We start from the raw sequence: 144,179 nt of genomic DNA, 5'->3' as shown, positions 1-144,179 counted from the left end.
ACGAAAAACCCGAAGGGTTTGAAAAATACTAAGATATCGAATAATAGTAATGTATGTACCTAATTTACTTTCTGAGGATCATATTTAATATATATTTTTTTCCCGAAACCTCAAGCTCAGGAGAAAACCACAAGATTTTGTGAAAAATTTTAAGGAGTGGCAGCCCTTGAAATAGATGAGCAGAGATGCCAAAAACAGGGAGAATTGTTCAACATTTGCCCGAGACACATTCTTTTGTTATGCGAACAAGATGTTTTGACAATTAAACTCAGGAACGGTACTAATTAATTTAGACGGAAGAAGCAACATCCGTCATCGCTAATCATCCTGGTATCCTTGTTCACCCATTAAAAAAAGAACTAAGCAAACTATTTTTTGGAATACAATCTCTTATTCCCTATTTTGTCAACATGCTTCCTCATCATCACCTCTAGCATAATACACCATGATTCATTCCAGGGTTCAAGACCTCATCTCCGACCGACCACGTGCTTTGACACGGCTCTCTTTTGTAAGATGATCTTCAATTCCGTCGCGTTCTTAAAGTCGGTCTTAATTAGAATGTCGTTACGCCAGAAGAAGGCAAATTCCTTAATGAATTGGGTTTCCAGTGCATGATGGGTGATCATTCCAAACTTGGAATGGATAAATATTGAATCTTAGAGATTTAGGTTTTACGTATATTTTAGTAGTGATTTTGATTGCCTGAACTTCAATTTCTGTATTTCGACAGTTTTCTTGCAGAAGAATCTTTTTCTTATTCTTCTCTATGATCTTCTTCAAACAGTCTTCCAGCGAGTAGGTCTAATTGGGGTTTGAAATTGGGAATATTCTAAACTAAACTCTTGATTACCTAGATTATATTTTGGGATACTGACAAATAGAAACAAATGGGTATTAGTTCGTGCATAGGGGGACCTCCAGAATTGGGTCTAACCTCCTTCTAATATTAGGAGTTGGTAGATTTTATTTCAATATTTGATGCAGCATTCCATTTATAAGTTTTTTGTAAAAAATCATAAAATGCACGTTAAAGAGGGCAAATCTGTTTACAATGTTCTGGATTTGCTATTCTGATCTAACAATTCAATTACGAAAAATTACTACCATTTAGTTGATCTCATTCAAACTCTTCTCAAATATAATGCTCTCTACCGTGACAATTGCATCTCGCCCCTCTTAATGGGGCTAGATGTAGTCCTAGATAGTGATATCGAGTAGTACATTTGAAAACAGTATTGAACAGGAAATCAAGTGGTACTACTTTTTGTTTTTTAGTGTTTAGTTTGGAAAAGACGAGGCCACCTAATCGACTGTTGTTATGATATTTCAAAAACGGTCCCCAGATTCACTTCCCTAAATAGTTGATCCATAGGAACTACAACTTGACTCAATGCCTCACCTTCAACCCTGTCAGGTGTGTAGTTCAATATCCGAAATTGTCTTGAAAAAATACCAGTTTTTCTTTAAGTTTTGAATAAATTTGCCTATTAATGTGATGCCTTCAATCGTTCAAATAATTACTGGCTAGATTTGCCCTAATGGAGAAATTATAATTCTAATTGTAAAAAAGTTCTAGATTCTTTTTCAAACAGTTCGTGGTAACAAACTGTAGTAAGGAGCAACCCGGCTCAATAGTAACCGAAACTCTAAAAAACATAATTTTGATACCAATAATTAAATCAACAGAATCACATTTTAATGCTGATTTTAAATATATAAGTTGTAGACCCATCAAAAGTTAAGAGCCTGGTAAAATTTGCCTTGTTTTAGAAAATGGGGGGAAACACCCCCTAAAAGTCACAGAATCTCATGACCTCAAACGAACAGAAATTATTCCGTATATAAAAGGGGTTGTCCCCTCCTCAACGCCTGGCTCTTGACGCTAAAGTTTTTTATTGTTTTAAAAAGTAGAGTTGTGAGAAAGACTCGAACTTTAGCGCAAAATGCGATGCATTGAGGAGGGGACAAACCCTTTCATATACGGAATAATTTCTGTTCGTTTCAAGTTTTATTGTCGCTTCTTGCTTGCAGATAAAAAAAACTTGTTTTTTTTTTTAATTCTTACCAAGAGTCAATTGTTCTTCGAAGAATTTCTTGTTTTTAAGGTTAGATTTATAACCTTGAAAGTTTTTGAGAACCCTTAAGTAGGATTTTAGTCACCACGGAAACTCTCTTCTTAGACAACAAGAGAAATAAGTAACAACTTACAAATATAAAAAATACATGTAGTTTTCTATCAAATCTTAACTTTATTCCAATAATTCATAACAGCCTTAAAAGTAACTATTGAACCCCTCTTTCTGCTCCCTTACCGACATTAAATAAAAAAACAAGTTTTTCAAAGTGAAAGTGAGGAGCGACATTAAACTTAAAACGAACAGAAATTATTCCGCATACGAAAGGGGTTGTCCCCTCCTCAACGCCCCGCTCTTTACGCTAAGGTTTGAATCTTTCTAACAACTCTACATTTTAAAGCAATAAGAACTTCAGTGGGAAGAGCGGGGGTTGAGGAGGGAACATCCCCTATCATATAGGGAATAATTTCTGCTCGTTTTAAGTTTTAATATCGCTCCTTACTTTCAGATGAAAAAAACATGTTTTTTTATTTAATTTCTGAACATTTTTGAATTAATGCATGTTTTGATTTTGGCTCACCTCACATGAATAATTAAAACGGAATTTGTACATTTATTTTTATTGGCTAAATGGTTTTCTCATAGTTTTGATTGGACGATTTTGATAAGAAAAAAGGTGGGGGAGAGGCCTAGGTACCCTCCAGCTTCTGGCTACTTAAAAAGGCAACTGGAACTTTTTATTTTTTTTTATTAGTAATAAATTTACGTAACTTACGAACTAACTTACGTAACGAACTTCTACGTATATGAGGAATTTGCCCCCTCGTCAATACCTCGCTCTTTTCACTAAAGCCTGAATTTTATCCCAGTTCTTTAAGAATGACCACTGATTCACAAAGGCCGTAGAATAAATAATTGAAATTAGTAAAAATACTTTAGTGTAAAGAGCTAAGTATGGAGGTGGAGATGAACCCATTATCTACGTAATAATTTCTTTTCGTTGTAAGTTTTAATGCTGCTCCTTACTTCCAGTTGAAAAAACTTTTTTTTATTTATTTTCTCGTTTTTTTTAATAATGCTAGAAAATCCTGCATCCCCTTTATGGAAATTCTCTTCCCTCATGATAAATTCCTCCATTGAAAGATCTTCCCACGTAGCCACCTCCCTCCACTACCCACCCAACACAAAAATTCCCCCGAAAAAGTCTGTACACTTCCCAATAACCATTACCATATTTAAACAATGGTCAAAGTTTGTAACTTGCAGCCCCTCCCCGGGCAGAGTGGGGGATTAAGTTGTCCCCAAAGACATAGTAATTAGGTTTTTCGACTATGCTGACCAAAATGGCTGTCTTAAAATTTTGATCCGGTGACATTTGAAAAAACTGAGCGTGGGAGGAAGCCTAGGTGCCCTCCATTTTGGTCAATTAAAAAGGACACTAAAACTTTTATTTCCATTTGAATAAGCCCTCTCGTGACATTCTAGGACCACTGAGTCGATACAATCACCCCTGGGAAAAATAAATAAATAAACACTCATCCATGATCTGTCTTCTGGCAAAAAAAAAAAAAATAAAGTTCCACATTTTCAAGCAGTTCGTGGTAACGAACTGTAGTAGGCCTAAGGAGCGACCCGGCTCAATAGTAAACAAAACTCTAAAAAACGGAATTTTGATGCTAAGATATACATCAAAAGAATCAGATTTTCATGCTGATTTTAAATATATAAGTTTCATCAAAGTTAGTCTTTGTCATCAAAAGTTACAAGCCTGAAAATTTTTTCCTTATTTTAGAAAATAGGGGAAAGCACCCCCTAAAAGTCACAGAATCTTAACGAAAATCACACCATCGCCTTCAGCGTATCAGAGAACCCTAAAGCAAAATTTTCAAGCTCCTATCTACAAAAATGTGGAATTTCGTATTTTATGCCAGAAGACAAATCACGGGTGCGTGTTTATTTGTTGTTTTTTTTCCCAGGGGTCACCGTGTCGACCAAGTGGTCCTAGAATGTCGCAAGAGGGCTCATTCTAACGGAAATGAAAAGTTCTAGTGCCCTTTTTAAGTGACCAAAAAATTGGAGGGCACCTAGGCCCCCTCCCACGCTCATTTTTTCTCCGAAGTCAACAGATCAAAATTTTGAGATAGCCATTTTGTTCCGCATAGTGGCAAAGAGTTTGACTCTTTGCCACAATTCTGCTTTTTAAAACAATTAAAAGCTTTAGCGTAAAGAGCGAGGGATTGCGGAGGGGACAACCCATTTCATATACGGAGTAATTTCTGTTCGTTTTAAGTTTTAATGTCGCTTCTTACTTTCAGTTAAAAAACTAGTTTTTTTATGTAATTCTAGATAGGAGCTTGAAACTTCTACAGTAGGGTTCTCTGATACGCTGAATCTAATGGTGCGATTTTAAGTTTTATAAGTTCGTTAATATTCTATGACTTTTAGGGGGTGTTTCCCCCTATTTTCTAAAATTAGACAAATTTTCTCAGGCTCATAACTTTTGATGGATAAGACTAAACTTGATGAAACTTATATATTAAAAATCGAAATAAAAATACAATTCTTTTGATACAACTATTGATTAGAGTTTCGGTGACTATTGAGCCGGGTCGCTTCTTACTACAGTTCGTTATCACGAACTGTTTGATTTTGCGTTTTTAAAACTTAGCTACACTAAGGAGTCGAGTCCTTGGAGCAGGGCTATTGCATCGATGTATTTCTCCCCAAAAAATTCACTGTACACAGATTATTTGCATTGTGCATAAGCAGGGTACGTATGATTTTTTGGGGGGAGAGGGGGAGTGGTAAAAACCAAAATAATGATGAGAGTTTGAAAATAAACCAATTTTATTTGATTGTTTGAATAAAAGTCCAAAAAAAAATTCAAGAAAATTAGGAAATCTGAGGAAGCAGGACCCTGAGGCCCCTCCCTTGCGTAAGTTATGGTTTAAGTAACGACTTAGAATGTAATGAACCATACAAAATTATGTACTTCTTTCAAATTATTCAATGGCAAAAATACTCCTTCTATTAGCAAGTCCCATTTATCTCTGAAATGAAACGCAAGGTAGACGTAACCAATTCTAGAGAACTCGCAAAATATATATCAAAATGTCGAGAACATTTTGAAATGGTTTAAAATCCTAGTTTTCTTGTGTAAAACCAGCGTACGTGCCGGTGCCCATAGTTCCCTCAAGGATAAACAATCATTGGGGCTCTAGTTCTAAATCAACCGTTTGTTCAATCTGTGAACCATCATTGTTGAAAAACACCATGTTCTTTACCCCAACTTCATCATCCAAATAATTACTGGCCATGTTCACTAGATTGAATCCATTGGAATAAATTCTCTAATAGAGCAATTTGGCACCCTTTTCCTACCAAGGGAGAATTGTTATTCAAAAACTGCCCTGTTTCTGGATTAATCCTATGACCTAGAAATGTTTTGTTAGCCCTTGATTAATGCCCTAGTCTGTGACAGATTGCTGGTACCGCTAACAAGATTTGATACGAGTCGCTGGTCTCTAAGAAAGAGGGTGGAAGATAGGGTAAATTTGAATTTTGGATAAACAAAGATTAACTTAAAAACCAATTTGGCTTAGATGTCAAGATTACAATTGAATCATGATGTAAATAAAAACAAATGTCGTAAATACTAGACATATGCAGAGATCTATCCATTTCTAATGAATTGCAGACAGTAAATGTTTTTCGCAAGCTCTTTACATCTTTTCTTTGATGTTACCAGCAAAGATTTCCCGTCTCAGATGTTTGACGCAGTTGATAAAAGATATCAACTAGGGGGAATTTTTTACTTTTTTAGTGAAGATGCAGAAAAGGTGTTTTTCAAAGTCTAGGGGAAGTGGAGGAATTTCTATTATTTGTTGTTTTTTTTTTTCAATGAAAATACTAGAAAAAATTGTACAAAATTAGCCAGGAGGATGTAGAGGGAGTCAATTGTTCTTCCTGCCCTCCAACCTGCAACTGAAGCACCTGAGCTAAACTGATTACTTAGAGGTTTTTTTTTTCACGGACAAACAAGACTGTATATTCACAGTCTGGGTTGTAAATAAACCCTTCCACTTTGGGGTAGCAGCGGGTATGGTAATAAATGAAAGCATAAACCAAATAACATTTTTTGATGAATGTAAAGAGTGTCATTAAAACTCAAAAGGAAAAAGTTGTACCATATATGAGGGAGCCTATCCTCTCCTCAACCTACCACAGTCCAGTAATTTTAATTATTGGACGCTTTGCTTATTTTCACAATTCGAGACTTTTGCGAAGTTCCATCGATTTTTAATCTTAAAATCAAGGAAGAGTGCGAAATTTTAAATCAAAAAACATATATTATCACTTTTATATAATAGAATATTAAATTATGTTGTTACGTGAAATAAACTATTTTAAACTGAATCACTTTTTGATCTAATTGAAGTACACCAATTAAATTTAGATTAGATTAAATTTAATTCAAATTAAAGTAAACTAATTTAACTTAGATGACAACATTGTAACACAGAAGAATGGAGAGTTTACTTGTAAAAATTTTTAACTCAAAAACTTTGTTCTTTTTTCTGGCTTGAAATTTCAAACGAAAGAATTAGTTGTGAAATTTAACTTTTTATTGTTTATGCTCGTTTAAAATTTCACGCAGGATTTTACCGGATTTTAAAATATTAAGTATATTTTTTGCTCTTATTTCCAATGTTGACTAATCGTAGATAATATTTTTGTCTCGGCCATTAATGGGCCCATCTCACCCAACAGATGGGGCTTTGTATAAGTGAAAACGAAGGGCGCAAAACAGATGGGGCTTTGCATAACATAGATATCAAAGTTTTTACATGATAAAAACTGTTTTACATCCAAGTTTTACATTCATAAATGAAAAAAGTTGTGAGCTGAAGAATACTAGTTAAACAAGTCGGTGAGGTAAAACAAAGCGAGGTAAAGACAGGATTATTGGCTTCCCTGTCTGGCATACGCTTAAAAAACAATGTAATTGGCTTATGGAAACAGGACACGCATGTTCACCGATAAAATTAAAGGTCACTTTTTCCACGTGTTAGTAGCAATCTATCTTTCTATTCTTAGATTTGAAATATCCTAACTGATATGGAAGTTAAAAAAAAATACCACAAAAAGGGTAGATTTGGTTCAAGATACTGACCAAGTAGAAGGTCAATTTCAAAGGTAGCAGCAGAAAGTTTATTCAAATTTAAAACCTACAGAAATATTCACAAATATTTCTACATAGACGAGATAAGGTTGGGTCAGGTCTTTTTCCGATTTAACGCGCTTGTGGATTTCTGGTCAGTTTTGCCCAACATTTTGAAACTTGTGCAGAAATATCTGCTTAAAATACGATTATTTTCACTTTACTGTCTACATTATCTATATAGATGTTTTTTTTTTTAATTCTAGCGCACCTCTAAAAGATCAAATTGCTTTTAATCATAATGTGACAACATGCACGGCTACACATCAAGTATCGGAGGAAGCTAAATTGAGGTCGTCTCGAACATCTGCTCTAGAATGAAGAAGAAAACAAAAAATTAATAGAGACTGTAATAAGCTACAAAAAACAGCTTTTTGTGAAATTAATGGCTTAGAATTTCACAAAAATTTAGCTTTATGTTCTTTTTGTTGGCTTGTGGCTTAAAGCCTCCGAGATGAGAACGAATCTTTTTTTTAGAACACAGGTTTATTTGTGTCTTTAGAGCTTGCATTCCCTCATGGAATAATGCGATTGGCTTAAAAAAAATACGTCACAGACGCAAGCCAGCGAAATCAAAGCATGCTTTTTACAGCGGAATACTGCAAAGTAGTGTCTCTTGTTCCCTTTGGGAAAAACTTTAGTTTTTTCCGATTTTAATTCGATTATTAAAATAAAGTTGCCTTTGAAGACAAAGACTCTTTCACCTGTAATGGAGAAGAAGGCATACGAGTCACTTTATCAATAACTCGGAGAGAAAAGAAATATATAACACAAGAATAAAAAATAACTAGGTCATATAGATTGAATCAATTAAAAAAATTAAAAAAGTATTTAAAAAAATTTTTTAAACAAGGTAAAAGAGTTAGATCTTCAAGCTGATTCAGGCACCACATTACAATTAATACTGCTCGCCGTTACAGGGCTGGAGGCTAATCTTACGGAAGAAGCAAAATAAACTTAATTCTTTTGTTTGTTTTTTTTGTTTTGTTTTTTTCTTTTTTTGTCACATTGGATTATTTAATCACTATTGTTTAGATAGATATTCTGAAAGCATATTTAGAAAATGTAATGAAAGCTTGATATATTTAATGACAAGTGCCAAATGAAAATTAAATGCCAATTGAATACGTGAGACCTGAAAAAAAAAACAATAAGCCAAGATTTGATCGTAGTTTAGTACAAAAAAAAGATGTTTTTTTCAAAAAGTTGTTTTCCGTTTCAAAGTTGTTTTACGTTTCAGACCATTTAAAAAAAAGAAAATCTCGGATAATTTCAAAAAGTACGGCAGCGTAGGCTCCATATACTTAGTTTTGTTGAATCAACTCATTAACATTATATGTTGAGTATGTTGACAGTCTTCGGTAAACTTTGACAATATTTGGACAAGAACAATCTTTAGCAGCCTGTCGTCTTTCATCCGCAGAACCTTTAAGCTTGACAACGATATTATAATTACATATAATATTTTTCAGGTAAAAGCTTTCGTTTGGCCTATGTGTCATTTCTGTTGATATTTGGTGGAGTGATAATGAAAAAGAAGTCAATAGAGCATAATTACATGGGCGGAAAGATAATTTGTGACCCCACTCCAGTGGGCAATGACCGTCTTTTCTTTTATGGAAATCATCCTTCACAATATGATTTCATCTTTGCACACAAAGGTCTGAGAAGGAAAACTGTGTAGTTAGTGTTGTTATTGTAAATCAAACAGTTCGTGGTAACGAACCAAAACTCTAAAAAATGGAATTTTGATACCAATAGCTACATCAAAAGAATCGCATTTTAATGCTGGTTTTAAATATATAAGTTTCATCAAGTTTAGTCTTACCCATCAAAAGTTACGAGCCTGAGAAAATTTGCATTATTTTAGAAAATAGGGGGAAACGCCCCCTAAAAGTCATGGAATCTTAACGAAAATCACACCATCAGATTCAGCGTATCAGAGAACCCTACTGTAGAAGTTTCAAGCTTCTATCTACAAAAATGTGGAATTTTGCATTTTTTGCCAGAAGGCAGATCACGGATGCGTGTTTATTTGTTTTTTTGTTTTTTTGTTTTTGTTTTTTTTCCCAGGGGTGATCGTATCGACCCAGTTGTCCTAGAATGTTGCAAGAGGGCTCATTCTAACGGAAATGAAAAGTTCTAGTGCCCTTTTTAAGTGACCAAAAAAATTGGAGGGCAACTAGGCCCCCTCCCACGCTAATTATTTTCCCAAAGTCAACGGATCAAAATTCTGAGATAGCCATTTTATTCAGCGTAGTCGAAAAACCTTATAACTATGTCTTTGGGGACGACTTACTCCCCCACAGTCCCCGTGGGACGGGCAACAAGTTACAAACTTTGACCTGTGCTTACATATAGTAATGGTTATTGGGAAGTATACAGGCGTTTTCAGGAGGATTTTTTGGTTTGGGGGAGGGGTTGAGAAGAGGGGGATATGCTGGGGGAACTTTCCTTAGAGAATTTGTAATGGGAGAAGAAAATTTCCATGAAGGGAGAGCAGGATATAGGCTACTAGCATTATTTAAAAAAAAACAATTAAAAAATAAAAGTGAAAAAGCTTTTTCAGCTGGAAGTAAGGAACAGCAATAAAACTTAAAACAAACAGAAATTATTACCCATATGAGGGGCTCACCTCCTTCTAATACCTCGCTCTTTACGCTAAAATATTTTCAGTAATTTCAACTACTTATTCTACGGCTTTTGTGATTCAGGGGGTCATTCTTAATGAATTGGGATAAAATTTAAGCTTTAGTGTAAAGAGCGAGGTACTGACGATGGGGCGAATCCCCTCATATATGTAATAAAAACATGCGAATACAAAAGTTCTTTACGTAAGCTAATTTATAAGTTACGTAAATCTTTTACCAATAAAAAGATTCGTAAAAAATTAAAAGTTCTAGTTGCCTTTTTAATTAACCAAAAAATCGGGGGGCAACTAGGTTTCGTCCCCCGCTCTTTTTTTCTCAAAATCATTCGATCAAAATTATGAGAAAGCCATTAAGCCAAAAAAAAAATATGTAAATTTCGTTTTGATTATTCCTCTGCGCAGAGCCAAAATCAAAACATGCATTGATTCAAAAACGTTCAGAAATTAAATAAAAAAAACAAGTTTTTTTAACTGAAAGTAAGGAGCGACATTAAAACTTAAAACGCACAGAAATTACTTCGTATATGAAAGAGGCTGCTTCCTCATCAACGCCCCGCTCTTTACGCTAAAGTTTTTTACTGTTTTAAAAAGAAGAATTGAGAGAAAGAGTCAAACTTTAGCGTAAAGAGCGGGGCGTTGATGAGGAAGCAGCCTCTTTCACATACGAAGTAATTTCTGTGCGTTTTAAGTTTTAATGTCGCTCCTTACTTTCAGTTAAAAAAACTTGTTTTTTTTATTTAATATGGTACTAAAATCGCATCAGATTTATTGAGATCAAACCCTACACGTTTTAGTTGAATAAATACCCAGTCAAATGCGGCGTAGAGAATATGGGCATAAAATACACGTAAATACTATTTACGGCACGTATGTTGAGTCCCACTTTGGTCCTCCTCATCGAATTGGTCTGCTGAATTTTTCTTTGAGAAAAGCTCAACAAACGGTTGGTGAAAATTATGTCAAATGTGTGTAAATGTCTTATACGTTCCCAACGTGTATTATCATTACTATTGCCAATATTCTTGTGGGCAGAGTTGCAAAACAGAATCCAGGCTCAGGCCACAAAAACCTATGGCCTCCATGCTCAAATAGTCACGGGGTTATTGGTGCGACATGGGCATCGTAATTTAAGATTGGGCTTTTCTATCTTTTTTTTACTTTGTGGAAGAGCCTTCCATGATAGCGTTCAGGTGTTAGCGTTCCGGTTACAATATTTTTCTCCATTCCACAAACCCCACTCAAAAGCTTCCGACCAACTTGGACAAGCAGCACTGGAGGCTTGAGTCACGAGTGTCACACAGTACTATCAATAAAGCTCCTTTCTTTCACCTTGAATCACTCCTCGAAGAATCTTTTCTTAAGGCATTGCCAGCACTTCAGTTGTCCAGGGTCGACCCCCGTACATGATTTTGGTAGTCATTACTGGCTTCAATCCATCCGATATCGACAACATATTCCACTATGGACACTACCTCACGGTCAGCCAGTATCCAAGAAGGCCAGATAGTGACTGAAATTAGCGGCAGTGCGTTAGCCACTACTTGTGCCTACTGCTCTTAGGGGTATTACGAGAAGGTTATACCACTAACCCTACCCTTAGATGTAAGAAGGAAGTTTTTTCATTTCCTGCTAGCATCTTTTCTCCTGAAAGCCTTCCACAGCCCAGGCGCGTTTGTGAGAATTCACTTGGGGAGTGCAGAATGCAGATTCGTCAATACTGCAAAATGCGTAAACCGTAGAAAACACAAGAAAAAAGTTTAAATAAGAGTTTTCCAAGGTAGGAATAAGAGTTTTCCAAGGTAGGAATAAGAGTTTTCCAAGGTAGGCTTGGAGGTTCCTTGATGGTATGCCTGGATAAAGCTCACCACTTGCAGTCGAGGTTATGTTTGATGGTCAAGAAAATTGATCCAACAAGCCACCTCAAATTGTAAGAACTAGATCTTTATTTTCCATACGTCATATTGAGCTAAATGTTTGGAATAATTTGCCTGATTTTTTGAAGAAGTCGTCAAATGAGTATGATTTCCGAGATCTTAAAGCATTTTGTCTCCGGTTGTATGATTTATGAAGACTAGTCAAGCTGAATTTTGCTCGCTTTTAAGTTACCACCAAAAAAAAAAAATAAGTGGAAATAAACTGTTTTATTTTTGTTGGATGGAAACGGGGGTTTCTTGGATGTGTTAGTTTGTTGAATGAATTGTTTTTTGGATGAGTTGTTGCTACCATGAGCTGGACAAGTACAGATTTTTTTTCTTTCTTATTTAAGATTTACTCCTATGTTTATGATATTACTCCAAGCAAGCGAAAGCTTAGGGATGGTTAGTTGTTCTGTTGTATTGCTTTTTTTTAGTGGTTTCCTTGTGTATTTTTGTTGTTTTTGTTTCTTTTCTTAAATGAACCCCGTTATTGAAATTGAAATTAGACTTTTAAGATGCAGCAACAATTCCCATATCAAAATTATCAACTTGAAATTATAATTGGAAATGGGAAAAAAACTGGGAGGTAGTTTGGAAATACTAGAGGCTTTTAACTAACTCGAGTCCCTAATAGAGCATGCGGAAATCTCCTAAACCAAGTTAAAAAGGGGGGTAATGAGTTCAGGACCACAGCCAAGCAGTTTTTCAAAAAATTAAACTGACCAAGTACCACTTTCAATGCCAAACTTTATACCTCGACCCTGGCTGGGATATCTCTGGAAACATTCTTAGATAGATGTGAAGATATGTATCCATATAATACTGAAATATCTACCAACGTGAGACCAATTCTCAAAAATTTAATGGGGAACTAGTTTTTTTTTGTTTTTTTTTTTTTTTTTTTTTTTTTTTTTTTTTTTTTTTTTTTAAGGAAGACACAAAAATCAAAAGTCTATGGGAGGTATTTTGTACTCTTTTGATTTGTTTTAAATAAGAAATGCAAAAAAAAAATATTTAAAAAAACTTAGAGGATGGAGGGCAATTGAACCAACCACTCCCACCTGCAGCACCCTGTTACCATATTAAAGCACCTGGAGCCAATAAAAATTTATTATATGATAGTCAACAGTTGATCTTGGGCACGTAATTTCTGAAGAGGCTCTCGTCTTCATATCCTAATCTAGAAAAATTTCTTTTAATCCTTCTTCGTATACTGTTCATACAATTTGCCTTTATTTTTTGTCTCATTTCTACTCATGTCCTGTCAAAAATCCTCTTCCACCCCCTCCCCTCCCCCGAAAAAAGTGTCTGCTCATGTTCTTTGCTGGTGCATGCACATTTTGATTTTTGGTACCTGAGGCACAAAGCAAGAAAAAGCACACTCAATCACAGACCAAGGCCATACCTTCTTAATCTTAAGCTACATAAAAACATTCATATTAATGTTCCAAAAAGGATTTTCTAAGGATTGTTTTTTATTACAAATATTTATTTTGTCTGCAATAAAAGGCTACACAAATAATGTTGAATTTTTTATTGAAATATTCGGAGCACACTTTTAGCATTTACTCAGAGCATTTAAATTTATAATTAATAAATTAATAATTAATTAATTAATTAAATAAATTAAATTTATTAAATTTTTATATTTGAATTTTTAGATTTGAGTTAGATCTTAGACAAGTGATAGATTCATTCCCACATAAAACTTTGAATATCAGAAAACTGGCGCCGAATTTAAGCATTTAATCAAAATCATGTCAAATGAAATTTTCTTTGAAAAAGTTAACCCTTTCTAAGAGCGTCTACATCCGCCTTAATTACAGAGCCCAAGTACAAACTTATCCCCGCCTTACAATCCAACTACCAACACTTCTCTACCCCTAATAGTATGTTCTAATGCCCAATAATTACAGGGAGATTTGAAATGGTTTGAAAGACGAACGCCTAGTACCTTTGCTTCACAAGACAAGGCGTGTTAGGTCAGACAGCTTTTCGCTATTGAAGTTCTTTCTTTCTTTAACTTTACCTATCATTATGGTCTATGCCAACCCATTGAATTTGACTCAGGATATACGCTAATGTCAAAACTATAACCATTAATGAACCCACAATATATTATTGTAAAGAGCTGAACAAGAATTAAAATGACTTTTATATTTCCTTCCTAATTAATTTTGTGATTTTTCCTATAGTTTCTCAGAGGTTCCGTCCGCCTTCTTTTTTATGATTTTTTTTTTATTTTTCATCTCTTTGATTGAATTTTCTGCTCAACTTTTTTTTAAACATCTTTACAAACTGACCTCTAAGCAGCTGGGAGAAGTTAGAACTGTTATTTTTATACAGATTCTAGCAATAGGCTGCGTTAAAAAAAAAAAGGAACATATAATATATTAATGCGAAGTGCTGAACAAGAATTAAATTGACTTTTATATTTCCTTCCTAATTAATTTTGTGATTTTACCTACCGTTTCTTAAATGTTCCGTCAGCCTTCTTTTTTATGATTTTTTGTCTCTTTGATTAAATTTTCTTTACAAACGGACCCCTAAGCAGCTGGTAGAAGTTAAAACTTTTATTTTTATACTTTTTCTAGTAATAGCTTGCATTAAAAAAAAAAGGAAAAAAAAACAGCCGGCTTTCAGAAAGCAAAAAACTCCAAACCGACCAATTGAACGTGATTCAGGATATATCTTATGTTAAGACTATAACCATTATAGAACCTGTAATATGTTAATGATAAGTGTTGAACAAGAATTAAATTACTTTTAAATTTTCTTTTTAGTTAATTGTGTGATTTTACCTACGGTTTCTTACATGTTCACTTAGCCTTTGTTTTTTACGATTTTTTCAGATTTCTTCGTTCACTCAACTAATTGAATTTTGTTTAACATTATCTTTTGAAAATCATGATCAAACTGACCCGCAGCGAATTGGAAGAAGCCAGAACTATTATAAAAATACATAGTTTATTAATAGCTTGTATTAAAAAAAATAGCCAGCTTACAAAAAGTCCAAAATACCATACCAACCCATTTAACTGGACTTGGGGTATATGCCTATGTCAAAACTATAACCATTATTGAACTTATAATTCATCAAGGTTAAAGGTAAAAAAAAAGTAAATTGACTTTTATGCATCTTTACTAAATAACTTTTGGCTAAGTTTAAACAACCAATTATGGTACCCAGAATTATAGTGTTTCCCTCACACTTCCCCAAATGGGAATAATAATGAAAAAATTAATAAGACCATTTTTTCATTACATCTTATTCTGGCTGAGGAATTCCTCTTCTTTTCAAGATTTATTCTCGCTTGTTTTTCAAGGGAAATATCTTTTTATATTTAATATACGGAATATACTTCCTCTTTCCCCCCTTTTTTTGAAACCACAAGTCAATCTCCTCCAAATCAAAATAGGCTGAATCCTACCAGGATCAGTTATAACCCATTGCTGTTGCTGGGTGTTTAAAGCGCCAACGACTTCAAAGTGAAAAAAAAATTCTTGCCCTTGGACTAATTTAATTCTATTCATATCTGAAAACAAGATTCCCTGATATTTTCCTCTTATTGTTTTAAAATTATGAAGCTTTTAGGGGAGTGCCACATTTTTGTCAGTATTGCCACGTTGAACCTTAAATTAAACAAGCGACACTTTTCAACAAGGTTCAACAACACTTTTCGTCCATAAGCTGGAGCAATGTCGGAGCAATGATCCTGACAAAAATTCTCTCTGCCGAGACGGCCAAAACGGTCCCGGTTTCTGAAAAGACATAGCTAAGGACATCTACCGTTGCTTCTAACTATTTGGCTGAGTTCTGACGAGCCCTTTAGCTAAACTTCTTATGAAATATATTTGGGGGCCCCTTTTTCCCTCTCTACGTAATCACGATTGGGTTTTGATTTCAAAGAGCACAACGGTAACATTAACTTTTATTCTCCGCCAAATATCGTTAAGGTCAACTAGTAAGTAGGCAGTAGGGGCCAAGAGACATGGGCCCCCTTATATCCTAAATTTTGCGGAACTTCTGCAGAAAAATTGTTTGAATAATTTTGATAATTTAAAAGTATCAAACAAGTTTTTCATTCCCCCCCCAAAAAAATGCTCCTCCTTAAGTACCTAAATCCATCAAACCTCTTCTGATAATTATTGTCATGTTGATAATAATTTAGAGACTGTTTTCTTGCATAGGTTCTGTTTACGATAGAAGCATAAATGTACTAAAAACGATTAATTTTTTTTCAGTGAGATAGTAAAAAAATATATATAAAAGTAGTACAAGTCTAAATATATTGGCTTTATGTTTGGAATCTCTTATTAACGGAAAAATAGAAAACCAGCCTAAACTTGTTTAAGCCATTTTTTTATCGAGAAAGGATTCCAGATGTGATCTATAAAATATCCAGACTTTATCGCTATTTTTGTATTAAAAAGTTTTATTTTCAATATATCACTGAAAGCCAGTTCACCACTTTTAACATATTTCTGTTTCTATTGTAAATGGAAAGCCGAGATGGTCTAAGAAATTATTTAGGTTGCATTTGGAACAAAATCCCAATAGGCAGAATTAGATACCTATTTTAGTTTTCCCAAAGTTTTGTAAAGACCCAACAACCCAATCTGGTTCATATTACTTGGTAACAATCTAGGGAAGACCCAAGAACCCAATCTGGTTGATATTACTTTGGTAACAATCTAGTGAAGACCCAACAACCAAATCCGGTTCATATTACTTTGGTAACAATCTAGGGAAGACCCAACAGCCCAATCTCGTTCATATTACTTTGATAACAATTTAGGGAAGATCCAACAACCCAATCTGGTTCATATTACTTTGGTAACAATCAATAAATAATAAATATTTAAAACAATAAATAATAATTAAATTATTTAGATAATAAATTAAAAAATAATTAAAATAAATTTTTAATCAAATAATAAATTAAAAAAGAAATCGTTAGTAAATAAAAATTAGTTAAAATTTGACCTGAAAATTTTATGGGGGACTGGGGAGGGACGCTAATCAAGATTTTGCACTAGACACAAGGGAGGCTAGAACCGACAGAGGTAAACACTCGGACTCACAAACTGGCTTTGTTTGTTGCAGTCTAAACGCTCTCAGAAAAGGACTTGTAAAACTCCAGCGTCTAGAGGATAATAGCGTCCGATAGGCCCTCCTCCCCATTGCCCGCTTAATTTTAGCTTACTTTTGTTAAATTGTCATTTACAATTGAACAACCCTGGTGAGCAAACAATAAATCATACTTCACAACTAATTCTATTTATGCCCCAATATTACGGAATGTCAGGAGGACAGGAATGACCAATGAAGGAGATGGAGGCGGGTGTATTCAGGTCATTGCGATGACTAGCTAAATAATTGCAGGGATGATGCTTTTCTTTTTTCTTTTTTTTTTTGCAAGCAATATTACCATCATTTACGTTTAGATTTCATTTCCTGGTTGTATATCCGTTTTTTTTATTTTTGCCTTTTTTTGCTGAAATATAATAGAAAATACTCTTCCAAAAATTAAACGTACGACAACTCTTTCAAGATTCAAGGTATCATAAACAGCGGCATAATGTAGTAATGAACCACAATTGAACAACCCTTTCTAAAAAAGGGTTGAGGTGAAATGATCATATGCGGATTTCCATGTCATTTAATTGTCAAGAACAAAGAAACCCCACTGCGGTTGGCAATCAAATCAGACACTATCCAGACATGTAATAATCACCCCCTTTTCACTACCTCAATGAATCACAGCGAGAGTTCTGTCCCCCTTCCCGTGAGTGCGGTTCCCTTTGTGCCTTTGGCACTAATAGGCAAAGGACCACCAAGGCGGGGGATTGGGGAAGATTCAGAAATAAAATATATTAAGTAAAATTACAAATAGGATCTAAATAGAAAATACACGGTGATACTCCTGCGGCCCTCAGAACTAGTCTATCTCTTGTCCCTGATCATTCTACATAAACTCTTCACAATACTGGTAACATTTGGCTTCCATTCTGTCCATCAGTCAGACGAAACTTCAATCTCATGCTAACTAGAATACTCTGGCCGAATCAGCTGATTCGGCTGGTGCCTTTAGGAAAATCATAAAAAAAAATAATTCCATTTTTTTTAATCGTCCAGTGTGATTGATGTCTGTGAAACAAGCTGGTAATGATTTTTTTTTCTTTTCTGTAGACGCCGTCTCAGTTTTCGGCAGATAATCTATGTGGGCCAGCTACGAGGCATTTTTATTTTTATTTTTATATTTCTATTTTGTGTTTTGTTACTTTATCTCTCCTGTATTTTCACCATACAGCCATGGGGGTGGGCAGCTATGTTCTTTTGCTTTTATTAAATAAAAAACAAGTTTTTTCAACTGAAAGTAAGGAGCGACATTAAAACTTAAAACAAACAGAAATTATTCCGTATATGAAAGGGGCTGTTCCCTCCCCAGCGTCCTCCTCTTTACGCTAAAGTTGGACTTTTTTACACAGTTCTACTTTTTAAAACAATAACAAACTCTAGCGTAAAGACCGGGACGCTGAGGAGGGGACAGCCCCTTTTCTATACGGAATAATTTCAGTTTGTCTTAAGTTTTAATGTCACTCCTTACTTTCAGTTGAAAAAACTTGTTTTTTATCTAGTTTCTGAATGTTTTTGAATTAATGTAGCCTATGTTTTGATTTTGGCTCACCGCACATTTTTTTTTCTCTTTTTTTTGCTAAATGGCTTTCTCTTAGTTTTGATCGGACAATTTTGAGAAAAAAGGAGTGGGGGAGGAGGCCTAGTTGTCCTTCAATTTTTTGATTATTTAGAAAGGCAACTAGAACTTTTAATTTTTTACGAATTTTTTTATTAATAAAAAATATACGCATCTTACAAATTAACTTACGTAGCGAACTTCTATGTTCGTGTATTTATATTACGTATATAAGTAGGTTTACCCCCTTGTTGATACCTCGCTCTTTACACTAAAGCTTATATTTTGTCCCAACTCTTTAAGGAACCACAAAGGCCGTAGAATAAATAGTTGAAATTAATTTAAGTACTTTAGCGTAAAGAGCGAGGTATTTAGGAGGAGATGAACCCCTCATGTGCGTAATAATTTCTTTTCGTTTTAAGTTTTAATGCTGCTCCTTACTTTCAGTTGAAATTTTTTTTTCATTTTTTAAAAAATAATGTTAGAAAATCCTGCACCCCCTTTATGAAATTTCTCTTTCCTCGGGACAAATTCCTACAAGGAAAGATCCTTCCAAGTAGCTCCCTCCCCTCAACCCCCCCCCCACAACAAAAAACTCCCCATGAAAACGGCTGTACACTTCCCAATAACCATTACTGTATGTAAACACTAGTCAAAGTTTGTAACTTGCAGCCCCTCCCCCGGGGACCATGGAGGAGTAAGTCGTCCTCAAAGACATAGTTACTTTGTTTTTCGACTATGCTAAACAAAATGGCTATCTCAAAATTTTGATTCGTTGACTTTGGGAAAAAATGAGCGTGGGAGGGGGCCTAGGTGCCCTCCAGTTTTTTTGGTCACTTATCAAGGGCACTAGAACTTTTAATTTCCGTTATAATGAGCCCTCTCGTGACATTTTAGGACCAGTGGGTCGATACAATCATCCCTGGAAAAAAAATCCGGCTCTTTTGATTCATATATTAGCATCAAAATTCAGTTTTTTAGACTTTCGTTTACTATTGAGCCGGGTCGCTCCTTACTACATTTTGTTACCACGAACTGTTTGATTGTTTAAATTTGTAATTGTTGGGTTGTTGAATTAACGTATCCATCTATTTAATATTTTTGCGGATCTGTTCACCGTTCAGACGCAAACGAGTTTCAGAGGGGTTAGGGTCTGACTATGCGAGAGAACCCGAAGAACTACGCAAAACACAAGGTCATTTGAGGCTAACATAGTAGCCAAAAACTATGGCAGTATTTGTTATATTTTCTTCGGCATTCGTCACTGCTGGATTGTCATGTCACAAATATGTTTGGATCATCATTCCCAATCGTGTGAAAGATCCTGTTTATGAGCTTTTAGGATTCAATAAAGATTTGTATAGCTTAGTTTTTTCTTCTTTTTACTTCTTTTGTTGTTTTGATACATAATGTTTTTAATACAGATGCAAGGAAGTGGCCTATGGCATCACCCGTTCTAATTCTAGATATTTACTCTAATTTTCTACATTATTCACATAGTTGACCCTTTCTTCTACCCCAATTTCCCCAAGATATTGATTATTGTGCAAATGCTAAATAAAAGTCCGATTTTCAGTTCTTTACAACTCAAAACAAATTTTTATTAATCCAATAGAACAACCATTTAGTTGGAGGTGTAAAATTCTTCTAAACCTCATCCTTGAATAGGGTTGCGACCATATTATTAGTAGGGCAAAACTTACGACCTCAAGATACACTACCCTTCACAAAGGAGCGTTGACCATAGGTTTAAGACAATAACAAATATTATTAGTTTGTTATTCAATGTGTAGCAAAAATGTATTGTTAATTTGATTATGTCTACCAAAAAAAAGCCCGTAGCTTATAAAGCCTATAGTGTATACAGCCCAGTGTGTCCTAACTTATAAAAATTAAATTGTTCAACTAAAATTTCCATGATTAATTCTCCTTCTTAGTTACGTATATAACGAGTTTGAGAAATACAAGATCAATCAGAGACGCACACTTGAGAAGGACTACAAAATATACCCCCTTTCCGATTTTTCAAAGTTGACAAAACAATTACTTCAAAGCAAACCAAACAATAAACAAATAAATGTAAAGACGACAAACTGGTCTAGGACCAGTAAAGGAAAATTAAGAAAGCAAAAAGTCGAACGATAATTTTGCCCATAAGCTACGCAACAAGACGTCTTCAACGCAGAAAGAAAGAAAAAACTAGAAACAAAACTATATATATATATATATATATATATATATATATATATATATATATATATATATATATATATATATATATATATATATATATATATATATATATATATATATATATATATATATATATATATATATATATATATATATATATATATATATATATATATATATATATATATATATATATATATATATATATATATATATATATATATATATATATATATATATATATATATATATATATATGTATAAATATATATATATATATATTTATATATATATATATATATATATATATATATATATATATATATATATATATATATATATATATAAATAAATATATATATATCTATATATATAAAAATAAGTTGTCTGTGTGTGGATCTGTGGATCAGGTGACGTCATGTTTGTCCGCATATGACGTCTGAATTATTTCACACTAATACAAAATAAGAAAAAAAACTAAAAAAGGTAAAAACTACAAAAAAAAACTAAAAAGAAAAAAAAAACTAAAAAAGCAAAAAAACTAAAAAAAACTAAAAAAAGGTAAAAAACTAAAAACTAAAAAAAACTGAAAAAACTAAAAAAAGGTAAAAAACTAAAAAAAAACTAAAAACTAAAAAAGAAAAAAACTAAAAAAAGGAAAAGACTGAAAAATAAAAGAGAAAAAGAAAACTAAAAAAATATGAATAAAAATACAAAAAAATAAAAAAGATAAAAACTACAAAAAAACTAAAAAGAAAAAACGAATAAAAACTAAAAAAGCTAAAAAAAATAAAAGAAGCAAAAATCTAAAGAAGGTAAAAACTACAAAAAAAAAAGAAAACAAAATAAAAAAATCTAAAAAAGCTTAAAAACTAAAAAAAAACTAAAAAAAGATAAAAAACTAAAAAAAAAACTAAAAAAAGGAAAAAACCATAAAATAAACTAAAAACTAATAAAAAAAACTAAAAAAAGCTAAAAAACTAAAAAAACTAAAAAAAACTAAAAAAGGTAAAAACTAAAAGAACTAAAAAAGAAAAAAAACTAAAAAAAGGAAAAAACTGAAAAATAAAGGAGAAAAAGAAAACTAAAAAAATATAAATAAAAATAAAAAAACTAAAAAGATAAAAACTTCAAAAAAACTAAAAAGAAAAAAGAAAAAAACTAAAAAACCTAAAAAAAGGTAAAAACCAATAAAAAAAAAACTAAAAACAAAAAAAGGGAAAAAATTAAAATTTATTTCATCATAAGTTATCAACTGACGAAATTACAGACCGGGACATCGGGACACAAATGACGACCGGGACACCGGCACATAGGGAATATGAATGACGACACTCAAAGAGAAAGCGACCGGGACAAAAGGAATGTTCGATTAGCAATCAACAAAGCACCGGGACACAAATGACGACCGGGACACAGGGAGTATAAATGACGACATGGATATAAGTAAAAAAAACTAAAAAAACTAAAAAAAGGGTAAAAACTACAAAAAAACTAAAAAGAAAAAAAAAATAAAAACTAATAAAAAAACTAAAAAATCTAAAAATCTAAATAAACTAAAAAAGAAAAAAATAAAAAAGGAAAAAAATAAAGGAGAAAAACAAAACTAAAAAACGAATGTATATACAGACCGGGACACCGGGATACAAATGACGACCGGGACACAGGGAATATAAATGACGACCGGGACACAGGGACACAACTACAACGGGGACGCCGGGGGGCACAGGGGGATATAAATGACGACCGAGACACCGGGACACATGGAATATAAATGACGCCCGGGACACTCAAAGAGAAATCACAGACTGGGACACCGGGACACAAATGACGACCTGGACACAGGGACAAAACTACAAAGGGGATGCCGGGGGGCACAAGGGGATATATAAATGACGATGGCGACTCAGGGAATGGTAGATTAGCAATCACCATCAACAAAGCTCAAGGGCAATCATTAGAATCATGAGGTATAGATCTGAATACGGATTGTTTTCCCATGGACCATTATATGTTGCATTTTCAAGAGTCGGTAAACAATCTATTTATATGCACAGACAATGGGACAGCAAAGAATGTTGTATATTCGCAAGTTTTACGTAGTTAAAAACATATATATATATATATATCTATATTCACAGGTGGGACATAGGGACACAACTACAATGGCGCGTAACTAATATGGCGCGTAACGACTTACGCGCGCGGGGGGGCTTGGGGGGGGGGGGGGTTTGCGAAGCGCCCCCACCAACTAGGTGTTGGGGTGGCGCGAAGCGCCACCCCAACAGCTAGTATATATATATAAGTAGTATACAGCTAGTATATATATATAAGTTGTCTGTGTGTGTGTCGAGTGACGGCATTTTTGTGTGTCGACTGACGTCATTATAAGGATTGAGCTGTATGCGTCATGAACTTGTTTGTCGACTGACGCCATGTTTGTCAACTGATGAAATTACATACCGGGACACCGGGACACAAATGACGACTGGGACACAGGGAATATAAATGACGACCGGGAACCTCAAAGAGAAATTACAGACTGGGACACCCGGACACAAATCACGACCAGGACACAGGGAATATAAATGACGACCCGGACACAGGGACACAACTACAACGGGGACACCGGGGGCGCAGGCGGGATATATAAATGACGACCGGGACACAGGGACACAACTACAACGGGGACACCGGGGGCGCAGGCGGGATATATAAATGACGACCGGGACACAGGGATTGTTCGAATAGAAATTAAAGACCGGGACACCGGGACACAAATGACGACCGGGACACCGGGACACAGGGAATATAAATGACGACCGGGACACTCAAAGAGAAATTACAAACTGGGACACCGGGACACAAATGACGACCTGGACAAAGGGAATATAAATGACGACCGGGACACAGGGACACATCATTAGAATAATGAGGTATAGATCTGAATACGGATTGTTTTTCCATTGTTGCATGTTCAAGAGTCAGTAAACCTGACAATCTATTTATATGCACAGACAATGGGACAGCGAAGAATGTTGTATATTCGCATGTTTTACGTAGTTGAAAACATATATATATATATATATATATATATATATATATATATATATATATATATATATATATATATATATATATATATATATATATATATATATATATATATATATATATATATATATATATATATATATATATATATATATATATATATATATATATTCACAGGTGGGACACAGGGACACAACTACAATGGCGCGTAACTAATATGGCGCGTAACAACTTACGCGCACGGGGGGCTTGGGGGGCGCGAAGCGCCCCACCAACTAGGTGTTTGGGTGGCGCGAAGCGCCACCCTAACAGCTAGTATATATATATATATATATATATATATATATATATATATATATATATATATATATATATATATATATATATATATATATATATATATATATATTTATATACTAACTGTTGGGGTGGCGCTTCGCGCCACCCCAACACCTAGTTGGTGGGGGCGCTTCGCCCCCCCCCCCCCCCCAAGCCCCCCCGCGCGCGTAAGTCGTTACGCGCCATATTAGTTACGCGCCATTGTAGTTGTGTCCCTATGTCCCACCTGTGAATATAGATATATATATATATATATATATATATGTTTTTAACTACGTAAAACTTGCGAATATACAACATTCTTTGCTGTCCCATTGTCTGTGCATATAAATAGATTGTTTACCGACTCTTGAAAATGCAACATATAATGGTCCATGGGAAAACAATCCGTATTCAGATCTATGCCTCATGATTCTAATGATTGCCCTTGAGCTTTGTTGATGGTGATTGCTAATCTACCATTCCCTGTGTCGCCATCGTCATTTATATATCCCCTTGTGCCCCCCGGCATCCCCTTTGTAGTTTTGTCCCTGTGTCCCGGTCGTCATTTGTGTCCCGGTGTCACAGTCTGTGATTTCTCTTTGAGTGTCCCGGGCGTCATTTATATTCCATGTGTCTCGGTGTCTCGGTCGTCATTTATATCCCCCTGTGCCCCCCGGCGTCCCCGTTGTAGTTGTTTCCCTGTGTCCCGGTCGTCATTTATATTCCCTGTGTCCCGGTCGTCATTTGTATCCCGGTGTCCCGGTCTGTATATACATTCGTTTTTTAGTTTTGTTTTTCTCCTTTATTTTTTTCCTTTTTTATTTTTTTTCTTTTTTAGTTTATTTAGATTTTTAGATTTTTTAGTTTTTTTATTAGTTTTTATTTTTTTTTCTTTTTAGTTTTTTGTAGTTTTTACCCTTTTTTTAGTTTTTTTAGTTTTTTTTACTTATATCCTGGTCGTCATTTATACTCCCTGTGTCCCGGTCGTCATTTGTGTCCCGGTGCTTTGTTGATTGCTAATCGAACATTCCTTTTGTCCCGGTCGCTTTCTCTTTGAGTGTCGTCATTCATATTCCCTATGTGCCGGTGTCCCGGTCGTCATTTGTGTCCCGATGTCCCGGTCTGTAATTTCGTCAGTTGAAAACTTATGATGAAATAAATTTTTAATTTTTTCCCTTTTTTTGTTTTTAGTTTTTTTTTATTGGTTTTTACCTTTTTTTAGGTTTTTTAGTTTTTTTCTTTTTTCTTTTTAGTTTTTTTTGAAGTTTTTATCTTTTTAGTTTTTTTATTTTTATTTATATTTTTTTGGTTTTCTTTTCTCCTTTATTTTTCAGTTTTTTTCCTTTTTTTAGTTTTTTTTCTTTTTTAGTTCTTTTAGTTTTTACCTTTTTTAGTTTTTTTAGTTTTTTTAGTTTTTTAGCTTTTTTTATTTTTTTTTTATTAGTTTTTAGTTTATTTTATGGCTTTTTCCTTTTTTTAGTTTTTTTTTTAGTTTTTTATCTTTTTTTAGTTTTTTTTTAGTTTTTAAGCTTTTTTAGATTTTTTTATTTTGTTTTCTTTTTTTTTTTTTTGAATTGGTATATGATGAAATAATTCAGACGTCATATTATATGATGAAAAAAATTTTTAGTTTTTTTTCCTTTTTTTCTTTTTTGTTTTTTTATTGGTTTTTACCTTTTTTTTTAGCTTTTTTAATTTTTTTTCGTCTTTTCTTTTTAGTTTTTTTGTAGTTTTATTCATATTTTTTTAGTTTTCTTTTTCTCTTTTATTTTTCAGTCTTTTCCTTTTTTTAGTTTTTTTCTTTTTTAGTTTTTAGTTTTTTTTAGTTTTTTACCTTTTTTTAGTTTTTTTAGTTTTTTTAGTTTTTTAGATTTTTTAGTTTTTTTATTAGTTTTTAGTTTTTTTTGTAGTTTTTGCCTTTTTTTAGTTTTTTCAGTTTTTTTAGTTTTTAGTTTTTTACCTTTTTTTAGTTTTTTTTAGTTTTTTAGCTTTTTTAGTTTTTTTTTCTTTTTAGTTTTTTTTGTAGTTTTTACCTTTTTTAGTTTTTTTTCTTATTTTGTATTAGTGTGAAATAATTCAGACGTCATATGCGGACAAACCCGACGTCACCTGATCCACAGATCCACAGATCCACACACAGACAACTTATTTTTATATATATAGATGTATATATATATATATATATATATATATATATATATATATATATATATATATATATATATATATATATATATATATATATGTATATGTGTATATATATATATATATATATATATATATATATATATATATATATATATATATATATATATATATATATATATATATATATATATATATATATATATATATATATATATATATATATATATATATATATATATATATATATATATATATATATATATGTGTGTATGGTTAAATGTTTTTTTAGTTGGGGGCGGGGTTGGATATTGTGTTGTTTTTTTTTAATGAGAGATATTCATTTGAAGCTTAAGTTGATTATGGTTATGTTGTGATTTGTAATGGAATATATATTTTTACTTGTTGCTGCCGTACGTCTACAAAAACACCGTTCATTTAACCAAAGAATGGTTTAAAAGAATTTTTCTCTGATGTTGTATTTCCTACGAAAAGTTATTCATCCACCTCCTCCCCTCCAAAAAAAAACAGCAGTGTAGTGATCAAAACAAGACCTGAAGTTTAAATACAAGGAAATGAAGGCGGGCAGAGTTTCTCAGAACCCCTAAATTTGAAACACAGAACAACCCTTGTTAGAGACGGCTTTCTTCGCATCATTTCTACTTGAGAAACGACATCCGTGGTAGGTCCCATGCGTCTTCCACGCCCTGCCAAGCCTTGTTAGCCGGTTCAGATATTTCCCTTGTTGTCATCACCTTGAACACGTGCGGGGGGCGTAGCAAGGAGATATATATTCTGAGTGTGGACATGGTCTTAAGAAGAAGAGAATTGTGGAGAGTGACTTAATGTAATTATAAAGGTCGTTTGTTCCAAGTAAATGAAAGACGAGCGCTTGCTTCCGATCGAAGTAACATAAAGAAAATGAGTTCCGCTGACAGAGCGATCTGTAATGATAGTATTTCGGCAAATCTAGATAATTAATTTTAGCATGCAGCCGCAAAAATTTATCTTCATTTAATTTATCCCCATAGTTGGACCATTTATTGCCAAGCTAGGGCGACCCAACTTTGAGGGAAAAGTATAAATCATATCAATGATTTTAGTTATTATACAGTATATTTAGAAGAGTTCTTGGACAGGGCTTTCATACGCAGGGGCTGGACCTTCCACTGGAAACACTTTGACCTAGGATCATGGCTATTCAAATTTTTTAGTAAAAATATATCAGCAGAAGGGAATTTCCTAAAGAAGATTGACCCATCTCCCCCAGAAATATGATTGCCTTATAATACCTTTTTTTGCCAATGCTCCAAGTGTAGTATCCACTTTTTCAAGTGTAGTATTTTTTCTTTGGGGGGAGGGGTGAAGATTTTTTAATATCATTCAAATAGCTGAATCAAATATAAAACAAAAACCATTGAAAAATCTCAGTATTCCCGATTTTAAAATATCCAAGAGATCACAGAAATCATGATAATCGCTAATACTTTTTTTGTGAGTCCCCTTCCCGTGAAACTTATTTGTAGCCTCCCCCCCCCCAAGAAAAAAATCGATAGGCCTACAGGCCTGTCAACAGAAATACGGACCTGACCATCTCTAACTCTGTGTATGTGTGTTTAATGCTTCCTGGATGTTTTCAGGCTGAAAATATTACTAATAAAATAAATGTGAACATGCTTATGTAGGCTGTTCTTTTTCGCTTTTCCTCGCTCAATTAGGTCATCCATGCGTTTTGTGATAAGCTGTCACATGTTGTCACATGTGGAAATAGGAGAAATGCCTCTTGTACGGCCACTCAACCTCCCGTTTAAGCTTAAGCAATATTAAGTTTAAGCAAAAATAAGTTTAAGCCATATTTTTATTGGTTTAAGCTTAAGCAATATTTTTAATCCGTTTTAGCTTAAACTCAACCTCCCGTTTAAGCTTAAGCGATATAAAAGTTAAGTAAAAACAAGTTTAAGCAATATTTCCTTTCGTTTAAGTTTAAGCAATGTTAAGTTTAAGCAATATTTTTAATTCGTTTAAGCTAAAGCGACATTAAGTTTAAGCTAAAACAAGTTTAAGTAATATTTTTATTCGTTTAAGCTTAAGCAATAGCCTATTAAGTTTAAGCAAAACAAATTTAAGCAGTATTTTTGTTCGTTTCAGCTTAAGCAATATTAAATTTAAGCAAAACAAGTTTATGCAATATTTTTTATTCGTTTAAGCAAAGTTATATTAAGTTTAAGCAAAAACAAGCTTGAGCAATATTTTTATTCGTTATTTTAAACCAGTATACTAGTTAAAGATTAAAAATTGAACATTGGAGTTACTTTTTGTTTTGAATTTTGTGTTAGATTTAGTGTGTTGAAGACAAAATGGCTAATATTCAGGATCATATCAATATTCAGGACGTATATATATATATATATATATATATATATATATATATATATATATATATATATATATATATATATATATATATATATATAGATATATATATATATATATATAGATATATATATATATATTATATATATATATATATATATATATATATATATCTCATATGAACAGTCTCCAGGAAAGCATGAACAGCGTAAAGAAGTAATTATGACTATTATCAATTCTTCAATATCTGTCCACTTTTCAGATACTCCAAGGAGTTACATAGTTTATGGTGATGACGTTCTGCTTGTAAGATACACAAGGCTAGGCCTGATAAAAAAAAAAAAAAAAAAAAAAAAAAAAAAAAAAAAAAAAAAAAAAAAAAAAACAACCATAAGCTATTTATGTTTGGCAAGTGGTACCAATTCACACCCCCTTTGAAACTTCCAGATATTGTAGATGCTACGATGAAAAAGTCAGCTCTTATAGTTAATCTAAGTGAGTATTAGTTGCATTCTTTTCTTTGTTGATTTGATGAAGGTTTTTGTTGCTTTTACCGCTGCGAGTCTGTGATCTTATCTTCTTTTCGTCTTTCGCTCCAGTGTGCTGTTTTTGTTTGTATTTCCTGTGGGTCATTAAAAAAAATAACTTTGGAGGAGCCAATAATTCTATTATAATTCAACTGCTGACACATCAATAATTGCAATTCAAAAGAAGCCTTTTTTGCCCAAACTCTTTCAGGAACTCGTGGAAAAATAAAAAGTGCGATTTTTGACTTTTATCCATACTGTATTCTCCTGTCAGAGAAATCATTTCTAATTCTCTTTAATCTGTCTTAATTTTTTTTTAAATTTTGAACCTTTTCAAGTTAAATTTTAGATAAGCCAATGATGAATGTCGGAATAAGATAACGATAATAAAAATTAGTTCTGTGTTAAAGCATATTTCAATGTACTTTTTTTACGTCAATCGTAACGTTTTTCTTAAGTCAGTCACCTTATTCACTAAGCCTGTCGTTACTATGTAAAATATTTAGTGAGTATAAAGAACACAGAACCGGATTGGTTCTTTTGTATGCAATTTTTAGCCAGTCTAAGACCAAAAAGTTTTCGACTCATAACATTTCCATAAGTAAATACGTACAATTCAAGAAATGTCTGTTTGTTGTTTTTTTTTTTCTTATGTAAATTATAATTTGTCTTCAGGAAAGCGTGAACTGAAGGAACCAGTTGCTACTTTTATCAATAATCTAATGTCTAATCAAAGAAAAAGTCTCTAATTCCCTTTAAATCGTCTCAATTTCAAGGAAGTCATTAACAAACAGGAAGTCGGAATGTAGAAAACTATAGGACAAAGATTAGGAAAAATCAATTTATTTCGGCTGTTTGCACATGCGCAAAGCTGTACCACTATTTGATTTAACTCAAGTTCCGACTTCAAAATACCTGTCAAGCGGCGTCTTGACAAAGGCTAGTGTGATCATTAAGAACAAACGATATGGTATTGGGCTGGTTTGATTGTAGAACCCCACTGTGATGGGGAGGGGGTTCTCAGAGTCCTGCTGAGTTTCAATTTGTTTGCTGCTTGCTTTAACTAAATACAGGTTGACCCCTTTGAAGGTTCTTTTGATAGTGATTTGTTCCATAAATTGTTCAGAAACAATACAACTCAACAGGAAGGACATAAGGAAATGGACCTTTTCTTAGGTGTGTCAAAAGAAATTGTATGGTAGACAAACAATTTTATGGATTTTCTTACATCAGCGGGACTTAAGCTGTACGACAAATGTGGTTCTATCCCGCTTTCTAGGGCTTCAATGATATAAAGGTTGAGATCAAGACCGTATCCAGGATTTCTTAGAGGGGAGGGGGCTAAAAAAGGATTTCGATAAGGGGTTTACAATCTTTTTATAAATCAAATTTATTTTTGGACAAACACTTTAGAAGAGGGGTAGACCCACTACACCCCTCCAACTTGATACGGCCTTCGTTTAGATGGCTAGGACACATACCTCGAATGAAGGATGATAGATTGCCAAAGACTGTCCTTTTCGGCCAACCATCTAAGGTCAAACGAAAAGGAGGTTGGCCACTAAGGGGTGAGAGGAGGTCGCAAGAAAGGACTTAATTGGAATTTAAGCCTCTTGGGACAGTGTAAAGAGCAAGTCTTTGAAAAGATTGGGATAGAAGAAGAGCGTGCGTAACTGTGCTGGCCTTTTGCGGCTCGGTGCTGACGTGAGTTTTCAGTAGCAATAGTGTTTTTAAGCCTAAGATAAGTAGTGACCATATAAGTAAAAAAAAAACAATTCTGGCTAAATGCTTTTAGTTCTTTTTAATGGCTTAATACTTACCACAATCAGGGGGTGCAAAATCACGAAATACAGGGGTGCAAAATGTATCCTCCAAAATATAGGGAAGCAATTTTATTGTTGTTTTAGTGAAAAGAATTTTGAAAGAAGAATTTTGAAAAACTTAGCAGAGCACTTGGCACACTCCCCCCTCTGATTAAGGCCCCTGTGCACAATCAGATTGCATTTATTTTTCACTAGCTTACAATTGGGCCATGCCTGACCATCCTGGTATTTAATGCATTATGGTATGATTTTAAACAGGCTAAAATATTTTTCCCTCCAGAAAAAAGAATAATATATTTGGTTTGCGAAAATAATCCACGGAAATAAGTCAAGGCCAAAATTGAACTGGCACAAACACGGAGGGTGAGTTCCACAGTAATTATGATTAATCCTAAGCGATTTTCATTATTTTCGTTCCAAGACCACAGATAGCAAATATTATAATCAATTTGCTTTATAACTAAACTCTAGAAGGGGCTACTATATTACTTCCCTTTATGCAGGCCTATTACAAGCATTCTAGGGACTAATTTTGGTGTGTTGTTGTTTTAGGCTGAAGATAACAGCAAATACGAGGCGTGTTTTTTAATTAAGGTCCGTTTGAACATAAGTACTCAACGGAAGATTATTTCAAAAAAGTAAATTTATTTTCAGAAAGTGCATACTTTACTTCATTTTTCGACACAGTTGCCAAGTTTGTTGTAACACTTATCATGCCTCTCAACCAATTTTAAAGTGACCTCTGTATAAAAACTTGCCACTTGTTCCGCTAACCTGGAATTCAGTTCCTTCTTGACGTCGTCATCATCATTGTAACGTTTGTCACTGAGATGTTGCTTGAGGTGGAGAAACGGATGGTAATCACTTGGTGCAAGATCAGGACTGTATTGTGGGTGATCTAAAACTTCCCAGCCAAAACTGTGAAAAAATTACAGGTCTGACCAGAAGTGTGACGTCTTGCATTGTCATGAAAAAGGGCAATTTCCTTTGTCACAATGCCAAGATTTTGGTTTGTTTGTTGTTTTTTTTTTTTTTTAATCGCTCTGTGGAGCTTTCTGAGGGTTAGGCAATATGCTTCTGCATTGATAGGGTTCCTCCGTTGCACGAAGTTGACCAAAAAAAACACCATGCCTATTCCCAAACACCGAAGCCATGATTTTGCACTGGGAGAGAGGATGTCCTTCAAATTTTGAAGGGAGTATGTGGGTTTCCATTCCGTGTTCTGTTGCCTCGATTTGGGCGTGATATGCGAAACCGATGTTTTGTCTCCAATTCAACCGATTGCCGCTTCAGGTAACCGTTAAAAAGATTTAGACGACACAAAAACAGCAGTGAGCTCTTGGTTATTGGAGCCGACGGCAAGTTCTTGTAAAGACTACTTAAAGTTAGTTGAGAGGTAAAAGAAGCGTTTCAAAAAACTTGGCAACTGTGTCGAAAAATGAAGTAAAGTATGCACTTTCTGAAAATAAATTTACTTTTTTGAAATAATCTTCCGTTGTGTACTTATGTTCAAACGGACCTTAATTAAAAATCACACCTCGTAATTAATAATCATTATCGACGATTGGCCTCTGTACCATACCTTTAGCTATATATATATATATATATATATATATATATATATATATATATATATATATATATATATATATATATATATATATATATATATATATATCAACAAAATTAGTACAAATAAACCAACTAATTATGTCTCCCTATGCCTTTAGGATTATAAAAAACCAGCGCTTTACTCCAACCACAAAATAACGTAGGAATTTCGTACAGTGAAAGCAAACCAATCAAGGACCCTTTTTACAGAATAAAAATACTATCAATCCCTTTTAAGATAAAGCAACAATCCATTTTAGGATTGTTGCTTTGTTTTTTCTACGTTTAATTTGGTATCACTTCTGCACAACGGCTCAGTTCAATGACTGGCTCTCGTTTTAGTCCTGAAAAATGTCCTGAAAAATGTCCTGAATGTCATGATTATTTTATACACAAGTTCGAAGTAAAGCCATCTTGATAGTATTAGGACTAGCTTTAGAATTTGCATTATAGCTTGAAATTTACTGTTGTATAGAGAGAAATAATCGGATTTCCATAGTTCATATATGATGTCTTTGATCTTCATTTCAATACTAAACCATATTTCTTACAATTTACGACTGTATTTTACTCACTACTGGCATTATAGCTGGTGAGACCAAAATTCTACTTGATAAATCAATCCACTATTTCTATATGCTGTTCAATTACTTCGCGGTTTTAAAAAAAGATAAATAATTTTATGCTAATGTTTTTAAGATAATTTTAATTGTATACTGAAAATTACTGATGTAAAAATTGGTGTAAGACTATGAAAAACTTTATAAATTAGTTTATTTTTGTCAGGCTACATACTCACTTTTGACTCCCTAATCAATGTTCTTTTTGTTTATACTTGACTTTTGGGTTTTCACTAAAGCGCTGGATTTCTATAATCCTAAAAGCATAAGGAAACATAGTACTATTTGATTTATTTAATCTATGCATATTGACATATATTAGATACGCTGTAATATAATAATTTTGGTCCGTTTTAAGTTTGAACTTCGCTCTTTACTTCCCTCAGAAAAATTTGTGTTTTTTAAATTAGTATAATTCAGTGGCAATCAGGAATGTTCCAATACCTGTATCCTTAGACATAACGAAATTAAAGTAAAAAGAAATTACTGAAAGTAAAGAGCAACGTTAAAACTTAAAACGAACAAAAATTATTACGTATAATTGGGGGTTTATCTCCTCGTCAATACCTCACTCATTACGCTAAAATTCGAATTTTGTTCCAGTTTTCTTAAGAATGACCCATGAATTCCAAAGGTCATCTAATTAGAATAAATAGCTCTTTTCAAAGTACTTTAAAAAACTGTAGTGTAAAGAGCGAGGTATTGACGATGGGATGAACCCCTTATATACATAATAATTTCTGTTCGTTTTAAGTTTTAGTTTTACTCCTTACTTTCAGATGAAAAAAAACTTGGTTTTTCATATTTGATTTCTGATATTTTTGTAAATAATACTTGGAAATCCGGCCTCCCCTTCATAGGAAATTTTCTTCCTCCGTGGAAAGATCCTTCCAGGTACTACCCTCCCTCAACCCTCCCCCCTAGCAAAAAAAACTCAAAATGCCTGTATACTTCCCAATAACCAATGCTATAGGTAAACAATGGGCAAAGTTTATAACTTGCATCCCATCCCCTGGGGACTGTAGGGGATCAAGTCCTCCTTAAAGACATAGTTATTAGATTTTTCGACTATGCTGAGAAAAATGGATATCTTAAAAATTTGATCGTGTGACTTTGGGGAAAAAATGAGCATGGGAGGGAGCCTATTTGCCCTCCAATTTTTGGTCACTTAAAAGGGGCACTACAACTTTTAATTTCCGTTTGAATGAGTCCTCTTGCGATATTCTAGGACTACTAGGTCGTTATGATCACGCCAAAAACAACAAATAAACATGCATCCGTGATCTTTCTTCTGGCAAAAAATAAAGAATTCTATATTTTTTTGATAGGAGCTTAAAACCTCTGCAATAAAGTTTTCTGATACACTGAATATAACGGTGTGATTTTTATTAAGATTCTTTGACTTTTGGAGGGTGTTTCCTCATTTTGGATAACACTGAACTTGATAAAAATTATGTATTTGAAATAAATATAAAAATTTGATTCTTTTTCTGTATCTATTGGTATCAAAATTCCGATGTTTTAGAGTTTCGGTTACTATTGAGCCGGGTCACTCCTTACTTACAGTCCATTACCACTAACTGTTTGATTACGCATTAGCATAATCCTTGTTTTATTCTTTTGTTTCAAGTTATAGGGTGGCAAAACCTTTCTTTAAAGTTCAAAGATATCTGGATGCATTTGTAAAAATTACAACATCTAAAACCTTATTTCACCATAACAAATCTCATCAGTTGATTGAAGTACAAGCTTAATCGAAGCAGGAAGCATATTCCACACGGAAATCCAACCTGAATTAAAAGTTTATACAGACTTTAAAGGATATTTCTAAGAATCAAATATCCCCCTTACAGAGCAACACTCAGAATTCAAGAAAAAGATATCCCTTTATCCCATTAGAGCCTATTCAATTCACAAAGGTCTCCAGCCGTTAGACAACTATTCATTAGAAGCGGAAGTCCGAATTATTTACTCAATAAAAAATAGGAATTGAATAAGAAGTAATTTGATGCTATCCCTTTTCAGGGATCCCTATGATGAACACGTGCTCTCGCTCAGTAGTAGATCTTTGTTTGGTGAAGAAAAAGAGTAAAATCGTCTATAGAAACGTCACAGGGGGGCAAAATGAGCAGCTATATAGTAGGGACTTCCGGACCTTTTGATTTTCTTGAAAGGACTTTCTGGTCGGGTTTTTATTACATGATCATATGACAGACGTGGTTCATAATAGCCCCTTGGTAGCTACTTCCTATTTTGGTTAACTATTGTCAAAATTAACCTTTTTGTAACCATTTTTTTTAGAATTTCATCTTCGTTTTTTAAGCTCAATACTTTACCGTCATACTTTATTCTGTTCAAAATAAATTGTTTATCTTAAAATCTTATTTCTACTGTTCATTGTCTACTTAAACTGTTGCGAACATTTATCCACACTATTTTTTATGAATGTTCAACAAAACTGTTCTAGACAGTCAGGGTTCCATCTAGGGAGACATGTGGGGTCACAGGCATTAGTCAACATGATAGTCATAAAACCACTCAGCCATTAGTCATATATATATATATAATATATATATATATATATATATATTATATATATATATATATATATATATATATATATATATATATATATATATATATATATATATATATATATATATATATATATATATATATATATATATATATAATGAAAATGGAAATCACCAATGCAACAGCAAAAACACATTAAAAAGAAGGAGGACAAAAGGAGAAAAGAAAGAATGTTTACTGGCAAATAAGAAGGGGGCCATCGAAATCCAAGAATGGGCCCTGGAGAAAAACTCAGCCCCTCATCTACTATTTAACACCATGTATTCTTATGTACTATTATTTTTATTTTTTAAATCAGATCAACTGAGAAATCTTGTGGGAGCTGGGTATTTTGCCCCCTTTGGGAGGTTTGCTCCCCCCCCCCCCTACTTTGTTAATTAGCCAAAGTACATAAAAACTACAAGGGTCCTTTTCGGTATTGGAAGAACAAAACTTTAATTTCTCGATGTTAAAGTTAAATCCTTTATCTCCAATGAAATAATACACAATGTATTTTCTAAGGTTCTTTACCACCTAAATTTAAAATATTGAAAGTATAAATTGTCAGTTTCGTTGATTTATAACGAAAATCAAGTTTTGCAAAAAAGGAAGGTTTTGTCACTCCCTTTTTCTAGTTTCAGGATTTTTTGCAATGACCTTGTGATCCAAGACTGGACTCCGGGGACAAATGCGTTCATGGGCCTCTCCTCCTCTCTTTGTTTTTAGCAAAATCGGTCCAAGGCAAATAAAGATGACAGGTCATCGTAGTAGCTCTGGTGCTGGATGCAAAGACCTGCACATAACCTTATCCCAGTCTTCTTTTGCAACTACATTTCTTATTTATTTATTCTAGCCTAAATGTTCTATTAAAATTTGACAGAACCTTTAAATGGATTGGGATGGAGGGGGAACTTGCGTAGCGTTGTTGGCATAAGACATCCTGGTGCTTAAGTGAGTTGTTGTTGTTTGTAGTAATAGTAGTAGTAGTATACAAATCTTAAAAAAAAATATTTTCAATACAAATCAAATAAAGAACAATTATACTTGTGTACTGTAGCAAATTTCCAAAAAAGCGTGTTGCAATATGCCCTTTTGAGGCTAAAGCGCCAGGAATTCTGGCCCCCTCTCAGTGGCCCAGCCTGTATATCCTTTCTCACTCCTCCTCTCCCATGCAGCGCTGCCTACTAGTTATAAAAAATATTTCAAACAAAAGTTATGCAGCCTTCTGTATCCCAACAAAATGCAAAAACTTTTTTCCAAATCATTTCACTGGGTAACATAGAAAGCCGTTAAGCTTTTGGAAGTAAATATTACCGTACGATAAATCACAACTTATATAAATAGCACCCCTTAGTCACTGTTTGAGGGTCAACAAAACGTAACTCATCTTTATCATCACCTACCGCAGAAAAACACCGTGAGGTCTTAAAAAGAATCAATAAATTGGTAAGGGTTAGTTTTCAGGTCTGTGCGTCGGGAAAGCCGTGAAATTTACCCTGTTGTATTACAATCCAAAGGGGGACATCCATTAATTTCAAACTCAATGAAAAATGCTACAATGCAAAGTATTTCAGCAAATATTGCACAATGGGGGAATAATGTATTATGTGCCGCTTTGTGGTTGCGACAATAGCGACATGATGTAGTGGGTAGTTTTATAAAAATGGGAAATCTAATGCCGGAAGTTACAAAAGGAGAAGTAATTCATTTCTTTTTGTACCAAAACGTATGTTCTATTACTATGTTTTTATGCTTCATTGTATAGCATAAGTGACGAAGAGCGACGTATCGTTACCCCAGACAGTTCTACTACTAGGAGGAGGAAACTTAGGATCTGCGTCCTGAGATAGGTCAAGATGGCGTAGGATCTAGCATCATGCAAGGGTACCTATTGAAGAAGGCAATTGATTTCTCGTAGATTAAAAAAAAATATCTTTTTTAGTATTTCTATCGAAAAATATCCTTTTTTGACCAAATACAATTTTGCCTCCCCCATTCTTACATTTTTGTGGTGCCTCCGCTTCACACATTCACCCTTTTTTGTTTCATACGACTCGTAAAGATTATCTGTGGACAGGATTGATGACCTTATGAGCCTAGGACACCTTACCAGACTCTAATTTTGGTTGTAGACGCTGTGCTGAAACATCCAATTGGCAAGCACCAGAACTTCTTAAGTTTATGAAAAGTCATTGTTTTGAAGGGAGATTGGATCAAATAGCAAACTTGGAACTCAATCCCCGAGGGATCATTGACTTTCAGAAATCAAATATACCATATAGCGCGTGCCAAACGTGGCTGGGACTGTGCCATATACGATGGAACTGTTCAGCCTACATGGTGCTCCCACATATACGCAAGCTGACGGAAAGCGGGTGATCCCTAAATGATTCCAAGATATGCTTTTGGTTGCAGATTTATATTTTGAAAGTTTCATTCTCAGCTCGACAGCTTCCTGGATTTGTGAAAAGTAGCTCTTCCCAACTTTCATCCAAAAAGGACTGAGCGCATAATGTGGTCATCGGTAAGGCCGTATCCAGGGGGGATAGGGGGCTTGAACCCACCCCCGAAATGTTTGTCTGACTCATAAACGTAACAAAATTGATATAAACACATTTTTTATGCCTTTTTAGTTTTTATGTGTAAACCCTCCCCCCCAAAAAAGTTAATCATCGGTGACGTATTTTCTATAAAAAAAATACAAGGAAGCATTTAGTACGTATTAAAGGATTCCCCTCCCCTAGGGATTTAAGTAGAGAGGAAGAGCTTTGAAACCACCTCGTAACACCGAGAGTCGTGCAATATTCCTTACAATTCCTCCGGTTCCCTAAATAATTCATTCATTTACAGTTTTTAATTCCATCCCTTCCACTGAAAAAAAGAATCCATGTCCGTGTCTGTTCCTCGTATGCACCTTTTCAAACTTCACAGAATGATGCAAATGGAAAGAGTACCTAGAGATTTATTGAAAAGACACGAAAAGGCCCTGGGACTTCTCCCTACATCTGATATTTGTATATTTTGTCGCATATCACATCAATTACAGATAGTCTATTGTATGTAGTCTGTGATAGTCTATTTGATATTTTATGTTTATAATTTTTTGGGGGGGATTTTATTGCAAAGGGTGATTTTGACTTGCGTTCAATATTTCTACTTGTTTCCTCTAATTCAGGGGATTGTCTAAATGCAATACGTTGAAAATACTCGTCTTTTTTTGTTCGTTTTTGTTTCATTTTGTTTCTCCCCTTTTTTTTCTCCTGGCCATAGAGCCTTACGGGGGAGTCTATGTCGAAGTGTTTTTGTTGTAAATTTATTTGTTGAATAAATAGATTGATTGATGGATATTGTTTTTGAGGGTTTTGGGAGTTACATGTACTATTTCTAATGTAAATATATGTTTTACTTTCCTAACAGAATATCACTTTTTGCAGGGAAGTTAAACCAATTACAGCCAGAGGCGTCTATACACGAAAATCGGGGGAGGATCAACTCTTTTAAAATCTAGAGGGGGCAATTTTACTGTTTTTTTCAATTTTGAAATGGAATTGTCGAACAGTGATTTGCATATCCAGGGGGGGCACATGCACCTGCGCTTTCCCAATTCACGCCACTGATCACAACCTTAGAGCAAGTGCTAATGAACTCACTTGCCTTATAAGGCAACCCACAAACACTCTCCTATAAGCTGACGAACGGCATCCACAAGGAAAAACAGCCGAAGGGGAGCTGACCTGGTACGAAACTTCATTTAAACGTGTTTTACCTGTCGCGATTCAAGTTAATATTGCGAAAGGTTATAATATTTCAGTAAAATCGATTAAACAGTGATTTAATGGATTCAAACGTTTTTACCGGTTAATTGAATATATTGCAACTGAAGACTCCCCTCCCTACACATGAAACCTCTGCTTTCAACCTGTGAGACCCAAATAGGCACGACAACGTAGATTAAACTAACCAATCACGGAAGCTGAGTTTAAAGAGTTGGCTATGAATCTCAGCTTGATCAAAATTCCAAGAAACGTCTTTATAGTTATGCTCGAGCAAGACTACTGGCACAGTCAACGATAAATAAAAATCACGCCGGGCTACGGCGTGACTGTTGTATCTTGTGAGTAATTTTGGGAGCTGAGCAAAGTTCAACTTCCAAGCATAAAATTTATTATTGATAAGTTGGGCTGAAGATTTTAGGCATAATTTTTTGAAACTAGAAACTGTGGAATCTTACAATAGTAGTTTTCCGATTTGTGTGATGAACCTACAAAAAGACACAAATGTATTGCAATAAATATTTGGAAATAAAAGATCTTTTGCCATTTCGATTATCTGTTTCTGCAGTACAAGTATGAAATTAAAATCAAAGAAAAGCACACATCACTCTTAAGTCTTGCTTTTTTTATCACAAGTTGTGACGGTGTGACTAACATGCACATCAGGCAATATTGCACCTTGAATACTTTAAATTTAAAACTGTTTGTTTGTTTTACTTTTTGATTGTTAGTTCTTCCAAAATTACTCATTACTTTTTCACTTTCATCACTTTTACAACAGCGGCTACTTGTTTATTACACCAACCACACTCGAGTTCTTGATCTGAGTAGAAACGATTTCTCAGTCTGCATTCGGAGATTATTAGCTTAATCTCACTGAGAAAAACTACTATACAGGTATATTTTGGGGAAATATTTAATATATTTAGGTTAGATTAGGTATTTAATATAATGCATTCCGGGTGGCCTGTTTTCCGTAATTCCCAATCGTAGCATCCATAATTGGTAAGTAAAATATTATATTTTCATCATATTTTGGTTTATTTCATCATGATTAACATACATTTACTTCTTGAGTGTGGTCGGTACAACAGACAAGTACTCAAAAGCGATATGTAAAAAAAAAATTACATTTGCCCTGCCAAAGTAAAATAAAGATATGATCTGTTTAAGACCATTCCCCCAGTAAATAAAACAGTAAAATCCTTTGATCTGCAGCTCATAAATTATTCAGTAGTCAGAGATGCCGAGTTAATCAACTACAGTCCACTTAACTTCCACAATAGAGTTTTTCTTCAAAGCACATAAAAGAATGTTTAAATTGCAGAAGAAATGAATTTGGAATACGTAGGCTGTGTTTAACCTTAAGGAGAAGACTTCATTTTAGCCAGCATATTGAACTAATTTGTCAGTAAAAGTATTTTGGCAGTAAACCTAATATAAACCAGAGTCTAATATAAACCAGGTATGTTGACAAGAGCGGCTTAGGGCTCAACTGACTTCTTTACCTTGAGATCTTATTATTTTTCAGACATTTTCAGGTTTTCTCTACTCTTTAAAAATGTTGTAGGAATCTTGAAAGAGCTTTACCGATGCATTCTGTAACTTTTATACTGCTAAAATTATTACCGACAACTCACCACAGCTTCAAGCCGCCTGAAACCAGCACAACTGCGCATCTTCCTCCTCCACGCTAATTTAGTCACAGCTCCACTCTTAACCCCCTCCCATTAGATTCAAATTAATAAGCATTCAGTGAAATACTATGGCCTTTACTGGGCCATAAGCTTCTTGAAGTTTCTCACTTCTCAAGATCACCGTGCAGCACTGATCGCAGTCACGGTCAGGGTTGTCACTACGGTCAGTTCTTAAAGGGCTACAATTGCCCAAATTAGCGTGCTACACAGCGATTTTCAGTACTATAGCAAAAAAATTGACTATAATAGTGATAAAACAGCACTAAAAAGTTATTTTAGCATTATCTTAGCAACCTTGAGTACATGCTACATATTATAAGATAGTCCTAAATAGTACTTTCGTCCTACAACTGGCAACCCTCGCCACGGTTCTGATTAGGCAATCTGGTCAAAATTCTACCCCCCCCTCCCGTAACGCCGCTATGAAAACACGCAACCAGGGTCTCTTTCCAAGAGTATGAACAAAAAAAAACCTTATGTCACAGCCGGACCCCAAACTATCTCACAGTAACGGAACAATCCTTGTCACTTCATCAGACATTCGCCAGGGAATTCTTACAAGCAGACATTTATCGAGGGGGCGTCCACTTCTAGAAATTACGAATACAGGACGCATGAAACCAAGAGAGGAAAGGATATAATAAATGAAAAATAAAATAATAAAGGTAAGAAAACGAGAATTTTGTCAGCCAGTAGCAAAATACGAAGAAGAAAAAGAAAGACCTCCGTCAAGCAGTTCTAGTGCTCATAAAAAAAAATAAAGAAAAATAACCTTTTGAAATGAGCCTAAAAAGAGCCGATTAGATACTAAATAATAAAAAAAAAAACAGCCAGAAATATATGAAGGAAAACTCACCAATTGGATTCAACAAGTATAATTGGGTTGCCATTGGTGGGAAAATCCTCTTTTTCTTACCTTTACAATTTCACTTTTCATTTATTATGTCCTTTCCTCTACTTGTTTCATACGTCATGTATAGCCAGTGTGGTCTTAGAATGTATTTACGCTTACAAGGTGGTGCAATTCAAGCCTGGTGGAAACTGTACCAAGCGTGGTTAAGCTGTGTGGCACACTTAGTGTTTTGATTTGCACAAATGGGACAAATGAGGGGTAGAAACGGGAGAATAGGACTGTTTTCCATTGCTCAGCATATTTAATCAAAGAATTTTCAAAGATTTTTTTTTTCAGCAGTGATATTCTTAATTCTGTTCTCTAGTAATTTTTCATAGTTATCGTCTCGCATATGGTACTTAATAACACTAAAAGCCTTATTGGGCCATGGCTAATATTATAATTCAGTTCAACATAGTGTTTGACCAAGAAAAAAAGAAGCCCAACTGTTTTGTTTATTAAGAGATTTGATTTCGAAAAAATCCAATACTTTTGCTCCTCAAAAATATTATGTTACTTTTTACGAGGCAGACAAAAAAATTCAGGGGGAGGGGGAGGGGTCCAAACTTGATAGCAATTCTCCCTCTTTATAAAGTCTTGTACAATCCATACGCCTAATATGGGCTCAATTGCTGAGGTTCATCTTTAAAACATACAGTTTAATTTAAGCATCATAATGTCTGATCAAGAAGAAAACAGCCCCAACTGTTTGGATTTTTAAAAATCCAATACTTTTTGTTCATTTGTAAAATATACAGTTTAATTTAAACATCAAATCTATGATCTTTATATCAAGGTTAGTAATGACCTTTTTCATAAGTTTTTTCTGGGTTTTGAAAGTTTTCCTTCAAGGATTTGATTTAGCGCAAGATCTAGCTTTAGCTTCATCTTCATCACTTCATTACTTGCCAAATTTCAAGATTGCCTAGCACGTGGTAGGTAATTAGAATACAGAAGTTGTTGCACAAAATAATACGTTTTTAGTTAATGAAATTTTGATAGGAATTAATAGCTTAACAAAATTAATTTGATTGGATATATGCTAAAGTAAAATAAAGAAGGCTAGGCCTAAGGTCTAAAGGAAACAAGTTGAGTTAGTTTTAGCTGATGACAAGAAAGCCAGTACTTGTATAGTATCCACCATTCCAACAGCTAAATTACCCGAATAACCATTGTATTTTCCAGAAATTAGAGTTCTCTCTCTAAGGATTGTATGGCACTAGGCTAGGCTAGCTTGAAAAATGTAGGCATAGCCCAGGCAATATGATGCTAAGTATACCAAATAAAATCATAAGTAATAGTGGCACCAGGTAATAATTAGTAGTTTTATATTTTCATATTGAGCTCTAGTAGGCTAATATGGGCTGTAAGAAACAAAAAAATTCCAGTGCATCTTGCCCTAAAGAATGTGAACTGTCTCTCTTAAACATTATTGACAGCAACCATATATTTAGCCCTATGGCTAAATAAAGCATATAGACTATATTTTCATATTGAGCTCTAGTAGGCTAATATGGGCTGTAAGAAACAAAAAAATCCCAGTGCATCTTGCCCTAAAGAATGTGAACTGTCTCTCTTAAACATTATTGACACAATGGTCTCCTTAATATTGCTAAATAATAGTACTGATGGCAGTAAAATTCTAGTTGATTGACTTCTTGCTATCTCAGAAAAGGGTTAGATTAGGAAAATGAAACTTTCAGGGATGGGTCTACAGGCTAAAGTATGTCCCAGGAAGGTAGTTTGAAGTACCCACCTCCACTCCTTCTCCCTCTAGAGGGCCCTGACCTTTGATGACCTTCAAAAATAGGCTATATGTGTTATAAAAGTGAAATCTTGCAAAATAGATCTTCTGCTTGAATGAAGTACAACAAAATTGTTTTCAGCTTCACAACTTTGCTCAATCCATATTTATAAGCCTTTATTAAGCATATGCAAATACATTTCCTATATTATTCTGGGAAGGGAAGGTATTTTGTAGTACCTACCTCTACTCCTTCTCCCTCTAGAAGGCCCTGACCTTTGATGATCTTCAAAAATATGTGTGTTATAAAAGTGAAATCTTACAAAATAGATCTTCTGCTTGAATGAAGTTCAACAAAATTGTTTGCAGCTTCACAACTTTGCCCAATCCCAATTTATAAGGTTTTAAACATATGCAAATACATTTTTTGAATAAAAAAAAAACAAATTGAAGAAAAACATTGATGTGGCTCAGAATTCTACTCAAATAACAGGAATTGCATTTTGAGAACTAAAGGCAGAGAAAAAGAAACTGGTAATAGAAAGCCTGTAGACCCATCCCTGAAAGTTTCATTTTCCTAACCTAACCCCTTTCTGAGATAGCAAGAAGTCACTCAACTAGAATTTTATCCTGATGGCTATTCAACTTATCCTTGAATCTTTCATGACTACCTCTAGTTTAGAAAACCACCCATATAATTCCAATATTTAAGAAATATAGAAAAGACCTTGCTAAAAAATCATGGACCCATTAGCATGCCATCAGTGGTTGTTTAGAAGAACAACATACAGAGATACAGAGAAAAACAACTAAGCCAACAGCTTAGTTGCCAACCAATACCAACAGCTTCCCTACCCTGAATGTATACATTGCCTGAAGATAACCACATTGGTTTACCAGCAGCACAGAGGAGATGTCATTTTTGTCAAGAAAATGTACCAAAATAACATGGCTAACTCCATTTTTAATCCCTCCCTTGCCACCATGACAAGAGGCCACTCAATGAAGCTGTAACAGGAGCCCTCTATAGAGAGAGGACAAACTTTTTCTCAGTACATGCTGTCCCAAATTGGAACAGTCTTTCCATTGAGACTGTCACTAGTGAATTCATTCTTTCAAAAATGCAGTTGATTTGGAGTGGAAGCACCAGTGGGATACCACACCCACTAATTGTGTCACCTTATCAATTCAACAGTGAGATATTCTTCTGGAGGATGTAGTCCACCTTATCTTGCTGTAAATGCAATTTAAGGTAATAGTCAATTCTGCAATTATTAGACATCTTGAAACATATAATATCTTGCCCAACTTGCAGCATGGCTTTCATTATGGCTCAAAATTGTAGTTTCTGTAGCCTCCTTGTATTAAAAAAAAAACATTGAAGTTTTGGAAGATGTACAGAAACATGCCACCAAAGTGACATATGACATATGGGAGCTTTCCTACCCGGCAAGACTATCCAAGTTGAAACTCTCAACACTTGTATACAGGAGAAATAGAGGTAACCATTCTAACCTATACACTAATGAAGGCAAATAATCTCTCAGCATTATTTTCCATTGTTGGTCCTAATTCAAGAACCAGAGGTCAGTGGTAGGAACTTGTTAAGCAGTCTACCATATCCAGAGATTACAATCAATTATTTTCCTCCAGCATCATCAACAGTTGGAATAAACTATCTGAAGACACAGTTACTGCTAAATATTTTGACAAAAAAGCAGCTATATTCAATAGTTACTGTTAATTTTGGAGGCTGCTGAATCCTCATTCAGGAAGTAATAAGCAGCCATACAAGAAAGTCATTCTTATAAATGTCATTGTGAAGCAAAAAGGATTGACATACTTAATGGTCTCTAAGCTGTAATGTAAGGAATTTAAAACAATTAAATTCTATTTTTATAATGTAGATTATGCTTTCTAATCAGATTATCATGTTTTCTTCCATTGCTATCCACTTTTTAAAATCATTTGAAATAATATTTTGGTAAATAGCCTATTGAAAATAATCCCAGACATGACTAAATTATAACAAGTCAAGAGTACAGAAAATCTGTGTCAACAAAGGACTTATGGTATATGACAAAAAATTCAATAATATAGAAATTTATTATTAGGGCTAAACATTGGACTATCAGGGGGGGGGGGGGGTAGTAGGTGAGGTTTAATTTCGGAAAAGCAATGATGATATTTGGAAATATCATACATTACAGAATCCAATGGTAGGCCTAATACTTTTATTTATTTAGCATGTTTCCTTCAGTCAACCAACCCATAAACATTTACAGTGGATGCTAATCACAAATGCACATTTTAGCTTCAGACACTTGTCTTGGAAAATACAGCTCAATCTTTGAAACAGGGCAGATCCAAGAAGTGGTTTTTAAAGGTGCTATATTTACAGGGCTAGATGGGGGGCAGGAGGCAACACTAATTGGTTAGCCATAGTATTTTGTAGCCAAAACAAAGTATTTGAAAATAAGGGCAAATTCTTAGTTCAGTGTATACATTTGTACATTAAGGGGGCAAGGAAAAGTTTGTTTTTAATACAAATGAATGTTATTTTTGGATTCAAAATAAAATTTTGATTCCTTAAGTGTCTTTATTTCTGAGTTATCACAACACTACATTAATCAGAAAATTTACCAAAATCTCTATTCAGAAATATTTATATTCAGAAAAATCTGCTCTGTTTGCTTTAGCTTGAGATGCAGAAGATTTTAGACTAGTTTGGTGATATATATAAATAATTTAATATTTACTCATTTTGACCAAAAGTAGAGATTCATTTCTAATCACTACTTCATCTTGAGATAGTGCACTAACATGTTTTCTCCTAATGTTGCCACTTTATCTTATTCTACTGTCTGAGTGAAAAACCAAAAATATCTACTGCAAATTTAAATTATAATAAATAAAACATGGAGCAATTCAGGTGTGTGCTGTCAACAGGGGCATTAATTCACACTAAAAAGTAGAGGCAACTAAATGGATTTTTGAATTGGAAGAAGAGCATTTTTTCGTTTTTTTTTCAGTAGTTTTTGACAAAAAAGTCTCTTTCAGAATCTAAAGGGGACAGGCAAATGCCCCCTCCTCCAATTAGTACCCATGGTCATGAGTAGTTTGTAATGTATGTAAAACACAGATGACACATACAATAAGCCGTTTATTTAAAAAAAATCAGCACCACAATTGCCATATATATATTTCATGGTCATGAAGCAAAAGCAGGACAAAATAAATTTAAAAAAATGTTAAAAGACAACAATATGCTTGAATTTGGCTAAATGATGTTATTAAAATGACAGGATGAATAGGCAATGTTTGGATTTTAGGCATTTCAATAGCACTGCCTAAGTAAAGAGCAATTTGGGTACAATGTGTTATTATTTATTATTTTTTTTTTAACAAGGATATTTTGTATAGAATTATTTTTATTAGACACCCTAAAAAGGGCTCATTTGATTGTAGAATTAAATTGGGCAGGATTGGAGGGCACATCAGCTCTCCCCTGCCACACCCATCTTTTCCCCAAATACATCAAATCAAAATTTTGAGATAATCATTTTGTCCAGTACAGTTGAAAGGTCTAGAAATTATGGACATTAGTTTTTTTTTGGAGGTCAAGCAGGAAACAGGAGCTATAGTACTTCTTATTCTACCTCATTGTTGCTTTTATCTAAATCTATTATCCTTTGCAGGGCTTAAATAATGCCACCCAAAAAGGAAGCAGCTCCAGAAGTGAAACCTCTAATTGGTCGAGTGGGCACTAACCTCAAAGTTGGAATCGTTGGCATCCCAAATGTTGGGAAATCTACATTTTTTAATGTCCTAACTAAGAGCCAAGCCTCTGCTGAGAACTTCCCTTTCTGCACAATTGACCCCAATGAAAATAAGTATTACTTGTTGGCTATGCTAAAGATACACTAACCTTAGTCTCTTCTTTCTTTCTTATTCTCTGCTTTTTTTTTCAGTGCTGATTTTGTATAGAGTTTGGTACTTGCTTTAGTACTTGCTTTCAATTGTTTTGTTGTTAGGACAATAAAAACAAAAAAAAAACATCAAAGGTTGACATTTTAACCATAACGTCTAAAAGTTGGAACTGTTTAAGATCTTAATGGGCTTATTACATAAATATTATACTACTAGGCTACTACTAACAACTCACTGCAGCACCAAGCCACCTAAGGCCAATAAAGCTATGTATGATCTTCCTCCAGCCCAGTCTATTCAAAGCCTCCCTCTTTACACCCTCCCAGGAAGCTCCCGGTTCCCTTCAATCTTTTTTTACGACATCCTCCCACCCCAACTGTGGACAACCTGCTTTCCGTTTAGCCCCAGACGGTTGGCTGAAAAGGACAATCTTTGACAAGCTGTCATCCATCATTTGCAGAATGTGTCCTAGCCATCTCAACCTTTCTCTTATTGTATCCATAGAAAGTGGGGTTGAGCTGCACTTTCTGTACAGCCTACTGTTTGAAATACAGTCAGTCAGCCTTATACCCAAAACTATCCATAGGCAATTTGTCTGAAAAACATCTAGCAAATCTTCCTTCGTTTTTTGGAGCACCCATGCTTCAGTACCGTATTTTACGACTGTCATCACCTTATCTTCCAATATTCTAATCTTGGTTCACAGACTTATCTTCTTATTCTTTCAAACTGTTTTCAGCTGTGAAAAAAACAACCTGATCCTTGGCTATTCTACTTTTAACATCTTCACTGCTCCAACTGTCTTTACTAATAATACTACCAAGGTAAGTAAAGCTGCCCCCTTCCCCTTTATATTTTGGAAAGTAAATTCTGTTGTATCTTCATGAGGGAAAATCGAGAAAAATCTTTGCCCTTCTACATACATTTTCGAGAATTGGTGCTCTTGGCCCATAACAGACACCATAAAACATGTGACACGTCTCTTCAAGAACTTATGGAAAGAAGACTTCTCTGGCCTCTGTCTCAAATCCTCCTGATTAATACCAGGATTTTTTGTTGCCAATGGATTTTATATAGTTTTATCTTGCTTTGATAAAATTGCCCCTATTGCATGTGTGCATGTTTGGTCTGGAGTATTTTTAGTAACTTTTATTGTCTAATAAAATTCTTGGTTTTTTTCTAGAAAACCCACAAAATTTCTTGTCATAGCTAAACTAAAAGTAAAGCAAACAAAATATGCAGGTGATTAGCTAAATTTAGCACTAATTTTTATAAGGTAAACTATTAGAGATTTTGTAGTGCATCTTTGTTCTATATATTTTTTCCTAATCTTCATATTTTTTTTCACAAACCAAAAAAATAAATTAGTTCTCCCTTTTTTTGTGGAGGATAAATTCTGACTCCAGATATAATAATGATAACCCTTTGTTCCTGTACTGACAAACTTTATAGGCTTTGAACTTGTAGAAGTGTTGTTGTGGTAGCAACTTGTTGGGTTTGTTCTTGAAATGTTATGTCTAATACTCATGTGTGGAATATTTTCAAGTGTTTTCAAACAACTAGATCAGTTTTCATCAAACTTCCTACTCTTGTGGTGTGGTAGCTAAAAAATAGATTGTATTTCTTGAGGAATTGCACAATACATATTCTATCTCCTGTATATTTTCCTTGCTTCTCACTCTTCCTTGTGAAATACAACTCTAATGGAAGGGAGGCTGGATCAGCAAAAGTAAAAAATCGTCTGGGAAAGCTGTGGTTTTCCCTGTTTTTTGGGAGTAAAAAAACATAAACAATTTGTGTGACTTATTTTGTCAGGAATCCGTAAGGGGAGAGGACAATAAGAATGCCGTGGTAAAAATGTGGAATCACCATAAAAAGTAAGTTCATTTAATGTATACAGGCACATGCGCAGGAGGGGGCATCCTAAATTTCATCGAATTTTTTGGTGTGTCTTATTCAAATTATTAAATAGACTTGGTTTTTATGGCACTTGGTATTTACCAAGCGACATATAGCAATCGCAAATTCTGTTGGTCTGTCGGTCCCGGTTTTGCTACTTTAGGCACTTCCAGGTAAGCTAGGACGATGAAATTTGGCAGGCTATCAGAGACCGGACCAGATTAAATTAGAAATAGTCGTTTTTCCGATTTGACCATCTGGGGGGGGGGAGGTGGGAGGCCAGTTAATTCAGAAAAATAGAAAAAACAAAGTATTTTTAATTTACGAACGGTTGATCAGATTTTAATGAAATTTGATGTTTGGAAGGATATCGTGTCTCAGCTATTATTTTAAATCCCGACTGGATCTGGTAACATTGGGGGGGGGGGGAAACTAAACACTTGGAAAACACTTAGAGTGAAAGGATTGGGATGAAACTTGGTGGGAAAAATAAGCACAAGTCCTAGATACATGATTGACCCAACCGGAACGGATCTGATCTCTTTGGGGTAGTTGGGGGGGGGGGGTTAATTCTGAAAAATTATAAAAATGAGGTATTTTTAACTTACGAACGGGTGATCGGATCTCAATGAAATTTGATATTTAGGAGGATCTTGTGTCTCAAAGCTCTTATTTTAAATCCCGACCGGATCTAGTGACATTGGGGGGAGTTTGGGGGGGGGGGGACCTAAAATCATGGAAAACGCTTAAATTGGAGGGATCGGGATGAAACTTGGTGTGAAAAATAAGCTGAAGTCTTAGATACGTGATTGACATAATTGGAACGGATCCGCTCTATTGGGGGGGGGGGTTAATTCTGAAAAATTAGAAAAAAATGTCGTATTTCTAACTTACGAAGGAGTGATTGGATCTTCATGAAACTTAATATTTAGAAGGACCTCGTAGCTCTGATCTCTTGTTTTAAATCTCAAATGTATCCAACGTCATGGGGGCAGTTGGGGGGACCGGAAATCTTAGAAAATACTTAAAGAGGAAAGATCAGGATGAAACTGGATGGGAAGAATAAAAAGCCTGTCTAAGGTACGTGACTGATATAACCGGACCGGATCTGCTCTCTTTGGTGGAGTTGGGGGGGGGGGGGTAATTCGGAAAAATTAGATATTTATAACTTACGAACGGGTCACCAGATCTTAATGAAATTTGATATTTCGAAGGGTTTTGTGCTTTAAAGCTCTAATTTTAAATTCCGACCAGACCCTGTGACATTGGAGGGGGGGGGGGAGTTGGAGGAGGAAACCGGAATTCTTGGAAAACGTGAAAATTGGGGTATTCTTATCTTACGAATAGGTGAATGGATCTTAATGAAATTTTATTTTTAGAAGGAATTCATGTCTCAGAGCTCTTATTTCAAATCCCGACCAGATCTGTTGACATTGGGGGGAGTTCAGGGAGGAAATCTTGGAAAACGCTTGGAGTGAAGGAATCGGGATGAAGCTTGGTGGATAGACTAAGCAAATGTCCTTGATACGTGATTGACGTAACCGTACTGGATTTGCTCTCTTTGGGGGAGTTGGGGGGAGGGGATCAGTGATTTGGCGAGTTTGGTGCTTCTGGACGTGCTAGGACGATGGAAATTGGTAGGCGTGTCAGGGAGCTGCACAAATTGACTTGATAAAGTCGTTTTCCCAAATTCGACTATCTGGGGGGCTAAAGGGAGAGGAAAAATTAGAAAAAACGAGGTATTTATAACTTACGAGTGGGTGATCGGATCTTAATGAATTTTTATATTTAGAAGGACATCGTGACTCAGTGCTCTTATTTTAAATCCTGACCGGCATTAAGCCTCTGATTTTCCTTTTATATCAATCTATTGATTCATAGAATTTTTTAGAGCTCATACCATATGAGCTCTTGGCTCTTAGCTCTTCTTGCCTCGTCACAAAGGCCATATGAGCTCTTGTTTAGTATCCCTTGCTTTTAAAAAAAATTCCTATGTACATCCCTAGATCTATATATTGCTACCAAAATTTAGTTTTTAGGGTTTTGGTTTTTAGGTTTGCTCTTCACTTACCCTTTGTTACTATAAACGGTTTGATGTATCTTCGAACAAGGTTCCGCTTTCAGTGATTTTTTTTGTCAAAAATATTTAGTTAGAATGTCCTTACTCAATTTTAATCCCAAATGTACAGCTCGTATTTATTTTAAACCTTAACTGTTCGAAAATTGTTTGTACAAGAAAAATGTGTTGAAGTAGGCAATTCCCCTTCAAATCTTTCTTACCAAATTTCTTATGGCTGCTGACGCCAAAATTAATGATAGCCTAATTATAATTGGAATCAAAAGCGGAATCGAATCAAAAGCGAATCATTTCGCTTTAAGAATATAAAAAGCATGGAACTTCAAAATGAACTCTAAATTTTAACACTCTTGTACGGCCTCTTGCCTACATCCCGGGCTACATGAGATATCTTAATTCGGTCGCTCATATGTTGGAATGCAATCTCAGTCAGGGTTGCACAGAACCCTAAGGTGTTGCGGAAGGTCCTAGGGTACCGCGAGAAATAGTGATGTGATATATTATGATGTTCAACCCTAGGGACAAAATAAGAAGATACCTTATACATTGTGAAGGAGTTTCATAAGAATATGTAATTTATTTTAATGCCCTAAGGATATTAAAATCAAAACATTTTTAGTCTCCTGGACCCAGCATAGGTCTATTAATAACTGAAAACTGCGATTTTGTGCTATTTTTCTTATGGTAATTTAAAAACACTGAAATTGTATGGACAACACCACATATGTTGTTGATTACTGGGTGTTAGACACGCGTCAAAAATAAGATCGTGGTGAAAACCCTCTCATAGTGCAAGTAATAGGCTCTAATACGAGCCTATTATTGGTATTATCTGTCACCGTTCATTTACTGCCCCCCCCCGTGCCTGACTGTGAGGGATATTTTTTTGTGGAATACACTCCCAAAATTAGATGGACTTGATCCAGTGATGACTACCAAAATCATGCCCAGGGGTAGTGCTCAATCCCAAGGAAATGTGAAGTGCTGACCATTGCACAACAAAACATCCCTTGAAGAGCAACTTGGGAGAAGGAAGTACTTTTACTAATACTGGTTTTGAGAATCAAGTACCGCTTGTTTTTGATGGCTGGTGATTTGAGGGTGACTCTTCTTTCTCTTCCAAGGGGCCAGTCTTGCCTGTGGAGACCGGCCCTAAGTTTGCTGGTAGGGTTCCTGGGGAAGAAGTAATGGTGGAAACCTCGAAATTTTAAGCCTGAGAGGGCTGAGAGGGCGCACTATTTGGGGGGGGGGGAGCGGAGGCTACAGGCGTCTGTAGCCTGAGCCTTGATCGACTCAGTTTTGTGAATCCATTCATAATAATAATACGAATGTCAGAATCAACTGTTTTGGGAAGAAAATATTCACTCGTTTTTTTTTTTATTTCTATCATTTTTCTTATTCATTTTTCTTTTTATGTTTTCCTGTATTATCATTATAACTACTTTTATAGTAATTGCTTTGATTATTATTTTTTATGTAAAATATTTGAATGGACAGTTCATTTTTGTATGGTCGTGGACTCCTTTGGGAAACATATGGTTCTGGAGCCTATGGCATGTTGTGTCAGTTCTGTTGTAACTGTTTCTTTGATAAATTTTATTCATTTCAGTACTTCAGTGTTAAGCATTGTTATATGTTTAATTTCTTTTTAGATACGTCGAGTACCAGTGCCCGATGCTAGATACGATTATCTATGTCAATATTTCAAACCTTTAAGGTAAGCATCATTTTTATAGAATCCCAAAAAGGGCTTATGCCAGATTTGCCCCTTACTCACTCGGACTATCTGTCTTGGCATTTTATACAATTAGCCATGGCTTGATGTCCGCAACCACTTGATTTTGATTCAAAATCAATGGACTTAGTTTATGATTTCTGCTTTATAATTTCTCTTCTATGCGCTTTATAATTGACAGTAATGAAAAGAAATTTACGCTCGGCTTTTGCCCCCTACGCGTAACGGAGACTTAAGAGACTGAGACTTTTCAGCCTACCATGCTGAAACCCACACTTTTATTAGTTATATGAATGACTTGGATGTCATTCTAGGGCATGATACTTAAGTTCATGTAGTTCATGTTGTATTTTGGAAGTAGAAAAGCATTCTAATGCCTGGATCGTCTATTTCTACCACTCAGGAAAGGAGCCATCAGTCATCCGACCAAAGATTCTGCGTCGACATCTTAACTTTGCTTGGGGTTTTTCGTTCTCAAGAACTTATTTCCATCCATCTTGTCTCTCCCTCTTTACAAGTCTCTTAGTCTATGGCAAAATATGGATGTCTGCTTTTTCGAGGGAATCCTGAAGTTCTATTGGTACCACTCCAGATTAGAACCTTTTATTAAAAGATTGGATCTGGTACCGATGGCTACAATCTGCACTGCTAACTTTCAGAAACTGCACTCTAACTAGGAAGAGTCTCTTGAGAGGCGTCATCTTTGAATATTCGTCTTGATTCTTTCACAAAGAAATCTTGCAACCAGTTTTAGTTATCTGTTAACGCGAAGAGTGTCACCAAAAAAGGAAAAAAAATTAAAGGTTCCATTTTCCTTGCATATGAAATTTTCTAATTTATGTGCTATTTTTGAAGGTAAAAAGAAGGTTGGGGTTAGAACCTTGAAAAAGCCTTCTCTAAGCCCAATTTGAGTCAAAAATCAAATTTGGAGGGTTTCGTTCGCCTGCACAAAATTTTCCGTGATGCATGAGTAGTCTGTGTTCTCTGGTAGGCGGTGGTCGCACAAGCTTGAAAATGCCTTCTTGGATCTTTAGGAGCTTTTAGAAGCTCAGTTGGGGGGGCAAAGAGGACAATTTGGCTTAAAAGTCGATCCTGAGGGTTTCATTCATCGAGAGCAAAAGTTGTCCACTTTCGTGATAAGTGGTTTTTATCTTGGAAGGGGAGGGGGCTGTAATATAAGAATATCTTCCATCCCCTGATTTGGGCAGTATATTTATTCCTGAAAGTTTCGTTCACGAAGCACAACACCTTTTCGAGCTGGCAAAAAGGTTCTCATTCAAAAACGCACTTTCAGGTTTGTTTTGCTTTTAAGCCAAAAATTATGTTTGTCTAAGATTACTAAGGGGAGGAGGGGTCTAGAAGCTCAGTTGGGGGGGGGGGCAAAGATGACAATAGTTTTTTTTGGAGGAGATAACTCCGATCTAGAAGATTCTCCCTGTTATACGCTACACTCAGAAAAGAAGACGTACCACGTAATCCGGACATTGTTTCGGGAGGAATTTACTCCTGCATTAAATATGGAAAAATTCCATTTTTTATTGAAAAAATAAAAAATCATAATTGCCACCTAGCCTTTCAGAATACGTGTCCCTCCTATATTTTCGTGATTTGACGTCACTATCTGTACCAGTGAACACCCGTAAGCCTGAATTGTATTTTCCTAGAAACTAAATTTGGCGACGATAGATATTCGACGATAGCGTCGAATATCTTCTTTAGGTTCGAGATTGTAGCATTATGTCTATGACAGGTTTAATTTGTTTCTATTAAAATTTTTTCATTTCTTTTTCAATATTACGGAGGTGGGTTAAATTTGTTCAAACGAAAACAATTCGGAATAAAAAATGGCCATAAGTTTTTTGCCATATTGTCTATGGATCAGTATTTTTTACAGAATATCCGTATATAGTTTTTCGAAATGACAAAATGCCAGACTACTGCGATATATTCGCCTTGATTACTTAAAAAAGACTCTGGAACTTTAGATACCATGTCAAATGAGCCCCCATTATATACTGATCTACTACAACTGCGACAATTGTGGTCTTATTAGCTTTGTAGCAAATCTACTGGCTATGTGTGAATACAAGTACCCCTACCATTCTCCGATTTGTTTTGTCCTTTGTGAAACAACATCTAGTTTGGTTTTAATTATATGATTCTACCTTGATTCCGTTTTCAGATTCCACCAAGACTATCCATTAGCTACATATTTCTGGACATTCTTATTTAAATTATCGAGTAAATTTTATGTCCCTCCTCCCTGAAAAAAAATCAAGGAGCTGCTTGTGCCAAAATCACACAATACGTATATGTGCTTACGTTTTACTTTCCTTCAGCCCATGTTCTCCAGCATGAATATGTACAATTTTACGTAATTATAGTATAATTCTGTAATAATTCTACGCTGGTCTCTATACTCTTATTATTTAGCTTTATAGTATACTTGTCCAGCAACTGATTCAGAGTAAACAAAATACTCTGACGCAAAAAAAAACTGATTCAGTCGATTCTTTCCTTGATCTTGTTCTTCATGGATTTTATAGTTTTTTTTTTTGTTTTTTTTTTCAGTAAAGTTCCAGCGTTCTTGAACATTGTTGACATTGCCGGCTTAGTAAAAGGTGCACATGAAGGCCAAGGACTCGGGAATGCCTTCTTATCCCATATTAGAGCAGTAGACGCCATTTTTCACTTAAGTAGTAAGTTGCTAGATTTACTGGGCGATTTAAAGGTAGAAACTTACTACAAAGCAGGGTTGTATCCAGGGAGGGCTACTGGGATTGAAAAATCCCCTCCCCGCATTTTTGACTTTTTGTTAAAAATGTAGCAAAATATATATTAACAAATTTTTTAATGCGTTTATAAGATTTTGCTGTTGTTGTACACTTCCTCCTCCGAAAGAATTCCTCCTCCTCCTCCCTCACGAACCAAGTTCCTGGCTGTGTCCTTGCTGCAAAGAGAATAAGATAATTTGCTTATCTGTCAATCTATGGTAGAAAGTGGGCTCTAATTTCATTGGTTTACATATGCGACGTATTTTCGTAACCCAGCCACATTATTCTTTGCTTCTTTAGAGAAACAGCCTTTTTACAGCCTATTTAGTTTAAGAGCAAGATGTCTAAAAGTTAAAAAAAACTCGCATAGTTCTCCAGAAAGAAGAAGGAATGTTTTTTTAGCTAGATTTTTTAAAAATAAAACTCGGGAATGCCTCTGTTTCTCTGTGGCTGCTGTAATTAATAACCGTTCTTTAAGTCTCAAATTTATTGGGCGGATTTGAAGAGAGGTATCTTAAAGAAATATTTAACTAGTATATAGAGGACGTTGCTCAGGAATTCGCCAAAAATCTTAGTTTCCAAAATTTCTCGGCGCTTCTTATTATCAAAGGGAAATCGTTTTAACTGATTACTCCCCTCCTCCAAAAAAAAAAATCATATGTGCATGTCTGCTCAGTAGCAATAGAATTAGAAAAGGTGGTGGACACATATCATGCCTTTAGTGGTGCCAATAGACAAAATTTAGGAGGGGACGGTCCAAAATGTTTTTTTCTAAAGTATAGGGGGTGGACAAATCTTTAATTTTGTTAAATTTTTCCAGTGAAAATACAAGAAAACATTTTTAGTAAAATATCCCTAAAAAGGGATAAAATATCCCTAAAAAAAGGGATAAAATATCCCTATTGTTTGAAATATGAGGTGGAATCCCCCCTCCCCCCCATTGGCGCCACTGAATGTTCGACTTAAGGTTGTATACTAGTTGTGAAAGTTTCACTCGCCTAGCTAAAAAAAACTTTCCGAGTTAGGGAAAAGCCCCTCTTCTTCATCTTTACCGAAAGGACATAGCTCCTTTGCAGCTATGTAGGCATGAATAAATTTCAGAAAGGCCTAATGTTTGAATGGAGAGGAACAGTCCTTGACCCCCCCCCCCCAAAAAAAAAAAAAAAAACCTGAAAGGTAAACATTTGGGACACGCTTGTTGCACTTACAACTTGGATTTTACGAAGAAAGAGACAAACATTGGGAAAGTGGTAACGGCTTGAGCATTGTAAGGAGGGGGTGGTAGTCCTAGAGCAGTGGATACCATCTTTTATTTAAATAGTAATGCCCCAAATTTATTTGGACTCGTTCTAACCTTGAACCTGGGTTATTCTAGATTCTGACCGTTCCAAAAGCCTCAAATTTGTTCTTGGGTTCGGAATTAATATCTCGAAACTACATATTCGTGCAATTGAGTTAACTTATTTGAGGATGCGGCCATATACTGTTTTAAGCATCCAACCTGTATTGAAAGGCACTTCTAGTGATAGTGAAAGGGAAATAAAATTATTTAAGGTTAAATAAATGAAAACGTAAATTAAGAAATAATTTAATGCTTTGATCAATATTGTTCAATTTTTGCAAAAGGACAAAAAATTGGTATGATCAGATATGATGCTAAATGTCTTATAAATAACAGTATTTACAAACAGGATCTAAATTCTGTTTAACAGTATTAAAAACAGTTTTTAACAGAGTTTAACAGTATTCAAAGAATTTCGTTTTTTGATCATTATTTTTAGATTTTTGCAGAGGAACGAAAATTGATATCATCAGATATTATGCTAATTGTCTTGTAAATAATAGTATTCTATTTTGCTCTTCTGTGAAAGTTGGATGTAAAAACGTCATAAAAACGGCGTAAAATGCTTGCATGTAAAAACGTCGGATATGCATTTTGCTTTTACGTTCGACGATGGGCTTACTATTATTAATCATTGATACTGTTATTGTTATTATAGTAGTACTTACTATTTGCATTATGGTTTTGATAATTTTTAGTGTAATTAAATAAAAAAACAAGTTTTTTCAATTGAAAGTAAGAAGCAACGTTAAAACTTAAAACGAACAGAAATTATGCTAGAACTTAAAAAAAAAACTTCTTATTATTCTAATTAAACGAACAGTGTCTCGGGAGTCGTTCTTAAAGAATTGGGACATAATTCAGACTTTAGCGTTAAGAGCGGGGTGCTGAGGAGGAGCAACCCCTCGTCATATACGTAATAATTTCTGTTCGCTTTAAGTTTTAATGTTGCTTCTTAGTTTCAGTTGAAAAAACTTGTTTTTTTTTCATTTGATTTCTGATCGTTTTAAGTAATACCAGAAAATATGGCTACACCTCCACGGATGAATCCTTCCTCCCATTATCCAGGCAATTCATTCCTGGTGAAAATTTACCCCGCACAAATACCCTTAAAATCTCGACGCGTAAAATCGAATGGACAATGAGAAAGCATTACATAGGAAGAATTTTGTATAAGAATTCTGGGAAATTCCCCTTGTGTAAAATTTTCCCTGAAAAATTTACCCCCGGAAACTACCCTCCCCGTGGAAAATCCACTAGCAGAAAATTCTCCCCACTCTCAAAAAAATGTATGCTTACATCCCAATAACCAATACTATACGTAAACAATGGCCAAATTTTGTGACTTAAAGACCTTTCCCTACGGACATTTGAGGGTCAGGATATCTCCAAAGGCATAGTTGTTCGGGCTTTCAACTGTGCTGGACAAAGTGGCTGTTTCCAAATTTTTATTGGACCATATTGAGAAAATAGGACGTGGGAGGGGGCCTAGTTGCCCTTCAATTTTTTCGGTCACTTAAAAAGAGCACTAGAAATTTTAATTTTGGTTCGAATGAGCCCTCTCACGATATTCTAGGACCACAGGGCCGATACGATCATCCCTGGGAAAAAAACAAACAAAAACAAATAAACACGCATCCGTGGTTTTTTTCTGACAAAAAATACAAAATTCCACATTTTCTTAGATAGGAGCTTGAAACTTCCACAGCTGGGTTCTCTGATACGCTGAATCTCACGATGTGATTTTCATTAAAATTCTATGACTTTTAGGGGTTTCCCCCTTTTTTCGAAAATCAGGCAAATTTTATCTGGCTCGTAACCTTCGATGGGTAATATTAAACCTAATGAAACTTACACATTTAAAACCAGCGTAAGAATTTAATTCTTTTGATATATCTACTGGTATCAAAACTTCGTTTTTTAGAGTTTAGGTTATTATTGAGCCGGGTCGCTCCTTACTTACAGTTATAATATCTTTTTAAGGTTATTAACATTTATTATTATTTTATTAAACTAACATTTATTTATGACTGTGTATGAGTAATTAAACCTAACTATTATTGGGCGGTGTAGACTCTATTGAAATGGAAGCTTAAATTTAAGTGTTAAAGGTTCAGAGGGTTATTAAAACCCTCACTGCAAACAGAATACCAGACTTTCTTTTGTCATTCCATCGCTTTCCTTTGATGTAAAATGATTCTTTTCAATTTTCAGTTTGGATTCGAGTCCAGATCAATAATTTTTCATAGTTCGCCCCGTTTTGAATTAGTGATTAAAATATTTTTTAAATTCGAAGGAAATTTTTTTTTGTCATATTTACCTTTTGATATGTTGTCTTATTGAATCTAATTGGATTTTTTTTTTCTTCGTCCCCTTTTTTTATGTAAAGCTCAGATAGCTCGTCTTCTCCTTCAAAATGCGTTATAAATGTTCAAAAACTTATTTTTTAATTTCAAAATTTTTCCACAATTTCTTTTTTACATATTTTGAGTTTTTTTAATTTTTTTATTAACTCAAGAGGGTAAGTTTCATTTCCAGCTCCATTTTTGTTTCAATCACTCATACTGATAACGCGGCTTCCGTAATTCAAACTGCTTTAAATTATCCAAAATTCTCCAGAAAACGTAAATAGAAAAAACTGAAAATAAGTTGCGGATTTTTAGACTTCCAATACCAATTATTCCCCCCTCCGCCTCCGAAAACCTGTCCCTCTCAATATTAATGCAATAGTAGCCTACATGCCTTAGAAATTCATTTTTTTTTTGAACGAAAATAAATTGCGTTGCTTTTGTAAGTTTAATTCGTGAAATACCGAAAATATCCTGTAATTGATTGGCTATTCAACTACCTGAAATGCCTCATTGTTGATTCAGATGAGTGAAAAATATTGAAATGCCCCTTGAAAACAATGACGAATGTGCAATCTGGTCATACCCGTTTCTTGTTAGCTACATCTTGCCTGACAACCCTGAGGTTTCATCAATACCCATTTGATTATCATAAATTCGTTAATTATAAACAGAATCGCTAATTAGAACCAAACAAATAATTAAATCAAAAGTCATGATCTTCTATTTTTAATTGACAAATTTCCCATGGTGTTTTGAAATGTGGGATTCGCCCTCTTTCCCTATTATGATCTCTCAAGGGATCTCTCTTAATCAAATAAATTTAGCTCAGATTGGTTGATTGAAGTGCTTTATCGAGTGAATCAAATTTTGCCGTGGTAAGTGTAAAAGGCGCATCTCACTTGTTGCTTTTCAGCTTGCTTATCCTAAGGAATCTTCAGGAGTAGGTAAGGGGTGCTAATTCACGAAAACGCAGGGGGTTTTAAGGCGGAACAAAAAATATATTCGTGAATACCTGTGTGTGGGGGGGGCTCTTTTTTTTTGGAAACGTAAAAAAGTGAACTGTTGAATCGGTTGCATCCATAGACAATTATTTACCAGGAAGCCCGACATTTTTAGAGGTGTAAAAAAAAAAAAAAATGTAAAAAAAAAAAAAAAAAAAAAAAAAAAAAAAAAAAAAAAAAAAAAAAAAAAAAAAAAAAAAAACTAGGCAAAGTGTAAGGAATTATAAGGAATGTCGTGAAAAAAACTGGAGGTTTCTGACGTTAATTGCTGCTGAAGGGTTTTACTCTAAGTACGTGTCCAATGCTAACGCTACGTGAGATAATTGAGAAAATGGAAACAATCTAGAGATTTTGCTATCTTGGGAACGGAGGCCCTTCGTTCCCTAACATAAGGAAGTTTTAGTTTCTCAAGACAAATTTTTTTACGCAGTGATAAGTTCCGTTTTTTATTCGTTTTTAATTCCACCTAAAAGACTGAAATTCATCCAACCTATTTATCAACAAGTGAAATGAATCATTTTTATACAATTCTAAAAAAAGTTACGCCATAATGCTAGGCTTTGCTTCTCATGTCTTGGATTTACTCTAATTAGCCATGGCTTTCAAGTATTTCATCACTTCCTGCAAGTTGATTTTAATTCGAAAATCAACGGACTCGGTTTATCTCTTAATGTACCAAAGACGTCGAAATAAAAACATTTTTGCCCTTCGGACTCGTCTGAGGCCTACTTTTTCCTGGAAATCGCCATTCTATAAGATTTTTCTTTTAATTATTTCCCAAATCAGAAGTTTTTTCTCCATACTTTTTATTACCAGTTTATAAGCTCAACATTCGTTCAGAGTAAAACTATAAAACCACTATAAATTTGAGTATATACATAACATGACTGGTTTGAAGTTTATTATATACAGAATCCAGGTATCTCATAGGGGTTGCTCACTAGATTACATGCACGAAAGACACGGGTACATGACGCGAGTGGCTTATGTGGAGTTGCGTCGAACCCGTGACTCGAAAGCAAGGCCGTATCCAGGGGGGTTAGGGGTATGTACCCCTCCCCCAATGTTTTTCCGACTCATAAAAATGTAACATAAATGAATATAAGCAAATTTGAGGCGTTTTTTTATTTTTTTGTAAAATCTCCCCCTCCCCTCCCCCCGAAAAAAATCCTGGATACCGCCCTGCTCAAAAGGCGTTATGTCACACAGCCTAAATTTTTACAAGAGAACAGAAAACAAGAAAACGTACTGTTTTTTCTTGTCAATAAGGAACAGATATTTATGCTTAATTGTGGTTTCCTCCCACTTTTTAGGGCTATTGTGGAAGAAAGGTTGAGATGGCTAGGACATGTTTTACCGATAAAAGATGACAGATTCCCAAAGACTGTGCTTCGTTTGTGCTTCTTGTACCAAATGAAAAGTAGTTTCCTCGAAATGGGGTGGAACGGAATCATAATCAAGAATGTAAAAAGAATTGGAAATTTGTGGGAGGTATAAAAAGTAAAACTTTGAATAGATTGGGAAACTTTGAATCAAGCAGATTGGTGCTGTAGTGAGAGTAATATCCCTTACACAGATACTATCGGGGCCCTACCCCGATGCACTATTGTAGTTGCTAACAACTTTTTTTGCATCATTTTAAGAATTTGCAGCCCGATTTCCAAGAATTTCGACAATTTCAAGAATGATGCGATATATGGTATTGCTTAATCATTCATGTTGCCGGTGTTACAATACAACGAATACAAGTGGGCCCATATCCTGGTTTCCGAGAATTTATTGGTATGTTTCCGAAAATTTTAAGAATGATGCGCTGTCTGGTATTGCGTAATCATTCATGTCGGTGAAACAACACAATACGTTCTGTGACAGCCCCCACATCTGGTCTTTTAAGATAACAACTGAGCCAACAACATCTTTAGCTTTGATTACGTAATACCAGAATGATTATGTAATACGAATGATTACGTAATACCAAATAACGCATCATTCTTGAACTTCGCGGAAACACAACAAGAAATTATTGTAAATCAGGATATGGGCCCGCTTGTATTCGTCGTTTTTTTTTCACTGACAACATGAGCGATTACGCCATACCAGATACCGCGTCATTCTTGAAATTCTCGGAAACCGGGATTTATATTCTTGAAATGATGCCAAAAAAAGATGATAGCAACTCCAATAGCACATCGGGGCAGAGTCCCGGCAGTACCTCTTTAAGGAATACTACTAGTGAGTTGTTACTAGTAGCCGTAGTAGTGGTATATCCTTTCGGTTTTTATGGCACTTGGTATTTACCAATTGACATATAGCGATAGCAAATCATTGATGAAAATAATGAGGTATTTTTAACTTACGAACGGGTGATCGGATCTTAAATGAAAATTGATATTTAGAAGGATATTATGTCTCAGGGCTGTTATCTTAAACCCTGACCGGATCCGCTGACATTGGGGGGAGTTGGAGGGGGAAACCTACAATCTTGGACAACACTTAGAGCGGAGGGATCGAGAGGAAACTTGGCGGGAAAACTAAGCACAAGTCCTAAATACGTGATTGACATAACCGGAACGGATCTGCTCTCTTTGGGGGAGTTGGGGGGAGGGTTAATTCTGAAAAATTAGAAAAAATTAGGTATTTTTAACTTACGAAGGAGTGATTGGATCTTAATGAAATTTCATATTTAGAAGGACCTCGTAACGGAGATCTCTTATTTTAAATCCCGACCGGATTCAGTGTCATTGGGGGGCGAGACCGGAAATCTTGGAGAACGCTTAAAGTGTAGAGATTGGGATGAAACTTGATGGGTAGAATAAGCAAATGTCGTAGATACGTGATTGCCGTAACTGGAATGGGTTCACTCTCTTTGGGGGAGTTAGGGGGTGATCGGATCTTAATGAATTTTGATATTTAGAAGGACCTCGTGTCTCAGAGCTCTTATTCTAAATCCCCTTCGGCATTAAGCCTCTGATTTTCCTTTTAACTCAATCCATTGATTCTTGGAATTTTGCTAGAGTTCATGCCCTATGAGCTCTTGGCTCTTCTGACCTTGTCACAAGTGCCATATGAATACTTAGCTCTTGTTCTTTTTGTGTCTAAGATATAGCAAAAGTTCCAGCGTTTTTCAAACGGTTCTTGGTAACGAACTGTAAGTAAGGAGCGGATACGGCCCAGTAGTAACCGAAACTCTAAGAAACATAGTCTTGATAACAATATACATCAGAAGAATCTAATTTTGATGCTTGTTCAAAATATGTAAAATTTATCAAATGTAATAGTAGACTACCCAACAAAAGTTACGAGCCTTGGAAAATTAGCCCATTTTCTGAAAAAAAGGGGTAACAATACCCTCAAAACATCAAGTGATCCATTAGATCCAGCATACCAGAAAACCCTACAGTACAGGTTTGAAGCTTCTATGTACAAAAATTTGGATTTTTGCATTTTTTTTTCCATAACAACGATCATTTTTTTTTCCCAGGGATGATCGTATCGAATCAGAGATCGCAGAAGATCGGGAAATAGCTCATTTGGTGGTAAATCAAAAGTTTTAGAGGCCTTTTTAAGTGACCAAAAATATTAGAGGGCAACTAGCCCCTCTCCCACGCTCATTTTCCCCCGAAGTCACCCGATCAAAACTTTGAGATAGCCATTTTGTTCAGCATAGTTGAAAAATCTAGTAACTATGCCTTTGGGGATGACTTTTCCCCTACAGTCCCCGGGGGAAAGGCTGCAAGTTATGAACTTTGCCCTTTGTTTACATATAGTAGAGGTAATTCGGAAGTCTACAGACGTTTTCAGGGGGATTTTTCTGTTGGTGTGGGGGTTACGTTGGAGGATCTTTCCTTGGAGAAATTTTTCGTGGGGAGGTGGAATTTTCCATGAAGGGGAGCCGAATTTCTCTGCAGTATTTAAAAAACAATACGAGATTAAAATAAAAAAGAAGTTTTTTTTTCAAGTGAAAGCAAAGAGGAACACTAAAACTTAAAACGAACAGAAATTATTACGTATATAAGGGGGTTGCCCCCTTGTCAACGGTCTTTGTGATTCAGGAATCATTTTTAAAGAATTGGGACAAAATTCGAACTTCAGCGTAAAGAGCAAGCTATTGACGAGGGGGCGACCCCTCTTATATACGTAATAGTTTCTGTTTGTCTTAAGTTTTAATGTTACTCCTTACTTTAAGTTGAAAAACTTGTTTTTTTTTATGTAATTTCAATCAGAAACGAGGAAATACCGCGTTTTGGAAATTAAGACTAACTTTTAAACATGTTGAGAATCATGATAACAGAATACAGATTGGATCAGTGGATAAAGTTTACTAAGTTTGAACTGTTTCGTTTTAAGTTTAAGTTTTCCCGAGAATTTTACATCGCGTCTTTTTCATTGCTTTTGCCATACTGTATATGAACTCAGAACTATAATGACCTTAAATGGGTCCATTATCGTAACCAGGACGGGCAGCCAGGTGAGGTGAAACCAGGGGCTGGATTTAGGTGCATGTGGCCACCCGGTGTCGAAAGTTTCGCTACTTACAGAGGAGGAGGGGATGAAAAGATGCAAATGGGGAAGCTAAGATACTGCTGGTCCCCCCTCCAATGAAAAAGAAACCGTATATGCCCCTGTAAGCCTCCTCTCCGAGATGTAAAAAACTGCATAAAATACTTACTTTTTCAGTTATTTAACATCTAAAAAGACCTTTTCGTAGCCCCTCCCCTCTTTCTGAAGAAAGAAAAATCCTGGGTACGGGTCCGGTCAGTTGTAAAAAGTTTTGTATACTGGCTACAGAAAGTTTTCAGCTCCTTGGGCATTTCTCTTATCTGCTCGCGATAATCGACTACCAAAAGCTGTATATTTTTGTCTTTGGTTAGTATAATTAGCCAGGTCACCACCCTCCTAATGGGACCGGATACAGCACTCGGTTGATTTTTTTCTTCAAATTGACTTCATCTGGTACTGTGAACCAACTGTTGATGAGAAGTATACACACAAATAATGGGAAACTCAAAGCCCTCTGCCTGATATGTGTCCTATAGCCCTCTCAGTCTCTCCCCCTCTTGACTTCATCTGGTACTGTGAACCAACTGTTGATGAGAAGTATACACACAAATAATGGGAAACTCAAAGCCCTCTCTGCCTGATATGTGCCCTATAGCCCTCTCAGTCTCTCCTTTCCCAATGGGACCGGATATAGCACTTGGTTGTTTTTTTTTCAAATCGACTTTACCTGGTACTGTGAACCAACTATTGATGAGAAGTACACACAAAAATAATGGGAAACCCAAAGCCCCTCTCTCTGATATGTGAAAAATTGACTAAAAACATGAATTTCTTAGTCATCTAATGTCTAAAAATCTTTCCGTAGCTCACTTGCCCTCTATCCTTATATAAGTTGTGTTGAACGGGATCCTGGTCGACAGCAAAAATCCACGGGCAGTAACAATAGAGTTCGTAGCCCCTTAGGCATTTCTGTTTATCTGCTCGAGATAATCAACTACCAAAAATTGTGTATTTTATCCAAGTATCGGTTGATTCTGGTGTGATTTGGTTGAAATTGGGTTGGTTTTTTGATGTTTCTGTTATTGCTAGTTTAGTACACCTGCATAAACTTTTGAATTCAAAAAATGTATTGGTGCATTTTTGTGGTTATGAGATTCTTTTGGTTATCCATTATGTTGTATAAGCATTTGGGTTGCGTACTTTTTGCGCATCATTGCATTTGATCTAATATTAATGCTAAGATTGTTTTGAGAAGTGTGTTAACAATGACCTTTTTTGTTCAACGAGGGAGTTATTGTAATATGTCTGTAGAATTGTGTACAACGTGTGTATAAAAATGGTATAGGCGTTGACTTGATGCGTATTCTAGGTTTAAGCACCTTAAAAGTTTAGCATATTTGTAGCTCTTTAAGATTCGATTGAAATCAACCTGTTAACCTAACCTGACTATCTAAATCATTTGTTTTTATTTTTGGCCAAGCAAATGTAAACTCAAATGATTAGAACCTAATTATTTGTTGGATCATATTTGGAAAACCAACTTGACTAGTGGCTGACAATATTTTTTAGGAAACAGCAAAAATATGAACAGTACAAATAAAAAAAAAAATCTGAGAGTAAAGTCTATTTATTAAAACAGTAAAACTTTATTTAACGCCGTATCCAGGAGGAGGGCTAGGGGCTTTGAACCCTCTGCCCCCCAAATTTGGTCTGACTTATAAAAAATTTAACAAAAATCCAAAAGCTAACTTTTGATGCGTTTTTTATTTTTTGTGCCCCCCACCCCCTGAAAAAATCGAAGAAATCTTAGAACCAGTCTCGTATTTATTATGATTTTCTAATCTTTATTATAATTTTGGGCATCAATTAAGTTAAGAGTTATATCTAGTCACAAATATACTTTTTTATTAAGTATGACTAAGTGTTACACACACACACACACACACACACATATATATATATATATATATATATATATATATATATATATATATATATATATATATATGTATATATATATATATATATATATATATATATATATATATATATATATATATATGAATTAAAATCAACTTGGTGGACTGTGATGAAAGAGTTGAGAGCCATGACTAATTGGAGAAAAAGCCAAGACAGATAGTTTGAGTGACAGGCGACTCTGGCATAAGTTCTTTTCAGAATTGTATAAAAATGATATCATTTCACTTGTTGATAAGATAGTCTATCATCCATCCATCCATCCTAGGGCAAAACTAAGGTAGTTAGTCAAGGAATATGTGTAATTCAAATAGTCTAGGGGTTTCTATGAGACATTTGAAGGCATTTAGAGATCCTAGATAAAAGGTTTTCAAAGTTTATGACTGACCATGTCCACAGGACTTTGAAGGCAACTGTGATTGTTCTTATTTTTTTTTTAGCTTTGCCTACTGGGAAAACCCACTGGAATTGCGATGGGGATAACCAAGAATTTTGGGTTGATTCATGAGGGACAATCCCTACTGGACTCACTGGCGAACAAGTGACCTAAGCCTAATAGGCCCACCCGCTTAGAGTCCAAGGCGAGCTACCGAATTTTAGGATTGATACATGACCGACATGTTCCCTGGACTTGCAGGCGAACGGAGAGATCTATAGTTTTCCTACTCTTTGGGTAATTGACGGAAGTAACTACGTCTCTCTATTTGACAGATACTTGTGTGTTAGGTTTTGGAGAGGCACACCCGTCAAGAGTCTCTCACCCACCATACTTTTTTTTATTAAGTCTGACTCATAATATATATATATATATATATATATATATATATATATATATATATATATATATATATATATATATATATATATATATATATATATATATATATATATATATTTGGATTTTCAGAGGTATGGTAGGCATTGATGACCTTATCCGTGTCAAAATCCAAAACCCAATCATCATCTATCATTTATAATTTGTTTGGTTCCTTTTACTTCGCCTTGTCTTTCGTCACTATGAAATAAATATCGCCAAACCTCTGCTTTTTTTAAACGAAGGCATGGTAGGTATTGATGACCTTATCTGTGTCAAAATCCCAAACCCTATCATCATTGATGTCATTTTCAGTTTTCGACACGTTTTGATTCTCGCTCTCCAGGTTGATATTCATTGACTCGCTCACATTCTCGGTGTCGCATGTCATCCTGCCGCGTGTATCTTTGCTCTTCATTTTCATTTTTGACACACCGCCGCTATTCTTGTCACCGCATGTGTATTTACTCTTCATTTTCATTTTCGACTCACTCACATGCTCGGTTCCTAATGTCTTCTAATCGCGTTTGTCTTTGATCTTCATTTTCATTATTGAAACACCGTCGCTTTTCTTCTAACCGCGTGAGTCTTTGCTCTTCATTTTCATTTTTGATACGCTCTAATTGTAGTTTTCGCATATGTTCTAACCGTATAGGTCTTTGCTCTTCATTTTCATTTTTGACTCGCTCTCTTGCTCCGTGTCGCATGTCTTCTAACCACGTGTCTTTGCTTTACATTTTTGACAAGTTCTAATTTTCGTTTTCGTAAATCTTCATACCGCCCGTGTCTTTGCTATTCATTTTTGACAAGTTTTTGGATATTGATTACTTCAGACAATTTGGCAATGGTCTTTACTCTAGCTGCCCGTATTGGTGTTGTCGCAATTGATGGTCCAGGTTGTCGATTGTCACTTCTTATCACGTTTGAAGTTCAGGTGTTGTTTCCAAAGAATCATCATTTATAGTAGCTGCAACTGCCAGTTTTCGTTTTTTGGGGCTTCCAACAGACATTGTAGTATATGAATAACTTTGGCGTTGGAAACTCTGTAATCTTATTTATGCTATGAATGACATCAAATAAGAAATTGTTTATATGATGTCATAAGAAATGCAGAGTCGGTAAACCTGACAATCTATTTATATGTACAGATAATGGGACAGCGAAGAATGTTGTATATTCGCAAGTTTTACGTAGTTAAAAACACACACACACACACATATATATATATATATATATATATATATATATATATATATATATATATATATATATATATATATATATATATATATATATATATATACGTATATATATATACTAGCTGTTGGGGTGGCGCTTCGCGCCACCCCAACACCTAGTTGGTGGGGGCGCTTCGCGCCCCCCCAAGCCCCCCCGCGCGCGTAAGTCGTTACGCGCCATATTAGTTACGCGCCATTGTAGTTGTGCCCCTATGTCCCACCTGTGAATATAGATATATATATATATATATATATATATATATATATATGTTTTTAACTACGTAAAACTTGCGAATATACAACATTCTTTGCTGTCCCATTGTCTGTGCATATAAATAGATTGCCAGGTTTACCGACTCTTGAACATGCAACATATAATGGTCCATGGGAAAACAATCCGTATTCAGATCTATACCTCATGATTCTAATGATTGCCCTTGAGCTTTGTTGATGGTGATTGCTAATCGACCATTCCCTGAGTCGCCATCGTCATTTATATATCCCCCTGTGCACCCCGGCGTCCCCTTTGTAGTTATGTCCCTGTGTCCCGGTCGTCATTTATATTCCCTGTGTCCCGGTCGTCATTTGTGTCCCGGTGTTCCAGTCTGTGATTTCTCTTTGAGTGTCCCGGGCGTCATTTATATTCCTTGTGTCCCGGTGTCCCGGTCGTCATTTATATCCCCCTGTGCCCCCCGGTGTCCCCATTGTAGTTGTGTCCTTGTGTCCCGGTCGTCATTTATATTCCCTGTGTCCCGGTCGTCATTTGTATCCCGGTGTCCCGGTCTGTATATACATTCGTTTTTTAGTTTTGTTTTTCTCCTTTATTTTTTTCCTTTTTTCTTTTTTTAGTTTATTTAGATTTTTAGATTTTTTAGTTTTTTTATTAGTTTTTAGTTTTTTGTAGTTTTTTTATATTTATTAATATTTTTTTAGTTTTCTTTTTCTCTTATTTTTCAGTTTTTTCCTTTTTTTTAGTTTTTTCTTTTTTAGTTTTTAGTTTTTTTTGTTTTTTACCTTTTTTTAGTTTTTTTAGTTTTTTAGCTTTTTTAGTTTTTTTTATTAGTTTTTAGTTTTTTTTTAGTTTTTGCCTTTTTTTAGTTTTTTCAGTTTTTTTTAGTTTTTAGTTTTTTACCTTTTTTAGTTTTTTTTAGTTTTTTAGCTTTTTTAGTTTTTTTTCTTTTTAGTTTTTTTGTAGTTTTTACCTTTTTTAGTTTTTTTTCTTCTTTTGTATTAGTGTGAAATAATTCAGACGTCATATGCGGACAAACACGACGTCACTCGACAGACAGACAGACAGACATAACCCACAAACAACTTATTTTTATATATATTTATTCATATTTTTTTAGTTTTCTTTTTCTCTTTTATTTTTCAGTTTTTTCCTTTTTTTTAGTTTTTTTCTTTTTTAGTTTTTAGTTTTTTTTTAGTTTTTTACCTTTTTTTAGTTTTTTTTAGTTTTTTTAGTTTTTTAGCTTTTTTAGTTTTTTTATTAGTTTTTATTTTTTTTTGTAGTTTTTGCCTTTTTTTTATTTTTTTCAGTTTTTTTTTAGTTATTAGATTTTTACCTTTTTTTTAGTTTTTTTTAGTTTTTTAGCTTTTTTATTTTTTTTTTCTTTTTAGTTTTTTTTGTAGTTTTTACCTTGTTTAGTTTTTTTCTTCTTTTGTATTAGTGTGAAATAATTCAGACGTCATATGCGGACAAACATGACGTCACCTGATCCATCCACAGATCCACACACAGACAACTTATTTTTATATATATAGATATATATATATATATATATTCTATATATATAAAAATAAGTTGTCTGTCTGTGGATGGATGGATGTGTCAGGTGACGTCACCTGAAAAAACTGGATCAGGTGACGTCAAAACTGAAAAAACTAAAAAAAGGCAAAAACTACAAAAAAAACTAAAAACTAATAAAAAAAATAAAAAAGCTAAAAAACTAAAAAAACTAAAAAAAGGCAAAAACTACAAAAAAAACTAAAAACTAATAAAAAAGCTAAAAAACTAAAAAAACTAAAAAAAAGCAAAACCTACAAAAAAAACTAAAAACTAATAAAAAAATAAAAAAGCTAAAAAACTAAAAAACTAAAAAAACTAAAAAAAGGTAAAAAACTAAAAAAACTAAAAACTAAAAAAAACTAAAAAAAAAGGAAAAAACTGAAAAATAAGCTAAAATAAAGGTAAAAAACCAATAAAAAACTAAAAAAAAAACTGAAAAAACTAAAAAAAGGCAAAAACTACAAAAAAAACTAAAAACTAATAAAAAAAGTAAAAAAGCTAAAAAACTAAAAAAACTAAAAAAAGGTAAAAAACTAAAAACAATAAAAAATAAAAAAAAACTAAAAAAAAGGAAAAAACTGAAAAATAAGCTAAAATAAATGACGACACTCAAAGAGAAAGCGACCAGGACAAAAGGAATGTTCGATTAGCAATCAACAAAGCACCGGGACACAGGGAGTATAAATGACGACCAGGACATAAGTAAAAAAAAAATTAACAAAACTAAAAAGAAGGTAAAAACTACAAAAAAACTAAAAAGAAAAAAAAACTAAAAACTAATAAAAAAACTAAAAAATCTAAAAATCTAAATAAACTAAAAAAGAAAAAAAAGGAAAAAAATAAAGGAGAAAAACAAAACTAAAAAACGAATGTATATACAGACCGGTACACCGGGATACAAATGACGACCGGGACACAGGGAATATAAATGACGACCGGGACACAGGGACACAACTACAACGGGGACACCGGGGGAAACAGGGGGATGTAAATGACGACCGGGACACCGGGACAGGGAATGGTCGATTAGCAATCACCATCAACAAAGCTCAAGGGCAATCATTAGAATCATGAGGTATAGATCTGAATACAGATTGTTTTCCCATGGACCATTATATGTTGCATGTTCAAGAGTCGGTAAACCTGACAATCTATTTATATGCAAAGACAATGGGACAGCAAAGAATGTTATATATTCGCAAGTTTTACGTAGTTAAAACCATATATATATATATATATATATATATATATATATACTAGCTGTTGGGGTGGCGCTTCGCGCCACCCCAACACCTAGTTGGTGGGGGCGCTTCGCGCCCCCCCCAAGCCCCCCCGCGCGCGTAAGTCGTTACGCGCCATAATAGTTACGCGCCATTGTAGTTGTGTCCCTATGTCCCACCTGTGAATATAGATATATATATATATATATGGTTTTAACTACGTAAAACTTGCGAATATACAACATTCTTTGCTGTCCCATTGTCTTTGCATATAAATAGATTGTCAGGTTATCCCCCTGTTTCCCCCGGTGTCCCCGTTGTAGTTGTGTCCCTGTGTCCCGGTCGTCATTTATATTCCCTGTGTCCCGGGTCCCGGTCATCATTTGTATCCCGGTGTCCCGGTCTGTATATACATTCGTTTTTTAGTTTTGTTTTTCTCCTTTATTTTTTTCCTTTTTTTTTCTTTTTTAGTTTATTTAGATTTTTAGATTTTTTAGTTTTTTTTATTAGTTTTTAGTTTTTTTTTCTTTTTAGTTTTTTTGTAGTTTTTACCTTCTTTTTAGTTTTGTTAATTTTTTTTTTTACTTGTGTCCTGGTCGTCATTTATACTCCCTGTGTCCCGGTGCTTTGTTGATTGCTAATCGAACATTCCTTTTGTCCTGGTCGCTTTCTCTTTGAGTGTCGTCATTTATTTTTTTCTTTTTTAGTTCTTTTAGTTTTTACCTTTTTTAGTTTTTTTTAGTTTTTAGTTTTTTTAGTTTTTTACCTTTTTTTAGTTTTTTTAGTTTTTTAGCTTTTTTATTTTTTTTTATTAGTTTTTAGTTTTTTTGTAGTTTTTGCCTTTTTTTTTAGTTTTTTGTCCTGGTCGCTTTCTCTTTGAGTGTCGTCATTTATTAGTTTTTTCCTTTTTTTTTTTAGTTTTTTATTGGTTTTTACCTTTATTTTAGCTTATTTTTCAGTTTTTTCCTTTTTTTTAGTTTTTTTTTATTTTTTATTTTTTTTAGTTTTTTACCTTTTTTTAGTTTTTTTAGTTTTTTTAGTTTTTTAGCTTTTTTACTTTTTTTATTAGTTTTTAGTTTTTTTTTGTAGTTTTTGCCTTTTTTTAGTTTTTTCAGTTTTTTTTTTAGTTTTTTATTGGTTTTTACCTTTATAGTTTTTTTAGTTTTTTAGCTTTTTTATTTTTTTTATTAGTTTTTAGTTTTTTTTGTAGTTTTTGCCTTTTTTTAGTTTTTTCAGTTTTGACGTCACCTAATCCAGTTTTTTCAGGTGACGTCACCTGACACATCCATCCACACATCCACAGACAGACAACTTATTTTTATATATATAGATATATATATATATATATATATATATATATATATATATATATATATATATATATATATATATATATATATATATATATATATCTATCTATATTCACAGGTGGGACATAGGGACACAACTACAATGGCGCGTAACTATTATGGACTACAATGGCGCGTAACTAATATGTCGCGTAACGACTTACGCGCGCGGGGGAGGGCTTGGGGGGGCGCGAAGCGCCCCCACCAACTAGGTGTTGGGGTGGCGCGAAGCGCCACCCCAACAGCTAGTATGATGTACCAATATAGTACATGTTGTCATTTGCACAAGCAAAAATTAAGGCTCTTAACGAATTTTCTCAGACTTCTGACCTATATGGATCGTTTTTTTTATACGAGAATATCCCAAGATTACCGATTTTACCGAAAAAATATGAAGCCATTTTCGAGAATAAATAAATACATATACAATTATTGCTCACTTATAAAGATAGTATATAAACACATTGTATTTATAGTTTAAATCCATTTCGAAAGAAATCTGAAGTGTGCCCGAAATGAATTAAAATTCGTGGATCAACCAGTTCATGGTAACGAAGTGTAAGTAAGGAGTGACTCAACCCAATAGTAACTGAAAGTCTTAAAAACGGAATTTTGATAGCTACTAATACATCAAAAGAATGTGCTTTTTATGTTGGTTCCAAATACACATAATTCCCTAACTTTAAAATTACCCACCCATCAAAAGCTACGAGCCTGGTAAAATTAGCCTGATATTTGAAAAAAAGGGTAGGGAACAACCCCAAAAGTCAAGCGTTATTAATGAAAATCATACAAACAGATTCAGCATATCAGAGAACACTACTTAGAAGTTTCAAGCTCATATCTACAAAAATATGGATTTCTTTTTTTTTTTTAAGAAGAAGAAAGAAGACAGAAGCGTTTTAATTTTTTTCTACATGATTGTATTGAACCATTGGTCCAAATTGGGGGAGGGCTCACTTGAACAAAAATAAAAAGTTCTAGTGATGTTCTTGAGTGATCAAAAAGATTGGAAGGCAACTAGCCCCCCTCCCACGCCCCCTCTTCCCGCAAAGAAATCTGATTGAAATTTGGAGATAACCATTTGATTCAGCATAGTCAAAATGTCCAAAAACTACATCTTTATAGTTTTTTATCACCCCCTACAACCCCCGGGAAAAGGGCTGTAAGTTGCGAAATTTGCCCATTATTTGTGTATAGTATCTGTTATTAGAAAATATACGGAATTTTCTGCGGGGGAGAATTTTCCACTGGGAGAATTTTGCATAAGGATGAAAGTTTTCAAGAGAAAAATTTTCTACAAAACTTTTACAGAGGCGGGGGATATCCTTGCATAATTTAAAAAACGGTAAGAAATTAAATACAAAAAGATTTTCCAACTGAGAGTAAGGAGCAAAATTAAAACGGAAAATGAACAGAAATTTTCCGTATGTAAAGGGGACTGTCGCTTCCTCAACCCTCGCTATTTACGCTAAGGTTTGACTTTTTGTCACAGTCCTTTAAGAAAGACAGCTCAAACACAAGGGCCATTGAATTTGAATGAAGGGTATTTTTAAAAAAAAACTTTTTATTTTTCAGTATAAAGAGTGATGGTCGAGGAAGGAGCATCCCCCTTATCTACGGAATGATTTATGTACATTTTAAGTTTTAATATTGCTCCCTACTTCCAGTCGAAAAAAACTTTTTTTTTCTTTCAATGGATAAAATGTTGAGTGGCACATAAAAAAGTATGATCTTTTTAGTGAGGATGATGTGGCCTTTAAATCTATTTCACGCGCGATGGATTTTTGGGGTTATGCGTTTTTGGGGTTAGCTGAAACTCGTAAGTGGAAACGTTTGGGACAATGTGTAAAATGTGGGAAAAGCGTGAATACTTCAATTAAGATGGTGAACATACCTTGCCAAACTGCAAAAATTTAGGTGGCTGGCTTTCTAGGTCTCAAGAGCATTAGAAGGGGGCAAAATCAGGATTGTGTCATTCTTCCAAAATAAATTCATTGTACATTTTCGTAAGTTCTTGTCGTAGTTTTAACCAGTTAGGGGTCCAGGAGGGGGAAAACTTAGAGGTCGGGTGTCCCCCCTAAAATCTAAGGATCTTAAAATAATATTTTGTTTATCTCATAGAATCCGCCTGTCATCTGCTGTTTTGACAAATGCAGTCCTTGTTCAAAAATCCCATATGGAGGGGGGCGGGGTGGTTCGACTGGGGAAAATGTTTTTCCAGCTATTACAGAACCAAAATTTATACCTTCTACTTCATTTTCCCCCATTTCGAGAGGGGATCCCTCCCCTGATACCGACTTACAAATTTGCTTTTTATCAGTTTTAATGAATTTTTCGACCTAGTAAAGTTGCTTGTTTAAGCCTTCCGAGGATTGTACAGAATCTGATAATTTATCAAGGCATTGAGTAATTTTTCTGTCTAACGTGTCACTAGGGATCTTTATTTCCGGAAAACAAACGTGAATAATTTTCTTTTCTTCTCAATTTCTCACATTAGGACTGTCTCCAGACATTCCGTCTCATATTACCATCCTATGCCTTATCTTTTTGTAGCAAATTCATCACCTATATTATCACCTATCAAATAAATTGGTTTAGCTTGTCATCGTACCCCTTTGCTCTCAAGGGCTTTTTCACACCGGGGTTGTTGGGAACACATTGCTTATCAAAAGAAAACTTCACACGTGCAGTTTTAATTGACAATTTCTAATTAGCAACATTTTTCCTGGATGTAAGTGTGTTGTTTTTAGCCCTTGTAATTGAGATATACCGCTGTTCAGCTTTATAATCAGATTGTCAACCCAATTACTAAAATAGATTTGGCTTGACAACCATGTTTACGAGTTTGTTTCGCTTTCCCTAGCGTAAATTGGGAGAGGTATTCCCCCCCCCTCCCTAGATTTTTTCCCTCCCCCTAGATTTTGAAAGTGCCATTTTTTTTATTTTCATTGAAAAAAACGAAAAGAACGACTATTTTGCCTCCACCTAGGATTTGAAAAACCCATTCGCCCCCCCCATCACCACTACATTTTCGAGTCAAAACACCATGCTACTGCAGTGTGTTTTGATGAACCAGTGAAAGGTGTCACATACTGATGCAACTAATCTTGCCTATATTTTGTCTTTAATGAAGTGTACGGTCGTATATCATGAAAAGAGAAATCACCAATGCAACAGCACAAACACAAAAAAAAGAGACAGAAGGAGAAAAGGAAGACTGTTTTCCTAAATTAGTGATTAATATAGACCAGCACTTGAATGAGGCCTTAACCCTACTCATCCATACAATCACATAGGTCAAACAGCATAGCCACACACAATCAACCATAAAGAATAATCCATGGACAGGCAGTCATGTCGTCAATAAGTATAAGTCGTCATTTACCAAACAAAAGAAAAAATAATATAGACAAATTATTCAGAGGCAACTTTTAGTCCATCTGCTGCCTCTCCTTAAGTCAAAATTCGATGTTTGCTCAACCCCCTAACACTCCCTGAAAGTTTTCACTTTTATATATGACGACCTCAGCCAGATTCTTGAGATCAGCTATAATAGTCTGGAACCACATATTGTCTTTTGATTGACCTCGCTGCTTAGACGTGAATAGATTCACTTCAATCTGCTTAGCTTTTCTTGAGTAATGTCAATATCCCATTTTCTGGTCACACAGTGTTTCTCTGGACGCATATAGTGTTTTTTGGTTAAAATCCCTATTTCGTCATGAACAGATTCTAGTCCCACATTAGCTGAAATTGACAAAGGTTTTGGGTAGATTTAAGGCAAAATATGTCTAGGTCTACATGGCCCTCCTTAATAATATTTACAAAAATCTTGATTTTCTTCTCGAATATTATCTGAAGGTTTCAAGTCCACTCCTCGGTCCTGTCCCCGATATATGCAGATGTGGTATTTTGATAACCTGGATGTACGTAGTCTCTTGATATAGCTCTACCCTGTCCTCCCAATCATAATTTAACGTCCATGAGGTCTTCACGAGATATTGCAGATACTGCTGACAACATGTAGTTTCAGTTTATTTACCTTGCTACTTAACCGAACACAGGTTATAAGTCCCATAGGGAAATAACCTATTCTAAAATAGCGGATCATTTTTTTTTAGCGGATCAGTGACTTAATTCTTTTTATCTCAAGTCCATTTGCATTCCTCATCTTCCGTACTCCCTTCCTTTTCCAAAAGTAGGAGGGTGAGGGGCAGCCCACCTCCTCATCCCACGCTTCTGACGCTAAAGTTTACATAGCGTTTTCATGAAAGGACTTTAGAATGTAACAAATATTTCAGCTGATAATTGCCAGGGTTCCTTTCATCTGCATTTCAAAAAATTTGAAATAAAGATCATTCATATTTAAAGCAAATACAACTAAAGGGGCCGAATTATCAAAGCATTGTGAGTGAAGACTGAAGTTGAGGGAGGCGCAACCCCTCAAACTTGACACGATGAATATGTTCGTTTTAATTTGCTTTCTGGCTCTTTATGTTTTCCTTATTTAATTTCTTTTCCTCTTTGCTCCTTCCCTCCTACAGAATTCCTGCTGATTTCTTTAGCGATCTTCGTCCATACGTTTATACTAATCTGCCAAGCAAAAAAAAAGTCATTTAAATTATTGCCTATGAATCTGCCAGGAAAAAACCCGAAGAAGAAAAAGGTAGTTTGCGATTATTCTGGGCATCTCAGTCGCCCATCTACTCGGCAAAAATCTTGGATCCATCAAATAAACATATTTTTACTTTGCCTAGCATTGTACTTGGTCTGGTTTAAACTTTTCTTTTTTCAGGGGCATTTGAGGATGATGATGTTACCCATGTTGAGGGTGATGTCAATCCAGTTCGTGACATCGAGATCATCAACGAGGAATTGCGACTGAAAGATGAGGAATATCTGATGGTCCAAGTAGATAAAATGGAAAAATTAGTTACCAGAGGGGATAAGAAGCTTAAGCCTGAATTTGTAAGTGATTTTTTATTTTACTTCTTGTTGATTTTTTGTGAGTGTTTTTTTAATTTCTTTTTACGTAAAATTGATTTTTTTTACTTATTTCTTTCTTTTTCGTGAGTGTTTTTTACTCTTTTTTTACATAAAAGTGCCTTTTTTATTTCTTGTTGATTTTTTGTGAGAGTTACAATCTCTATGATGAAATCACCATTTTTTGAGATCACCGATCTTTTATAGCAATGATGGTGATGATTAGTTTAGATGAAAAGAAAATTGAACAATGAAACAAGAATTATTCGTTTTTATCAAATTTTGACTCAAATTAAAGCGTTCTCTTCATCCCGGTCTGAAGTGAACGCTAGCAAACTTCAAGGTTTCCTGTATTTTATGCTGAGGTTAAATCAGTACACTTTTTGGTGACTGATACGTCATGATTTTGAAGACAAGTTTCGTATATTGGTATCAAAATGTTTTTTGGGGGAGTAATATAAGTAATTCTGATTTGGAAGATTTTGGTTCCTTTAAGCGAACTGAACTTCCAGATTTAATCTTACCAACAGAGGTGCCAACGCACAAAAATGTACGGGGGAGGGGGTAAAGTGTACTATTCAAAAACTCCTGGGGGAGGGGGTTAATTTTTTTATATTTATTTTAAGGAAAAGGGGGCCGAATAGATGTCCCTGCTTATCCAACTGTATCGCATATAAATTACTTAAGAATCAGGTTTACAGTTTTTAAAAGGGGGGGGGGTCGAATATTTTTTAATCTGAGCATTTGGGTTGCTCGAGTGAAAACTGAACGTGCAACTAATGTTTTAATAACTTTAAAGTATCTCAACAATATTGTAGCCTACTAGTATTACTGCTAAAAACTCACTCCAGCAACGTGCCATCTGAGGCCAACACAACTACGCCCGCTCCTCTTCCATCACAATCTATTTGAAGCCTTCCTCTTTACATCCTCCCAAGAAATCATTTATTTATCAGTCATTGTATATTGTCAATAAAATACATTTGTAAATTGTTTGCTACTCAACATTTATTTGTTTCTGAAAAGTACTTATGAGTTTAATTAATCAGAAAATGAAATTAGATGATGATTGAAAATTTAATGTCGAAAATTAATCTGATGGGCTGTTTTTTTTTTTTTTTTTTTTTTTTTTTTTTTTTTTTTTTTTTTTTTTTTTTTTTTTTTTTTTTTTTTTTCATCATGTAATTTCTCAGGAAAAGTGAGAATAGCAGACTGAGATTTCAGAGGAGTAGTTTGAAACCCTCCCCTTTACTCCTCTTGTAAGATGCATGTTTTAACCAGTACTCAAACTTAATGCCCCATTTCTCCTGCATCTACAGCTGTATGATTTGTCATAGGGATGAGTAAATGTACAAGTGCCTGGGCTGAGGGAAAGAGACTCCTGTTGGAGTTTATCTTGGGAGGGGTTAAGTTTGTAACCTAAGTGGGAGTTAAATGAAGCAGGATTTTAAGTAGGCGTTAAATTAAGTTTGTAAGAGCTATAAAAAAGGTAAAATATAAGGCAAATTATTGAAAATGTTTTATAATTCGTGACAATTAATATTTCCCCGGGGGGGGGGGTACGGGCCTGAGGCCTGAAGTTTCATTCACCAAGCTTCAAAATTTCCCAAGAGATTTATTCCATGCTGGTGTATTTATTTCAGGAAAGTTTATTTCAAATAAAAGTGTTTATTTTCATTTGATTACAGGTAAGAAAATATTGGGATCAATTTTCCATTGTCTCTTGCTAAAAAATCTAACAGTCATAAAATAATATAGTAGATTATGCTCCACATTGAAACCACATTATTCAACTAATTATTTAGTTTGAGTGCGACCTATGTTTTGTTTGAATAAAATAATATCAGTCGCAGTGTGTGCAGCTTTGGTGCATTGACCCCATCGTCGATGTAATCCCGATAAATAAGTTTAGTTAGTGGCCTATAATTATTACTATGACTACGACAAAAATTCGTCGTAGCGATAATCCACCATAGGGGGACGAACTGTTAACACCCTTCCACCAACCAGAAAAAGAGAGATTACGATCCTATACTTCCTGATCGAAAAGGGGCTTGAGTTTCATTGGTTTATTTTTGTGACGCAAGTCAATCGCAATCCTCTCTATTACTAAATAATAATAAAAAAATTAGTTTTTTCAACTGAAAGTAAGGAGCGACATTAAAACATAAAACGAACAGAAAGTGTGATCCTTTCTAACAACTATACTTTTTAAAACAATAAAAAAAAACTTTAGTGTAAAGAGCGGGGCGTTATGGAGGGAATAGCCGCTTTCATATACGGAGTAATTTCTGTTCGTTTTAAGTTTTAATTAATACATGTTTTGATTTGACTTTCCGCACATGAATGATTAAAACGAAATTGCATATTAATTATATTAATTATGTGTGGCTAAATGGCTTTCTTATAGTTTTGATTGGATGATTTTGAGAAAAAAAGGGGTGGGATAGGAGGCCTACTTGCCTTCCGATTTTTCGGTTACCTAAAAAGGCAACTGGACCTTTTAATTTGTTTACGAACGTTTTTATTAGCAATAAATACACGTAACTTACGAATTAGCTTACGTAACGAGCTTCTATATTCGTATATTTTTATTATGTGTATGAGATGGTTCGCCCCCTCGTCAATACCTTGCTCTTTATACAAAAGCTTAAATGTTATTCCAGTTCTTTAAGAATTAAATACAAAAAAACAAGTTTTTTCAACTGAAAGTAAGGAGTGACATCAAAACTTAAAACGCACAGAAATTACTTCGTATATGAAAGAGGCTGCTTCCTCATCAACGCCCCGCTCTTTACGCTAAAGTTTTTTACTGTTTTAGAAAGAAGAATTGAGAGAAAGAGTCAAACTTTAGCGTAAAGAGCGGGGCGTTGATGAGGAAACAGCCTCTTTCATATACGAAGTAATTTCTGTGCGTTTTAAGTTTTGATGTCACTCCTTACTTTCAGTTGAAAAAACTTGTTTTTTTGTATTTAATTTCTGAACGTTTTTGAATCAATGCATGTTTTGATTTTGGCTCTCCGCAGAGGAATATTCAAAACGAAATTTGAATATTTTTTCGGGGGGGGGGCTAAATGGCTTTCTCATAATTTTGATCGAATGATTTTGAGAAAAAAAGAGCGGGGGCGAAGCCTAGTTGCCCTCTGATTTTTTGGTTAATTAAAAAGGCAACTAGAACTTTTAATTTTTTACGAATCTTTTTATTGGTAAAAGATTTACGTAGCTTATAAATTAGCTTACGTAAAGAACTTTTGTATTCTCATGTTTTAATTACATATATGAGGGGATTCGCCCCATCGTCAGTACCTCGCTCTTTACACTAAAGCTTAAATTTTATCCCAATTCATTAAGAATGACCCCTGAATCACAAAAGCCGTAGAATAAATAGTTGAAATTACTAAAAACACTTTAGCGTAAAGAGCTAGGTATCATAAGGAGGTGAGCCCCTTATATGGGTAATAATTTCTGTTTGTTTTAAGTTTTATTGCTGTTCCTTACTTCCAGCTGAAAAAGCTTTTTCACATTTATTTTTTATTTATTTTTTTAAATAATGCTAGTAAATCCTGCTCTCCCTTCATGGAAGTTTTCTTTTCCCATGACAAATTCTCGATGGAAAGTTCCCCCAGCATATCCCCCTCTTCTCAACCCCTCCCCCCAACCAAAAAAATCCTCCTGAAAACGCCTGTATACTTCCCAATAACCATTACTATATGTAAGCACAGGTCAAAGTTTGTAACTTGTTGCCCCTCCCACGGGGACTGTGGGGGAGTAAGTCGTCCCCAAAGACATAGTTATAAGGTTTTTCGACTACGCTGAATAAAATGGCTATCTCAGAATTTTGATCCGTTGACTTTGGGAAAATAATTAGCGTGGGAGGGGGCCTAGGTGCCCTCCAATTTTTTTGGTCACTTAAAAAGGGCACTAGAACTTTTCATTTCCGTTAGAATGAGCCCTCTTGCAACATTCTAGGACAACTGGGTCGATACGATCACCCCTGGGGAAAAAAAAAAAAAAAAAAAACAAAAAAACAAACAAACAAATAAACACGCATCCGTGATCTGCCTTCTGGCAAAAAATGCAAAATTCCACATTTTTATAGATAGGAGCTTGAAGTTTCTACAACAGGGTTCTCTGATATGCTGAATCTGATGGTGTGATTTTCGTTAAGATTCTATGACTTTTATGGGGTGTTTCCCCCTATTTTCTAAAATAACGCAAATTTTCTCAGGCTCGTAACTTTTGATGGGTAAGACTAAACTTGATGAAACTTATATATTTAAAACCAGCATTAAAATGCGATTCTTTTGATATAGCTATTGGTATCAAAATTCCATTTTTTAGAGTTTTGGTTACTATTGAGCCGGGTCGCTCCTTACTACAGTTCGTTACCACGAACTGTTTGATGACTCCTGAATCACAAAGGTCGTAGAATAAATAGTTGAAATTACAAAAAATTCTTTAGCGTACAGAGCGAGGTATTTAGAAGGAGATGAACCTCCTCATATGCATAATAATTTCTGTTCGTTTTAAGTTTTAATGCTGCTCCTTACATCCAGTTGAACAAACTTTTTCGTGTGTATTTTTTCAATTTTTTTTAAGAATGCTAGAAAATCCTGCGCCCCCTTCACGGAATTTCTCTTCCCCATGATAAATTCTCCATGAAAAGACCATCCTAATCCCCTCCCCTTGACCCCCTCCCCTCGACCCCCTCCCCTCGACCCCCTTCCCCAACCAGAAAAAATCCCCCTGAAAACGCCTGTACACTTCCCAATAACCATTTCCATATGTAAATTAAATATAAAAAAAATAAGTCTTTTTAACGGAAAGTAAGGAGCTACATTAAAACTTAAAACGAGCGAAAATTACTTCGTATACTTGTAACTTGTAACTTGTAGCCCTTCCAACGGGGACTGTGGAGGAGTAAGTTGTCCCCAAAGACATAGTTATAAGTTTTTTGACTACTCTGAATAAAATGGCTATCTCAGAATTTTGATCGAGTGGCTTTGGGAAAATAATTAGCATGGGAGGGGGCCTAGGTGCCCTCCAATTTTTCGGTCACTTAAAAAGGACACTAGAACTTTTTATTTCCGTTAGAATGAGCCCTCTCGCAAGATTCTAGGACCACTGGGTCGATACGATCACCCCTGGGGGAAAAAACAACAAATAAACGCGCACCCGTGATCTGCCTTCTGGCAAAAGACATAGAACCTAGACATAGGACATAGACATAGACATAGATATATTTAGACATTAAAACGAAATTTGCATATTATTTTTTTGGCTAATTGGCTTTCTCATAGTTTTTTCATTAGTTTTCTCATTAGATTTTGAGAAAAAAGGAGAGAGGGAGGAAGCCTAGTTGCCCTCCAATTTTTCGATTACTTAAAAATTTTAATTAATTTTTTACTTAATTTTTTACGAACGTTTTCGTTAGTAAAAAATATACGTAACTTACGAATTACCTTACGCAACGAACTTCTATATTCGTATGTTTTTCTTGTGTATATGAGGGGATTCACTCCTCGTCGATACCTCGTTCTTTACACTAAAGCTTAAATTTTTTTCCAATTCCTTAAGAATGACCTCTGAGTCACAAAGGCCGTAGAATATATAGTTGAAACTACTAAAAATACTTTAGCGTAAAGAGTGAGGTGTTACGAGGAGGTAAACCCCTCATATGAGTATGAGTTGGTTCGTTTCAAGTTTTGATGCTGCTCCTTACTTTCAGTAGAAAAAACTTTTCACATTTATTTTTTCATTGTTTTTTTTTTTTAATAATGCTAGAAAATCCTGTGCCTCCTTCATTGAAATTCTGTTCCTCCATGAGAAGTTCCTCCGTGGAAATATCCTACCACATAACCCCCCCCTCAACTCTCCCCTAAACCCAAAAAATCCCCCTGATAACGTCGGTACACTTTCCATGAACCATTACTATATGTAAACACAGGTCAAAGTTTGTAACTTGCAGCCCCTCCCACGGGGACTGCGGGGGAGTAAGTCGTCCCCAAAGACATATTTAAAAGGCTTTTCGACTATGGTGAATAAAATGGCTGTCTCAGAATTTTGATCCGGGGACTTTGGGGGAGTAAGTCATCCCCAAAGACATAGTTATTAGATTTTTCGACTATGCTGAACAAAATAGCTATCTCAAAATTTTGATCCGATGACTTTGGGGGAAAATGAGCGTGGGAGGGGGCCTAGGTGCCCTTCATTTTTTAGTCGTTTATAAAGAGCACTAGATCTTTTAATTTTTGTTAGAATGAGCCCTTTTGTGACATTTTTGGACCACTGAGTCGATACTGTCACCCCTGAAAAAAACAAAACAAAAAAAAAACACGACCCGTTTTCGGTCTTCGGGCCAAAAATACAAAATTCCACATTTTTGTAGATAGACGCTCAAAACTTCTACAGTAGAGTTCTCTGATATGTTGAATGTGATGGTGTGATTTTCGGTAAGACACTATGACGTTTAAGGGGGTTTTTTCCCTATTTTCCAAAATAAGGCAAATTTTCTCAGGCTCGTAACTTTTGATACGTAAGATTAAGTTTAATGAAACTTATATATTTAAAATCACCATAAAAAATCCAATTCTTTTGATGTATCTATTTGTATCAAAATCCCGTTTTTTAGAGTTTTGTTTACTATTGAGCCGGGTCGCTCCTTACTACAGTTCGTTACCACGAACTATTTGGTGGACAGATTACTTGCCCTACCTTTAAAACCCTGTTGAACTAATGTTGTGCAACAAATCTAGACAGACAAGGAAAAACTATTTTCAGAGTGGCAAATAACTGCACGTTTTCAAGCCTTATTGCTCTTCGGGTGGGGGAAGGGATTTAAGATATAGAAAGAGCAAAAAATTTAAAAATTTATTTTTATTTTACAAGTAAAGTCTGTTTCTCTATGATCTCACATGTTTAGAGCTTCCAATTTGGGCTAAGAAAAAATCAATAATTTCATCCCTGGCTTTTCTGGGGCTTCTATTCTTTTTCGCTGTACATTTTCCCTTACAGGCTGTTTAGTTAAACTATTTTACGTCGTAGAAAAATTATTGCTTTTTTTATTATTCTATCCTCCAAGTCTTCTCTAGCGGTTATAAGAATAAATGAAAGCGTAAAATTTAGGCGATTCTTAAAAAGACAATTACAACGGGGTTAGAGGGATCGGTCTAGCGGGGTTAGAGGGATCGGCCTTCTCTAGCGGTTATAAGAATAAATGTAAGCGTAAAATTTAGGCGATTCTTAAAAAGACAATTACAACGGTGATAGAGGGGTTGGAAGGTTGGATATTCATGTTCTTAGAAAAGGTAAGTTCACTCTTGATAAATAATACTCCCATAGCTGCTCGTAGGCCTCTGTTCACTGAGTAGCAACCCAAACTGGCTGCTTAGAAAATGGACATTTTGGCAAAGGCTCTTAAGTTATGTTTCTAGTATTTGGTTTTCTTTTTGTGTATGGATGGTGACTGTAGAGAGTACAAATTAAAACCCATAAAATTGGGGCACGTTAAAAAGCAAGAAGAAATAAATGTCTTTCATTGGCCTTGTGAATTTATACTGGTTTGTATAAATATATGAGTTGGCTAAAAGGCTTTCTAAATCCATTCTAACACATAATCGTTTTTCAGGCATTTTGAGTAATGGGTAAGACGAAATTTTCGGAAAACTGGTTTGGGAGGGAAGACGGGACTGGACGCACAGTGCAAAAGTAGTGATGATGACAGTTCATTTTACTGCAAATTATGCGTAAAGAACCTCAGCTGCCAAAAAGGGTTTCAAGCTCTTCTTCAACATGCCGCCAAAAAGGAACAAGATGAAGGCGTCAACTATGCTAAACCCACGTCAACTCAGACTCATTGGGCCAACTTCAACCGAAAACAAGTCACAAGCTGGAAATGCTGTACCAGAGAAGAAGTTTGAGATGTTCTGCGAGAGAGATGCGGCTTCAGAGGCAGAAATAATACGGGTCTTGAAGACCATAGCTATTTCTTTTGCTGCATCGTCGTGTGATGGTGTTGCCGATATCTTTCGAACTATATTCCCGGGTGCTTTCCCGGAAAGGCTTCTCGCTAAATGCCAAAAAAAAATGACGTACTTGTTGACGGTGGTAATTTATCCTTATTATAGGGAAATTCTGGCTGAAGATATCCAGATGTCAGACATTGCACTGGAATGTATGAGACCACAAACAACGCTGGGGTAAAAGAGCTCCAAATAAGGATCCGGCAATGGTCGAAGGAGGAAAAACTAGTTATTGCTCTGTATCTTAGAACATATTATCTGGTACTTACTACTAGTGAGGATCTGAGCAAAAAGCTCCTCCAGTGTATTGAAGATGAAGGACTGCCACTTGAGAAACTGTTAATGCTTGCGAGCTCATAGTCCAGCTGATAATAAGAAAGTTTAGTCAATTGTTGAATTGGAAAAGAAAAGTGGTATTTAAAAGGTCTTTAAATATCATTACCTGCAACATCCACTCAGTGCATAATGCGTTCCAAAAAGGACTACAAGAACCCAGGGAGAAATGTTCTGATATGATAATTGCTCTTTACCATTTCTTCAGCGGATGGTCTGCTCGTTGTGACGATTTTAGCCAGTGTCAGCTAAAAGTTACGACTCCGTGACATGAGTTCGCAAAGCACGTCCCCACTAGGTGGCTTTCCATGGGAGAAGCTCCAAATCGCTTGATCGAGCAATGACCTCCTCTCATTGAATATTTTCTGGAATTCTTGCCAAAGAAAAAGGGTTTAAAGCACTTTATTTCAACTCCGAAGTATCTAAAAATTGTAATTTGGCTAAGAAAGCCAATAATGAAATCTGAAATAGTTTGTTTTGAGTTCCGCGAAAACTTTCCCTGTATTCACTGGAGTGTTTCAATGATAAGAACCGTTGATTCATTTGCTGAATTTTGAGTTGCCCGCTTATGCACAGTTCTTCTTGGACAGATTGTACGATCCGATGATGTGAACCATCACCCCGCTGTTTGTTAAAGCGTATACAGTGCCGCAGAAGCATATCTAGAGGAATCTTTGTGTAATCAGCGGATCTTGGCAGCACCTGCTTCTTGAAAAGCGACTCAGAAAGATAGGAAACTTACTTTTTCCTAGGAGTTAGGAAGGACGTCGAAGTTGCTTTACAGTAATCGTTGGCAAAATACCTTCTGAACATGGAGTTTTTCCGAAACCTTAGCTGCTTCAGCCTTCCCAAGCCAGATTCCCAGCCAATGGGCTGCAGTGATGCTCTCTACGTCGCAAGAGATCTTCTGTTTGAGACGAACATAGAGAAAGTCTAGGGAGAATGGTTATTATTACAGTCAGACCATGTGTCATCACCCACGAACAGTAAACGAATCAATAGCTATTGGCAAAATATCCTAGAACTGAAGACACCATTTGTTGATGTGAAGTATCAGACCTTGGATTGAGTAGTTAAAGCAGCTCATTTGCCCTACCATGGAAGTGCAGACGTGGAGCGAGAATGCAACAATGAGAACAAACCCGAGCTTGTGCCGATCACAAAGAAACTGCTGTGTTTGGCCAGATCAGCTAGACCCCTCTACGAACTTTACCTTATTGGTCGAAAACAGGATGAATTGGGGAAAAAAAAGCTTGAAGGTGAAAAGAAAGATGCTGAATTGGCAGTCGGTGGCTGGTCCAGACGAAGCAGAAAATAGCGGAGCTCGAGTAAAAAAAGAGAAGGCTAAACAGAAGATAAAAATCGGTAATACAGTTGTGAAAGAAGCAGGAGAACGTCTGAAGATAGCAGTAGAAAAGAATGACTTTTTGAACATTGGTCTGGCTCATAGCATGCTGGAAGCAGCACTAAAAGCTTGTTCCGAAGAAAGGGAAAGGGCAAATGATGCTAAATCTGTGGAAGTACTTGTTTTGAAGAGGAAATCAGCACTGATCGATTGGCTTTCAAAAAAGCCTAAGAAGTGATGGCGCTGATTATGTTAAGGGTAACTCTACCCTTTGTTACACTCACTCATGAACGTCAGTTGTACGGTTTATTCTTGTTCGTAAACATTAAAAAGTTCTGCTCTGCCAATGTTGCTTGTTCCTTTTACCTTAATCGAAGTTGTGCTTTTATTAAAGTTTTCTTTTTGTATGAGCAAATAAATTAATCGTCCAGGCTTCTTTTCTTTTAAAGTTTCTTCTTTTAAAGTTTTCTTCTTTTCTTTTCTTCTTTTCTTCTTCTCATTTAAGACTTCCAGGCTTCTTTTCCGTAACCTCACGGGCCTTTAGAGGGTAATGATGATCATAAGGCAGTAACTTGGACTTTTGTAGTTCATCTGCCTGTACTCTGAGTGCCGCTTGGTAGTCACTTTTTGTCACTTATTTTAGTTGTAAAATAACAAAGTCACTTTTTTTGGGAGCATCGTTGCGGCCAACCCCTGGATTAACCATGACGACTACAAGGAAAGATTACAAAATTCAAAAGACCTGATCGGTTGGCTTGAAAACACTTGTGAAAAGTCTTTCGACGAATCTCCTTTGACCCGTTAATATAAGGTGATGCTGTATCTTTTCCAACCAACTCTGGTCTAAGAAATTTTTACAAAGCAGGGATCGAACGTATATGTCGCTATGTCTTGTTGCGCATGCAGGAGGGCATCGAGTCAATTCGTTTCTAGAATCGCAAGTGGTGTTTAATTGCTATGTTTTAATTCATAAAAATATGCTATTGTTTTAATGAAGTAGTAATTATATCGTTTAAAATTCGTATAATTATGTGTTATTAGATATACATATATATATATATATATATATATATATATATATATATATATATATATGTATATATATATATATATGTGTGTGTGTGTGTATATTCATATAATTATATCTTTTGACGAATTTAAGGGATATTTGATTTATTCAGGATACTTTGATGAAAATCAAGCACATTTTGGTTGACGAGAAAAAACACATTAGATTTGGCGATTGGAGTGCCTTTGATGTAAGTCCTTTTGTTTTAATCTGACTATTTTCTCTGCTTTTTCTTTTTTAGTTTGGAATTATTATAGTTTAGTTTATATTTAGCTTATGAATTGAGCTTTTAAAAGAGCTTATTCGGGTTTGACATGTCCGCTATATAATAGAACACTTTATCACGCTATACAAAATTGCACAGCACATACTTTATAACAAGACACTGGCACATCATGTTTTACTACCATTTGCTATTCGTTAAAATTGGTCTGTATTAAGTATTCGTTTTCCTTAATTATTTCTTTAATTAATTATATTTCCTTTAATATTTCCTTATCGTATTAAGTATTCGTTTTCGATAGTCATATTTCTTTTTTTGTACTTGCACCTATGCCACCTTAGGATTTTATTGTGGCACATCTTTTATAAATGAAATATGCTAAAGCAGAAAAATATACGAAATGAAGTTTTTTTTCAAGATCTTAATCATAAATAAATGGAAGCAAAACAAAGTAAATATATTAAAGTAAGAAAAGGTTTTTCATAAATAGCCCTCACTTACTAATTAATAGAAATAAATTAAAGTAAATCTATTACATTTATAATATATGGGAGAATTTGTATGTTTGCATATTTTGCACTTTGTATGTTTTTACTACCTCTCCACATGTCTAACGGGCATACAGCCAGGAATGAAATTTATTTTTAATGCTCTTCCTTCTTTTTTTTGTAGCTTACAGTAGTAATAATGAAAATGACAATTAAAATTGATCTACCTAATCAGAAGGATTAGTACAGTTAATGATCTTGAGCCTGATTATGAATAGTTTTAAGATTGATCCGGATCAGTCCTCAATGTAGGGACGAAGAGGATAGGCATCCGGATAAGTCAGGGTACTAAGTCTCTGACTTGAGGCATGCAACCGAAATTTCAGTTGTCATTGGTTTAACAGATGCAATAGCTGTTTAATTAATTGTTTTAATTAATTTAATTTAATTGAAAACAGTTACAAATTTCCTAAACTTGGAAAACTTTGAGTTTTCCAAAACTATGAAAACTCTATCCATAGGCCTAATATATTTTATCTCACCTTATTTCGCTCTTCAGATATTTAGAAAATTCTCTTGTTTCTAAATTTTTTTATGTTCTCTTTTGTCAGTCACTCAAATAGTCAAAAAACAGAGTTTTTAAAAGAGTGACATGTCTGCTACATAATACAGTGTGTTGTCACACTATCCAGCAATATACAGCCCATAATCGTATTGTACAGCACATTCTCACTCACTGAAAAAATTGAGAACTGGAGTTTTTAATGGGGCTTTATCAAGTCGTGATGTGCCTGTTGCATACTACTGCACACTATCACGCTGTTCAGCACGCAGCACATCTCATATTATAAAACATAGTATCACTCACTCTCTCAAATGATTTAGGAATGGGGCTTTAGTGATTCTAAAGTTTCTGCCTATATAATACTGCAGATTATCACACTATTCAGCGCTGTGCAGCACATTCTCACACTATAAAGCACAGTCTCAGCCACTCAAATAGTTGTGAAAGGGAGCTATTAATTAGGCTTAATCGAGTTTGACGTATCTCCTATATAGCATAGCACATTGTTACACTATTCAGCGTTATGCAGCCCATTCTTACATTAGACAACACATTCTCATTCACTCAAATAGTCGAAGAATGGAGTTTTTAAAAGAGTTGTAATTGATTTTGACGTGTCTGGTATGTAATATAGCACATTGTTATACTATACACTGTTATAAGACACAGAATCACATTCTCGCTCACTCAAATAGTTAGTAAATGGGGGGGGGGGGGGTGTATCGAGTTCAACGTGTCTGTTACATATTACAGTATATTTTCACGTTATTCATTGTGCAGCACATTCTCACATTGTACGGCACAGTCTTACTCGCTCAAATAGTTAAGAAACGAGTGGGGTAATGGGGCTTTATGGAGTGTGACGTGCCTATTATATAGTGCAGTATATTTTCACACTATTCATTGTGCAACACATTCTTGCATTGTACGGCACAGTCTCACTCACTCAAATAGTTGGGGAATGGGGGGGGGGTAGTGATAGTGCTTTATCGAGTTTGACATTCCTGTTAGATAATACAGGATATTTTCTCACTTCATGTGCAACACATTCTCACATACTGCACCGTCTCAATCACTCAAATAGTTGCGAAATGGAGCCCGAGAAAAGAGTAGAGAGTGTACAACTAAGGAAAACTCATATCTACTTTCTGTCAATGCCGGATATATTTTACTTTTAAGGATCTTTACACCCCCACCCCCGCCCGTCCTTTACTCTTGTGAATTGCAAGGCAGTTCGAGCTTGTATAACCCAATGCTCCACTATCCCCTAAGTTTTCACGGTTTCCTCAGATTTCCCCGAAAGAAAATTCAATCATTTCGATTAAGTGAATTGAATAAAATCAACATAGATAAAGCAAATTAAATTGATTTCCTCAGAAATTAACAATCGTGTATTGACGAATGTGAATTTTAAGGAAAGCGTCGAAGAACATAATTTTCTTTCGTGGGAGTCTCGGGGACCAAGCAAAATTCAGGAATAGTCGAAACAGGGAAATGCATGAAATACAGAGATGGCGAGGGCGCTTGAAATCCTTGAATTTACCATTTTCATATTTTAAAAAATCATTTCCTCCCTTTTCCGAAAAAAAATCTGCGTATGGGGTTGAGTTGAAGCACTGTCTTCAGAAACGGATTGTATAACCATATATGTGTATTCTTACATAATTATTACAAATTTTCAATAGTTACGACTTTTAATTTCAGATTGAAATACTGAACAAACATCTATTTATAACTAGCAAGCCAGTTATCTACTTAGTCAATTTATCGGAAAAGGATTATATTCGAAAGAAAAACAAATGGTAAGTTGCATACTTACTATGCTAATAAAGCAGGCATTTCGTAATTGAGTTTTGTGATTAGAATTTCTTATCCTCCCATACTTTGCCAATTATGCTAATTTCTTTTAAATTTGTGTTTCCTCAGGTAATTTTCTGAGGCTTCCAAAGTTTTATGCGAGTTTCACATCGTACTATTTTTATATTATTTGGTTTTTATAATGTCCTTCATAAAAAAGATTCCAGGGCCGTATATGGCCTTCTGAAGTTTTATCCCACTTTCATACCTTGCTATTTTTAAGCTATCGGGCTTTTATAATGTCCTCTGTATAGAAGATTTCAGGGCAATACGCCCTGAAAAGTGAGATTATCTCACTTTCATACTTTGCTATTTTCGGGTTGTCAACACCATCTGTATAGCTGATTTGAGGGCCATGTGTGGCCTTCTTTAGTTGTATCCCACTTTCATACCATGCTATTTTTAGATTGTTCGGCTATAATGATGTCCTCTGTAAACCAGATTTAAGGGCCCTGTGAGGGCCATATGTTGCCTTCTGAAGTTGTATCCCGCATTAATATCGTGCTATTTTGGGATTATTCTGCTTTTATGATTATTATCTATAAAGCAGATTTGAGGGCCATGCAAGGGCCATATTTGGCCTTCTGAAATTGCATTCCACTTTCATACCATGCTGTTTTTGACTATTCGGCTTTTGTAACATCCTCTGTAAAGCAGTTTAAGGGCCCTGCGAGGGCCATATGTTGCCTTCTGTAGTTGTATTCCACTTTAATATTATGCTACTTTTGTAAATCATATGCTAAGCAGATTTGAGGGCCATGCGAGGGCCATATTTGGCCTTCTGAAATTGTATTTCACTTTCATACCCTGCTATTTTTAGATTATTTGGCTATAATTATATCCTGTGTAAAGCAAATTTGATGGCCACGCAAAATCCATTTTGAAGTTGTATTCCACTTTCATACTATGCTAGCTTTAGATTATTCGGTTTTTATAATATCCTTTGTAAAACAGATTTCCAAAGGTGTGTTGTACCTTCAAACCAAGTTAGCTTTAGATTATCCTGTTTCTGTAACACCCTCTGTAAAGCAGATTTGAGGGCGATATGTGAGCTTTCAAATGTATATCTTACTCTGGTTACTCTTGTTACTTGGTAATTGGTAATTTTGAACAAGCATGAATTTTTCTTTTACTATATATCAGTTTCTACTTTATCATATCCTCTTTTTATTTTCATTCACTTAATATAAAGTTATTTTTTGCATTTTGGCAATTTTGCTAATTGGTAATATTTACTAGAAATTGTATTAATTAAATACCAATATTTAAATCAGTAATTGATTATTTGGAACAATCATGAAACAATTTCTATCATATATCAGTTTATTCTCTGTTTTTTTTTTTTAACGTTAGCTTTCCTTTTTATCTGATAAATTTTTAACGAGATATCCTATTTCTATGTTTTCATCCTTAATACATAGTCATTTTTGGCATTGTGGTAATTTTAGTATTTTGGTGATATAAATTGGTACTTATACCAACTCATTACCAATTCCCGTTTGGTAATTGCTAGTTTTGAACAATCAGGAGTTTTTTTTACTATAAATTGGTTTTGACTTTACTATGTCTTCTTGTTATGTTTTCATTCGCATTTTTGGCATTCTGGTAATTTTGGTAATTATTAATATTGATTGGGAATTACACTAATTGCCACTTGGTAATTGGTAATCTTGAACAGTCGTGAATTTTTTCTTAATTTATCTGTTTCTAATTTACTGTGTCTTCTTTTTTGTGTTTTTTTTATTCGCACTATAGGAACATTTTTGGTCTTTTGGTAATTGGTGATACTAACTGGTAACTATACTATTTAAATACTGATATCCAATCGGTATTGATAATTTCGAACTATCTTAAAACAATTTTTATGATTTTTATGACAGTCTATTCTCTGATTTTTGTAAACGGTATTTTTCTTTTTTTTTTATAAATTGTAATGAACTACCGTATCCGTTTTTTACGTTTTCATTTGCGCTATGTAGTCATTTTTAGTTTCATATTAATTTTGAAAATTGGTAATTATGCCAATTTATTACCAATTATCGTTTGATAATTGATAATTTAAACAATCATTAAATATTTTTTTATTATATATTAATTTCTATTGTGCCATGTCCTCTTCCTGTGTTCTCATTCGCACTATATAGTCAATTTCGGTACTTTTGCAATTTGGATAATTGGTAATTATGCTAATCAAATACCAATGTGCAATCGTCAATTAATAATCTTTTTTAACATACATCAGTTTATTCTCTGTACCAGTCTATTTTTAAGGGTATCCTCACTCTATTTTTATGGCACTGGGTATCTACCAAGTGACATAAAGCGATCGCAAATTCTGTCGGTCTGTATGTCTGTCCCGCTTTTGCTACTTTAGGCACTTCCAGGTAAGCTAGGACGTATCAGGAACCAGACCAGATTAAATTAGAAATTGTCGTTTCCCTGGTTCGACCATCTGGGGGGGGGGGGGGTGGGGGGACGATTAAATCGGAAAAATTAGAAAAAATGAGGTATTTTTAACCTACGAACGGGTGATCGGGTCTTAATGAAACTTGATATTTAGAATGACATCGTGTCTCAGAGCTCTTATTTTGAATCCCTACCGGATCCGGTGACATTGGGGGGAGTTCGATGGGGAAGCCTAAAATCTTGGAAAACGCTTAGAATGGAGGGATCGGGATGAAACTTAGCGGAAGAAATAGTTACAAGTCCTAGATTTGTGATTGACATAACCGGAATGGATCCGCTCTCTTTGGGGGAGTTGGGGGGGGGGGGAGTTCTGAAAAATTGAGAAAATGAGGTATTTTTAACTTACGAAGGAGTGATCGAATCTTAATGAAATTTGATATTTGGAAGGATATCGTGTCTCAGAGCTCTTTATTTAAATCCCGACCGGATCCGATGACATTGGGGGAGTCGGGGCTGGGGGAACCTAAAATCTTGGAAAACGCTTAGAGTGGAGGGATCGGGATGAAACTTGGTGGGAAAAATAATCACAAGTCCTATATACGTGATTGACATAACCGGAATGGATCGGCTTTCTTTGGGGGAGTGGGGGGAGGGTTAATTAAAAAATTTAGAAAAAATGAGGTATTTTTAACTTACCAAGGAGTGATCGGATTGTAATGAAATTTCATATTTAGAAGGACCTCTTGACTCAGATCTCTTATTTTAAATCCCGATCGGATCCAGTGTCATTGGGGGGGGACCAGAAATCTTGGGAAACGCTTAAAGTGGAGAGATCAGGATGAAACTTGGCGGGAAGAATAAGCACACGTCCAAGATATGTGACGGAAATAACCGGACCGGATCCGCTCTCTTTGGTGGAGTTCGGGGGGGGGGGGGGTAATACGTAAAAATTAGAAAAAATGAGGTATTTTTAACTTATGAACAGGTGATCAGATCTTAATGAAATTTGATCTTTAGAAGGATCTTATGCTATAGAATCCCGACCAGATCCGGTGACATTGGGGGGGGGGAGCTGGAGAGGGAAACCCGATATCTTGGAAAACGCTTAGAGTGGAGAGATCGGGATGAAACTTGATGGGATGAATAAGCACAACTTATAGGTACGTGATTGACATAGTTGGAACGGATCCGTTCTCTTTAGGGGAGCTGGGGGTCGTTAATTTGGAAAAATTAGAAAAAATGAGGTATTTTAACTTAAGAACGGGTGACCGGATCTTAATTAAATTTGATATTTAGAAGGAACTTATGTTTCAAAGCTCTTGTTTCGAATCCCGACCAGATCTGTTGACATTGGAGGGAGTTGGAGGGGGAAACCAAAAATCTTGGAAAACGTTTATAAATGCCGTAGATACGTGATTGACGTAACTGGACTGGATCCGCTCTCTTTGGGGGAGTTACGGGGTGGGGTTCAGTGCTTTGGCGAGTTTGGTGCTTCAGGACGTGCTAGGACGATGAAATTTGGCGGGGGTGTGAAGGAGCTGCACAAATTGACTTGTTAAAGTCGTTTTCCCCGATTCGACCATCTGAGGGGCTGAAGGGAGAGAAAAAATTAGAAAAATTGAGGTATTTTTAACTTACGAGTGGATCATCGAATCTTAATGAATTTTGATATTTAGAAGGACCTCGTGATTCAGAGCTCTTATTTTAAATCCCGGCCGGTATTAAGCCTCTGATTTTCCTTTTAAAGCAATCTGTTGATTCTTGGAATTTTGCCAGAGCTCATACCATATGAGCTCTTGGCTCTTCCGACCTCGTCACAAGTGCCATATGAGCTCTTAACTCCTGCTTCATTTGCATTTGGCATTTTGGTAATTTTGAACAAGCATGAAACAATTTTATCATATATCAATTTATTTATCAATATTTGTTATCTTTCCTGTTTTTTTCTGATAAATTTTAATGATATATCCTCTTTCTATGTTTCTATTTGTGCTATATAGTCATTTTTGGTATTATTGTTACGTTACTCAATGGGAGCACTATTAGCAAGTGTAAATTCTTTAATTTACTATAATCACGTTCTATTGCTGTTTTACCAATTTAGGTATTCAAGTTCATGGCAATTTTTCCATTTTGATTTCTTGACTAAGGAAGAAATAGAAGAAAAACATTAAATTCAGTTTTGCCGTTCTATTATTCAAAATCGAATGGCTTGGCTTCTTTTAAATGATTTTTTTTTTTCAAAGAATTGCAAGCCATAATAATAATTTTTGTCGTTGTCAAATCAACCCCCTCATCTGGAAAACCTTGTCACTTCCATTGTTTGTGCTTAAAGCACACTCTTTTAATCCATAATTTAATTTTAAAATTTCTTGAAAATATTTAAGATATATCAGCTTATTGTCAAATTCTTATGGAATGTCAGCTTTCTATTTTTGTGTGAAATTCTAGTATTGACGAACTATTTGTTTTCGAATTTTTTTTCCAATTTTTCAAACAAACATAATATTTATATTATTTAAACTTCGGAATTATTTTCGATATATTAGCTGGCTATTCGATTTTGCATAATTTGATGTCTTTGATGTCCCTTTCATTTGATGTCTAGACTTTTGTATTTTTTGAAATATTCTTTTTTTTTCAATCTATTTTAAACTTTTTTTTTAATATTTATTTCGAAAAGTTATGAAAAATATTATATAACATATTCTCATGGAGTGGTATCCTTTCATTTTTGTCAGTGATTTTAGTGTTTGTTTTTATCTTTTTTCCAATTTTTACTTAATATTCATTTTAAATATAAATCGTAGAAAATATTTACGATATGTCGCAAATTGTCTGATCTTATACACGATGTTGTCCGATTTTAGCTGAATATTGGTGTTCCATTTTTTCTCTGATATTTTAGTTTCTATGTAATATCCATTTCCCTATCTTTTTTTAAAACTAAATTTACTCATTTTGATTATTGGTTCTTTAGTTATTGAGTACTGACCATGATGTGGAAGTATAAATCTTTACTTTCTCATAATCAACTCCTTTAATTGTTGCTACGGGTTGAGTTCTCAGTATTCACAGCAGTTGTTAAGATTTTGATTATTAAGCTGAGGAAGCAACAGAAGAAAAGTAGTTTTATTCACTTTTATAGTGCTGCTATAAAAAATTGAATCAGTTGGGTTCTATTTTGAAAGCTATTTCTTTATAAAGATTTATTGTTTTGAGGTTTACAAAAAAACATTATGATGATTAAATAATAATATGACCAGACACTTTTGACGCTGTTATACATTTTATGAGGAAATTTTTTCCGAAAAATCCTTCGAAATGAGTCGGCTCTGCAGAAAAAAAAGCCTAGCCGACAAATACAAGATTGTTCAGTTATTGTGGGCTACGGCCAGTCGTTCAGTTCGGTTGGCTCTGCAGAAAAAAACCCAACCGACAAATACAAGATTGTTCAGTTATTGTGGGCTACGGTCAGTCGTTCAGTTCAGTGGGCTATGGTTGGCTCTGCAGAAAAAAAAGCCCAACCGACAAATACAAGATTGCTCAGTTATTGTGGGCTACGGTCAGCTGTTTAGTTCGGTGGGCTACGGTCGGCTCTGCAGAAAAAGAAACCCAACCGACAACTACAAAATTGTTCAGTTCTTGTGGGCTACGATCAGCCACCTAGGGTTCGATGATCTTGCCTGTAGTTTTTCGGCCTAGTAAGTACTGTAAGGAACTGGCTTTACACTTTGAGGATTACAGCCATATCGATGAGTATTGGAGAATCCATTCACATTCTAATGCAGTGAATGGGTAGAATGATGCAAATAATATTTTAGGGAAGGCTTTAGAATAATGAGTAAGAAATATTTTGGAGAAATTTTAAAAGCTGAGGAAAGTCCCTAGATTAGGACTGGACCATAGAGGTCTTTTGTAGGTTTATTATGGAAGGAATTTACGTTTATTTAAGGTTGTATTATTGATTGTTAGGTGCTGTCGCTTATTGCTTTTTGCCCCTAAACCATTTTGTCATCGCTTTTTTATGTCATTAATTTTCCCGTCATTGCCGAAAGTGTTATTAAAAAAAAGTTTGTGATTTTTTTTTTCCTGTGGCATTGTTTTTGTTGATTTGTTTTTTGTTTGTTTGTTTTTTTTGTCATTGGATAAGTGTCATTTTATTTTTTGTCATGTTTTTTTTTCTGTCATCAACAGTTCGTGGTAACGAACCGTGGCAACGAATAGGAGCGACCCGGCTCAAAAGTAACCGAAACTCTAAGAAACGGAATTTTGATACCTTACCCATTAAAAGATACGAGCCTGAGAAAATTTGTCTTATTTTAGAAAATAGGGGGAAACATCCCCTAAAAGTCATATGAAAATAAATCTTAATGAAAATAACACCATCAGATTCAGCGTATCAGAAAACCCTGTTGTAGAAGTTTCAAGCTCCTATCTACAAAAATGCGGAATTTTGTATTTTTGCCAGAAGATAGATCACGGAAGCGTGTTTAATTGTTTGTATTTCTTTTTTTTGTTGTTGTTTTTTTCTAGGGATGATCATATCGACCCAGAGGTCCTAGAATGTCGCGAGAGGGCTCATTCTAATGGAAATTAAAGCTATAGTGCCCTTTTTAAGTGACCAAAAAACATTGGAGGGCACCTAGGCCCCCTCCCACGCACATTTTCCCCAAAAACACCGGATAAACATTTTGAGATAGTCAGTCAGTTCAGCTTAGTCAAAACCTAATAACTATGTCTTTGGGACCGACTAAATCCCCCACAGTCGCCGGGGGAGGGACCTCAAGTTACAAACTTTGACCATTGTTTACTTGTAGTAATGGTTATATGAAGTGTACATACGTTTTCAGAGGAACTTTTTCGCGTTGGGATGGGGGGAGGGTGTAATGCGGGAGGATATTTCCATGAAGCAATTTATCATGAGGGGAGAGAATTTCCATGAAGGGGGCGCGGGATTTTCAAGCATTATTAAAAAAAACAATGAGAAAATAAATATTTTTTTTCAACTGGAAGTAATGAGCAGCATTAAACTTAAAATGAACATAAAATATTACGTATATTAGGGGGTTCGTCTCCTCCACAATACTTTGCTCTTTTCGCTAAAGCTTTTTTTTTTATTTCAACTATTTATTCTACGGCCTTTGTGATTCAGGGGTCATTCTTAAGATTTGGGACAAAATTTAAGCTTTACTGTAAAGAAAGAGGTATTGACGAGGGGGCGAACCCCCATATATATATATATATATATATATATATATATATATATATATATATATATATATATATATATATATATATATATATATATATATATATATATATATATATATATATATATCGTAAGGTACGTATGTTTATTACTAACAAAAACGTTCGTAAAAAAAAATCGAATTGCATGTTTAAGTAACTTAAAATTAGAAGGCAACTATGCCTCCTCGCCCACCCTTTTTTCAAAATCGTCCAATCAAAACTGTGAGAAAACCATTTAGCAAAAAATATGCAAATTTCGTTTTTTTTTATTCAATATGCGGTGAGCCAAAATCAAAACATACATTAATTCAAAAACGTTCAGAAATTAAATAAAAAGAACAAAAATTTTTATCTGCAAGTAAGGAGCGACATTAAAACTTAAAACGAAGAGAAATTATTCCGTATATGAAAGGGGTTATCCCCCCTCAACGCCTCGCTCTTCACGCTTAAGTTTTTTTTTATTGTTTGAAAAAATGGAGTTGTGGCAGAGTCAAACTTTAGCGTAATGAGCGGGGCGTTGAGGAGGGGACAACACTTTTCAAATCCGGAATAATTTCTGTTCGTTTTAAGTGTTAATGTCGCTTCTTACTTGCAGTTAAAATAACTGTTTTTTTTTTATTTAATCGGAAAAATTGTTATTGTTTTCTCCTGTGATTAAAAAAAAGTAAAATCGTTTTTTCTGTTATCGCAGAAGTGCCATTTTTTTCTATAATTGCAAAAAGGTTCATATCTCTTTTTCTGTCATCACAATGTTCAGGAGCTTACAGAAAAACAGACTGCCAGAACCAACCAGTTGAAAATCAGAAATCTGTCGGGCCAACCTTTTTCTGGAATATTGGAGTTTCTACGACTTGTCTTTTCCTATATATTATTTCTTTTACTTCTTTTTCATTTTTTTTTCATACTTCTTTACTTCCGTTTTACTTCTTTTTATTTTTTTTACTTCTTTTCTAATATTTCATCACTTCTTTTTTATTATTTTTATTTCTTTAAATTTTGTAAATATAAGATATATTTTCCAGCAACGTGTTTATTGCTATGCTGTGCATATATAATCACCATTGGATGTTATATTTGCGGCTAAAATCGAAATTTGTAACTAGTAACACGTATTAATCAAATTAGATATGTTTATGTGTTACATTTAAATCTCTTATTGATTCAATCATGCCTTTAAGTCATGTTTATCTTAGTAAATTTTAATTTCATTGTTTAAAAATAATGGCACTTTTTGCGATTACAGAAAAAATTGTGATGCCTTGTCTCATGACAGATAAAACGATGACACTATCCGCAATGACGGAAAAACAAACGAATAATGACACTTTGTCCAATGACGAAAAACAGTAATACTTTTTGTGACAACACTTACTGCATTTTGTGATGACCTGAAAACCAGTGGCACAAAAGGCAATGGTAAAATGATTTTGTGGTAAAATTTTATTAAACCTTGTTGGCTTGTGAACACGTAAACTATTGTCATTATTATCATTTTAAGATCTTTGGTCGCTATTTAAGAAACAATACTGTCATTAAAGAATTATTTGTCGTTTCGGTATAAGCTGATCTAGCTTTCAACTGGTAAAAACTTAATTTTCAAGAAAACCAGCTTTTACTTTGGAAGGGGTCGAAAAACTAGCTTTTTCTATTCTTGACATCGACAAATACCTTTAAAAAATATGCAACAAGCATGTACGGGGAGGGGGGTTAAGTCCTGGGCCCTCTCTCTGCTCCAAAATTCCAGATTTCCCCAATCACTGGGTACTTCTTATTCAAATCATGTGCTTGTTGTGCCTGCATTTGTTCTTTTTCGATACTGTTCAAAGTAAACATTTAGGCCTATTACGTATAAGAGATTTAGGCCTAATAGATAATATTATGAATACTACAGGGTTTGCACATCCCTTCAGGGGTACTGGAAGGATATCTCGCAATAAGGAATGACAAACCCGATAAAATCTTAGATTCGGGATCTATGCGGGGATATAATTGCCCCCTACATATGGAGCTTGTTTGTTGGCCCAAGAGCTAAAATTTTTGATTAAAATAAGATTTTTGAAAGTTTAGTTTATTCTATTGCCCAGAATTCAATGTCCTATACTTCTGTGTTATAATATATAATAATAAGGATATATATATATATATATATATATATATATATATATATATATATATATATATATATATATATATATATATATATATATATATATATATATATATATATATATATATATATATATATATATATATATATATATATTGGGGTAACTATTGGTAAGCAATAATTCTGAACAGATCAAGAAATGCAATTTCTAAAGCGACAAACAACTCTGCCTTTTAAAAGCCTGATTAGTTTTTTTACGGCACTTGGTATTTACCTAAGTGACATATAGCGATCGCAATTTCTTTCTGTCTGGCGGTCCCGATCTTGCTAGTTCGGGCACTTCCAGATAAGCTAGGACAAAGAAAGTTGGCTGGCGTATCAGGGACCGGACCAGATTAAATTAGAAATAGTCCCTTCCCTGATTCGACGATCTGGGGGTGGGGGGGAGTAGAAGGACGGTTAATTCGGAAAAATGTAGTAAAAATGAGGCATTTTTAGCTTACGAACGGGCTATCGGATCTTGATGAAATTTCATATTTAGAAGGACCTTGTGTCTCCCTGCTCTTATTTTAAATCCCGACCGGATCCGATGAAATTGGGGGGAGCTGGAGGGGGAAACCGGTAATCTTGGAAAACGCTCAGAGTGCAGAGATCGGGTTGAAACTCTGTAGGAAGAATAAGCACAAGTCCTAGATACGTGATTGACATAACCGGGCCGGATCCGCCCTCTTTGAAAGAGTTTGGTGGTGCTTCTGGACGTGCTAGGACGATTAAAATTGGTAAGCGTCTCAGGGACCTGCACAAATTGACTTGATAACAGTCGTCTCCCCGATTCAACTATCTGGGGGGGCTGGAGGGAGGGGAAATTGTGAAAAATGTGTATGTTTATTTCACGAATGGATGATCGGATAATGAAACTTGATATATAGAAAGATGTCATGTCTTAGATGCTCCGTTTTCAATTCTGATTGGATCCTGAAACGTTGGGGGGTGGGAGTGGGAACGGAAATCTTGGAAACCGGAAATCTTGGAAAAAGCTTAGAGTAGAGAGATCGGGATGAAACTTGATGGGAAGAATAAGCACAAGTTCTAGATACGCTTCTGACATAACCGGACCGGATCTTCTCTCTTTGGGGTAGGTGGGAGGGGAGTTCCAGTGCTTTACTGAGTTCGGTGCTTCTGAAGGTACTAGGACGATGAAAATTGGTTGGCGTGTCAGGGACCTGCACAAATTGACTTGATAACAGTCGTTTTCCCGGATTCAACCATCTGAGGGGGGGGACTGAAGGCTCTTGGCTCTTCCGATCTCGTCAAAAGTGCCTTATGTGCTCTTGGCTTCTGTTTTTATGGCAAATGTTAAACCATTAAAAAGACCAAAAAGTTTTTGAGTTGTGACTGTTTTGACTAGTAAACTCTCTGTTTCTTTGTGGTGTGATTTTTAAGACAATAAGACCAACTGTTTTCTTCTCTTTGAATTTATTTACGCCAGTACTAAATGAATTTTGTCACCCAGCCTCCAATACATCACTTATTTAATCTTCATTTCCAGACCGTATCCAGGTGGTTACTCGGTTTGACAACCCCCCTCCCCCGAAATTTTTTCTGATTTATACAATAGTAGCAAAGATATATACAGGTACATTTTTGTAGCCTTTTGTAAATTTTTGTGTACCCCCCTCCCCCGAAGAAAATCATGGATACTGACCTGTTCATTTCGTGTCACTTTTTCTGTTTTTGAATAATCATTTTTTGTGGGAATCTTGTAAAGCTCGTCAGTTGCACGAATTAACAAATCTGTGAAAGCAGCTTTCTGTCGAGTGTCCAGTCATACCATTATTTTTTTATGAATGGAATTACAGCTTTCAATTCCTATTCTTTAGTTTTCTGCGTTAAACAATAAATTTGAGACACGCCCCCTGGTGGGGGCCTCCTTAGAAAGCAAGATGTTGAAAGGATGTACTGTTTGTATGATAATAGATTGTGCAAACGGTGCAGGAGGATAAGTTGTGGGGGAGTTTTACAGGACAATGTGCTTTAAGCTGCTTCTTGAATGTGGGCGGGATGATGACTTATTGTTTTGGAAATCATGTATGGTTGGGTTGTTTTAAGAATAAATAAATAACGACAAAGGGAGGTGGCTATGTTGGTCATCACATATTCTGTCTTGTTTTTTTTTTTTTTTTTTTAATTGAGGGTCACTTATTATCATTTATATGTTTTCAAAGGCTGATCTAGAGCAAAATATTGGGGGGGGGGATGTAGTAATTGACCAGATTGACAACTTTATTTAAAATCAGAGTGGAAAAAAAAAACACGGAATGAGGGTGCTAGAAAAAATCTTGTGGGGTCCACTCCATGGCCCCCTTGGATCCGCTAATGTGTGTTTTGTCTTTACTTAACAAAAAGTTACAAATATTCATTTGAATAGGCGATGATGACGAGAAGATGAGTTCATATAGATATGAATGAGATTCTATGACAAATATGAAATCATAAACGTTTTCTTTAGTTTGTTATAAATTGAAAAGCACTTCATATAAATACTGAGAAGTACTTGATAAAACATCCTGTTTAGCATGCTTTAAATTGAGAAGCACTTATTATCGTTATATATTTTGTACTTACTGAAAAAAGATGACAGTTTTACATGTGAAAAGGGGATAGTGAAAAATTTCATGTGAATTTGAGAAAGGTGTGGTGACAAATAAGAAAAGGTGACAAATAAAAAACATGTTCCGTCTTTCATTAAAAAAGGTGACAAATATACATGTGAAAAATGGATATAAAAAATATATTTTCATATAAATTTGAGAAAGATGGTATGATAAATATGAAATTGATAAATAAAAACGTTCAAATACAAAACAGGATTGCGAATTGAAGCCGTCGTGAATCGTAATCCCCTTAATAGGACATGACTAGGATGCAACTAAAAAATAGTTGATTTTGAGTATCTATATGTTAGTATATGCTGAGAAGAAATTATATTCATGTTGATAATTACAGTTGCTTATAGTCAATTTGAAACGCTCAATTTGATAAGATAAAATCTACTCATTAATTAAACACACAATGAATATACAGTAACAGTTCACGCAAAGGCTCATAGGAGTCCAAAAAAGGGGAAGACACACGATAGAAAAAACCAAAAAAAGAATTGAAAAAAAATTAAATAAATCAGCTAAAATTAGATAGACTCCAATCAATCCCACGTAAAAAAGAAATAATAAGAGAAAATTCGTTCATGTGGCACAAAATTTGCTGTTCTTATTTTGCACTTTCCGTAATTTAAGTATTTATTTGATTTTCGTCGTTGGTACAGGAATCGTATTACATCTATGCTACTTTTGAATTACTTTTTAAATGTTTATTTACACTAGGAAGCTCCGTTCTTATTTTTCTGCCCAATCAAAATGTTGCACGAATTTTTAGTAAACTATTTTGCTAATTTTCAATGATTTTTTACTGTGAGCTAATCTAAACTTTTTAGTAACAATGGGGATGGTGGAAGCAAACCTTGAGTAGAAATATGAAAGTATACGCTATTATCTTCTGAGAGGGCGTGTGAAAATACCCAAAAATTTGCAATATTTTTTTCTAATAAAGCCGTGTTTAAGGGGTGTTCTTTTAAAAATTTAATTTCAGTAATATTGAGGCAAAACCTGTAGGACATTCTACACCATATATTCTACCTGGATTTTGAAGTGTAGGTAGGATACTCCAGAACTCTATCTTTTCTTCCTTCTTTTTGTTTTATCTTTCTCTCTATTTGGCTCCTCAATTTTAGATGTTGGGAGAATTTTCCGGGGGCAATTGTCTGTGGGGGAATTAGTCGGACACCAGAGGAGGCATATAATAAAAAATGGTCATTGGGAGGTTGAATTGCCGACTAAAATTATATTAGCGAAAGCTTATTTCTTACATTTGGTTCTAATTAACCAGAAAGGCAAGTATAGATAATGTTTCAGTTTTAGACTTTTTATAAATTTTATTGGACGGTGAAGAAAATTACCAAGTATTCTCGCAACTTTATTTAGATGTCTGTGTTTAATCCAATTGATATGTTTTCTTGAATGACAAATATATTACTGCACGAAACCTGCGTTCAAATAAACATTGGGTGTTTTGAATATTTAAGTAAAGCGAAAGAAGAAAAACATGCTTAAGGCCGTGATTAAGTGAACTTGAAAACATCGAGCTTCAAAATTGAAGTTAGGTTAGCCTTCTGTCTTTTCAAACAGTTCGTGGTAACAAACTGTAGTAAGGAGCGACCCGGCTCAATAGTAACCAAAACTCTAAAAATTGGAATTTTGGTACCAATAGCTACATCAAAAGAATTGCATTTTAATGCTGATTTTAAATATATAAGTGTCATCAAGTTTAGTCTTACCCATCAAAAGTTACGAGCCTGAGAAACTTTGCGTTATTTTAGAAAATAAGGGGAAACACCCCGTAAAAGCTATAAGATCTTAACGAAAATCACACCATCAGATTCAGCTTATCAGAGAACCATACTGTAGAAGTTTCAAGCTCCTATCTACAAAAATGTGGAATTTTATATTTTCTGCCATAAGGCAGATCACGGATGCGTGTTTATTTGTTTTTTTGTTTTGTTTTTTTTTTTCCCAGGGGTGATCGTATCGACCCAGTTGTCTTAGAATGTTGCGAGAGGGCTCATTCTAACGGAAATGAAAAGTTCTAGTGTCCTTTTTAAGTGACCAAAAAAATTGGAGGGCACCTAGGCCCCCTCCCACGCTAATTATTTTCCCAAAGTCAACGGATCAAAATTCTGAGATAGCCATTTTATTCAGCGTAGTCGAAAAACCTTATAACTATGTCTTTGAGGACGACATACTCCCCCACAGTCCCCGTGGGAGGGGTTTCAAGTTCAAAACTTTGACCAGTGCTTACATATAGTAATGGTTATTGGGAAGTGTACAGGCGTTTTCAGAAGGAATTTTTGGTCGGAGGCAGGGGTTGAGAAGAGGGGGATATGCTGGGGGAACTTTCCATCGAGGAATTTGTCATGGGGGAAGAAAATTTCCATGAAGGGAGCGCAAGATTTACTAGCATTACTTAAAAAAACAATGAAAAAATAAATATGAAAAAGTTTTTTTTCAGCTGGAAGTAAGCAGCAGCATTAAAACTTAAAACGAACAGAAATTATTACCCATATGAGGGGTTCACCTCCTCCTAATACCTCGCTCTTTACGCTAAAGCATTTTTAGTAATTTCAACTATTTATTCTACGGCTTTTGTGATTCAGGGGTCATTCTTAATGAATTGGGACAAAATTTAAGCTTTAGTGTAAAGAGCTGGGTACTGACGAGGGGGCGAACCCCCTCATATATGTAATAAAAACATGAGAATACAAAAGTTCTTTACGTAAGCTAATTTATAAGTTACGGATATCTCTTACCTATAAAAAGATTCGTAAAAAATTACCAGTTCTAGTTGCCTTTTTAATTAACCGAAAATCGGAGGGCAACTAGGCTTCTTCTCCCGCTCTTTTTTCTTCAAAATCATTCGATCAAAATTATGAGAAAGCCATTTAGCCAAAAAAAAAAAATAAATATACAAATTTCGTTTTAATTATTCCTCTGCGGAGAGCCAAAATCAAAACATGCATTGATTCAAAAACGTTCAGAAATTAAATATAAAAAAAAGTTTTTTTAAATTAAAGTAAGGAGCGACATTAAAACTTAAAAAGAACAGAAATTACTCCGTATATGAAAAGGGTTTTTCCTTCTCAACGCCCGCTCTTTACGCTAAAGTTTTTAACTGTTTTAAAATGTAGAGTTAAGAGAAAGAGTCAAACTTTGGCGTAAAGAGCGGGGCGTTGAGAAGGAAAAGCCCCTTTCATATACGGAGTAATTTCTGTTCGTTTTAAGTTTTAATGTCGCTCCTTACTTTCATTTAAAAAAAAACTTGTTTTTTTATTTAATAATTCTCTAGAGACCGTCGATTGTCAAAGCTTCAAATAGCACCAATTATCAAGTCCTGTGAAAGGTTTTGATAGACAGCTTCCTTTGGCGAGAGGCTTCAGCCGAGAAATAGTAATATATTTGGCTGCGTCTTGCAAAGCTTGGTTACCGACCAAGGGAGAAGAGAAAATGAGCAAAAGAGCACTATCATTCTCAAGTACAAAATGCCCATGTAAATGAAACTGTGACGAATTTGTAAAACGAAATTTGTATATTTATTTATTTTTTTTGGCTAAATGGCTTTCTCATAGTTTTGATCGAATGATTTTGCGAAAAAAGGAGCGGGAGAGGAGGCCTAGTTGCCCTCCGATTTTTTGGTTACTTAAAAAGGCAACTAGAACTTTTAATTTTTTACGAATGTTTTTATTAATAAAATTATTTGTAAAAATAAATTTTATTAGTGAAAGATATACGTAACTTAGAAATTTGCTTACGTAACGAACTTCTGTATTCTCATATTTTTGTTACGTATATGAGGGGGTTCACCCCTCGTTAGTACCTCGCTCTTCACGCTAAAGCTTAAATTTTGTCCCAATTTCTTAAGAATGACCCCTGAATCACAAAAGCCGTAGAATAAATAGTTGAAATTTCTGAAAAATACTTTAGCGTAAACAGTGAGGTATTAGGAGGAGGTGAGCCCTTCATATGCGTAATAATTTCTGTTCCTTTTAAGTTTTAATGCTGCTCCTTACTTTCAGTTGAAAAAACTTTGTCATATTTATTTTTTTACTGAATATACTTCTTTATATATTTATTTATTTATTTATATATTTTTGTATATATATTTGAATATATTTATTTTTTAACTTTACTGAAGGCTCCTGACTATTTCTCATTTCTAGGTTTGTTCATTGCATTGAAATAATTTATGAAAATTTCACACTCTTAACAAGCAGCTGATTATACCAATTTGTCATTCTGGTCTCTAGGGGGTATTATCGGTGATCTGAAACGATTCTCTCTGGCAACCGACTTGTAAAAATTTCAGGTAGCTGAAAATATTCTATGGGACTGTAAAAAAAGGAAAATACATCGAAAAATTGTTCCAATCATCTTACAGTCTATTGTCTTCGGCTCATGATAGTACTGATCTTGTTCTAAAAGCAATATCCTTCATAGAGTACACTTGTGAAAAAAACCTTGACATTTAAGATTTCTAAGCAATTAGAGGAAATAGAGCAAAATCCTTGCAAACATTTTGTAGCATCTTGAAGAAGCTATAGCCTGATATTAAAAGCGGCATCTTCTGCCAATGAATATTTGAGTACTTTTTAAATATAAATTTTCAATTTAACATGGGATTTTCGAGTTCCATCAGTTCACTTAATCACGGCCTTAATCGATAACCGTAACAACTTCAAACATTTGATGCCCTACTTATGTCCCACCAAAGTACTGTCATGCCTGTCCAGTGGAGCGTTTATATAACGTCTGGTATCACTGCTATAATATTATTTAGACGGAGACCAGTGTTGCCATAAGCATTTATAAGCAATTATCACTGCAGCTCTTGGGCCGTAAAAACAAAATGAGACTATAAAATATGTTCCTCAGCAAATATGGTACCGCTCATTAGTATTGAGCTTGGTTTTCACGTAAGGGACATTTTGCAATCCATGTGATTTTTGTACCAAACATTGAAAATATTGCAATGTTAACGACACTTTTTCGCAGCGTTGCAAATTTTCGTCCTCGATCAGCGTTGATATTTCCCAATTTTTAATGTAATTAGATAAATAGAAAAAATCCCAGGCTCATATATTTTGATGAATACCATCAAACTTAATGAGCTTTATTGGGTTTATTTGATATCAGCATAAAAAGTCAACTTTTTTTATGTATCAATTATTATCAAAATTCGTTACTTATTCATAAAATTCGTTACTATTGGGAAAAGTAGCTCCTTACTTACAGCTCCTTGCCGTGAACTGTTGGTTCAGGCTGCATTATACAAAATTTTGCTTCGTTTAGAATTGCATTTAATGTTAAAAAATAAGCGAAAATTTCTCACAACTTGCGTACGAATTTTTGTTCAAATTGGTGAGAGACAAGCAAAATTGACAATATTTGTAGGTATGATTGAACAACCCAAGGTGAATAAGAGGGTAGGGGAAAATGTTAGAAGATTCAAAAATACGCACTACATCAAGCAGTGCATTTTATGGCATTGAGCAGTCAACTTAAATATGGCCGGTGTTGCCGTAAATTTAATGACTACGATTGTTTTAGGCTACTAAAAATAAAGGATTGGATTGATAAAAATGATCCTGGTGCAATTATGGTGCCATTTTCTGGTGTTCTCGAAAACAAACTCATGGATATGGACGATGAATCAAAGAAAGCTTTTTTTGAAGAGAATAAAACTAGCAGCGCCTTAGACAAAATCATCGTGCTAGGCTATAAGGCTCTGCAACTCCAGTATTTCTTCACTGCTGGTCATGATGAAGTCAAAGCTTGGACTATTCAGGTAACTGCATTTTTAATATAAATAATATAGTAACTAATTATTTGATACAATATTGATTAATTAATGATCTAATCGACTAATGATTTTATTGGCGTGATATAATGCATATGGTAAAATTGAATTTATATGGTAAGAATTATTAATAATACAATATTGTTACAAAAACGAAGAGGCAATTTGGCCCGAAAAAGTAAAAATAAAACAACAATAAAAAAATCTAAAGGATTATCTATTAATCAAAATCTAGCGGCATTGCTGTGTCGTTTACTAGACAATAATTTCCTTGAGGTTTGTCACTTGTTAAGATCACCCTGTAGCGCTGTTTGTAGTCACGACTCTCTTTAGGCAAACTCATGAAATTTCTAGCCCATCGCAACCAAGAGTTCAAGCAGACAGAGTTCGTCTGTATGGAATAGGGACAGGAGAAGGAGTCTAAAACGTAGTTGACACCTTATCCCATCTGACAAAACTGGAACACTTCCAACCTTTCACACTCAACCTATCCTTCTCCGCGCCAATTGCCGGGGGATGAAGGATTACAAATTGCCAAAGATAGTGATTTTGACGATGTATCTGTGATCGAACGGAAAAGAGGTCCCAGACGGATATGGAAGAGGTCATAAGCGAGGCTTTAAAAGAAATCAGAAATTCATCGGAGGGGTTAAAGAATGTTGCCTCGAACAAATCAGAGTGTAGGAGGAGCTTGCGCAGCGCTATTTGGATCAGGCGGCTTGGCGTTGCAGTGGATTGTTTTTCTTTGTTGTAGAATATTGATGATAAATTACAAGATTAATGAGATAATTTGAAAGACAAAAAAAAACTGTCGTTGACAAAAAAATCCATGGGAGGGGTTAAAGAATAAAGATTCGAACAAATCGGAGTGTAGGAGGAGCTTGCGCAGCGCCATAAGCATCAGGCGGCTTGGTGTTGCATTCAGTTCTTTGTCTTTGTTGTAGAATATCGGTGATAAATTACAATATTAATGACATAATTTAAAATATTAAAAAAAAAACTGTCGGTGACGAAAAGTTTCTGACTACAATTTGAATCTTATCGTGAAAGTTGAGTCCGACATCCAACTGTAATTTATAATTGATCGCAGACAACATCTTTTCTCGCGAGGTCTTTGCGCTTTTTCTCCTTTGATACCAGCAAAGGTTTCTTGAAGCGTTTGAAGTAGGGGAACTTGGCTGTTTAGGTGTTTGATTCGTTTTTACCTTGGTTTTTATGTTTGATACGTTTTTACATTTGACGTTTGACGTGTTACGAACTTCCCTGATAGATTTTTACTTTTGTATCTTCTAAGTTTAATAATTACCACCTTTCCTGTTGGATTTTTAAGTTTTACGTTTGATACGTTACCACCTTTCTAGTTAGATTTTTACATTTCATTTTTGATATATTACCACATTTTCTTGTTAGATTTTAACGTTTTTAAGTTTTATACATCACCACCTTTCCTGTTAGAATTTGACATTTTATGTTTATTCGTTACCATCTTCCCTGTTAGATTTTTACCATTTATGTTTGATACTTTACCACCTTTCCTGTTAGATTTTTACGTTTTTACGCTTTCCGCTTGATGCTTTACCATCTTTCCTGTTATATTTTTATGTTATACATTTGATACGTTACCACCTTTCTTGTTAGATTTTGACGGTTTTACGTTTATTCGTTACCATCTTCCCTGTTAGATTTTTACCATTTATGTTTGATACTTTACCACCTTTCCTGTTAGATTTTTACATTTTTACGCTTTCCGCTTGATGCTTTACCATCTTTCCTGTTATATTTTTATGTTATACATTTGATACGTTACCACCTTTCTTGTTAGATTTTGACGGTTTTACGTTTGATGCGTTACCACCTTTCTTGTTAGATTTTGACGGTTTTACGTTTGGTGCTTTACCACCTTTCTTGTTAGATACGTGGTGGTTGTTTATCTGCTTGCCTATTGTAATAGTTTTTCTGCATTATCTGGTATCTATTCAAATAATAAATATATTGGATATTTTGAAAAGGTAGTTTTTTAGCCAAAAACTGTGTTTTCGCACAATTTTTGTTTGATTTCACAGCACGGTTTTCATGCATAGTTTTTGAAGAACTGTGTTTTATTTCGTAAGGCCATTGTAAGGTCAAGTTATTCGATACGGGTACTGTGATGTTCGTAACTTCCTACGCTAAGTAGTTAAGCTGCGTTACGTTAAGTATCTCTTTCACACTTAAGTATATGTTTTCAAACTAGATTAACGTAAAAATCTATAAAACCATCATTTTCACCGTCTAAAATCATCACAAACACTATAAGCAATCTGTTCAAAAACTAAAAATGTGGATTTTTAGTTTTAGTTCCCCCATACGGAAACTCTAAATTTTCCTGAATTTCTTTTCACTTCTTTTTTAAACTATCAAAAAAGACTATTGCCTTCCATTAAAAGTTCTTACGTACGTTCCTGACTCTTTGGAACAGACTAAATTACAGGCAAAATTTGGTTCGTAAGATGACATAACGTAAGATTGCTTTTTAAGATGATATAAATTCGTAAATTATGCTAATGTGAAAGGTTCTACGGGATAGTGTGAAAGCACAATAAGGGAACCTCACTTCATAAGCAGAGTATCGCTCTTAACTGATTTTCTTGAGGATAGATTCTTGCTACAACCCAATAAGTGAGTCTTATGCGTACTAAAATTGTCTACTGCTGAGTAAGTAAATACGTATGAGTGAGTCAGACAAAGCCCTATTTGTTGTTGGTAAGAAGGAATAGGTTGAATTTAGGTGAGGGAAGAAATTTTTGGGAAAGTTTAGCCTGGCGGTTGGCCCCCATTTTGCTCTTTGTGTGGATTTGTGAACGAGAATTTATTTCATTTTATATCCGAGTGTGAAGAGCTGTCTGAGTTGCGGAATGAATGTTTGGGAGTGAATGCTGGTTTATTGAACGGATGGCTGAGAGGAACCCATGTGCTATTAAACAGTTATGTAAGTTTCTTCGTATAGGGATCAAACATAAGGAATTATGTTTGAGGGGATAGCTTGTTAAGGTTTTTAGGAATTGGATTTTATTATGATTGGTGTTTGTTGGTTAAAACGTTGAACCTTGATGTCTTTCTTTGTTTGTCTTTTTGTTGTTGTTTTGTTTTCTTTTTGTTTTGATTGATACTATCTAAAGTTATATTTTGTTTCTGAGTTTTGTTTATAGACTGTATTTTGTGGTGCTATGGCCTGTAGGCTTTTTGCAATAAATCTTATCTTATCTTTATCAAAGGCATAAGACAGGAAAGTAAGTTCGAAGAGAGGATAAGGGAATGTCCCTCTGTAAGGAAAATATCACTCTTAACTGAGTGACATTTACTAATGTAATGTAAATACTGATGTAATGTAATGTACTGATGTAATCACTGTTAACTGAGTAATTAATAAGAGTATATATCTGCAACAGCTCAATAAGTATACATCTTTAAGCATTAATGGATACTAATATCCCGAATATATACAGTGGAAGTTGTATGAATAAGCCATAATGTATTTTTTTTTCTTTGTTGTTATTCTCTTTTTGTTGTTTTAATAAATTTATCTTTCTCTCTCTCTCTAAAAAAAAATAAAAGAGGAAAGAGAGGAGAGAGGAGCTTCCCTGTGTAAGGATAATGTCCCCCTTAACTGGGCTTCTTGAAAGTATGTGTTTGCTTAAGGATCAACAAGTGCTGAGTTGCAATCCATACGCATGAGCATGGGCGTTTCCAGGATCTTTGTTCACGGGGGGGGGGTATATATACAAAACGTATCAAAAATTAGTTAAAATTCATTTTGTTACTTTTCTACGGGTCTGACAAAAATTTTGGGGGTTTCAATTTCGGCAGCCCCCCCCCCCTTGATACGGCTTTGGGTATGAGTACTATCCTTAGTACTCAAACGAACTTCCTGAGAGTAAATATTTGCAGCAACTCAATAAGTATATGTCTATGAGCATTTATGGATACTAACTTTTAACAACTGCAGGGTAAGTCAATATGTAAAAGTGAATTAAAGTCAAATAAAGCAGTAGTCTTTTCTAGTTTGCTCAATTATCTTAAAACCATCATCTCTTCTTTATTTTTGAATGGTTACCAAGTCATAACGAGTTATTCTAATATCCTTAATCACAGCTATATTTTATGCTCTCGTCTGTTTTAGTACTTTGAAAAAAGGTAAGACAATCATAACAGAGGATTTACGACCTGAGCTGGTCATTCGGATGCCGGTACACGGCGCCAGGTTTGTCACTACCGAACATAACCCTGGGTTTAATTTGTGAATTGAATATGAGGTATTAAATCAGATTGTGGGTTTGACGTGTGGCTTGTCTAACCTGTATTTATCGATTGATTGACTTTTCCCTCCGTCACCGCTTTTATTCAGATCTCCACCGACCGTGGATGAGATCCATCTGAAGATGGGTTGTTTTTTTCTTATATAGCACGTCGCAATAGCTCATAAATTATTATAGAATACATCTTTATTTTTGCACCCTCATTTGGCGAGAGTTTCCCTTTTAATTTAATTGCCGATTATTATTTTTTAGCAGCGGACTATTTTTTTGTATAACGGGTTAATTTTAGCTTTAGTTGTAGTTTTCTCGGAAAGTCTTATGCATACTAGTTTTTCTTTCATGATCATAAGCCGTATACAAATTTAACATGATATTGCCGGTATTCCAGGTTAGGAGGTACTCTATTCCAATATTTAGCCTTCAAATAGGGATATACGTGAGGGAGGGGGAATGTTTTTGGGCCATGACCCCGCCTAAACCCTAAATGTTCCCGAACGTCTTGGCAAGTCTTATTTGAACTATCAAATAATTTTATACTCAACGCCACGTTGTGTATGCCGCCCCTACTTATCAGGTTTTAACGTTTATCCTGGATTCTGTTCTTTCGGGCAGACTGATTAGTGGGAGAAGGAAGGACAAAAGAGTGTGAATTTCCTAAGTAAGCAGTGGCGTAGATTTGCTAAATACTGGGGGGGCGGACAATTTTGTTGTTTTTAATTTTTTATCAGTAAAAACACTCAAAAAACCTTTTCAGGGAAAATATAAAAAAAAATTCCAAATCGAGGGTATTAATGTCCCCCTCCCCTAATTGACCCCACTGTACGTAGGACACCCAAGGGACTGAGTAGAGTTCGAGTCCGGAATATATATTTTGCCAGTTCTACCTACGACTATTATTAATTCTCGTCGTGTTTGCTCGGACTAACGAATCATTATTCTAAGGACTAATTGCTCGAGTAGTCGATAAAGTTTCTGTATACGAGTACTATATTCCTTTTGGCTTTGTGGAACATAAAAATAGGATTTTATGGCAAAAACCAAATGCACCTGTAAATATTCACCAAAGAAAACCATCTTTGAGATCATCGTGAATATTGTCTGATGTCATCGTGAAATAAATAATCATCACTAACCGTGGTGGTCGATTCGTAATAAAAATTTGAAATAGTAAATTAATATTTTAGATTGAATTCCTGTAGCTTATGAAATTGTTTGGGGGTTTATTCAAAATATCTATTCTCGTCATGTAACGCCGATTTAATATGCTTGGGCTCTGCCTTAAATTTTTTTTTTCTTAGCTGAGTCCTGGGTAGGGAAAGGTCAAGACCAACGCTCAAGTATCTTTCTGAAACGTGTGCCTTTGAAAGATTGATTAAGTTTTTTCTATTGATTTTTGCCTTTTCAATGGCAAAAAAAGCGACATTTTTCGATGTCTAATAAAAACAATGCCACTTTGTCCCGTGACAGATAAAAACGATGCCACTTTTTCCGATGGTAATACAAATCAATCACCATTTGACCAATGGCAAATAAAAACGATGATAATTTATTTGTCCGATTGCAAGAAAAAACAATGACAGTCTATCCGACGACAGGAAAAAATAACGACAGTTAATCCGAAGACGAACAAAAACAGTGACAGTTTATTCGATGACAAAGAAATAATGACAGTATGTCTGACGGCTAGAAATAACCGATGATAAGTTTTCTCATGACTGTCTTGAAAGTTACGTTAGATAATTTCCGGGGGAGTTGTCTAAGAAATAAAGCTGGTTAGGAAAAGGTTAAGATGGCTAGACGGTATCTGTGGTCAAATATGGCTCCGAAGCCTGGATTCTTCAAAATGTTGAGGGTGTTTTCCTGAAGTTGCCATTGTTAGGAGTGGTTAGTGCACTAGACTTGCAAGCCTGTATCAGTAAGGGTAGAGGTTCGAGTCCTGATATCGCTGATTATTTGGTTTTTAAGAGGGGTCATTGGCGTGACTCTGTAAGTAGAGCTTGAGTAGACCCAGCTCTAAGTGTGTGCTTGGGGAAACATGCAGAGGGCGAATAGGAAGGGTATCTGACTAATGTAATGTCACTTTTTAATGGGTAGGGCTATTAAAATGTCTGTTTGCACTGTAGAGTCTAGGGCCGTATCATTTACCTTTTACAATCTGTGGTCGACTATGGCACTGAAGTTTGGGCGCTTCAAAAGGTTGGAGGCGTGTTTCAGAGGAGTTGGCATTTTTAGGTATTCGTTGGTTTTGGGATGAACTGAAAGAAAGGTTGAAATGGCTTGGCCGTGTTTAATGGAGGAGGGATGATAAATAGTCAGATCTTGGATTTTGGACATTCAGTTGGGGCCAAATGAAACGCAGGTCGTCCCCAAATGGGGTGGAAAGAAGTAATCAGGAAGGTTTAATAGGAATTTGGAGCTTCGTGGGAGGGTATGAAGAGTGAAGTTTAGAACAGATTGGGATAGAGGAAGAACGTGTGTAACTCTCTTGGCCTTAGGTGGCATGATGCTGCGATTGGCTTTTAGCAGTTATAGAGCTTTTTTTAGACTTTATTTTTGAGACTATTTTTGAGTCATTTGTATTTGAACCAGGGAAATGAAAAAAAATTAAGGTGTCAATTTCTAATAGATATTTTTGGATGTAAATTTAACATGGGGGAACTTCGAAGAAAATGTTTAAAAAAGTGATTTTTTTGCAAAATATAGAAATATATTGGAAGAATTGTAAAAAAAATTCACAAAAATTCGACATTTCACAAGCGGAAACGCTCCCAGTCCCTGCTCCCTCCCACTTCGTTATGTAATTGTATTCAGTTGGGCTATATGTCGATATTTTGGATTGAAAAAAAGTTATTTATTTGCTGGGATAGTTTTAGCTGTCCTTACTTAATCATGCATTTTAGTGAATAATTATTTGACTCTATTCAAATAACTGCTAATGAATTTTTTGGAAGTAATCAGATCCAAATCCAGAATGCAGCTTTAGATAAAATACAACTTAATAGTTGAAGCTATGACTTATTTGTCTCGACTAATGATACAGATAAATGTCACATTTTTCATAAAATATGATTTAAGGTTTTAAATTTAAAATTTTTTTTATATAAAAGATTTTTATCTTTATCAGTCACGACAAATCGTTGATTTAAGGGGCGGTTCTAATTAAAGCTTTTAGATAGTTTTAGGAGTTCTTGTTTAATCACACATTTTGATTGGACTCTATTCAAATAACTGCTAAGGATTTTTTTTTTTTTGGAAATGATCGATTCCAAATCCAGAATGCAGCTTTAGATAAAGTGCAACTCAATATCTGAAGGTATGACTTATTTGTCTTGACTGATACAGCTGAATCTCGCATCTTTCATAATTTAAGGCTCTAAATTTTTAATTCTGCTCAAATAGTTCGTTACGAACTGTAAGTAAAGAGCCACCCAGCTTAATAGTAACCGAAACCCTAAAAGTGCAATTTTGATACCAATATATATATATATATGTATATATATATATATATATATATATATATATATATATATATATATATATATATATATATATATATATATATATATATATATCCCTTTGGGTATAACAAGATCCCCCCCACCATAGCCCCTGGGGAAATGTCTCAAGTTATAAAATTTGCCCATTGTTTACGCATAGTATTTGTTAATTGGGATTTTCGCATACATTCGGAGTGGGGGGGGGGCAAATTTTGTCCCCTCCCCCCTCGCACCCAGTTGGCCCCTCAAGGGCCGTTTAATTAGAATAATAAGACGTTTTTTTAAAGTACTAAAAATTTTAGTGTAAAGAGTTAAGTGTTGAGGACGAGGCAACCTCCTGCATATACGTAATAATTTCTGTTAATTTTAATTTTTGATGTTGTTCCTTCCTTACAGTTGAAAAATCGTTTTTTTTTTGTTTTTTTTTATTATGTAAAAGATTGTTATCTTGATCAATCAGGTCTAATGGATGATTTAAGGAGCGGAGGGACGGTTCTGATAGAAGTGTACTCTCACGTATAATTTCTCTTGTTGATCTTAACTAAGGAGAGCCCTCGTATTGAAATAATATTTTTTTTAATGGTGTTAAAAAAAAAAAAAAAAAAAAAACAGCATTAGTTTAGCGCTGTTTTTAATATTTTAGGAATTCGATTCTGTATATTTTTATTTTTTTATTTTTGACGATTATGTTTTTGCCAGAAAGTTTTTGCTGATAATCTTCCATGCCTATTTGAAAACAGGCAAGTTCTTCTGGTCGTGACTCTAAAAGTTGTCTGTCTTTTTTCCTAGGACTGGTCTCTCTCTTTATGCTGATCAGCAGGGCCTTATCCAGGATTTTTTTGGCGGGGGCTTTACAAAGGTTTTTTTTTTTATTAGGATGGGGGTTTACAAAAAAAATTAAAAACACTTTGAAAACCTTAAAACCCCCTGCCCCTTCCCTGGATACGGCCTTGCTGATCAGTGTGGATAAGTGGCTGTTAAAAATAGGCCAACATTTTATTTTATTAAGAAGTCAACGCTAACGTTTATAATGGTTCTAAAGTTGAACTTTTTGGTCCAATCCTTTAAGAACGACTCCTGAAACACAAGGACCATTAAATTGAATCAGAAGCTTTTTTAAAGCACTAAAAAACTTGAGCGAAGCGAGCGAGGGATGAGGAAGGGACAGTCCCACCATATACGGGGGTATTTCTGTTCATTTTAAGTTATTCCTTGCTTTCGATTGAAAAATCTGTTTTTTATTTAATTTTTCGAAGGACCAAGCTTACTAACTACGAAAAAGGACTAAAGCATGCTTTAGCTCAGGATGTTTTTTTCACAGTTGAAAAAAGTTTGGAAGAATAGGAAGATAAGTCTGCAAACCAAGATTAGAATATCGGAAGATACAGTCATGACCAAGTATGGTTCTGAAGCTTGGGTGCTTCGAAAAGTGGATGAAGGTTTGCTAGAATATTTTCCAGAGAAATTGCCTACAGATTGGTCGTAGGCTGTACAAAAAGTACGGTTCAATCCCGCTTTCTATGGATATAATGAAAGAAAGGTTGAGATGACTTGGGCACGTTCTGTGGAAGAAGGATGACAGATTGTCCTTTTTGGCCAACCGTCTAGGGCTATACGGAAGGCAGGTCGTTCGTGGTTAGGGTGGGAGGATGTCATTAAGAAAGTTTTAAAAATGGGAACTTCCTGGGAGAGGGTAAAGAGGGAGGTTTTGGATAGATTGAAATGAAGGAGGAGCGTGCGTAACTGTGTTGGCATCAGGCGGATGGATGCAGTGGTGAGTTGTTAGTATTAGTAGTAGCCAATTCAGAACCTAATTGGAAGAAGATAAAATCTCAATTTTGGGGCTGTGGGTGTAGGAAATCTCATTGAAAATGCTTCGAAAAATGTGACGGCAATTCTTAAAATTTAGCTTATTGATCTATCGTCATTTGAACTGAATTCTATGTGGAGCTTCGATGTAGCCAATCAGGTTCGATAATTTCAGCTTTAAATGCCATTTCACACTGTCGGTTAACCAGCTTCAAAGAGAGTTCATCACTTCATATTAACCTTTCAAATAAAGACGATCTAGCCGACACATATCTGTGGTTGTCATCTCCAGAGGCGCGGCAAAATTCAAAAGTTGAATATTAAATTGAATTGGTATAATAATGAACTGGGAATTATGAATATTTAATCAGGGTTTTAAGTTGATAGACATAAGGCCCCAGTTTCGGCATAAGCGGCGGCAGAAATCAAGGTTTATGAATATTCATCTGAATTTAAGATCTTAAAAGATTTAAGTAATTTATTACCCCTTGGCTGGGTTTACGAATATGGTGTTGCTTGTACCAATATATCCCTTTTAAAAACTTAATTTGAATATGTTTTTGCTACCGTTAATATTTTTGAAAGACTGATTCTTTTGAGAATACAATTAATGACATTTGTTGCTAGTATATATATATATATATATATATATATATATATATATATATATATATATATATATATATATATATATACTAGGCAAAGAGTACATCGAATCACAAGGGTAAACAAGAGAAAAACCCGCACTGTGTATTCTATTTTGAAGATTTGAGAAAAAATGTTTCCCGTTCTTCTCCTAAGCCCAAAATGCTGAGTCTTCTATCCCCCTCCCCCCAAAGAAAAAGAAACCCCGGGATTAACATAACTGACTTCATCCTCAGAACCAAACAGGAGATTTACCAACACATAACATTTGTCACCTTATCCGGAAACCTGCCTGTATAGAAAGCTTTAATCAGAAATCCTCGCTTACCTTCGGGAAAAAAAAGAGCAACTATACTCTCACAAAGTCTGACTCTGTCACAACTCTGTCAAATAGCCTGTTTAAATAACCTGGTCAAATAGATTTCAAATCTAACTCCTACTCCCCCCCTCCCTACCTCTTTCAACATTTATATGAAGCATCATGATCAATAAACAGTTTGTCTACCAAAATGTACTTTTTTAGGAATCTACTCTATCCCAGCCTAAAAAATGACTTATGACTTACCCCCCCCCCCCCCCCATTATAGCTGATATGCAATTGCAGATCACAAAACGTAGCCTAATTTCATTACAAATAAAGTGAATCAACTTGGTTGCATCTAGTACTGTCACCGTGTGTCATTACTTCTTTTTCAACTGGGAAGCCTAAAATTTAGTTATTCATACTTTTAAATCATTTAGACTCTCAGAATTTTAAATTGACTGCAAATTCGTCGTCTTTTGGGTGAAGTTGTAGTTTGGTGAGCAAAAATGGCAGAAAACAAGACTTTCCGTGGCCCAATCTGTATGGTCACTTAAAAAAGAGTTTTAATTTTACGTTTGAATGAACTCCCTCCCAAATATCTTGGACCTTCTCCCTTTATCTTGGACCAAATGTCTTTTGATACAGTCACCCTTGGAAAAAAAAACTACAAACAAATAAACATTCATCGATGATGTTTCTTCTGAAAAAAAAAAGCGAAATTCCACATTTTGTAGATAGTAGCTTGAAACCTCTACGCGTAGGGCTCTCTGATAGTTTCTAAAAAAAGGATTTTCAGTAAGATCACTTGCTTTTTTGGGGATGTTTCCCCTTTTTTTAAAAATCAGGCAAATTTTCTCAGATTTTTGGTTTTGGGTGGGTGACAATAAACTGAAAGATTTTATATATTTAGAATCAGCACAAAAGGCCAATACTGCCGGTGTAGCAATTGTCATGAGAACACCATTTTTGGTTTTGGTGAATATTTGCCCAAGTCACTTTTTATATCCAGTTTTTTTTATCACAGACTATTTGATAGGAATTTCTTTTGACTATTTTTTTTAAGCTGTTCAATTTATTTAGTTGAATAGTATAATAAAAAGAAAGAGGGTCAATTTGACAGCTGAATAGTTAAGTTTAAATTTCGTTATAAAATACGCTATTCTATTTTTTTTTAATGGTTGAATATATAAGGGATTCAAGTTCGAGGGGGAGAATTTTCCTGTTATGAAACAGGTACCTTTTACAGGGCCGTTATAGAATCAAAAAGTGGTATCTATGCAGGCAATATGATTTTTGTGTATCTACTTCATCTGTAACTATTCTTAGGCGTAGGAAAATGCATAAAGACATGTTTACATCTGTTATAATCTACCAAAACAATAACTCTTTCTGTAATTTTGAGTTTGATTTTATTTTAAGATTAAATACATAATAATTTAATATATTATTGATTAAATAAATTGATCCCTTTGCCAGGAGTCATTGTCGTTTAAAATTTACTGTATTTTGTTATATTTTGCATGCAACTTAATTGCTCATTTTATTTGAGAGTTTTTTTTCCTAAAAGTATGTAAAAATGAACTTATTCCTACGAATACATATCCTGAAATATATTCCCTGTCACCCAACCAGCACTGCTATTTTGGCATCTGCCCCCCCCCTCCTGCTGGGCAATTTTTTGCCGGAGCCCTTGCTTTTAGTGAGTTCATTGATGTGATTTTTATTAAATCATGAAAATTTTGAAGGCAATGAAAATATTTCAAAGCTAAATTTATCATCAAAAATTCTACAAAGGAAAAAGAAGACCTATTCATTTTTTCATAATCCTGTATTATATCCCGTTAATCCTGTATAACATAATCCTTAATAATCGTGAGTCAATGACCAAAACTTTCACGGAAGAAGAACAATATTAATAATTATGAAAGAAATGTTTGACAACAGTGTTGTTGGTGCCGCAGATTTTGGTGCTGATTTTACATTTTAACGAGCTGAATTCAAATATGACATTGGTTTTCGTATAGGCGCTCAAGTCTGTAAGATATATGAAATTAATAAAACAATCAATTCTACACATTATTAAACCGTAACTGTAGATCAGGACCGTATCCAGGATTGTTTTTCCGGGGTGGGGTGGGGGGGGGTTTCTACAAAAAAGAAAGCGCTTCAAAAATTTATATATTCATTTTTGTTACGTTTTTACGAGTCGGAAAAATCTTTTTTTTTTTGGGGGGGGGGGTCTGTTAGCCTATAATCGATTTTGGGTCTGCAATTGTTTGTGTGTACTCCTTTTTGATTGAATTGTAACATTTTTTTTGTGGAAGAAAGGGCATAGAAAAAAGATGAAAACATAAATGAAAAAATAATAATTAAAAACTTCGCAGTTAGGTCCAACTCTTTTCTGACGAACACTCTAATTCTTATGAACATTCTCATTTCTACCACTATAAAGTGAGAATCAATTTTTTTGTATGAATTTTTCAGTCATCCTAGGACTACAGAGAATCCTACGGTCAGGAGGTTCGAGTCCTGGTGTCGCTGGTTATTTAGTTTGGGACAGGGATTAATGGTGTGATTCTGTAAGCTTGGCCACAGTCGAACCAGCTCTAAATGGGTACCTGGGGAAATCTGGGGGGAAAACATGGGAAGCCTCGGATAATTCGCCCCCAACCACGCATTGCACTCCTGGCGGAAGGCAGTGAATCAGAAGATCGGTACATGCGCAACGCAGAAAAGCATGTGAAAAAGTTTTTTTTCTTAAGTAGGAATTTTTCAGGTGGAAAGAGATGTATAATTATTTTTATTTTTAGAAAGGCGCAAAAGCACCTCAAGCTGCTGGAAGGATTCACACCGACTTTGAGAAAGGTTTCATCATGGCTGAAGTAATGAAATTTGATGACTTTAAAGAAGAAGGCTCAGAAGCAGCCTGTAAAGTAAGTCATTAGTTAATTAGTCAATTAACGTCTATTTCTATTTAACTAATCACTTTGATTGAAGTGTGATTATAAGGTCTATTTATTAAAGAATATCAGTTACTTTTTGTTAGTTTTCAATTTTTAAAATACTTGAATTGTTTTGTTAATTTTTATCGTTATTTTATTTTAATTTCTGTTTTAATCCAATTATTACAATTTATTACTTCAATTTCTTTTTAATCTAGTCATAGTAGTTTTTATTATTAGTCTAAGAAATTATTGTGTTGATTTAATTTCTGTAACATTTGTGCTATGTAACAAACCACTACTTCTTCTAAGTACCTACTGTACTATCAAACTGTCTGAGGCCACACCGCTGCCCACACTCCTCCTCTGCTCTATTTTCACTCTTTACCCGCCCTCATGAAGTTCCAATTTCCTTTAATTCGTTCCTTTTGACTTTTCCCATCTCGTCGGAGGACGACCTCCTTTCCGTTCAGCCACAGATGGATGACGGAAAAGCAAAATCTTTGGCAATCTGCCATCATTCATCTGTAAAACGTGTCCTAGCCATCTGAACCTTTATTTCATTATGACTCAAGCAAGTGGGATTGAACCATTTTTTTTTTGCAGAGTTTATTGTTTGTAATACGGTCAATCAAATGGTCTCTCAAGACTTATCTACCTAACCGCCCTGGATTTTCGCTATTCTACTTTTACAACTTCGCTGCATCCACCTTTTTATTATCAGTGCTACCATGTATTTCTACCATGCAAATGAAGCTATTCTTCATTTGTTGCAAGTGCAACTTAGTCTTAGGCTAATTAACTGAGCTACGTTCATTTGTTGCGAGTTTAAGCAACTGAGTATTCCTAACATTAATTTTAAAACTGTTCTTGCAGCCTGTCGTCAATTTTTTGAAAATCTATACCTTTTCACCTTCACTTGTTGCGAGTCTGAGCAACTTAGTCTTCCTAATATTAATTTTCAAACCTATTCTTGTAGCCTGTCGTAAAATTTTTGAAAATTCATTATTTTTGCTAACATTTTTTGGTCTAGGATACTCGAATCATCTGAGTAATCTAAATCTTGGAGTTTTACCTTGCTATTTGATTCAATGCTCTCCTTTAGCCTCTTCCTTGTTCTGCAGGAGAATATCCTTCAAGGTTATCTATATAAACGGTAATAGGACACAGCCTGCTTAACTCGTGATTCGATACCAAATCATCTACTACCTCATTCTCACGCTTCAGAACTGCAGTTGACCTCTAGCTTCTAATATCCTAATCTCGGTTTGCGGACTTGTTTTCCTGTTCTATCAAGCTTTTTTCAACTGTGATAGACTACACCCTAGGCTTGGCTATTGTACTTTCAATATCTTCACTGCATCCACCCTTTTCACTAATAATAATACCCACGTAAGTCAATTTATTCAGCTGATCGATCCTATTCTCCTATAATCTATCCATTGTTTGCAAACTCTTCATTTTTCAAACTAGCTTTTTTGGATTGCCACCTTCTGAATTACCGATGATCTTCTCGCTACTCAACATCATCTTTTCACCTTTATTTACTCCCTTTTTTGGCGACTTAGTCTTCTTAACATTAATTTTCAAACCTGTTTTGCACCCTGAACTCTCAGAACGTCTTAAAATTTGTTCATTTCGCTATACAGTTCTATACGATATACAGTTCTCGGTAATTTTATCCATGACATCCATTTTTCACCTCCTTAACGCCTTCTCTACTGGCCTTACCGTCCTCCTATTCTCCTATAATCTATCCATTGTTTGCAAACTCTTCATTTTTCAAACTAGCTTTTTTGGATTGCCACCTTCTGAATTACCGATGATCTTCTCGCTACTCAACATCACCTTTTCACCTTTATTTACTCCCTTTTTTGGCTACTTAGTCTTCTTAACATTAATTTTCAAACCTGTTTTGCACCCTGAACTCTCAGAACGGGTTAAAATTTGTTCATTTCACTAACATCGTTGTCTTGGACACTCGAATTATCTGCATAATCTAAATATAGGAGAGTTTTTACTACCTTTTCGACTTAATGCTCTCCCATAGCCTCTCCCGTGTTTCTTAGGGAAAAATCTGTCAAAATAATTCATATTAACGGGAATAGGGTACGACCTTGCTTAAATTCTAATTCAGTATCAAACCTGCTACTTACCTTATATCCTACCTTGACCGCAGCAATGCTGTTATCGCACTTAGCAGAATTACTTAAATGCGTTTATCTGGTATACCATAAAAGTGTATGACCTTCGCTGAAGTTCTTCTACCGACTGAATCAAATGCTTGTTCATAATCAGTAAAGCTAAGGACTAAGGGATGACTAATGGAAGGACTGATGGTCAATATATCTTCTCCCTTCCCTAGAACCATATTGCTCTTCTCTCAAGAGTTTACCTACAGCATCTCTTAGTCTATTAAGTATGATTATGCTAAGTAATTTGCCTCCTACATAAATCAAGCTAATGCCTCTTTCAAAACACACTCTCATCACATTTTTAAGAAAGAGGTTTAACTAAGGTATTCCTAAAATCACAAGGAACCTCCCTGTTTACAAAAATATTGATTGCGATAATTTATCTCTAACTTTGCAGCCACCATGTTTCAAAAGCTCCTTCACTACACTATCAGCATGTCAGACATAGTTATTTTTAATCCTTTTAATTCTTTCTCTAACCCCTCCTTGCAAAATAAATGTTCCTTCACTTCCAATTTCCAGAATTTCTTTTTCACTTCTTTCATAACGTTTCCTTCAACTTTTTCACGGTTTAACACAACCACAAAATTCTGAAAATATGTTTAAAATTCAAAATTCTACCCATCTGTTTTCAACACTTTCTATGTCAGCAATTGAGGCCCCGTTTTTATCTGTTCCTGAGAGGGAATAGATTGACTGTTCCCTCTCAATTTACTATAATACAAGTACAATACTCTACTATTATGCCGTCAGACTGCATTACCCAGTAGTAGGTAAACAGGTAGTTTTATCCATGATTTCCATTTAACACCTCCTTCATTCATACCATAATGCCTTCTCTACTGCCCTTATCGTCCTCCTATTTTCCTATAATCTGTCTCTCGTTTGCAAACTCTTCATTTTTTCCACTAGTTTAAAGTGTTTTGAATTGCCACCTTCTGAATTAGATGTTGACATGCCTCGACTACGATATACAGTTCTCGGTAATTTTATCCATGACGTCCATTTTTCACCTCCGGAACGCCTTCTCTACTGGCCTTACCGTCCTCCTATTCTCCTATAATCTGGCCCTCGTTTGCAAACTCTTCATTTTTCCACCTAGCTTAAAGCGTTCTGAATTGCCACCTTCTGAATTACCGATGTTGGCATGCCTTGACTACGATATACAGTTCTCGGTAATTTTATCCATGACATCCATTTTCACCTCCTTAACGCCTTCTCTACTGGCCTTACCGTCCCCCTATTCTTCTATAATATAACAGTCATTTGCAACCTTTTAATTTTTTCCACCTAGCTTAAAGCGTTTTGAATTGCCACCTTCTGAATTACCGATGTTGACATGCCTCGACTACGATATGCAGCCCTCGGCAATTTTATCCATGACATCTATTTCCCACCTCCTTAATGCCTTCTCTACCTCCTTTACCTTCTTCTAATTCTTTTCTGATCGATGTCAGTATTGATTCAGAGTTCAAGGTGTGAGGACCTCTTTTTGGATTGAACCTATCACTATATTTGGTAAAGGAGTATCGTCTCTACCTGACTTATAGCCAATATTTCCATAATAATTAATTCAGTGTCCAAAGAATTATAAATAAGGGAATTATTTTCAGACTTGAGTGAAAATTCCCTTGGGAACTGTGGATTCTCTTATTGATATTTTCATGACATATATGTGCAGTTGCGGAAAATAATTATAATTCCCGATATTATAGACAATTGCGTTACGATAAAGGTGAGAGGAGAGAAGTAAGCAGAGGGGTGGGGTAGAGCTGTTTGCAAGAGCCGTGGTACCCGCCGGGCTTGTCCCTTAAATTGCGGGGACAAGGGAGGCAGCCTCCAACGCTTCCCTTACTTCTCTCGCAAGTGAACCTTCAATCTAGAGAAAATGGGAACTGGTAATTGGTACGAAGATGAACTTTTCTACAATCCTATCCTGTGCTTTGTACAGAAAAATTTTGCTAAAGGAGTTTCGCCCGATACGATAAAAGAGTGCATGGCCAATTTCTTCGAATCTTCTTCTCTTTGTGAGACCCGTAAATTGTTTTTTTAAGTTTTTTCCGAATAAAGTGCCATCGAATCGTGCAGGAGCCAATGCTGCATTAAACTGTGCTTTGGACATTATTTCTTCGCTTGTAAAGTGCGATTCCCAGAACATAAAGCTTCCGGACTTTGTTATCAAATGTCCCAGCGAAGTGCCAATGATCCCTGTTGATGCCTTCGGTACCCTCAGTGCCAAGGTGAACTCTCGTCTTGAACAGCTGCGTGATATTGCGTCCAAGGTTACTGAGAGCCAGTCTAAGCATGTAGCCCCTACTCAAAATACGAAAAAACCGTCCTACGCTGTCGTTGTAAGAAACCCATCCCCGGAGCTCAGTGACCCTATCCTTCGCATGAAGAAGCTCGAAACGTTGGATGGTCACGACGGGCTCGTAAATCTGAAGTCTAAGCCACACAGCAGAAGCTGGGTTGTGATGGTACGTGATAAGCGCTCAGCCGACACGCTGGCTGCAGCTGTTACTAGCTCCATTCCAAACGTTGAAACCATAGTAATTGATAAAGAGCCTTTAGCTGTTGTCCGTGAAATACCCCATAACTATTCAAGAGCTGATTTAGAGGCCTCAGTAGAGGGACTTATTAGTGCTAATCAGATCGGCAATTCTCGCACTTTTCACCTCGAGTTTATCGACAAAACCGCTCTGAACGCGGTACTGGAGTCCGGAATCCGTATTGGGTACGAAATTTTTCGTGCTAAGCCCTTTCAATCCATTCTGCGTCGATGCTTTCGCTGTCAAAGTACTGATCACCTGATTGGATTTTGTCCCTGCTCACCAGCACATCCCAAGTGTTCCAGGTGTTCTGGCCCTCATGTGAATTCCAAGGAATACCCTTGCCAAGCTTCGCCAAAATGTGCAAATTGCACTATGGAACACGTAAGTTTTAGCCTGAAATGCAAAGTTCTCCGATCGGCTCTCAACAACGCTAATAAATGAATGCTCAAACTCCGTTTAGCTTTGTGTCCCTTAATAATAATGGTACAAAAGACAGGATCTACTGATTAGTGAGCTGCTTGAAAATGATATTGTGTTTTTACAAGAGCACCTTCTCTCTAAAGTGAATGTTGATAGCCTAAAGCGTTTTCGGACCCATTATATTTTCTTGAGAGCCGCCCAGAAAACCCGTGGTAAAACCCGTCTGGCCATCTATTTCAGACTCAGCCGACATTATTGCAAAGCGATGCTAACATCTTAGCGATAAAATGTGGTGATACCGCATTTATAAACATTTACTTCCCTGTAATAAACAAAACTGTGCAGTCATTGCCTAGTTTTTCACAAGCATGTAATCGCCTACGAACACTACTTAGCGACCTTTCAAAACAAAATACCAAATGGGTTCTCGCCGGCGACATGAACACTGACTTATTATCTAATTCTGACCGATCTGAAATCTTTCTCGATTCACTACCCGGAGGATTCCATCTTGCTGATAAAGATCTTCTATTTACTTATATTCACAATCGTAGTGGTCTTACTTCCAACTTTGATCATGTAATCGTGTCAGATTCAACTCTACTTTCATCAATAGTTCATGTTGACGACTCTAAAATCGACGACGATCATTTACCAATCATGTGCCAACTATCTTGCTCCATGGCGAGCTCTGTGTAACTTACCCCTCCCAAGTGGTTCTCAAAGTTAAATTTGGAAAATACCAATGTTCCACTTTATGTATTGATATTGTCCCAGTTATTATCATCTATTGAAGTCTGCCGCTAAAAAAGCTGTACCCTCCGAGTACGTGCGAACGGGTACTCGCAATCTCTTTTGGAAAGTTGATCCTAAAGTGAAAATGGCTAAACAAAAAGCTAAGTTCTGGCTCCGTATGTGGATAGCCTGTGATCGTCCTTCTTCACAGTACATCAAATAAAACAGAAAACCAAACGAGAGTACAAATATTCCCTGCGTAGAGCGAGACTGAATGCCTGGGATGGTCCTTGTGACCAGAAATCTTGGGATCGTGTTATAAACAGTGTAAAGTGTTCACCTACAATTAATTCGTCTCTTCGGCTATGTGACTTCATTTCTCATTATAAAAATATTTTGCTTCATTTAATATTAATCTCCAAAATCATTTTACAAAGCTTGTCAACTCAATCCTCCCAATTCGTATCAACCAATCTTAAGTGTTATCGGTGGAATCTGGTGTTATACTCTGAGCTCTTAAGCAAGTGAATAAGTCTGCGTCTCTCGATAGTAATGGTCTTTGCTTCAAGTTTTTTGCTTATGATTGTCCTGAACTGCTGAAGCATTTGCAGTTAATGTTTCAGATGTGTTTGGCACAGTTCGTTTTCCCAGATAGTTTTTTGTTCGGCTATATATCTCCCATAGACAAGAGGGGTAAGGACCCCAGTGCTTGCTCTAATTACCGTCCTATCACTGTGTCTTGTTTTTTTAGTAAGCTATTTGAATATGTGCTGCTACCGGCCATTAACTTCAAGTGCAATTTTACACCCTTCCAGCTTTGTTTCAGAAAAGGTATGGGCTGCGTTCAAGCTCACCATATTGTGGGTCGGCTAATGAAACAAGCTGTTGCTCAAAAGCGTCCCCTGTATTGTTTGACTGTTGACATATCTAGTGCTTTTGACGATGTAATTCATTCAAATGCTTTGTTTTCTCTAGCAGCCTCAGGTGTTAACCTTTCTATTGTTTCCGTGCTTAAGTATTGGTATGCTAATTCTTCAGTTAGGGTGAAGTGGAATGGTACTGTAGGGGAGCATATTCCTGTTAAAAAATGCGTTAGGCAAGGTGCCGTGTTATCCCCGAGCATATTTAAATGTGTTTTAGCTTCGTGTCTCCAACCGTCAATTTTTTACAATGATAATTTAGGCATTAGTCACGTTGCATATGCTGATGATGTTCTGCTTCTTAGCCGGACAAAACATAGTCTAATTACCAACTTTTACCGGCTTTCAGCCGCACTATCCACAGTAGGCCTTTCAGTTAATGCCTCCAAATGTGAGTTTTTCTGTTTTGGGAGTCCTCCATCAGCATCACCTCTTTGCTTGGGTTCTTCAACTATACCATGTTCAGCAAGTATTAAATGGTTGGGTCTCTCTTTTTCCACGTCACTTTCGTCTACTTGCTCCGCTATTACGTCCAGCGTGCTGAAAAGTATGCGGGTTGGATACGCGAAAATTTCACCAAATCGTGATCGATATAACCGAAAAGGACTATGCCGTCTTTATTCTAGTTTTTGTGCCCCTGCTGTTTTTATCTTTCTGGTTTTGCTTTCCTCCTTCGCAAGAAGGATACAAAGAAAATACGTTTAGGATATTTTAAGTATTGCAAGTATTTCCTGCGTCTGCCTTGGTGGTATCGGAATCATACAGTCGTTTCTAAATTTGACATCGTTGATGCGACCTCACGACTGAAACATTTATCTAAAGATATATCTCTTAAAACTCGACAAATGATTGGTGTTTTTGACCCTCTTTGGCCATTTTTTGAATTGAGGTAATTTACTTATGTTGTTATGCTGTTATGTTATTTATGTTGTTATTTTTTTCTTGTTTTTTCTTTTTTTGTGTGTTTACTTTACAGTTCGATGTATTTTGTGGGTTATAAATAAATTATTATTATTTTATTATTATAATATGCCAACACTTCATCTTTTCCACCTAGCTTAAAGCGTATTGATTTACCACCTTTTGAATTACTGAGGTCGATATGCTTTGACTACGATATGCTGTAATTGACAGTTTTATCCACGGCCTCCATTTCTCACCTCCTCAATCTCTTCTCTACTTCCCTTACCTTCCTCTTATTCTCTTATGATCTATCACTCAAAAACTTTTTCTGTAAACCCATCATCTTAAAATTATGTTTAAGATGTTTTATTTTTTTAATGGTTACCCAGTCAAACTTACAGAAAATATTATCAAGCAGTTCGTGGTAACGAACTGTAGTAAGGAGCGACCCGGCTCAATAGTAACCGAAACTATAAAAAATGGGATTTGATACGAATAGTTACACCAAAAGAATTTCATTTTTACGCTGATTTTACCTATCAAAAGTTACGAGCCTGAGAAAATTTGCCTTATTTTACAAAATAGAGGGAAACACCCCGTAAAAGTTAAAGAATCTTAGCAAAAATCACACCATCGGATTCAGCGTATCAGAGCTACTGATCAACAGAGCTACCTCTAACCCTACTGCTCAAATTTCAAGCTTCTATCTACAAAAATGTGGAATTTTTTATTTTTTCCCAGAAGACAGATCACGGATGCGTGTTTATTTGATTTTTTTCTTGTTTTTTTTTTCAGGGGTGATCGTATCAAACGTCGCGAGAGGGCTTATTCTAACGGAAATTAATATTTCTAGTGCCTTTTACGTGACCAAAAAATTAGAGGGCACCTAGGCCCCCTCCCACGCTCATTTTTCCCAAAGTCACTGGATCAAATTTTGAGATAGCCATTTTGTTCAGCATAGTCGAAAAACCTAATAATTATGTCTTTTGGGACGGCTTAATCCCCCACAGTCCCCGGGGGAGGGGCTGCAAGTTACAAACTTGGACGATTGTTTACACATAGTAATGGTTATTGGGTTCGTGTATGGACGTTTTTAGGGGGACTTTTTCTCGTTAAAGGGGAGGGGGTTATGCGGGAGGATCTTTCCACGGAGAAATTTATCATGAGGGAAGAAGATTTTCATAAAGGGGCCGCAGGATTTTCTAGCATTGTTTAAAAAAAAACGATGAGAAGAGTAATTTCAACTATTTATTCTATACCCTTTGTAATTCAGGGGTCATTTTTAAAGAATTGGACCAAATTGAAGCTTTAATGTCTAGAGCAAGGTATTGACGAGGGCGATAACCACCTCATATACGTAATAAAAATATACAAATATAGGATTTCGTTACGTAGGTTAATTCGTAAGTAACGTATATTTATTACTAATGAAAACATTCGTAAAAAAAAGTTCTAGTTGCCTTTTTAAGTAATCAAAAATTGGAGTTCAACTAGGCTTCCTCCCCCACACCTTATTTTATTAAAATCGTCCGATAAAACTATGAGAAAGCCATTTAGCAAAAAATATATAATAATATTCAAATCTCGTTTTAATTATTCATGTGCGGAGGCCAAAATCAAAACATGCATTAACTAAAAAAACGTTCAGAAATTAAATAAAATACTCGTTTTTTATTTAATGGACAGAACATTAAGAACGGTAAAACAGGAAAATAATGGACGTACCCCTTTTTCTTCAATTTCTCCTGTAATGAAAACAGATCTTTCACCAATATACCCTATATCCCGAAACTCAGTGACAAACTTCGGAAAATTTTGAAAAAACACAACCTCTCTGTTTCTTTCAAAAACGTACTAAACCTTGAACTCTTTTTCAATTCGAGAAAGGATAAAACTAACCCTATATAGGGTAGTGGTGCATACATAGTCCCGTGTTCTTGTGGGAAGTTTTATATTGGGAGGACCCATCAAGAGCAGGGGGAACGACTGCACGAGCACAATATTTCGACAGATAAATCCCTGAGATGTAAAAATAAAAATGATAATTTTGATTGTGCTTTGGCCCTCCATGTTTTCGAAAATCTGGACCATTTAGTTCTTTTTGAGGAAGTAATTTTGATATCTAATATAAATGCTCTAACACAGTCTTTTAGAGAGGTAGTTGTAATTAAAAGCTATATAAATAGAAATTTTCTTTTAAATAGAGACAATTGGAGATATTTACATAAGTCCAATTTGTAATAACTTAACATTAAATGATTCAAAGAAATATTCCTCAGTTTTAAGGTAAAACCACCTCTCCGCATTTTGGTGAGAATCGAGTTCTTAGGGAAGCTGTATTGCTAAGTAGAGAATTTTTGCACGATCCAATTGGTGAATATTCCCTTCATTTATTCTGGTTATTTTTATTTAGTGTCTATTTGTCTCATGTGTAGTCTCTTTCAAAAGGCTAGATTTTTTTTCACTGAGGACGACTTGGCGGAGGTCCTTGTTGAAATATTTGCTTATCTTCTCTTAATGTTGTTCCACTGCTTGACACTACCCTCGTTTTCTCTACTTTTTTCATTTATTTTATTTTCTCTTCTTTGTTTCATAGGTCTAGTATAGCCAGTGTGGTCTTAAAATGTATTTATGACTTCCAATCTCCGATTATTAATAATTATTTATCACCAATAATTACAATTACTAAACTGTTTTTTTTAGACTCATCATTTTTCAGTTTCGTCGCTTAAAAAAAATATGTAAAAAAACTCTATAAACTATTATACTTTCTAAGAAAAGTATAATAAAGATAAGATCTAATTTAAAGCTTTTTTTTTGTAATTTGGAAGCAATATAAGCCTAGATTATCAGTTTTATTATCTCTATCATGAATAAAAAAAAAAAGTAGAAAAGAAACAGTACTAGTAGACGATTCTCTGCTTTTCAAACCAAATTCATTCCCATTCCGGTTTCCTCCTTCTTTAATAGAACCGTGATGACAAACTGAACGAAGAGTGCAGATCTTTCATAGATCTGCGCTGATTTTTTCTTCTATTTCTTCTTCAATAAGAGTGGCTTTCCTTTTACTAACTGGTGCATCTTCTACATAAAGCCGATGGCTGACCGCAAACTTTTCTTTGCTGATTCTAGTCCATAAAAGACATCTTGTTACCATATCTGCGTTTTTTCTTCCTTTTACACTATTAACATCCTTTAGTATTGCTGATAAGTCACCTTCCAAATGCTCTGTCGGGGATGAGAGCTAAAAAAAAAATGCGTACAGGCATATCTTTGTCCATCAGCGTATGGCAGTGTTTCTCAACCTTTTTACAATTGGAGAACTATTTTACAATAAATATCAAATTCCTTTCGTTTTTTGGTCGAATTTTTTTAGTTTTGCCCCCCTCCCTTCCCGGAAGGCTAGGATACATGCCTTAACGCTCCTAAGGTCTAAAACTGCATGTGGCTATGTCTTTAGACCTTCTTTAGAATGGCTGGGCATTAAGAAAGTCTGATTTATGGTGCCTTCAGGAACATTTCAAGGACGTATACGGGGGGGGGTCTGGGTCAAGACTGCACCAAAATAATAAATTCCCCTTAATTTTTGGGCACCTCTTATTCAGAGTATTGAATAAATATTTTGTTATTGCCTCCCTATCCCCGTCACAAAAAATCATGCTTCCGTTTCTGCTTTACTTCTCTTATTTTTATTTTATTTTTATTATTATTACTGTTATTGTACCCATCTTAGACTCCTTGGGTAGTCATCCTTGGAGGGTAGTTCTTCCTGTCCTCATATATTTCCATAAAATATGAACAAATAAAGAAAGAAGAGAGAGTGGCTGTTTATTTACTTTGTATTTTCGACTTTTCAGTAGCTTTTTTTTATACGAAATGTATTACTATACTATTTCTCTTGTGCTTTCCCTCATTTTGTTACTATTTTTTTATTGTTTGCTTTTATTCTAGCCATTAAATTTATTTTATTTGCGGTTTAAATTCGTACTTCTTCTTTTAGGCGGCTGGTAAATATAGGCAGCAAGGAAGAAATTATGTCGTTGAAGACGGTGACATCATATTTTTCAAATTTAACGCTGGAGCTGGTCTCGGAGGTGGCAAAGATGCTAAGAAAAAATGAAGACACTATAATTTTTTGAGGTTTTACGATTTTATACAGTAACAGCCTGGAATACAATGCCCTCTCCTTCCTCCTTCTTCATATTTGAGTTGTGCTAAGTATGAAAGACAGACTTCAAGAAATCTAACTTGTTGAGCGTTTGAACAAGCCCTTGTTCTTTGGCTAATCAAACTGCTTTTCAAACCGGCATAAATACAAAATAACAAAGATTTGCTTTTTATTTGCCATTTTAGCTTGCCATTTTAGTAACATCACCGATACTAAGTACCTACTTAAGACATTTGGTCAGTATTCAGCTAATTGCTTATGTCTGTTACATCTATGGTAAAAAAAAATAAGGGTAAAAGTAGTTTTGTTGGTTAAAAATATTTCGGGTAAAGTCGTACTCACCCGAACTATGGTCTATGGTCAAAATTGTTAAACGGTTGAAGTCTGTAAGCGTTAAAGAAACGGTAATATAGTTTCACTCATGATAAAAATTATACTAATGATAAAACTGCTTTAGTGGATAAAATGTAAGGGTGAAAGAGTCAAGGGTAAAAGTTTTGGTTGGCTAAAAGTGATTAGGGTAAAACTCTTAGTCACTACATTGCTAAAAGAAGAAATTGGTAAAAAGGGCTTGGAGTCGCTAAAAGAGAGTGTATGTAGATTACTGAAGATTGTGAGTATGATTTTTGAAAAAGGGAAAGTAAATATCGATTATAGCAGAACCTTAATTTAACCACTGTATAAGGAAGGTGATAAGAGTGAGTTTGGCAATTATCGAGGCATTAGTCTGATCTCTGTACGTAGCAAATAACTGAGCAGTATGATACTTTTTAGACTGAGAGATGCTGTAGATAAAGTTTTAAGAGAAGCAACAGTGTGATTTTAGAAAAGGTAGAGGATGCGACGACCAAATTTTCACTCATAGGTTAATAACTGAGAAGTGCCTGTGTTATCAAAAACTTTTGGTCCTCAGTTTTATAGATTATGAGCAAGTATTAGATTCTGTTGATACAAGAACTTTAGCAAAGGTCTTGTCATTGTATGGCATACCAGACAAACACATTAAAGTGATTATTGTAATATACGAAAATAACACTGCTACCTTTAAGGTAGGAAATGAGATTAGCAATTCGTTTCGTATTAAATCAGGGGTTAAGCAGGGTTATGGTCTATCCCCCTTTATATGGATCATTTTGATGGGCTTCGTCTTAAGGAGCACAGGAAAGGCAATGGGAGACCACGGAATCAAGTGGGAAGGAAAAATTCTCCTGGACTAAGATTATGCTGATGATGTAAGCATCCTAGATGAAAGTGTGAGCAAAATGAATGAACTTTTAAAGGTTTTGCGAGTTCAAGGTGCTAGAATAGGCTTGAAAATAAATGTTTTGGAGATTAAGTCACTAAGGCTAGGAATAACTGAAGATGAAAAGGTGACATTGGGTAACGAAAGGATTGATCAGGTGGACAGCTTCACTTACCTTGGTAGTATTATTAGTACAGACTGTGGGAACAGTCAAGATGTTAAAATTAGAATAGCCAAGGCTCAGGGTGTTCTTTTCACAGTTAAAAACAAGTTTGGAAGAATAGAAGATATGTTTGCGAAGATATATGGTGAGAACAGAATAAACACTTACAACATAAATATATGCTGCGGTGAGTTGTTAGTAGTAGTAAAAGTATTAGAGAACGTGCTTACTGTCTTGCCAGGGGTCAAAATGGGTAAATATGCTTAGACCGATTGAAAGTTTCGATTAAAAGTCTTACTTTCTGTCGTGCTAAGGGTAAGGACCTGTAAAATTACTTACGCTTGTCAAAAGTAAATGAAGAAGTCATTCTAATTGAAATTAGTAAATGTATATGAAAGTATGGGTAATAGTTGTGCTTACTGTCATTCTATGGTTCCAAGTTCGGAAAAGTTCTTAGGTCAGTTAGAAGTGGAGATAAAAATCTTACGTATTGTTGTGCTGAGGGCAAAGGTCAAAGAATGTGTTTAATATGGTTAAGAACGTGGTTACTGTCATTTCACGGATAACTAAGCTGGCAAAAAGGGTTAGATCATTTAAGGGTAAAATGTGTGCCTATTGTCGTACTATGGATAGAAATTGGCATAAATATCTATATTTGTTATAAGTTGGAATACAAGCCTTGTTTACTATTGTACTAAGGGTAAAACTAGTAAAAGTGCTTAGATCGGTTAAAGGTTCAGGATTTGGTTGTATTGAGTGGTACAGCGAAAATTCGATCTTTTTTTTTATCCATTTGATAATTACAGGGCCAAAAAAACATCAGTAAGGTTTGAAATTCCAGGAAACAAATCTGGTTGTATTGATTCGTGACATACCGTTTTTTTTTTTTTTTTTTCAGACAGAACAATCTTTTTTATATAAATTATCTTGACATACATTTATTTAAGCAATTTAACAGTTACATAAAAACAAAAGAGTGTTTTATTCCTTTCAATAATCATTAAGTAACAATTGTAGTTAAATAACTATTGTAGTTATAGCTATTAATAACTATCGTATTAAATAACTTTATGTTACGGATATTAATAACTATCGTAGTTACGGCTAGTGCTGCAACTAATTTACGCTACCTTTTACAACAAACTAAGCACGATTTAACACTTACCTATCAATATAAAGAACTAATGTATTAGTGAAACGATTAGTTCTGCAGTGCACTGGCTCTAGCATGTTCTTTCGGCGTGTGTTTCTATTGACTGTAGAGATGAGGGGTAGTAGGGAACGATGTTTATCACTCAATAGCACGGAGTGTCCAAACTTACACATCAAATGGTACCTGCCTTGTTTTAAGGATTGGGATTCGTAGAGCTGCAAGGGTAGATTCGTAAGTAACATATTTGGCTCCTAGAATGATTTTTAGTCTCTTTTTTTTGGCTGTTTCAGTTTCGTCGTTGAGGTAGTCGTTGTTATGCACTTGTGGTCTCCAAACTGGGCATGCGCATTCAAGCAAAGGGCGTACATGACGCGTATACATGAGCATTAATTGTTTATAGGAAAACCGAATCAACGCAATGTTATTAAGGATCGCAGCGCGTAGTTACCCTTTCTTACAAGGCTTGTAACTTGTAGACTAAATGAAGAATCGTTACTGAACGTCACACCAAGGACAACTGCAGTCGAAATGGTAGAATACCAGGGGTAAGGGCAAATAGTAAAATGATGCATGTGAAGGTGCGTGTATATTCAAGGGTGGTTTACAGGATAGGGGGTCATGACGGCTTCAGCCTGTAGAAGACCGAAAATTATGCTGATTTCATTCTGAGCTATTAAACAACCACCCCCTCTGCCCACCATCCTTTAAGAGTTGTTCTAAGAGTAAAAGTCAATAAAAGTGCTTCTCAAAAAGGAGGTAAAATTGCTTCGGGCAAAAAATTTATTGACTGGTGTACAGTGGATAAATGTATGTAAAGCTCAGTTAAAAGTAAGGGTTAAAGGGCTTAGGATAAAAGATGTGTCTCTAAAATATTTAAATTTGAGTGCTGAGAATAAAAAAAAACATACCAGGCGATTCGACAATCCTTACAAATAAAATTACTTTCATGAGACATGAACGATAGCTTCAGTGGAGTATATGGATTACCGGGAGATACCAAAGCCCGATTGACTTCGTAAAATATTTCAACTGAGGTGATAATTCCGATGATGATGATTACAGAACAGTTCTGAGGGGTAATATAGGAAATTACTTGCCAAAGTCTCTGTTTAGAGTTTTTCCTGAATTTCTGGCACCTCTTATTCAGATTACTAAATAAATATTGTTGTTATTGTCTCCCCACCCCCGGTTGTTATTGCTACCCCAGTTTTAATTTGTTTACAACTTTTTCGGTTGACCTTTGCAATTGTATGTGCACATTTTTATTTGAAAGAGAAACAATTCAATTTCTTTAGCTGTTACCTCTTAGCTCCCTTTCGAGATTTGATGTTGCCCTTCTGTTTGTTCAGACTTTTGATTTGGGTTATAGTGGGCTCAAATCTAGAAAAAAGTGAAAATAGGTGGGCTGTAAAGTAGATGTAAGATTTTATCGGGCAAAATGTAAAATGTTGATATTTCAAAAGAGCGACGGCCCTTTTCTTGCCCATCAAACTGCTGGAATCTTATACCTTTGACTTTTTGGCATTGGCAATTCACCAGACGTTATGTTACATGTTTTCTGAAACTTGGAAGTAATATCTGAATAAAAAAAATCCACCCGTTCAAATTTGTTTTCTTTTCTTCTCTGAACTTTTTTGTTTATCATTCATCATTTAAAAGTTCCACCCGAAAAGTAAAAAAAAAACACCATTCAAATTTATTTTCTTTTTCATTCATCATTTTACTTTTCGAGGTTGAGACGAAGCAAACAACAAAGTTTTTTTTATTTGAATCAAACAACCAGAGTAAAAAGGTCTTCTATCTTTTTGGGAGTTTTTCTTTTTTAAGAATTGTAAGTATTTACCTGTTAAAAGTGATATCTGACGCTTTGAAAAGTCAATTGAAATACAAGTTGTTTCAGTCTATATTTGGAAATTGCTTTCCGTTTAAAATAAAGTTGCCTTTGTGCTTAGACAGAACAGAAATTCTAGTCTACGGAAGTGCTGCTTTGCAATCTCCACTAGAGATCCATCACTCTGAATCCTGGTGTTATTAGCTATATCTTTGGCTCTGCCCCGGATCAAGTACCTTTCTGGAAGAGATAAAGTGGCCAACTTCATATTCGGAATCAGGGTCTTTTTCCGTATTGAATGGTACCTAGTAGCGCAAATTCACTAAAATACTGGGGGGGGGGGGGTTACGAAGATGCAAAAAAATAATCAAAATTTTGGGTGCGGAAGGGTAATTTTTTCAATGAAATGGGATGGAGTGCGGACAGATAAAAATACCTTTTTCAAAATCCGGTGGTGGGGGGATCTAGGAGGATGGATTGCACTAAAACTTGCCAGTTATACCAGAACGTAGCAGATTCTCACGCGGTGTGATACTCTTGGAATACAAAGTCGTCACATCTGGATTCTAATTTTTAGAAAAATAACCTTGAATTTTTCAGTTTTGTTAAACTGTCCAAGTGTAGTGACTCGCACACTTTCCATTCTATCTTTTTACTAACTATCAGACATCCAGCGTAGAGAAATATGTGACTCTTTAACTCTAGTCCAAACACTCCTGTGTAAGCGGGACTGGTTCTTGGAAATGACTAACAGTCATTGAGAGGCACTGGGTAAAGCTGTCGCCCCATCTGAACTGGGGCCTTCCGTAAGGCTCTTCTGGCCATGCTCAGAGGGGGCACGCGGACTAAATGGCTGAACCACCATAAGTTTCGTGGGGCGAGATAACGAGAGCTGAGGGTCTGATTTATTAAGTGTCTGCAGCCGGGTATTTGAGACAAAGACGAACCACCTGGTTCCTTTGATGTCTAGCTCTGACCGCACCTCATATCGACTTGACCTTTTACCATTCAATGAGCCACAAAAAAACAGGCTTCGATAAAAGGCAAGCTTTGACAACAAATCACATGTTTTTTTTTCCTTGATTTTAACATCAAACTTTTATTTCAGAAGTGGAAAACTAAAATGGGAAGAAATCGGTTTGAAAAGCTCGTGTCATCACTAATCTCTTTGTTCACTAATATCATCACTTTGTTTCGAAGTTTTCTCCGCTCATGCTCCGTCTTTGCTGCTAGATTCCTGCTACAGATAGAAAAACTGCTATTCCAAGCTTTTATTGATATTGTTATTTATTTGAAAATCCGTCATACAAAAAAAGAAAGACGGAGCATAAACAAAAAAAGACAAAAAACAATTTAACACAAACAAACAGAACACATTAAACACTTCCATAAATCACTGTGATAGCATTGGGGACCAAGGATGGTTCAGCTTCGAAAGACGCGTATTATATACAGAGACCTGCTTTTCTACGGATGTAATAGGGTCAGCTAAGCTGAACATCCTTACAAGATAACAGTTGCAAGTCCATGGGGGGGGGGCAGAAAAGTTATTTTACGAATCGAAAGAAAACTTAGTTTTGCAATACTTTTTAGTTTCAAATATGAAGCCTTAATTCTTAACTCGTTGCCTAACCATAAATTTTATGCTCGAGAGTTGAACATTGCTAAACTGGCGAAATCACGAACGGAATGCATAATTAGCTCTCTAGTCGTGTGTGATTTTGATTTTATTGACAAGAATGGCTTAAATGTGGCCCGAATATAATGGTATTAGCCGTACAGAATTTATTTTTAACCAAGCAAGAATGAAATCATTGCTGATTAGCTGATAAGTGTTATCACTATTATCGTGGTAAACTTCTTTCTGAACTGCTTTGGGACAGCTTACAAATAGGCTATGTGAACTGTAGCAAGAAATGCAACACATCTGTAAATTTCAGAGAAGTCATTCTGTTACATAACCAAGTAATTTCAATCATTGAGGCATGAACAGGATTGCTTCCACTTTCAGTTCCTAAAGCGTTACAATTGTCCAAATTTACGTGCTACACAGCAATTTTTGGTGCTAGAGTAAAACATGAATAATAGCGCTTAAATAGCACTTTTGTGCTATAGGTGGCAACCCTGAGCATGTTATAAATGCTGCACATAATGAAATACTGCTGAAATAACACTTTCGTGCTACAGTTGACAGTTTTGCGCATAACCATCCTTAAAATAAACAAAACTACTACTCATCGAATAATAACAATGAATTTCAATCCTCTTTACAAGTACAAAATGCCCTTAGAGGAGTACCGGTTACGACCAGTTTCGAGACTAAATACTGTCATTTTTTTTTAGCGTTTGCTGTCAGCTATCATTTACGTTGAAATACTGTCAAAATATCAGGATTGTTCGTAAAATCTTCCACTGGATTGAAAGTTAATGACATGGACTTTAGTTCAGTTGACAATCTAGATCATGAAATGCTGTTTTTCTGGCACTCATAAAAATGAGTTCATGATCTAGATTATGAATTTTATAAAATTATGTTTTTCTCATTGACAAACCACATTCTTGAAATAAGATTTAAAATTATTTGTGGAACAAATATGCTTAGAAAACAGGTCTTCGAAACTAGATTACCAAAACAAACTACGGAGCAGTAAGCTTCACAAAGCTTAATGTAGAAACAACAATACGCAGAAACTAAAAATCGTTTCCCAGCTTGATTGTCAAATTCAAAATTTACATTTTGTACTGACAATTCGTATTGTCTGCAGAACAACTTATTTTATTATTTAGATTATGGGTTTATAATCTGGTTTGTCAGTGGGAAAGTATGCCACTTAATGAAAAAAAAAGTTTATCATTTTTGATTTGTTGGTTTATAAAGCGAAATTTACTTTGTTGACGATCTGCTGTAAATGCAAAGAAAAAATAAAAAATAATATAAAGAAAATAAAAAAGCGAAGAAAAATGACAAAAACACGAGTTAGAATGAGAATTAAAGCAAGAATGTAATCTCACTTAGCTAGCCTACATTTTAAATATGTTTTGCCTCAGCTAGCTTTCGGACTCATTTTTTTTTTATTGACTCCCAAAACTTTTCTTTATGTTTTATAACAGACTTTTAAGGGTTTTCTTATGCGGTTTTACATTTCAGAAGCTTTCCGACATGTATTTTATAGACTTCTAAAGCTTCTTTCCTTGTTTTTTTTTTTAGACTCGTAGCGATTTAGCCTTGGAAACTTTCGGTTTATTTTCATTTTGGGTTTATTTCATTTTTTTACTCTATAATTCTTATACAACTTGGTAAGCTGGCCACAATTATGATTCATTAGTCAAATAAAGATCGAAACGAACGAAAGATAAAATGAATAATCACCTTAATACGAAG

The 144,179-nt window shown here is 35.0% G+C and overlaps 1 protein-coding gene across 2 annotated transcripts; it reads left to right on the top strand.

Annotated features, from left to right (window-relative positions):
• The first annotated feature begins 43,036 nt into the window (after positions 1 to 43,036).
• On the top strand, positions 43,037 to 136,429 carry LOC136028345 (obg-like ATPase 1). 2 transcript variants are annotated; one of them, XM_065706131.1, is made up of 10 exons: positions 43,037 to 43,101; positions 47,609 to 47,799; positions 53,473 to 53,533; positions 56,123 to 56,250; positions 78,705 to 78,877; positions 89,773 to 89,850; positions 92,641 to 92,738; positions 110,773 to 111,010; positions 124,383 to 124,505; positions 136,240 to 136,429. In XM_065706131.1, the coding sequence occupies exons 2-10, from the start codon at positions 47,619 to 47,621 to the stop codon at positions 136,357 to 136,359; spliced, it is 1,200 nt and encodes a 399-aa protein (XP_065562203.1). In that variant the 5' UTR covers positions 43,037 to 43,101; positions 47,609 to 47,618; the 3' UTR covers positions 136,360 to 136,429. The 2 variants fall into 2 exon arrangements, with proteins under 2 accessions (XP_065562203.1, XP_065562204.1); XM_065706132.1 differs by having other exon boundaries at positions 43,080 to 43,105.
• The last annotated feature ends 7,750 nt before the right edge of the window (positions 136,430 to 144,179 follow it).

The sequence above is a fragment of the Artemia franciscana genome, chromosome 6 (assembly GCF_032884065.1).
Source record: "Artemia franciscana chromosome 6, ASM3288406v1, whole genome shotgun sequence".
NCBI lineage: Eukaryota > Metazoa > Arthropoda > Branchiopoda > Anostraca > Artemiidae > Artemia > Artemia franciscana.
This window is presented reverse-complemented; position numbering and strand designations above follow the sequence as displayed.

Excerpts from the sequence above, each read along its gene's own strand:
- LOC136028345 (XM_065706131.1), top strand. The coding sequence starts at position 47,619 with ATGCCACCCAAAAAGGAAGCAGCTCCAGAAGTGAAACCTCTAATTGGT. Across the intron at positions 56,251-78,704 it reads CGCCATTTTTCACTTAAGTA|GGGCATTTGAGGATGATGAT; the intron begins GTAAGTTGCTAG and ends TTCTTTTTTCAG. Across the intron at positions 124,506-136,239 it reads GCTCAGAAGCAGCCTGTAAA|GCGGCTGGTAAATATAGGCA; the intron begins GTAAGTCATTAG and ends TTCTTCTTTTAG.